Below are 144,179 nucleotides of genomic sequence, written 5' to 3' on the forward strand. Positions count from 1 at the left end.
CACTACGCAGGTATCGCGGGGGAGGTTGTTGTTATCCTGGTCATGTGCATACGCAGCGGTCGGTGTTATTTCGGTTCCGTCCGCCAGCCGCGGCCTCAGGTGTACTTCGACCGCCGCGGACGGAGATTGTTGTGCTCCGTCCGCCGCGATCCACGTTTCTATCAGATTTGATCCTAATCGCTATTGCGGTTTTTCCGCGGACAGGTCCGGAGTATCTTGCCACCTTCCTCGGCGGACGGAACACGTTTCCATCCGCGATCCTAATCGACCCCTTAGAGTGGTTTGTTGCATAAGAACCAAAAGGGTTTTGTTAGAGGAAGAGGCATTCAAGATCTGACATATAATTTGATCGGCGCTATGGATCTTGCAATGGTTCACAAACTACCATTGGCCGTTATCACACTGGATGCAACAAAAGCTTTTGATTGGGTCAATTGCACCTATTTGACCAAAGTACTAGAGAAATCAAACCTGGGGGAAAAATGTGTAGGGTAATCACTGCCATTTATCATGCACCAGTAGTTAGAATTTTGGTAAATGGTAATCTCTCCGCTTCAATACAAGTGCAAGGAGGCACAAGGGAGGGATGCAACTTTGGTCAAAATTGTAAGACTGTTCTAATAATCGAATTTCTGTTCTAATATTACTTAGTGACCCCACGCTCCCCCATCTTTCGCATTGCTTGCACCATAAAATTGAATTTAAGCACATCTCACCATTTCGGTGATTCCCTCGCCGCCTCACGCCCGTCCGCCATCTTGGGTGTGGGCTAGAGATGCTGACACCACGTTTTGGGGGTTAGCGGTCTAGTCTTTGCGAGTGCCCTCAGCCACATACTATTTAAATCCACTAGTATGCAAGCGCGCAGCAATCGCGCGTAGCGGCGCGCCAGAGGAGCGCCAGAGGAAAGCCCGTCTGTGCCCGTCCGGGCCAGGACGGGCCCAGGGGCCAAAAACTCTGTTTAAACCCGCACTTATTCGCCGGACGCCCTCTGGGCCCTAAAGACTGATTCCATTGGGCTAGATGAGGTAACGCTGGCCAAATTACAAGCTGAGGCCCTGGTGCAGACAATAGGTACATGCTCCCGGATTAATCCTACAATCATTTCCCGGCAGTCACATGGCCTAAAAATAGCGACACTCAACACGCGCTCATTGCAAAAGCATCATTTAGAGGTCTTTTCCCTACTGGTTGATGGTGAAATTGACATTCTTGCCCTCTCAGAGACATAGCTCGGCACAGCATCAACGCCAGACAATCTGGCTGCCCTACCTCCTGAGTATGACGCGCTGTGGCATAATCGCCCTAATGACTGTAGAGGGGGTTGTGGCCTTTTTGTTTAAAAAAAGTCTTGCAGTAAAACAGATCATAGCAGAAAACTGTGCCTGCGCGGAGCTGTTAGGGATTAAAATCTCACTTAAATCCTCATGCATTGTGATGCTGGTAGTATATCGCCCGCCGCAGAGCTCACCGGATTTCAATGATATCTTTCTTGAGCTGCTGACGGATTTGACCTCCAGATACAAGTCCCTTTTGGTGGTAGGTGATTTTAATTACGACTGGGACAAGGTACCCAGAGACCCTACTGAGATAGAGTTTGAAGTTAATCTCTCTGCGCTCAACCTACAACAGCTAGTCGTGGGCCCCACTCATGTTAAGGGCCACATATTGGCCCTTGTCTGGTCCTCTCTGCCTAAGACAGAAATAATTGAGGTTAGTCCTTGCATTTGGTCGGACCACTTTATGATAAAGTGCTGGGTTCCGGGTGACCCCGTACTGGCCTCTCCAAATCAGTTACGGAGGAAAGTTCGGTCCTGGAATAAGATTGAGGCTGACTCTCTAATCGCGGCCCTGCTCTCTTCCGCCCCCCCAAAAATGAGTGGTATTAATTTGGATCAGGATGCTACGGTGCTAAAGACCTGGATGCTCGCCGCTCTAGATAAACTAGCCCCTGAGCGGATGGAGAGGACTAGATCTAAAGGGAAGGGAGCACCATGGTTTGATGCCTCACCGAAAGAGAAGAAGCAAGCCCTCCGCAAGGCAGAGAGAAGGTGAAGACTCAATTACTGTCAAGTAGAGGCTGAAACCTTTAAAACTCTACTCTCAAAATATAAGGCAGACATCTTGGGGAGAAAGTCAGCTTTCTATGAGGGAAGAATCAGGGAGGCGATTAACATACAGCGAGAGACCTTTGTGATACTAAGGGAACTCACGCAGCGGGGTGGGAAAATTTCTATGAGTGATCAACCAGACTGTGACTCTTTCCTAAGTTTCTTTCTTCAGAAAGTACAGGATATCATTACTGATATCAATGCACGGCCAGTTACAACTATGCTGCCCAGTCTGGTGGCTCAGGTGCCGTCTAGGACTATGAACAGTTTTCCTCCCATCGACGACAAGCGCTTAGCGGAACTTGTTGGACAAATCAAATCAGGCTCTAACACAGATCCATGCCCCCCAAGAATTTTTAAAATGGCTTTGCCAGGCATCCAGCACCAGGTGCTGAGTCTACTGAACAACTCACTGGAAGCAGGCTATCTCCCAACTCAGATGAAGGAAGCTAGGGTCTCCCCACTTTTAAAGAAAGCAGGAACGGACACGAAGGCTTTAAAAAACTATAGGCCTATCTCGCAGCTACCATTCCCGAGCAAGATCCTAGAAAAACACGTCCTGGGCACATTAGGCGGTCATCTGGAGGAACACCATCTCCTTCATGCCAGGCAGCATGGGTTTCGGCCCCAAAACAGCACAGAACTAGTCATGGCCTCGGTCGCCGATGAGCTGAGAGTCAGGGCAGACAATAAACAGCCATGCGCCCTGATTCTTTTAGACTTGTCAGCGGCTTTTGATACGGTCAGCCATACCATCTTGCTGGACCGTATCGCGAAGCTGGGGATCACAGGCCAGGTGCTTAAGTGGCTGGAATCCTTCCTGTCCGGACGAACTCAGAGGGTGCAGCTGGGAGACCAGTTGTCTGGGATTAGTGATTTGACATGTGGTGTGCCCCAGGAGTCGGCACTATCCCCCCTGCTCTTTAATATTTATTTACAACCGCTGGTGGAGGAGCTTATGCATAGGAATTGCGAAATCTTCAATTACGCAGACGATACCCAGCTATTGGTTCAGCTGGAAGACACCAAAGAGGCCCAGGAATCAGTGAGGAACCTGCTCAGTTTCACAGTCAACTGGATGACTAACAATCTGTTGAAAGTGAATGCTGATAAAACGGAGGTGCTGGTGATCAGCAACCAAGGGAATCCCTGGGGTGACCTGTATTGGCCCCCAGAGTTAGGAACTACTCCCTCTCCTGTGATGGTGGTAAAAAGCCTGGGTCTGAGGATCAACGCAGACCTCACGATGGCCCCTCAAGTTTCAGCTGTGGTTGGCTCTTGCACAGGTGTGTTGAGGCAATTATGAAAGCTAGACCCCATCTTATCAGCCTCCACCCTGCAATCGATCGTATCTGCCACAGTTATCTCAAGACTCGACTATGGCAATGCCTTAAATCTCGGCTTGCCACAGAAGCTGTTGAGGAAGCTGCAGGTAGTACAGAACGACGCAGCAAGGCTGATCTACTCCCTGCCCAGAAATTTGCACGCAACCCCCCTGCTCCAAAAGCTGCACTGGCTACCGGTGAAATTCAGAGTTCAGTTTAAGTGTTTCTGTGTGGCCCATAAGGCACTCTTTGGGAAAGCCCAAGAGTACATTAGGCAACGTCTGAAGAGATATGTTCCTGGTAGATCTCTGCGCTCAGGAAAAACTTTCAATTTGATTCAACCCAGGTTTAAGCTAAAAACCAGAGGAGGAAGGGCCCTGTCTGTGCTTCTCCTGCAATTGTGGAATGAGCTCCCGGCCACTCTGAAGGAAGAATCACCGCTACTACCCTTCAGAAAAAAAATGAAAACCCACCTATTCAGAAAGGCAATGACTCCAGCTTAATTGGGGAGACAGCAGAGGGTATGGTGTAACAGTGTGTTCTGTTCTTCTGTTAAGCGCTTAGAGACCGGCGGTGATAGGCGCTATATAAACAATTTATAACATAACATAACATAACATGCCCCCTTTCGCCGATGTTATTTAATTTATATACTGAGTCTTTTGCAGAAAGCATTAGGAGGCACCAGCATATTCTCCCGTTTAGATTTGGTAATTGGGAAAAAAGTCTCACTATATGCTGATGACATTATGGTATAACCGTCAGATCTCGAGAAGAATATTCCTATTATATATAATTTAGCTGAGCAGTTCAGCAATATTTCAGGATATGAGATAAACCAATCAAAAACCAAGTGTATGGCTTGGAATTATACAGCTTGTTCCATTCAACTAAAAAAAGGAAATGAGATGCTTAGGTATTAAAATTACTCAGGACATTAATGATATACCTAACATAAATTTACGTAAAATAGAGAAAGAAATGACTGAATCTTTAAAAAGCTGGGCATATTTACCCCTGACATTAATAGGTAGAGTGAACCTAGTAAAAATGATGCTCTTACCTGAATTAATTTTAATTTTTCGAAATATACCGCTAGCCTTCAAAGAAGAATGTTTGAGGAAAATTCAGTCAAATATTAACTCATTTGCATGGGCTTCTAAAGGGACTAGAATTTCTTGGAAGAAACTTCGAAGAAGGAAAAATAAAGGAGTGCTAAGTGCGCCAGATATAATTACTTATGTGTGGGTCTTCCTTATGAAAGCTGGCAAAATGCTGACGATTGAGCCTAATTCTTCAGACATAGGAATAATGTTGCAGGATTTAAAAGGAGCAGAATAAGCTTTTGTTTATAAATTTGGAGATCCTCATTTCTTCAAGAAAGTCCGGCTGACAACTTTAAAGGATCTAACAATTACTTGGAGCAAGATTAGAAAGCTTTTAGAATCAGCTATTATAGTTCTAAGGCGCCTATATGGAAACACCTGGCTCACCTGCGTGGACTAGAGACTCACGAGCAGCACCATTAAAGTTGGCTGGTGTAAACCGCTGGGAACAACTTATTCCAGAGGGAATTTAGTTATCCCGGGAAATCCTAAAGTTTACAATGGATTATCAATTATAAAAATTCTAATATTTACAGATAAAAAGCTGGTCCCAAGCGGTTGGTATTTCGGTTGGTTTTTCTGATGACTTTGAGAATGCTCTAAGATCTACACAACGAATCAAGAAAGAAGTGGCGAACTTTTATTGGCTCCTGATAAACTTGGCAGATGCCTGTACACGGGCAGGACGCCACAAAAAGCGGACAGACTTTGGATTTTGAGGGAAATTACGATTTTGGACTGGATAATTAAGGCCTACTATCACTCCGGCTGATGACATAAATACGTTTCTTTACGCCACTCTACGTTATTTCTACCACATCAATACTCCGGAGGGGTGCTGTCCCATTATTTATGGCCGAATAGCCTGGGCAACACGGCGCACTTCGAAATAATCTCTTGCTAAATTGAATAGTGCACAAATCAGAAGGGGAACACCGACGAGACCTCTAGGAGTTATTTTGATATTGTGCAGCCTTGACAAATCCGTAGGCTTTTCTAACCTAGGCGAAACGCATTGGCACAAGGATTGGATTTCTGTGGAATAAAAAGATTTCTTTTGCAATCAGCTTTAGTTTGGAGTGGAATTAGGGACTCACATATTTGGCAACTTTATATAATCTCTGTGTGCTCCGAGATCTTGTATCTTATCTTTTGATTTACTATATTCTACAGTTCAAGCAGCCAATTTAAAGAGGAATCATCTTTTTTCTCTTCACAGAGTATATTGGTCTCCTCTTAAATTATCTAAGTTTGCAAAAAGTAACTATTCCATGTTGTCCAAAATGCTGGAAGGATAAAGCTAACAATGATCATATGTTTATAAAATATTATAAGCTGCCCTAGCTTACAACAATTCTGGGGTCTGGGGATAAAAGGTATGGAAGATATATTTGGGTTTGGTATCCAGGTGAGCATTTACTTAATATTCTTTGGCATTTTTCCGAATTATAACTTGTTATCATTAGATATAAATAAGTTATGTTTTTATCTCATCCTATTAGCGCAATAAGAAATTTGTAAATGTTGGATCAAATGTACCCCCGACTTATTGAAATTGGCTTAACTCTATAAAATATGTAATGAAATTGAATATAGCCATACGTAAAGATCATAATAAGAAGAGGGCTTTTTGGATACCATGTAGAGAATGGATGGATAATCTTTGAATTAGGGGTATGTTTGTCCAATGATTATGCCTCTACATGGAATTACTTCACCACTCGGGTCAGTTCTGGGGCACACAGATAGAAGAAAAGAACAGACAAAGTACGAGAGGTTCTGTGTGAAGTGCAAATAAGAGCTCTCGCGCTATTCCCATCTGATAGTAGGGATAGCCGAGGTAATCAAGCTGCTCTGGCAAGATTTAATGGCATATGAGGACAAAAAAGAAAAGAAAAAAAAAAGGGTGCAGGCTGTAGTCAAAGCAGGCTCCATGCGGCCAGATACCTAAGTCAAGGCCCTTCCGAAATGGCAACTGCTGTATTTGCTTTGTTTTGTTAAGGTATACTTTTACTTCTTTGCACCCTTCTTAAGCCTGGTTCCCAATCCTTTTAAAACTACCCACCTTTCAATATTTATGTCTCTGCTCCTCGGTCATTTAAATTAAGAGAAGAAGAAGACTTGTCTTCATGCTTCCCCCACTCAGTGCCACGGTCAACCTAATACTACCTCTTCCCATCTTATTCCATCCCATTCCTGACACATACCAAAATTCACCCTCAATCTCTTTCTTCATGTGAAGAAGTGGATTATTAGTTGGGGTGGTTGGTAGTCTACCACAAGTAATAATGGTGCTGTCCTTGTTAGGTCCAGTAAAGGTTGTTTTAAACCTGCGCTCAACCCCTAATAGCTATGGCACAGAGCAGACAGGCTTTACTTTAGAAAATAAGTGAAGCGTCTAAAAGAGATATAATTTTTTTAAGTTTTAGATAAAAACAGCACCAAAAAGGGTAAAGCAGCAGCTGCAAGTAATTGGTTGCACAAGATAAGATCAAGTGTAAGGTTTAAGGCCAACGGCAATGGAGCTCAGGTCAGATACAGGGATCAGGTTCATCCCCGTCAGACGTTTGACCTTCCTAGTTTTTTAAATGGAAATAAAAAATCATCAGAAAGACAAGGCAGCAGGTTGTGACAGAGATAGGTTTCAAGGACGGATTCCCAGTGGACATAGTCCTCAGTGAAGACATTGACATTTGGCAGGAAAATTCAGAGTTGAAGAGATTCAAAATCCACATCCAAGGAAGGTTCTTTGATGGGCAGATAATTTTGGTGCCTTCACCCAGTGAATATTTTTACCTTCAGACTTAGTCACTTTTTGGAGCTTGGATTCCTATTGCTGGGCAAGGCTGTAAGCTGTCACAATACATTCAATGGACTTGCTGCTATAAAAAATTCCAAGTTGGAGCAACCTGAATCTTTGACCAAGCAGCAATGCACCTTTGTTGGAGTTACTTGCTTAGCAGGTTTGTCCGTAACCTCTGTGGATTCTCCCCAAAAGTCCCCAAGTCCTAACTAGGCAGTAGTAGTACACGCTAATGCTTATCTAAGTGCCTCCAGACTTTAGGGACACCATTTAGGGGTCAGGACTCATTCCAATAAGGCCACCAGTAGGGTCCAGGGCAGATCCAATTGAAACTGATCTGCTGGGTTCTTCAGGAAAATTGTTTTCCTGCACCTTCTGAGTCCCTGGGTCTTACCTGGAGGTAGCTATCTGACCCATGGACTCCACATCTTGGTCCTGGGTAGAAGTGGGAGCCAATCCAATCCTTAGGTTTCTCCTCATAGAACAGAACAGCAGCTGCAGTCCTTCTTCTGTCTCCCACAGGTCCAGCGGTGTTCTGAAGGTAGTACTGGGGGTGGCCCTATTTATGCCCCGTGCCAGCCTGGGGGTGGGTGTTAGAAATAGGGATCTCTGGTTGGCGAAGGCTTGCGCCAAAGCCAGGCAGAGACCACCACTCTAGTCAGGGAAAGGTAGTTACACGCCAAAGATAACCCCTGTTCACCCCCTTGGTAGCTTGGCACGAGCAGCTAGGTTTATCTCAGTGGCAATGTGTAAAGCACTTGCGCAACACACACAGCAACAACACACTAGGCACACCACAAAAGGAACTCCACACAAGGTTATATAAAATAGCCTTTGTATTATAATAAAAACACATCAGATAGTAATCACACAATGTAGACTGTGCCAACTGGCACGGGCAATATTTACAAGGGATTATTTAGACATGACAGGGCCACGTGGGCCGCTGTCAGAATTGACACTTGGTAAAGAATAGTAAAAGTAAGAATATATATGAACTTAGAACGTAGCCAGTAATCACTGGCAGACACTATACTCAGCGTCAACCTGTAATATAAATCATAACAGGTACAGTATCACATAAGGCAATAACTCTATCCAGCGCCAACCTCATAATCAAAAATAGGATAAACCATAATCTCCTAAACATCAGGAAATACACTTAATAACATAACCTGCAGTAGGGAATAAATCAAACCTAGAGCACAGTAGAGAAATAAAACAGTAGGTAAAACCTAGGAATCAAAAAAGCACATCTATAGTATAAATCAAGGTGCATAAATCATGCTAAAAACATTACATTTTCTAGCACCTATATAAAAATAACATTAGGGCCTTACGCCCTATAAACCTAAGAGTCCCCTAGACCAACAGGCCATCTATAAGGGTCTCTAATGCCCTCTGTGCACAAAGTCAGGGCGCACTGCCAATGCAGCGACAGTCAAGGGGGCGCACTTGGCGCAAACCTAAACGTAGCAGCTGCCCACTACTTGCTTGGGCAGCTGGAAGACTGAATGAAGGCCTAAACGTTGCAGCTGGCACTAAGTGCTGCGCAGCTGTGCAGGCCAAGGTAGGGCTGAAGGAGTGCGTCTCACTCCTAGATTAACAAAAGCATGTCCCCTAAAAATAAGGAACCTGAACGGTGCAGCTGCCCACTATTTGCTGGGCAGCTGTAACTGGTCAAATACAACTTTGGGCTCTCACTGGCCCTCTATAAACAAATGTGCCCAATGTTGGAGCCGCAGGTCTCTAGGAATAAGACATGTCCCTGGAAATAATGAGGCCAAACATGAAGGAGCACTCTAGGCTCCGAAGCCAAATATGCAGATGTTGATGCCACATAGGCTATGGAAGGTAAATAATGGCCCCAAACACTGTAGAGCACACCGGCGCTTTAATCAAACATGCACCCGGTGTTTGACAGAAATATGCCCACTAGTGTTAGAGCGACCCGTTGCAACACGAGGCCGCTCAGACGTGGGAGTGACGCTGTGCCTTCACTGGCACTAAAACCTAAACAGGCCCAGGAGGGAGCACTTTGTTTTGCTCAGCCCCTCTCCCTATTCATAGGACAGGCCAGGGACATCAGACACACCACAGGGGCCGGAGCCAGCATTGTGGAGGGAAGGCCCAACCCTATTCAGGTCCCAGGTACACTCCTCCCTCCCATCAACATGCAGATCTCTCCATTCACCACTGGGCAGGCCCATCCTGACTCCTGGAGTCAGGCGCACCAGCCAGCTCCAGCAAATCACAAGCCAGACAGTCAATTCACATTTACTGCACAGACATGCCAACTTATAGAAGTGGCACTTCCCCACTAGACACATTAAATACGCACACATCAACGCCCAGCATTTAATCTCATGAGTTCGCACATACCAAACTCTACCCTGCACTCCCCACACATCAGGAACTACCATGGGCACACATATTCCCCATGCCTTCCTATGGGAGGGCAGGCCAATCTCACCACATGCACTCAGAGAGTGCATGCGCTTTACACTGGGACACCGTGCTAAAGTGCACAGAGGCCAGAAATCACTACCATAATGTCTGATTAAAAGGCAAAAATTTCAGGGGTGAAGCTGCCAAAAAGGCCCAAGTCCAACAGTGGGCAAATCCCACTCCCTAACCAATTGGGTAAACATTTCCCTAGATGACACTCCCCACTTTTGCAGCATACCATGTGTATTTTACTGTAAACTACCACATTGCATACCTCTCCATAAATCTCACGTGGCAGAACATTTTCCCCTGTGCAACAAAAGCATTTCTCTTAGTTTCGCCATTCTAACACATGCTCTTGCATGCCGTTAGTTTTGGCTCTGCCTCAGATTGACCCCTCCTTGTACTGCTGGGGCAGCGTGAAAAGCAATGGCTGTTGTGGTTGAATGCTCAAGCAACACCCATTGCATACCTTTTTCATGCTAAGTGATGCGTGTAAAGGGGTCTTATTTACAAGGCGGTGTTAAACTCCAAAAAGTGGCTCAACGCACTTTGTAAGGAGATGGGCATATTGCCACCAGAACGTCACTAGAAATGAAGTTCTGATGGTGATTCTCCTTATAAATATGCCCCATAGTTTCTTCCTCTTATATACATTCACTTACATTGGCCTATCTTCTACCTTGTACTAGCCAACAAACCTGTTCATAGCCCAACCTAAACCTACCTCAAGCCCTGCTCTAAAACATAGTCTTACCTAACATTCACTTGCTCCCTAACCAAGCAATACTATTTTTGTATACTGGTAATGAATTGGGGGTGAGGGTGTGGTGTGGCAGTTGGACTTACGTGGGACTTGGTAGAATGGAAATAGTAGGGTCACTGGAATAATTGGTATGTGCCAGCAGCTGTCCAAAAATCTTGCATCCCCACCATGTTGGTACTATGCATACTGATGGGTTGATGGTTTGTAAAAAAGTTAACTTCATTATTTATGGGTTTTAATAAAATAATGTTGGTTATTTTTATTCTTATTTGTATAGTTATTATTAGTTGCATCATTAGTTGGTCATTTTACTGTAACATCCATAAACCAGGATGCACCACCAACCTTCCTTCTGAGCAAATGCTGAGCCCTGAACCTGGCTCATCACAAAAAATTGACAATTTTCCTTCCCCATTTTCTTCTCTCTAGTCAACACTCTACTTGACTTGTGCGCCCATACCACAAGGCAAAGTCTGATGCAGGTCTGTTGCCCGCCCTCCAGCAATCAATGTAGGACAACTGATAATGCATTACTTTCATCTATCTTCCTCTCCCCTTTATAACCTGAAGCTACCGAGTTTACTCACCCTCCCATTATTCAAAAGCAGTCATAATGTAGGAAGGTGGAGTATTATGTGGTGATGCTGGTTATGCTTCATGTTGCAATACTCTCATAATGCCCAAAAGGGGGTCCTTAGATTCACAATAATAAATCCTTAGCTCAGTCCTGGTAGAGTGGCAAAGAGAAGTCAGGCTTTACTATAGGAACAGGTGCTTATCATTGATGGACAATAAGTATTTGATACAATACGAAAGAAATTTGACAACAATTTATAAACAGAAAGCAGATATTTATGTAAATTTAGCACCAAAATGAAGTAAATCAGAGAAGTATAACCAGAGTTATGAATTTTAGAAGTAATATTAAATCAGTGCTTTTAAATAGGGTCAATGGTAAAAAGCGCTAGTGACAATCAGTCACTTGCAGGTCGAGTTGCGTGGAACCCAAGGAGGGGAAAGGTGATGCAGGTCCTAGGACAAGCCACTACAGCCAGTTCAATTTTACCTGGCACGAAAAGCCCAGGTGCAGAGTCACAACCACTTAGATACCCATTGACACACCTATACAAGCACTCACTCACCTATACAGCCACTCACACAGACACTCACTCTCCATTACAGCCTCTCACCCACCCACTCAGTTAACCAGCCACCCACTCACTGATACAGTCACTTACACATCCAGTCACTCACCCACACAGCCACTTACACACAGCTATTCGCTCACCCATGACAGCCACTCATATACCCACTTGCTCACCAATACAACCACTCACACAGCTACTCACATACCCATACAACTAGTCACACAGCCACGTATTTACCCATACAGCCTCTAACATACCCACTCACACATGAATGCAGACAGTCACACAACCACTCAGATCACATCTGTTAGAAATGGTATCACTTATTAGTATTATAGAAAGAATAGTATATTAACCTGTTGCAGGGATTGTGCTTTGGAAACAGAACTATGCTTGGGATCACAAAACTTTGGTATGCAGGGACTGACTCACCATACCACATCAGTACCCATGGGCCTAAATCCTGACTAACTCATAATGCCTTATTTGCCCTCCTAACCTTCCTAGACTAATGAGTAAATTGCCAACCCAGAACACAACACTTTAGTCCCCTCGGGGAACCGTGGTAACAGGTCTTCCCTTTTCTTCTCTCACTCATATATCTTCATAATAAACAACGGAAAGTCACAAGTTAAGCTTACAATGTTTGTTGAAATTATTGTGCTCTATCATGAAGCAACTGTGCTGCAATCAGGAAACTTATACACCTTAGTAACACTATTAGCATTCTCAGTAGACTATACACAATGAAAGCTTCACCATGGCGAATTATATATTTACCTAAGCCTAACCTCATTACGTGAGCAAAAATGATATATCGCAGATCTCTGGGATTAGAGCTGGGCCCCATTCCTAGCATTTGTCGTTAGCTGGTCTGCTTTCAGATTGCTTAAGGCATGCAAGCTCATACTAGGGTCCTTCATCTCTGACTCATTCGTCCCTCTAGTTTCAAAATTGCAAGCCTCTGCTTACATGATAAGAACTGGTATTCTAGAAAACAGCAGCTGGGTCTCTTTGTTATGTCTATATGTTAAACATGTTATTGACCGACAACAAAGAAAAACAGGGCACAGTGTTGTTCAAGACTGAAACCCAACAAAAGAGCTCAAAAACAAAAAACATGTGCAGCCTATTTCTAGAATAATAATGGACCACACAAAATAATGTGTGCAAAGAAAAAGTGACCTACAACTGACATTTAAGCTAACACGGGGTAGGATTACAGTGAGCCCTGTAGGGAACTCACAACAAATATATGCAGTAGCTTAGTATATATCATTAAGTCTCAGAAACGTTATGAAATACTTCCACTCACAGAATGATGTCATCAGTGATGTTAACAGAGATGTCATTTATGATGTCATCAGTGATGTCACTGACTATTTCATGATAGCTGTTAAATGTGAAGTCATAAGCTGTGTATTGTGGTGGCGTAAGTTATAGTTAGCTCAGGTAACAATAACTGCTGCTGTTTTTGCATGAAATCAGAGCCTAACTATAATGTCCCAGTAACCTTTGCTTTTTTCAGCTTCTCCCCCAGCTACGCATGTTTACATGTGGGCTGGTGGGAGGAGCATGTCCTCAGGGGGGAGCATGGAGACCTGTGTGAGAAACATATTGTGCGATTATGGAGGTTTATTGATGATATTTTCATCATTTTGAAGGGAACAGATAGTAATGCCATGAAATTTGTGGACAAAATTAACATCAATTCCCTGAATTTAAGATTCACACACCATGTTGATAGTTCCTCCATTAGTTTCTTAGATATTCTGGTAATGATACAGGAAGGCAAAATAGAAACTAGCCTTTTCCAGAAACCAACAGCAGGAAACACCTTGCTCCATGCCAGCAGCTTTCACCCCCACCATACAATAGCCAGCCTACCCTATGGTGAGTTTCTTAGGAGCAATAGAGCGTGCAGCACAGAGACGGCACGCACAGAAGCTCAAACAAAGGCTAAGGGAAGGTTTCTAGAACGAGGCTACAAAGAGAAAATCCTGAATATTGCATTATGTAAAGCTAACCAAATTGACAGAGGTACCCTCTTACAGAAAAAACAAAGTGATTTTCAAGGAGAGGGACAGCCCCTAGGGGAAACAGGTCAGGGTGGTAGCTTGGAGAGAACGTGCAGGTTCATTTCTACTTTTAGTAGACAATCTCAGGCCATCAAAAAGATTGTCAGCCAGGAATGGCTGATAGTTATGACTGACACTGTACTGAATGCAATGTATCCACATAAACCCATCTCCACATTCCGTAAAGCCCATTCGATGAGGTCAGATCTGGTGAAAACTAGTCCGGAAATGTACACTAAGGATAGCTGGCCCTCCTCCAGGACCGTTTTTTTTAAATGTAGCTCATGCCGAGCATGCAAATTTGGCACTAACACTGTGTCATACACAAATGCATTTTCGGATACTCTCATACACATTAAGGGGCACTACACGTGCAAGACTGAATTTGCCATGTACGTGTTGAAAAGCATTTGTGGGTTGAAGTATGTCGGCAGCACAAAATTACCAGTGCAAGCTAGAATATTGCAGCACCTGCGAGCCACGGTCAATTCTGACCCTACATACCCTTTGGCTAGACATGTAAAAGCAGAACATGGGAACAACTTGAATGTGTTGCAGTATTTGGTAATAGATAGCGTTCCAAGAAGCAAAAGGGGTGGAAACAGCTACGCCGATTGGAGACCAAATACATAGTGGAGCTGGAGACTAAAAGCCCACGTGGTCTTAACATCTGTGAAGATTTGTACCACTATCTATGAAAGAATGGGCCTAGCATGAGATAATGGAGATTTATAGATGTATTAAATTCTGAACAACAGCCACTGAGATTGGTTTTAGATATTTATCATATTTATTACGGTATGGTTTTAAATTTATTTATTTCACAATACAGCTTGGCCGGAGTGGCTTTGAGCTGGGTTGGAAATGGATGGGTTTATGACCAGCACGGTGATACGTTTAGAAAGTTCAGTGGAAAGGAAACTTAGGTAACCATGATGGATTGATGTATATTAAATCAATATCTGCATTTTTGATCTAAGTAATGGAAGGATTGAAAGTAGTCTCATTCATCCGTAATTTTAAGGTGTATGTAATATTGAATGTTTAGATTGCTGGAGTTTTTCTAAGGAAGATTATATGTATTTGTACAGTCAAAAGAAAATGATTGCTAATTATATTTATTCTGCCTATTTAACCCTGATCCCCTGTTTATGAATTCATGGTTTTATTGAATATTTAGGAGGTACTAAACTCCCGGCTGGGAGTTTATTTACTGTTCTGCACTTATGCACTTTATTTAGGCACAATAAGATTGTTTGTTGCACATTGCGATGGCAGCCATCTAAAATATTAAAGCAACAAACAACCGATATACTGTATAGAGGACATAGGATCACTGCTAATGTAATCATGGTCCGATTGAATAAAAGAGAGAAAACTATTGTCTGTATCTATATTATACGACAATTGGTATTGGCTTTTAAACACTAATTTATTTGTATGTATAATTTATTATGTATATACATTTTGTATAAGATGTGTTTCATAATGACATTCTTGATATAATGGCATGTGATGTTTTTAAGATAAGTCACAAATAATGGAGTCTGTCTTTCATGCTATGGACTCTAAAAAGTTTATGCTTGCTCCAGTCTGTTGTTTGTTTTCATGAAATTGATGGCGACCAGGGATTGGTAGTACTGAGTTTAAAACCTAGAGGGGGTGTGAACACTAGTTGACCAGCGAGCAAGGTGACCGGGATCGCTGAAACGCGTTTGATGGAGGGCACAGCAATGCATTTGAAAAGAAAAAAACAATAAAGTTCCCAGCGGCTGCTGTTGAATTTAAGAGTCCGTCTCTCTCGTCTTTTTTGGACGTGAATACAAATCACGTTGAGAGTGGAAATTGGATATATATACATATATATATATATATTCACTGACAAAAACATAGGTTTCACACCAGTTATAGTTAGGAATTAGCATTTAAAAAACCTATTAAATTCACTGAAAAAACCATAGGTTTCACACCAGTTATAGTTAGCTGGAAATTTTACTGGCATAAAACCATTGAAATTCCCACGTTATAGTTAGTCGGACTCACTATAACTTGTGCGTACAATGCACTGCTGATGACATCACATATTACATCACTCATGACATGGTCAGTGACATCACTCATGACATCACTGATGACACCATCCAGTGAATGTGTGTCTTTTTCAAAAATAAATATGTTTTATATATGTATTTGTAAATCACGATGGAAGAATAAATGGTTAAATAAGTGTGTAAATGGATGTTTTTTTTAAAAGAATTGATTGGTTAACTGCCTTATTAACTGTATCTTAGTGAATACATATATTAACGAGTAATGTTTTAATTTTGTAATATATGTATCAGTGTTTCTCTTTGTGTATAAGTGGCTGCATGGGTTGATGACTGACTTACTGTTTGTATGTGTTTTGAAGACAGCATATGTGCAGGACTGTATGGGTGGATGAGTGTGTATATGTGTGTGTTAGTGAGTGAATGCCTGTCTCACTAGTGTCTTTATGAGTAACTACATATGTTTTAAACTTGCATATATGAGCATTAATGTATATAAGTAAGTATATCTTAGAGTGAGAGATTGAAAGAATTCCTGTTTAAATAAGTATGTGTTTTTATAAGTGATTGTTTAAGAGGGTAAATATGTGTAAGTTTCCTTAGAAGTAAGGTGGTAGTGTGTGTAAATCTGTATATGCAAATAAATGGATTTTCAATAGTTTATTTGCATGTGTGAGTATGTGTGTGAGTAACTATTTGATGACTGTCGGTGTGTAACAGGATGAATAGGGGTATCACTATATATGAATAGTGAGTATATGTACGAGTGACTACATAAAATTGTTGGTGAATGTGTGAGTTTCTATATAGATAGTAAAATTTCTGAATTGGTTGTTGTAACTGGTATGGGTATATCCACTTTTTTGAAAATATTAGTTTCTATTTTTGAATATGTGTTTTATGGGTTACATTACACTGAAAGGAGGTCTGTCACTGTGTCACAAGGATGGTGTCATCAGTGATGTCATGAGTGATGTCACTGACCATGTCATGAGTGATGTAATATGTGATGTCATCAGCAGTGCATTGTACGCGCAAGTTATAGTGAGTCCGACTAACTATAACGTGGGAATTTCAATGGTTTTATGCCAGTAAAATTTCCAGCTAACTATAACTGGTGTGAAACCTATGGTTTTTTCAGTGAATTTAATAGGTTTTTTAAATGCTAATTCCTAACTATAACTGGTGTGAAACCTATGGTTTTTTCAGTGAATTTCATAGGTTTTTTAAATGCTAATTCCTAACTATAACTGGTGTGAAACCTTTGTTTTTTTCAGTGAATTTCATATTTTTTTGTTAATGCTAATTCCTAACTTTTTATACAGACTCATACCTATGTGTTTTTTAGTGAATTGCTAAAGTATGTTTTTCTAAAAATGAACACTATAATGTATATTGAGATAATATTTTTATTTTAAAATAGTTTTTTTTTTATATTTGACTCTGTTGCGCTTCCGGTGCGCGCACCGGTGCGCGTACCGTCAGCGCACTAACAAAAAAAAAGAAAAAAAAATAATGAAGGAGTAACCATAAGGAATGGTAACAGAGAGAGTGGTGTTAAGAGAAAGAGAGCTAAAGGGAGGAACACAGAGAGACTGTGTAATAGATAGTAAGACAGAGAAAAAATGTAAGAGGAAGTAACTGAGAAAAAGAATAATGAATAAGGGAGCAAAAGAAAGAAGAAATAGGAAGAACACTAAAGCAGAGGTTAAGGGAGAATGTAAATGGATGTTGAAAGTAAAAAGAAGGACAGTTAAGTATGGGAATGACAGGTAGTGACGGAATCAGAGGAAAAGAATAGCAGTGATGGAGGGAAAGTAAATAGCAGTGAATATAAGTAAAGAGGGGTGAAAGAGGGTGCATATAAGTGAATAAGGGTAACACATGGGGAGTAATAGAGAAAAAGAAGAGAGAGAGTAAAAGAAGGAGTGTCACAAAGGGACTAAGTGAACCAGTAAAAAAGGTAAGTGAAGGAGTGTGCATAGGCAGAAGTACTGAAAGAAATTGAATGTGGTAGGAAGTAAACATGGAAGAAAAGAATAAGTGAGGGAAGCAAAGTAAGGAAATAGGTGTGCGGTAGGGTGACAGAAAAATAGTGAAAATAAAGCAAAAGGTGATAACAAAAAACATTTTACAAACACACTTACCATATAATCTATGCAAATTTGTATCTGTGAAAGATAAAGGAAAAAACATGTTATAATTACATAAAAATGTATAATAAAATAGAAGAAACAGTTCATGAGGTTTAAAAATCTACAAAAGTTTACTAAGAAATGAAGCAATAGTGAAGGATACAAAAACAGAAAGAAAGTAATTTAGAAAGAAAAAAAAAGGAAAAAGAAATAGTTAGAGAACAAATTCCTAAAGGTAAATAAGATACTAAAAGAATGTAAGATATCAAAACAAAATGAGTAAAGATAAGAAAGTAAAAGAAAAATGAGTGAAAAGGAGAGAAGTCTGATTGATAAACTATAAATAAAATAGAGGAATAGAAGATGATTGAGAGTGAGTGAAGTGAAGTCACAGAGTGAAGGGATGAATGAAATGAAGTTATTATAGAACGATGGATAAAACAGGAGTGAGAGAGTAAGTACACAGAAAGACAAAAGGAAGAACTAACTGAACTACAGTACAATGAGTGTGAAAGAAAAAAAATGGAGAAAGAGAAAGAGGGTTAGGAAACTAAAGCAGTGGTACTAAGAGAATATGAAAAAGATAAAAAGTGGTGGAAGGAACAGAGGAAATGCAGATAGTTCCTATTAGATTAAGAAGTTGTGAATGAAGTGCAGTAAAGAAACAGCGATGAAAAAAGAGTGTAAATTAGTAAAGAGAGGTAAATAAGGGTGAAAAAGAAAATGAGTGTATGACAATGTGAACACAATATAAATTACACAATGCAAACTACACAATAACTTCTACAATATGTTACATTATTTATTTTTGCTGTTCTCAGAATATATTGAATTCCACTTAAATTAGTGAGTTCAAAGTCTTCATCATATAACAGCGGGAAAAAAAAACACAATCTAAAAGATTGTGTTTAAAAAAACCCATTCAAACATACATCTCATATATGTACACTAATCTTTGATTCACTTACTTTTCCGTGAGGCCAAATAGAAGATAGTGAAGGTCCTTTTGGTGGAAAAAAAGTCTGCTGTGCCTTATAAGTTCCATTTCATCAACTTCCTATGAAAAAAGATCTAAAAACATCATACCATACACAATCCTCACGGCCAATTTGTGTCTGATATATCAGTATTTTTTACTTTGAGATCCACTTAAAGTATCTACATGAGATAAATAATTTAAAATATTAGATTAACTAAATAACTAACTTTTATTAACTATTCCCGTCTTCAAAGGCCAATTCCCTTTACTAAAACTTTGGTTTTAAAAACACTAGATAAGAATTTGTAGAGTCATAAGGCAAACGTTGTTTATAAGTTAAATGAGAATCATTGCAGTAACTCCATCCATTTTCAGATTTTAAGTAGCATGTATAATGTCCTGAGGTGGTCGAAGATCCATCATGATAAATAATAGCTTCAGTTGTAAAGGTCCTTCCAGAAATTGATAACTGAGAAGCCACAAAATTTTTGATAGAAGTTGTCAATTTAGTTCCATCAGGTCTACATCGTTGGAAAACTAAAATGATATACTGCCCATACCTTTGTATAAATAATGTGGACAGCATTGTACAGTTACATTGGGTACACACCATATTATGATCTGCTGCTTTAACTAGATTTTTAAAAGACACTGATTTACAGTCTGGTAAAGTCAAATATATAAATCTTTCAGTGTCTATTCTAGTAGTACTTGATAAACTACAATTGTGGCAGTCATGCTGCCATTGATAAGAAAGACTGAAAAGATTATCTACATCTACACCTTCATCTTCCAAAACACCAAACATATACATTAAAAATTCCTGACAATCCTGCTGAATGTTCTGTGAAAATTTATCTTGACCAGAACACAAATCTAAAATATTTCGAATTTCTGTTACACTTTCTATTTGTGCTGTAACACTGCTACATTTCTGAAACACAGAATTCAATAAACCACACAATCTTTGATCCCGATTTCAACAATCTGTTCTTGTAAACTTTTAAGAAAAAAAACAACATTAACCACTACATTAGCATAGCAGTTGACACCAGAACTATTTTCAAACTGAAATCCAACAACATTTTCTCCACAATTCTTTTTCTTCCTGTTTTCAATTACAGTTTTCTCTACTTTTTGTCTTTTTGCAACTACCTCACTACAATTATCCTCATTTCTTCTTTTTCGGCCTACCACACGTTTTTTTCAAACAGAGGATATTGAGGCAAATGTGGAGCATACTCTCTTCTTAACCTATTGTATTCTTTAACACAATCTAGATCTGCAGAAATCTTTGTCTCATCACACGCAATCAAGTACAATCCTGATAAAGTTCTGACTCGAGATAATGCCACATATGCCATACCCTCTTTAAACACAGATCTTCCAATGTTCACCAAAGCACTATCTACACTTAAACCTTGAGATTTATGAATTGTCACTGCATACGCCAAACAAACAGGAAACTGTTTTCGGCGCACATATAAGTCTTTTACAAGTAAAAATCTAGCAGAACAACGACTTATTTGTTGTACTTGTTCAATGCCATCAAATTTTATTTTTAAAAATTCAATTCCATCTCTATTTCTGTAATTCACAAAATCAACAACATAACCCATTGCTCCATTTACCAGACCGCTTTCAACATTTAAATTCCTTCTCAAAATGATACGACAATTTAAACACACATTCAGAGTCTTTTCAAAACCAGCTGTTTTTGAAATACTTTTCTCCAATGAATCCAATTTAGTTTTCAAATTTTCTGACAAAACAATTGTTGCACCCATATGCTCTATTTTATCTATTGCTTCCAGTTTCACAATCTCTTCATTTTCTAAGTCTAACATTTTTTTGTTGAAGATGGAACATTCTTGCAGAGTTGGCATCAAACATATCCCAGATTTCTTCTCAGTCATTTTTTTAAAAATATTCTCTGGAAGAATGTTTTCATTTGGATACAAATTTGAAATTAATCGACTATGCAAAGCTTTTTTCCCAAGCTCAGTCACTTTTCCAATTCTTACATCTTGTAGAATATTTTTATAATCTTCATCTTTGGCTTGTCGCATATTTTGAAGCAGTTCAGCATATTTGAAATTTAGCCATATATTAACATTTCCAATGCTTCCAAGGGACTTCCTAGTATCTTCATGTGTGAGCATTTTAAACACTGGTTGTCCTTTTACTGGAGTCAACTGCAATAGATCTCCAAAAACAATAATGTGTTTTCCTCCAAATAACACATCATAGTCTGTTTTAAGAATTTCTTGCATTCTCAAATGCACAAAAGCAAGCATTAGATTTGAGACCATGCTTACTTCATCAATGATAAGAAGTTTCATTTTCTTCAAGACTCTTGAAACTTCAGAACACGCATCTCCAGATAGCTTGTTGTAATGCAATTTATTATCATGTTCAACTGGCAGCATCAATAAACGATGTAGAGTAATCCCTTTAATGTTATGTGCTGCCAGACCAGTTGGAGCAGTTACAACACAAGACAGTGGTGAATCAGTCCTTTTCTGCAGATAACTTGCAACGGCTTTAATTAGAAAACTTTTTCCTGTCCCCGCTTCTCCACTTACGTACAGTCGGACAGGGTCAAATAATATACATGAGCACTCTTTTTTCTCATGTCTGAATCTATGTTCAATCTGCTCTGTGACTTCATCATATATCTTTTTCTGCTCAATGTTTAGTTGCTTTACCAAATCTTCTAAGTTAACTCCATCCTCTTGAGCTTGTTCCATAGCTCTTTCCACCTCATCCATGGCAGTGGCAGCTTCATTTTGGATAATTGGTCCTCCTAGTGGATCCTGGCTCAATGAAGTAGAACTCTGACTATCTTGAGAACTGTTTCTAGCTATCTCTTCAGCAATTGTGGTTTCTTGCTCCATTTCTTCATTCAACATTTGCAGATAATTTAGAAAAATAGGACATTCTATGGTATCCTTAGTTGCACTAAAAGAGTCTTCATAACAGAGAAAATCTCCAAGTAGTTCCTCTTCTGTACGCCATGGCTTAAAGAGTTGCAAAAGAGCTAAATAGTAAAATTCTCTTTTGTCTGGAACTTCACAACTCAATTTTCGATGATTAATCAAATGGCCTTTTTTCTGCTTCACTAGACATCCTTCATAGCCAATAAATGCATATTTTCCATTATTGATATCTTCTGTGATGTTCCTCTTATAACTGTAGTTTTGAAGAACTTCATACAAACATGTGTTCTCAAGGTGAGTACTTCTATTTGGATAGTATGTATCCAACATATTTGTCTTCAAAATATCTGTACTGTTTGGTTCTTTTTCCGCCAAATATTCAATTTCTTGTACAGATTTCAAAACTCGGTTTCGTGTTGCAGCAAGACCAAGACTCACCCAAATGATTGTTCTTGATTTGGCATAGAGACTTGCTGATGATAACCGATCAGAACATTCATATGCTCCAATTTCTCGATGCGACAACATCTTCAGACTGAAACTGTATAATTTCTTGCTTAGACTCTTTTCATGTGAAATGTCTTCCCACATTTCCTTCAATTCTGTCTTTTCTTTTTTCGTGATGTAAGATGTCACATATCGAGCCACAGCAATAGAGTTGTCAGCAACGAACTGAATATCCATGTTAGCATTCCACATGGACAAAATCACTGGGTTGTAATCGTTGATGTACTTAGATTCTTCATTTCTTTTCAAATTGTATGTATTTTTGGGAGATTTCCTCGTCACAGTATGTCGTAGAGATGACATCAAATTATTTACTCTTCCCTTAGAAATCACTGGTCGAGGAAATGCAAAACGACATTTCGTGTAGTACTTTTCCTTGTTTTTAAATTTGCGACGACAGTACTTTCCACAACGATGAGATTGAAAACGTAAAACTTGTTGCCTTAAATTGTTTTCTTCAGTAGATTTTGGAACAGCACATGTTGAATACTCTTCAATGAAACTCATCACTGTTTCATCTGAATCTGATCCAAATTTGGGTGCATCTTTAATCCACAACAGCATATGTATATGAGGAGCACCTCTCGCTTGATATTCCTTCCTCCAAAAGAAATCCAAAACCTCTCCAAGGGGAGGATTTTTTTTGTTGGTAATAAAAGACATCATAGCTTCAAATCTATGATTAAAATATCTGCAAACATTCACTGGATCTAAAGAACACAGTTCTCCTGGTGTTTTCAATTCTATATTTGGTATGTTTTCATTTGCCTCTCGTAGAAATTGAAGTAAATCGTCCCATGCATACTCAGCACAGCTAAGAGTGAGGAACCATGTAGGAGTTCCTAAGTTTCTTAGCATACATTTCAATTCTCCATGACGACGAAACCTATACTCGTTGGTTCCACGTTGACATGCCATGAGATTGATTAGCTGAGATTCCAAAATACTGTCTTGCAGATTAACTTTCTCCATAAAGTCCCTTGCACAAACATTCTGCAAATGAGGTCCACTTTTTAATATATGATTAACTGCATAAGAAAGCCCAGACAAATCACTTTCAAACAGTAGATGAAATAAATATGGAATGCATTGACGAAACCTTGGATCTTCTGCATATAATCTTAGAGTCCGGTATTCAGCAGCAGGAATTTGAACTGGTCGATCATCATATCGTCCACCACAACCTGTTGGAAATAATTGTGGAAAACAACGAGCTTCCAAACTTTCTTCCCATACACTAATGGACTTCCTTTTGCTGCTTTCATTTGAAACAAGTCAATTGCATTTCCCATTACTTCTTTGGAATGCAAAGGATGAACAGTATAATGTTCATATATTTCTTCAGTTCTAGACACATCAACTTTTTCAATTTGACCAACTGAAGAATCACTATCTTCTTCTATAGCTGTTTCCTCTGCTCCAACACTTACATCTTTGTAGTACTCATTGTTTTTGACCAAATACAACGTTGCCTTCTTCACTTTTTTAACATCCACTAAATCTTGCCAGATTTTCTTACTCTTTGTTGGAACCCCATTAACTAGAATAACTAAAGGATCTTCTTCTACTCTTTCTACACCAATTGTATTAATATTTTTCTTTACATCTAGAGGCAAATAAACAACTCTTCCCTTTAATCCTCTCAGTAAATCTGATGGAGGCAATTTCCCTGTCTTAGGCTCCATGCGTACAATAGCCTGAAAAGGATGGACACATTGAATCAAAATAGATTCATAAGTATTTAGATCCATCAATTCAGAAGGAATATCTATCAACTGAAGATTATTATAAACTGCTCTAGCAGGCATTCTATTTTCATTTAATTTATTTGAACAATAATTACAAATACGCTGATCCAAACTCAAATCAAAAGAATTCCCCACCAACAAATAACTTACAAAATCCTTCCATTCACTATTATTTTCCAATTCACTTTTTGCATATAAATCAACTAACCTAGTCTGAATCTTATAATGAGTCCGTCGACAACACACACAAGTTAAATTAGGCCTCTCACTTGATTTCACCTTAAACTTGATAATTTCCTCATCAAACTTTTCAATACTTGAAATTTGTCCATTATCTTCTGCATTACCATCCATTACTATATCTATTTCTACACTGTCCTCTTTGTTCCCAAAATAACAAAACTCAATTTTTTCACAAATAGTCTTCACATCCACTTCAGATCCATGCAAAAGAGCACTATTTAACTGTTTAAGCTTAAGTGCGGGACTTTTTGCATAATACAATTTTCTCACTAATTTCCTTACGTTATTATGATGCACTGCTAACATCCTAAAATGATGAAAAACACTCCGACAAACTTTTCTAGAAAGACAAGCTAGTGAATGCCCATGCAAACCTGTGCTTTCTCTCACTCTGCAAGGATCTAACTCTTGCAGGATCTTCATTTTTTGTTTGAGACTTTTCTTACTATATGTACATAAGAAATTTCGAAGCAAATCGATTGATTCCTGTCGCACACTACAAATACTACTGCATTTCCATGTGTACACTGGACCCTTAGTACGTCTCCCTAAAACTTCATCAGCTAACACCTCTTCTGCATCTCTAGATACAAGTTTCTCTTTTTCCATCACACAACTATCTTTCACCTCATATGCACGACCACTGGTGTCAACTGCATGCACCAAATCATTTTCCTGAAAGTAACTCTCCTCATTGAAAAAAGGCTCAGAACTTGAACTATGCATCCATTCACCAGAAAATACTTCACAAAAATTACTCCGATTAATAATTCTTTTCCATCTACTGTTTGATTTGAAAACATCAATTGCCTTATTAAGTATCCTAATTCTATTGATTATTAAAATAAATAATTTTTTCTTAACTTCAAAAGCCTGATCAACAATCTTTTCTACACTTTTCTTTTTCTTGTAAAAAGCAGCTCTTAGTTTACTTTTTTTATCATTTTTTAGCAAATTTAAAACTACCCTATTGCGAAACATTCGCCTACGAATGTCCCTAAAAACATTTACCCGTCTATTGCTATCCATTCTCTTCTCTCCTGCTCCAATGGAAACATTTTTTGTGGGCTTCTCTTTCCTTTTTAGATTTGTTGACTTTTTCTGTATATTCACATTAGCAATATCATTTTTTTTTCTACGACATATGTTGCGAAGAAAAGACTTAATTGGCTTACCAGAACCTTTTCTGGTGTTTTTTGAAGTAGTTGTTGAAGAGGATTCCATAAACTCTGTTGTTGATGTTCTCCTTTTCCGTATGTTATTTTTGATATTTCTTTGCTTTGAAGGCATTTTTGCTTGCTTTTCAGAAGTTGATTTGAATCTGTTGTTCTGTTAAAAAAACACATGAAAGACCACTATTAGCAAACAACAAAGTAATGTTAAAAAGCAAACAATATATACAATAAATTGCAACATATTTAAGTTTATACAATAGCAACTCATGGCTTTATTTATAAAGGCCTTGCGCCACCAGTGCGTCACTTATTACCCATGTTTAAAGTGATGCACCAGCTGCACATGGCAATCATAAATAAGGGCCAAATGCAAATACCAATCAATTGCACCCAAAAATCGATTTTTGAATAACATGTAAGAAACACTGCGCAGAACCTATGTACAACCACTCAATATCATCAAACAAACTCAGGGCCTTATTTATAAAGGCCTTGCGCCACCAGTGCGTCACTTATTACCCATGTTTAAAGTGATGCAGTAGCTGCACAAGGCAATCATAAAAAAGGGCCAAATGCAAATACCAATCAATTGCACCCAAAAATCGATTTTTGAATAACATGTAAGAAACACTGCGCAGAACCTAAGTACAACCACTCAATATCATCAAACAAAATCAGGGCCTGATTTATAAAGGCCTTGCGCCACCAGTGCATCACTTATTACCCATGTTTAAAGTGATGCATCAGCTGCACATGGCAATCATAAATAAGGGCCAAATGCAAATACCAATCAATTGCACCCAAAAATCGATTTTTGAATAACATGTAAGAAACACTGCGCAGAACCTATGTACAACCACTCAATATCATCAAACAAACTCAGGGCCTTATTTATAAAGGCCTTGCGCCACCAGTGCGTCACTTATTACCCATGTTTAAAGTGATGCAGTAGCTGCACAAGGCAATCATAAAAAAGGGCCAAATGCAAATACCAATCAATTGCACCCAAAAATCGATTTTTGAATAACATGTAAGAAACACTGCGCAGAACCTAAGTACAACCACTCAATATCATCAAACAAAATCAGGGCCTGATTTATAAAGGCCTTGCGCCACCAGTGCATCACTTATTACCCATGTTTAAAGTGATGCATCAGCTGCACATGGCAATCATAAATAAGGGCCAAATGCAAATACCAATCAATTGCACCCAAAAATCGATTTTTGAATAACATGTAAGAAACACTGCGCAGAACCTATGTACAACCACTCAATATCATCAAACAAACTCAGGGCCTTATTTAGAAAGGCCTTGCGCCACCAGTGCGTCACTTATTACCCATGTTTAAAGTGATGCATCAGCTGCACAAGGCAATCATAAAAAAGGGCCAAATGCAAATACCAATCAATTGCACCCAAAAATCGATTTTTGAATAACATGTAAGAAACACTGCGCAGAACCTATGTACAACCACTCAATATCATCAAACAAACTCAGGGCCTTATTTATAAAGGCCTTGCGCCACCAGTGCGTCACTTATTATCCATGTTTAAAGTGATGCATCAGCTGCACAAGGCAATCATAAAAAAGGGCCAAATACAAATACCAATCAATTGCACCCAAAAATCGATTTTTGAATAACATGTAAGAAACACTGCGCAGAACCTATGTACAACCACTCAATATCATCAAACAAAGTCAGGGCCTGATTTATAAAGGCCTTGCGCCACCAGTGCGTCACTTATTACCCATGTTTACAGTGATGCACCAGCTGCACAAGGCAATCATAAAAAAGGGCCAAATGCAAATACCAATCAATTGCACCCAAAAATCGATTTTTGAATAACATGTAAGAAACACTGCGCAGAACCTATGTACAACCACTCAATATCATCAAACAAAGCCAGGGCCTTATTTATGAAAGCCTTGCGCCACCAGTGCGTCACTTATTATCCATGTTTAAAGTGATGCATCAGCTGCACATGGCAATCATAAATAAGGGCCAAATACAAATACAAATCAATTGCACCCAAAAATCGATTTTTGAATAACATGTAAGAAACACTGCGCAGAACCTATGTACAACCACTCAATATCATCAAACAAAGTCAGGGCCTGATTTATAAAGCCCTTGCGCCACCAGTGCGTCACTTATTACCCATGTTTAAAATGATGCACCAGTTGCATAAGGCAATCATAAAAAGGGCCAAATGCAAAAACCAATCAATTGCACCCAAAAATCGATTTTTGAATAACATGTAAGAAACACTGCGCAGAACCTATGTACAACCACTCAATATCATCAAACAAAGTCAGGGCCTTATTTATGAAAGCCTTGCGCCACCAGTGCGTCACTTATTACCCATGTTTAAAGTGATGCATCAGCTGCACATGGCAATCATAAATAAGGGCCAAATACAAATACCAATCAATTGCACCCAAAAATCGATTTTTGAATAACATGTAAGAAACACTGCGCAGAACCTATGTACAACCACTCAATATCATCAAACAAAGTCAGGGCCTGATTTATAAAGGCCTTGCGCCACCAGTGCGTCACTTATTACCCATGTTTAAAATGATGCACCAGTTGCATAAGGCAATCATAAAAAAGGGCCAAATGCAAATACCAATCAATTGCACCCAAAAATCGATTTTTGAATAACATGTAAGAAACACTGCGCAGAACCTATGTACAACCACTCAATATCATCAAACAAAGTCAGGGCCTTATTTATGAAAGCCTTGCGCCACCAGTGCGTCACTTATTACCCATGTTTAAAGTGATGCATCAACTGCACATGGCAATCATAAATAAGGGTCAAATGCAAATACCAATCAATTGTACCCAAAAATCGATTTTTGAATAACATGAAAGAAACACTGCGCAGAACCTATCTACAACCACTCAATATCAGCAAACAAAGTCAGGGCCTTATTTATAAAGGCCTTGCGCCACCAGTGCGTCACTTATTACCCATGTTTAAAGTGATGCATCAGCTGCACAAGGCAATCATAAAAAAGGGCCAAATGCAAATTCCAATCAATTGCACCCAAAAATCGATTTTTGAATAACATGTAAGAATCACTGCGCAGAACCTATGTACAACCACTCAATATCAGCAAACAAAGTCAGGGCCTTATTTATAAAGGCCTTGCGCCACCAGCGCGTCACTTATTACCCATGTATAAAATGATGCACCAGCTGCACAAGGCAATCATAAAAAAGGGCCAAATGCAAATACCAATCAATTGCACCCAAAAATCGATTTTTGAATAACATGAAAGAAACACTGCGCAGAACCTATCTACAACCACTCAATATCAGCAAACAAAGTCAGGGCCTTATTTATGAAGGTCTTGCGCCACCAGTGCGTCACTTATTACCCATGTTTAAAGTGATGCATCAGCTGCACAAGGCAATCATAAAAAAGGGCCAAATGCAAATACCAATCAATTGCACCCCAAAATCGATTTTTGAATAACATTTAAAAATTACTGCGCACAACCTATGTACAAGCACAGAATATCACTTTTGAAACATCACTGTTTCCCCAAAAACAAATCCTTTATCTTTCAAATGTTGATATCAAGCATTATCAAAAATCCAAAATCAAATCAACAGCAAACAAAGTCAGAGCCTTATTTATGACGGCCTTGCGCCACCAGTGCATCACTTATTACCCATGTTTAAAGTGATGCATCAGCTGCACAAGGCAATCATAAAAAAGGGCCAAATGCAAATACCAATCAATTACACCCAAAAATTGATTTTTCAATAACATATAAGAAACACAACACAGAACTTATATACTAGCATACCATTTGACTTCTAAAACATAACTATCTGCTTATAAATATTCTCCATAGAGCAAACAAGTCTCTATGTAAATTAAATAAATCATTACTTACCTTTACAAAAGCTTTGGAAGATTGAAAACAGTGTCAGACACACACACCAATTTCTCTTTAACAGAGCAAAAAGTGTGCACTCAATACACTGAAACCACAGACTGGCATAGAAAATCTCTAACTTTGAACACATATGCCTTAATTCAACCAATCAAAAGTTTTCCCTCACTATTTTCAAACCAACACCCTTCCCCCTCTCAGATCTTTCTATCTGTTTCCATAGCAACTCCCTCCTAACTGAACTCTCAGGTTCAAAAGTTTATTGTACAATGTTGCAAATTAACTCAGCAAGGCTGTTTGACCTCTCAATACACCAGCCTATCCAGAGTATTTTAGCTTTTAGTGACTTTTTTTTAACCATTCAAATTGCTTCTTTAACACAACACAACCATGCACCCTAACTTTAAGTTTTCAACTATCTGAATCCACCAATCATTGCTTCTGATTCAAAAGCAGTGAAACTCCACAATTATTTTTTTGTAAACTCCTACTGTTCCAACTGCCATTTCATTCCCACACATCATCTGACTGCATCAGAACCATCTCTCATCATGTTTTCTGTCTGGATCCTTGGACACAGCTACATCCACTGGGCTCAAAGGTATGCAGATAGCAGACATTTTCACAACCTTGATTTATCAAATGTGGAAATCAAGTGGATTGGCCAGAGAGGATTAAAATGTCACCAATTGATACCATTGGTGAAAACCTTTATGCATTTGCCAAAACCTGACCTCTTAATAGTGCACTGTGGAGGAAATGATTTAGGCACTATGACTGGGGTTGGTCTGGAAATGCTTTTAAAGGACACCTTTGATCAATTAATGACACTCTTTCCACAAACTGCCTTGGTATTTTCTAATATATGCCAAAGACAGAAATGGAACTGGTCCAACCAATTTTGTCCACAATTTGAGAAAGCACGGAAGCATGTGAATAAATCTGTTTCTGCTTACATGAGAGACTATGGAATGGGTTCAATATACAATAATAACTTGCGTTACAACATGCAAGACATCTACAGAGGAGATGGAGTGCACTTCTCAGATGAGGGGAATAGAATATTCCTCCTGAATTTAAGAATGTGTATTGGAACCTACTTGTAGGTACCTAAATCAACCACAGAACCCAAAAGCTCTTTTCAGAGCTACCCTACCTCTGATCATTCAAAACGTTTATTTTTTTCTAACTTTTTTCACTATTTTTCACCAAAGTACGCTTTCCGGTACGCTTAATGGTGCGCGTACCGGGCGCTTCCCCCGCGAAAAATATTACATTTTTTTTTTGTTTTTACCTTTATGAGCCTCCTAAGACCCCCTCTGAAAACCTAGAGGGTCAAGAAGTCTCTACTGTGCCCCCTTCTAGCCATACCGAACATTGATTGCCCTCCATCTTGTGTCTCGATTGTCCCGAAACACAAAATGGAGGACTCCCGTAACGCTGCCGGTGCGCGTAACGGAGCGCGCACCGGTAAGCGCTCGATAAAAAAAGGTGGGAAAGTAATTTACGGAAAACCCAATGGAGACACTTTCATCAAATATAGAATACGCCCTACTACATAGCAGTCCCTACCATTTGCCCAAATTTGGTGAAATTCCATTGAGACATTTAGGCTACAGGCCTGTCTAAATATCCTGAAGTAAATTACATGACAAAAACACACTTGTAATGTTAGAATTTACAACCAATTAAAAAGTTTCTTTCATTTTCTACGATTATTTCCTGACGTTTGATTGGTTAAGTACAAGAATATATATAAAAGAAGAGAGGGAAACACAGCCATTTTGACTACTGCTTCCAGAAGTACATTTGAAAACAAATATCACTGACAACTTCAACTGATTTCTCTAAGGTAAGTTGTTATTATGGAAGTATATTGTACACTTTAAGTTAATGTCTGAAAAAATATTCTGTTAGTTATATGCTATCCCTCTTTAATAGTTATAGATAGAGATAGACTTCTCTATAATAGTTATGGATTGAGTTAGGCTTCTCTGGTATACAGTACCCTAACTCTACTAATATAGTTAATTTGTATGCAATTTTCAGAAAGAAAATGGAAGGAGAAAATCAGGCAAATGATACTTCTATCAAAGTAAAGGTGGAAAAACCAGAAGATCAAAAAGATGAAGTTGATTTCATGGATGACTCTTTGGATCAACAGTTTATAGAATGTTTGCAACAAATGGAATCATGTACTAATAATTATGAGGAAATTCCGGACAATATTATGTTAGAAATTTTATTAAATTATGAAAAAGAACCAGAAGAATAAATTTATATTTAATAATTTCAAATTGTTTGAGACAATATTCATTTTTATATGTAATTCATAAAGTATTACCAAAAATGTTTAAAATATAAAGTGAGACTTATAGTATACTGTTCAACTATTTTTCTGTTGCATAGTAAGTTTACTCATAGTTACTACCTTTCTCCCACTATATTATCTCCTATGTATATTTTACACCTCTTTTTCATAAGGGAGCAGGATAGACTACTCATGATCCCCTAGAAATTCTCAGGGAGTGCTTAAAAGATCTGTTTCTGCAAAGGTCAAGTCAAAAAAAGTTTATTTGTACTGGTACTCAACCGAGGACCACAAATATATATCAACATGTTACATAATTAAAAAGAATTTCAATTTCTCAATACAAAGGTAAAAACAGTTTCAAGAATTTATACAAATTATAGCAGATGAATTCATTCGGGGGTTGTTTGCACAGACTTATAAGGTCTCTCACCGTCAAGATTCTACTGGAACGATATATGGGCTCTAGAAATCTAGTACGGGCTAACATTACGTTCTGGTTCGGGCATACAGATAGTACATGCTCCAGAGTCTGATCGCCGCCTGCGCACAAAGTACATAAAGGAGATCCTCCCGGAAGCCATCTTGAAGTATATGAGAGTACGGGGAGGATGCCCAGTCGAAGCATAGCAATTGTTCTCCTTGCACCGTGGGTCAAGGTTAAACCGATGTAAGACCGACATTGTTTATATTCTAATAGGTCAACAAAAGGTTTATAGGTGGGTAGTTTATTGCAATACCTAGAGTCCATCTCGTAGCTTAATTTTGGGGTGAAGCATTTTAAAAACAGTTTTAATTGTGCTGGTGACCAAGTAAGCAACACTTCAGTTCCAATATTTGCAATTCGAAATGCTTCGGTCACATTCGCTTGGAAAGCTTGCTTTTTAGTATCAGTCCCAAAGGTTTCTTTTTTCAGCAGAGACCTTAATGTATTCTCTTTTGCGTGCAGTAGATAGTATGCTCACCTAATGATATTTGCAATTGCTACAGCATATGAGCTAGTGACAGATAATTCCAGTCTTAGTGCTTGGACTGGAACTGCGTCTGACAGTTTCAAAATTTTCCTCAATACCTTTCCCTCTTTGCGGTCCATGAAAACCCATTGTTTGATGGGTATATACTCCGTTGCGTAAGATAGTACAGGTGGTATTTTTGTTTTATAGACATTTATTAGAGAAGAAAAATGTCTGTTTCCTGTTGCGCTATAGAGTTTCTGAAGGGCCGCAGTGTGTATGTCTGTTTTCCTTTGTAAGTTATTTATCTGCTTTACATTAGTAAGATTTTTAGAGAGGGTCCTGCCAAGGTAGGGATAATCCGACACCTCTTCTATTTTAACTCCTCCTAAGTTCCAGGAATATCTTGCGCTTTGTTTCCTCCCAGAGAAAGCTAGCACTTTTGTTTTTTTGATGTTTGGAACTAAGAAGTTCTCTTTGGAGTAGTTGTACAGCAGATCCAAAGATGTTTGTAAGCCAAAGGGGGTGAGGTCCAACAACACGATATCATCCGCATATAGCAATGCATTTATTTTTTGATTTGCTATTGTCGGAGGTAGGTTGGAACCCGATTGCAGAAAATGACACAAGTCGTTTAAGTAGAGGGAAAATAGGATTGGGGCTAAAAGGCACCCTTGCTTTAGTCCATTTTCGGTTTTGATTTTTTCTGTATAGCCTTTTACTCCTCCCATTTGAACTTGGCACCACGTGTCGGTGTGTAGGCTTACAATAGATTGTAGCAGCTGTTCCTGTATACCAAGCTTCTTCAGTTTCCTCCACAACGTTGGACGATCTACGCGATCAAACGCTGTAGAGTAGTCTATGAAGGCGGCATAGACAACCTGGCTTTTTTGGGATACGTATTTGTCAAGAATGACCTGGATGACAGCGATGTTGTCTGTTACCGCGTGATTGGGTCTAAATCCTGCTTGGAACATCGGGATCAGGCCTGATGAAAAAGCCCATTCTTTCAGACGGTGTAAAATTTCTGCAGCGAATACTTTGCCCACAGCATCTATGATTGCTATTTGGCGATAATTACAAGCGTTGGTTTTGCTTCCCTTTTTGTGGATGGGGATGATGATACTTCCCTGCCAAGACTTTGGAACCTGGCCAGAATCTAAAATATAGTTAAAGAGGGGATATAGCAGTCGACTCCATTCCTTCGGGGCAATTTGCAGTGCTTTGATTGGAATCTGGTCAGGGCCAGAAGCACCCGTGGTTCTTGCCTTGCGTATGTTTAGTTCTACTGATTATGCTGTTGTTTTGTATATTGGACTTTTATCTTTTCCTTTGTTATTATCCTCGTTGCTTTCTGGTAGGACAGTTGGGTTTGACTTATAAAGATCTGACAGAAAAACTGCCCAGTTGTTTGGAGGGACCGGAATTGGCTGTAAGTTCTTTTTTGATCCAGTGAGTTTTCCTATTAAATACCAATATTTGCGTTGGTTGTTATTTTTCGCTGCGATATGGATGTCAACCCAATTGCTATCCTGTCGAGTTTTTTTATTTCTTTGGTTCTCGCGTCTCAGTTGATTTTTTAGTTTATTTATTTCCTTTTTTAAGTATGGTGTAGGACTCATATATTGAGCGCGTATATATTTATTTAATTGTTTCTTTACTTCAGAGTTCTTAGAAGTGCGCTTTTTGTTATCATCATTCTTCTTTCCAGTTCCAACTGCGTCCTTTGTTGTCATATTTAAAATTAGATTTCTAAAATCTTTTATGATGTGTTCAAAGTTTTCAACTGGATTTTCAGAAGATGTTTTCGTTAAGATTTGGGAATAATCAATCTGAGATGTAATTTTATCAATGGTCGAGGAATTCCAGTAAATATGTCTTTTTTCTCTGCTTATCACTATATTGCTTTTGTGATAAATGATGTGACAGGCTGCAGAGGATTTAGGAAGCCAATCTGTTGTCAAAAGCATTAGAGCGTGATCGCTTTCCTGGCCAAACTGGCTAAGCAAGTGTGTAACAGAGACAAGCGAGTCCGCGCTGCTGATTATGTAGTCAATAATGGATGGAGTCCCATTGCCTCGCCTAGTGTAGTTTGCAGGAATATCCCCTTCCATATTACCGTTCACTATCACTCCGTTCAGTCTTGTCAATGTTGATAGTAATAGATTTCCTCTTTTATCACTAAGTATACCCTCTGGGAATTGCGGAGTTGTAATTTCCCTGCCTTCTTCAATCTGTTGTTTTGCCCAAATATTGATTGCTGTGTTCGAGATTTTACTGTTAAAATCACCAACAATTAAAAAGGATGAATGAGGATGATTTTCGGTTATGAGCTCAATTTTTTCCATGATGTTAAGAAATATTATGTCATGTTTTTTACCCGGGGGAGCGTAGACGTTGAAGAGTAGAGTTGTATTGGGGTGGGCCGTGCTGTGTTTCATAGTGGAGATCTTGATGCACTGTAAATTTTTTAGGTTAGTTTCTACTAATTCCTGTGCCCAAAGAAATTCTTCACTCAGTAAAATGGCCAAACCACCTTTAGCATGACCTCTACAAGAATTTATAGCCGGGATTTCATACACAAAATAATTTTTGCAAGTGATAGATTCGACTGCCCACGTTTCTTGTAGAAACAGGATATCCGGATGATTTCCCATGGCAGTGGACAGTTTGTTCTTTATACCACCTGCGATATTCCAGGAGGTAATTTTTGTGCCAATGCTAAACAGAATGTTGATGAGTAGTTTTGGTTTTGTTATTGTTCAGAGTTTCTGACACCCAAGCCCAGGATTTAATATTATTGTCATTGTCTGATTTTTTTGGAGCTTGGTACCATACTGCTCGTTGTCCTTTATTCACCAGAATTTTTAATTTTTCTTGTCCTGTAGTAAGTTGATCGGAATATATCGTTACTTGATCTGCTGTCGCCTCAGGATTTCTTTGGAATTGCTTCCCTTGTGAGTTGGAGATAGCGTAAATTTGAGCATTGTACCCCGTTATTTCTTTACAGACCGTTTGTTCCTTTTTTTCCACTACATCATAGCCGTGTTTGTGTAGTGTCTCTTTTTCTTTAAGTATAATCTCCGGTAGAACAGACGACCAGAAAATTACCTTTGTTAGTTTAACATTGTCTTTGCAGGGAAAGGAGACTAGATCTAGTTCGTTGCTATTCAATGAGTGTAATGGCTCGATGTGTCGTAATAAATGTATTAACCTTCCTCTGTTGAGCGGAGCTGGGTCACTTGGAAAGAGTTCCTCAAATTGTAAAATTTTGGAGGAAGGTTCTTTATATCTGTGATTATACCTATTTATAGCGTCCCTACTTTTTTTGTTATTAGTTTGATCAAATTCCTCTGGGTGTTTGATGGGGACATATTCTTTAGCTCTTGGATCCAGTTGTGGTGTTATTTCTGCGAAGTTTTTGCTGAAGGCTGACTTTTCTGCGTTTGCGGATGCTGTTAAGTTATCCTCTTGGTCCTCTTCTAGATTCTGCTTTATAACTGGTTTTTGAAATTTTAATTTGTAAGATTTCTTTTTCTGAATCCTTCTTAATGGTTTTTTCCTCCTTCTTTCCCTTCCTTCTGGGTTATTTTTCGGTTTCATTTTGGATATCCTTTCTCCTTTTTCTTGATTTTTTATATTGTAAGTTTCCTGAATTTCGAGTATTGTATCTTTAACGGGAGTGATTATTTCGCTTCTTTTTGAAAATATTGGATAGTGCTTAGTTTTTTGTTGATGTTTTTCTTTGAAAAGTTTTTTTAGGGAATATACAACTGAGTCATTTGAGTTATCCAGATTTTGTTTTTGTTGTATTTTAATCTCGGAAGTCTGAGTACCAAAGTCGCGTGTTCTGTTCTTCTGATCTTTATTGTGATCTTTAGATAAGTCTTTTTGTTCGTGATTGATTGACACTGGGTTTTTATTTTCCCTTGGTATGAGGAGATCTTTTTTCTTTTTCTCATCTACTAGATGTTTTAAAATCCCTATTTGAACATCCAATGTCTGATCGGAATTTTCTAAGATGTTTCCCAAGAAGGAGAGGACTGATTCCAGAATCTCTTGCAACGAAAACAAGGCTTTAGATATGGGTGGAGTTGTATTAATATTGTTATTGTTTGTGTTATTATTGAAGAGATCCATAGAAAGCTCAGGTAAAGTAATGGGAGGAGATATTTTTTCTTGCGTGTTATGGCTTGTTGTATGCTCCAAATTTTGTGAGCCTTCGTTTGTTTTAGTAACTTTTAAGTCTCCGAATAACATTGAAGTCCCTCTGTTTTTTAGAGGTGTTGAGGTTATTAGGGTAGACAGATCTCGTTCGAGGTTTTTTAGATCTTTTGGGGTATGTAGTGATTTGTTACTTAAGTCGGGGTCCAGTTGGCCCATTTGCAATTGTGCATTAGGCAACTTAGGAGTGCTTACGGTTTCCTTAGTAATTGCAGAAACGTTGAGAGAGTTTTCTTGGGCTGTGGTATTCAAAGTTTGCGTAACTTTAGCTGTTAGTGAAGTGAAGTATGAACTGATTGCCGGTGTTTGAATTAAACGGCCAGGTTTTATGGCTTTGTCAGTGGATTTACGTATAGCATTTTCAGTCCCCATTCTTTTCATAAAGATTGTACGGGAGCGTAGTTTTTTGAAGCCCATTTGTTGATCTTATTGTTGTTTTTAAGTAAGTTATCACAAGAGAACGTTTATTATTTCTAATGATGGTTGTAGGCAATTTGGGATTGCTCTTATTTCTTACCTTAGAGCGGTGAGTTACTGTGCAGGAGGGCAAGATTAAAGAGGGGTGGCCCGTCCCGTCCTCAGGCGTCCCCGGACGGCCACAGACGGCCCGCCCTTTGCCCGGGCTTCGCCTCGCGCTTCTCCTCGCGCGCGTCCCGCGTTGCGTGTGATGTGGTCCACTTTATGGGAAGGTTGGTACACGGGGGCGTTACCGCCGGGGGAAGAGGCACCAGGTGTTGGAAGCAAAGGCTTCTGGGCCTCGCAGTCCCCCGGTGCAGGTAGCCAATGTAGATGGGGTCAAGCGCTTGCTGGGAGCCGACAGCCTCCGTCGATCACAGGAGAGCTCCCACCAGCAGCGCGACCTCGCTGGAAACAAAATGCTGGGGAAAAGCCTTCACCAAATGCGCTCCTCGCCTCAGATGCTGCAGACGCTCCCTCGCAGGCAGTGGTGCGTTTGTGTGAGTGGCACCCGCGGAGCGGGTGTCACGAAAAGTTATTGGCGGCAGGTAGGGGGCGTCACCGCCGGGGGAAGAGGCACCAGGTGTTGGAAGCAAAGGCTTCTGGGCCTCGCAGTCCCCCGGTGCAGGTAGCCAATGTAGATGGGGTCAAGCGCTTGCTGGGAGCCGACAGCCTCCGTCGATCACAGGAGAGCTCCCACCAGCAGCGCGACCTCGCTGGAAACAAAATGCTGGGGAAAAGCCTTCACCAAATGCGCTCCTCGCCTCAGATGCTGCAGACGCTCCCTCGCAGGCAGTGGTGCGTTTGTGTGAGTGGCACCCGCGGACACAAACGCACCACTGCCTGCGAGGGAGCGTCTGCAGCATCTGAGGCGAGGAGCGCATTTGGTGAAGGCTTTTCCCCAGCATTTTGTTTCCAGCGAGGTCGCGCTGCTGGTGGGAGCTCTCCTGTGATCGACGGAGGCTGTCGGCTCCCAGCAAGCGCTTGACCCCATCTACATTGGCTACCTGCACCGGGGGACTGCGAGGCCCAGAAGCCTTTGCTTCCAACACCTGGTGCCTCTTCCCCCGGCGGTGACGCCCCCTACCTGCCGCCAATAACTTTTCGTGACACCCGCTCCGCGGGTGCCACTCACACAAACGCACCACTGCCTGCGAGGGAGTGTCTGCAGCATCTGAGGCGAGGAGCGCATTTGGTGAAGGCTTTTCCCCAGCATTTTGTTTCCAGCGAGGTCGCGCTGCTGGTGGGAGCTCTCCTGTGATCGACGGAGGCTGTCGGCTCCCAGCAAGCGCTTGACCCCATCTACATTGGCTACCTGCACCGGGGGACTGCGAAGCCCAGAAGCCTTTGCTTCCAACACCTGGTGCCTCTTCCCCCGGCGGTGACGCCCCCTACCTGCCGATCTGTTTCTGCTTTCCAGACAGACTATGTTATAACTTCCATATACCACAAGAAATACAATAACAACATGCAAGATATCTACAGAGGAGATGGTGTACATTAAATTAAAGTCTCTGCATTGGTACCTACATGTAGGTACTTACATAAAATAAAAAAGAACAATTAATAAACATACAATTTTTTAAAGTGATTATTTTTCCATAGTACCCTCCTTGGAGCGCTCCCCGGTGCGCTCCCCGGTGCGCGTACCGGGCGCTCCCCCCGCGAAATACGCAAAAAAAATTTTTTTTGAGGCCCCGCGGGGCCCTTTAATGGCCCCCATATCAAACATAGGGGGTCAGGGGGGGTCTACCCTGCCCCCTTATGGTCAATTCCCCCCTTTGTTTTTGCCACCTCTTATGACTAGATTTTACCGATAGACAAGATGGCGGCCGCTCCGGACTGTTTAGAATGTTTACAGACAACTGAGAGCCAATCAGCTTTCTGCGCGCAAGTCGCGTGGCGCGCCCGGTGCGCGTACCGGTGCGCTTACCGGAGCGCTGCTATAGATATATATATTTTTTTGAACCTTAATTACTCAAAATCCACTGGAGCACATATCTTGAGACATAGCAAAGGCACATCGGGCTACCAGTCCCTACAATTTTGCCAAGTTTGGTGGAAATCCATTCAGCCGTTCGGGCTAAAAGTGAAATCGACCGCCCTATGGAAATTAACATGGGGAAAACGCGTTTTGGGACCCCCCTTTTATCTCGGCCCCCGCTTGACGAATCCCCCCCAAACTTTCAGGGAAGGACCGGAACGCCGCGAGGCCATTTTGAGGAAATTTTCAGGCAGATTCTTCAACCGGCGCCAAAGTTATTCCAAATAGAATTTTGAGATTTAACATTGAAAAAAATCCTAACTATAACTACCTACTGGCAACCGCCAGTAGGTAATATATATATATATATATATATATATATATATATATCCTCCAACTCTCCCCGCAGGAAGAAACGAGCCGCACACACAACGGATTTGCCGATGATATCTTTATTTACAGCTCTGGCAGTCCTGATGCATTTCGGTCTTCACGACCTTTCTCAAAGGTAAGCCACAGCAATATATATATATATATATATATATATATATATATATATATATATATATATATATATATATATATATATATATATATATTACCTACTGGCGGTCGCCAGTAGGTATATATAGTTAGGATTTTTTCCCTATGAGATTTTTGAAAATTCTATGTCTAAAAACTTTGGCGTTTGTGGACGGAATCGGCTGAAATTTTCAGGAAAATGGCACATTTTGTTTCTGAGCAGCTCCTGGAAATTTGAGGGGTGTTCGTCGAGGGGGGGCTGAGAAAAAAGGGGGGTCCCAAAACACGTTTTTCCCATGTTAATTTCCATAGGACGGTTGGACTCACTTTTAGCTCGATCGGCTGAATGGATTTGCACGAAACTTGGCAAAATTGTAGGGACTGTTAGCCCGATGTGCCTTTGCTAGGTCTCAATATATGTGCTTCAGTGGATTTTGAGAAATTAATGTTCAAAGTAAGATATATATCTGTAACAGCGCTCCGGGCAGCGATCCGGTTCGCGTACTTTTCGCGTAACGGAACTTTGCGATGCGAAGCTGATTGGCTCTCCGGTGTCTGTCAACATTCTAAACAGTCCGGAGCGGCCGCCATCTTGTCTCTCGGTAGGATCGAGAGACAAGAGGAGGCCAAAACAAAGGGGGAAATTACCATAAGGGGGCATAGTAGATCCTCGTTGACCCCCTAGGTTTTATGTGGAGGTTTTAAAAGGGCCCAGCAGGGTCAAAAAAAAATTTTTTTTTTTTTTGCGTGGTGAGCGCCTAGTACGCGAACCGGAAAGCGTTCTGGGCAGCGTACTATAAGGATAATAGAATGATAGACTTTTCAAATACTGTATGTTAATTGTTTGTTGTTTTTGTTGTTTTTTTTTGTTTTCTTTATTTTTAAAGCTTTTTTTTTATTTTGTTTGTGTTTCATAATTTATTAAACTTTCTAACATTTCAGTGTCTGAAATGTCATTATTTTCTTGGAATATTGTTTGCAATCTGTGAGGTTGTAAAATGTCCTCATTTTCAAGGAGGTCATCTACTGCTTGGACACATTGCAGTAGTTCTTTGTCCAAAGTTTCGTCCATAAATTCAATGTCAATTTGATCAATTGGATCAATCAATTCTTGGCTGCTCTCTTGCAGGTCCATTTCAAAAGAAACTTGGTTTTCACCTTCCATTTTGCCTGAAATTTGGATTTAAAAAATATATATTAGTAGAGATAGGGCACTGTTGGGATTAATTTTAGATAGGCATTTTTTATCAGTGAATTTATCTTTGGGCAGTGTATAGTATCAGAGTGGAAGTAGGAATATAAAAAAGTGTATGTGATTTAATGTAAGAAAATTTATAATTATACAAGAGAAGTCTAAGTCCATCCATAACTATAACAGAGAAGTCTATCTAAATGTATAACTACTACAGAGGGATAGTATATAACTATTTGTAAAAGTTTACCATATTTACTTATAGTGCACAATATACTTCAGTTTTAAAAATAACAACTTACCTTTAGAAACAAGTTGAAGTGATTAGTGATATTCCAAATGACATATACAACAAGAAGTAGTAGTCAAAATGGCTGTGTTTCCTTCTCTTCCTTTATATATATTCAGGTATATAACCAATCAAATGTCAGGTAATAAAAGTAGAAAATGAAAGTAACATTTTCATTAGTTGTCAATTCCAACACTTCAGATGTGTTTTGTGAAGTAATTTACCTCACGGTATTTAGAGAGGTCTACAGGCTAAATGGCTAAATGGAATTTCAATCAAATTTGTGGAAATGAAAGGGATTGTTATGTAGTATAAGCTAATCTATATTTGGTGAGAGTGTCTCCAGTCGTTTTTCTGTGAATTACTTTCCCACCTTTTTTTTGGACCGCTTCCCGGAAAGCGGTCCGGTTCGCGAACTAGGAGCGTAACGGGAGTCCACCATTTTGTGTTTCGGTCGAATTAAGATATAAAATGGAGGGTAAATAATGTTCTGAATGGGTAGAAGGGGGCACGGTACAAGTATTTTGACCCCCTAGGTTTTCTGAGGGTGGCTGAGGAGGACCATATGTGCGAAGAAAAAACTTTTTTTTTTAAATTTTGCGCGGTTAGCTTCCAGTTCGCGTACCGGGTAGCGCTCTTTGAGCGTAGTTTGTTGAAAATTACAGAAAAAAGTTAGAAAAAAATAATAATTGTGAGTGATCAGATGAAGGGTAGCTCTGAGAAGAGCTTTTGGGTTTATGGTACATTTAGGTACTTATAAGTAGGTACCAATGCACAGTCTTAAATTCAGAATGAAAATTCTGTTGCCCTCATCTGAGTAGTGAACTCCATCTCCTCTGTAGATATCTTGCATGTAGTAACGCAAGTTATTGTTGTACAAGGAGCCCATTCCATGGTCTCTCATGTAAGCTGAAACAGATTTGTTTACATGCTTCCTCGCTTTCTCAATTTGTGGACAAAATTGGTTGGACCACCTCCATTTCTGTCTTTGGCATATATTGGAATATACCAAGGCAGTTTGAGGGAAAAGTGCCATTAATTGCTCAAAGGTGTCCTTTAAAAGCATTTCCAGACCTACCCCAGTCAAAGTGCCCAAATCATTACCTCCACAGTGCACAATTAACAGGTCAGGTTTTGGCAAATGCATAAAGGTTTTCACCAATGGTATCAATTGGTGACATTTTAATCCTCTTTGGCCCAACCACTTAATTTCCACATCTTGTAAATTGAGGTTAGGTAAATTTCTGTTCTCAGCATACTTTTGAGCCCAGTGGATGTAACTATGTCCAACAATCCAGACCTTAAACATGGTGGGAGAAGGTTGTGCTGCAGTCAGATGAAGTGTGGTAATGAAAGGGCAGTTGAAACAGTAGGACTTTGTAAAGAAAAAAAACTGTGGATTTCCAATGCTAATGATTCATTAGCAGTGATTGGTGCATTTCCATTTCTGAAAACAGAAAGTTAGGGTGCATGGATGTGTTCTTTGAAAGAAGTAATTTGAATGGTCAACGAAGAAACATTTAATGAAAGATTGCACTGGATACGCAGGTGCACTGAGAGTTCAGAGTTCAATTGAAACATTGTTGTGTGAATTTGCAAACATGAGAGGTCTTCCAGGAGGTGGTTGCTATGGAAAAAAGGCAGAGAGGGCAGAGGGGGGAAGGGTTTTGATTTGAAAAAAGTGAGGGAAGAGTTATGATTGGCTAATATGAGAGATATGTGAAATGAATATCTGTATTTCTGTGCTTTCAATAGCTGCAGCCTCTGGAGTGCATCCTTTTTCTTCTGCTGAAGACAATTTGGTGTATTTCTGAGACTGTTTTCAAAACTCAAAAAGTATTTGCTAAGGTGAGAAAAGATTTATTTAATTTAGATAGAGAATAGTATGATTTAAGGAGAAAATGATGAAGAAAGCTGTGTTTTTAAAATGTGGCTTTGTCTCTAGTGATATACATATAGATTTTGTTTCTTTGAGAAATTGTAATTGCATATTCGGTGTAGCATTCTGGCATGCAGTAACACAAGTTATTGTTGTACATGGAGCCCATTCCATGGTCTCTTATGTAAGCTGAAACAGATATGCTGTGTTTAAAAACGATTTTTTGAAATCAATTACATTTCTGGATATGTACTGCTAGAGCTTCATAGGTTGTTTTGGGTCATATTTATAAGACATATGAGTGTCTATGATGTTATTTTTCCTTTTTAAATGGAAAGCGTTCTTCATGGTGCAAGTTTCTTGTAAATACGCTCCCACTTGCGCTTGGCAAATTTAGATTTTGATTATGGGAGTTACATAGCCATGTTAATAATGTCCAAACAATGGTGCTAGGGCATTCCAGAAAACGCTTTCATGTGTCTCAAGGACATTTTCAGTCATTTCCTCTTGAATGCAGGTATACAATTGATTTATATGCTGTGTTTAAAAACGATTTTTTGAAATCAATTACATTTCTGGATATGTACTGCTAGAGCTTCATAGGTTGTTTTGGGTCATATTTATAAGGCATTTGAGTGTCTATTATGTTATTTTACCCTATTTAAATGGAAAGCGTACCTCATGGGGCAAGTTTCTTGTAAATACGCTCCCACTTGCGGTTGGCAAATTTAGATTTTGATTATGGGAGTTACATAGGCATGTTAATAATGTCCCAAAAATGGTGTAAGGGCATAATCAAAATCTAAATTTGCCAATCGCAGGTGGGAGCGTATTTACAAGAAACTTGCACCATGAAGAACGCTTTCCATTTAAAAAGGAAAAATAACATCATAGACACTCATATGTCTTATAAATATGACCCTAAACAACCTATGAAGCTCTAGCAGTACATATCCAGAAATGTAATTGTTTTCAAATAATCGTTTTTAAACACAGCATATAAATCAATTGTATACCTGTATTCAAGAGGAAATGACTGAAAATGTCCTTGAGACACATGAAAGCGTTTTCTGGAATGCCCTAGCACCATTGTTTGGACATTATTAACATGGCTATGTAACTCCCATAATCAAAATCTAAATTTGCCAAGCGCAAGTGGGAGCGTATTTACAAGAAACTTGCCCCATGAAGAACGCTTTCCATTTAAAAAGGAAAAATAACATCATAGACACTCATATGCCTTATAAATATGACCCAAAACAACCTATGAAGCTCTAGCAGTAGATATCCAGAAATGTATTTGATTTCAAAAAATCGTTTTTAAACACAGCATATAAATCAATTGTATACCTGCATTCAAGAGGAAATGACTGAAAATGTCCTTGAGACACATGAAAGCGTTTTCTGTAATGCCCTAGCACCATTTTTTGGACATTATTAACATGGCTATGTAACTCCCATAATCAAAATCTAAATTTGCCAAGCACAGGTGGGAGAGTATTTACAAGACACTTGCCCCATGAGGAACGCTTTCCATTTAAAAAGGAAAAAATAACATCAAAGACAAATGCCTTATAAATATGACCCAAAACAACCTATGAAGCTCTAGCAGTACATATCCAGAAATGTAATTGATTTCAAATAATGACTTACTTCATTGGTAGGCCTTCACATGCATTATCTCCTTTGTTTTCTTCAGTGAAAATCTTATCTGCAACCATGTGTTGGCCTCACCTCAAACAAACAAAACAGGTGATGGACCGAATGTGGATCAATGACACACATTCACCCCAGTCCAAAGATCTGGGCCTAAACAAACCTTTAGATAGGCCACACCTTATCGTCATCCTGAATTAATCATTAAAAATATTAGGGAGAGATTTATGATTGTTGTATGCCTGTTTTGTACCATTGTGTGTCATTTTTGTGATGCAGTGCTGGTGCAAAAGATTTGCTATGTTAAATAATAAGTAGGGCATTAAGTTTTTGATGACTGTTATTCATTTACTGTTTGGTAATAGTGGTTAATAACATTTTTTATTATATTTTTCCACAGATTCAACTGCAGATCTTTTCTTAATTTGAAAAATGCCAACGAAAAATCGAATTAGAAAGGCTAGAAAACGTCAAAGACAGCAGGATGATCTTTTATTGCAGCAGTCCTCTTCCCCAAATACTTTTCAAAACACCAAGAAAGCTCCGGGTAAGAGCACAAAATCATTCTTAAGAAATATTTTTAGTAAAAAAAGTATTTATCCTAAAAATGTTTCAGTTCAGAAAAAGAAAAGCAATTTAAATGGAAAGGAAAGACCCATCAAAAATGTTACTGGTAGAGGAAGAGATAACTCTGTGCATGATAGTAGAAGGAAACAACAGTTTAGGGACATTCGAAATCGAATGTTCCGTAACAGGATAATAGTTAATTTATTAAAAAATATTAAGAAAGGCCAACAGAAAGCGGCATTTTATAAGAAGAAGAAAAATGTAGAGAAAATTATTGATCATGCTTTTGAAATTAAGCGAAAGTTGTTTATTTTGGTAATCAATAGAATTAGGAAACTAAGCAAGGTAATTTCTGATTTCAAAACAAAAAGTAGATGGAAGAGAGTAGTAAATCGTAGTAACTTTTGTGAAGTTTTTTCCGGAGAATGGATGCATAGTTCAAGTTGTGAGGCATTTTTTAATGAGGAGAGTTATTTTCAGGATAATGATTTGGTGTTTGCAGTTGACACCAGTGGTCGAGCTTATGAAGTGAAGGATGGTTGTCCAGTTGAAAAAGAAAAACTTGTGACAACAGAGACAGAAGAGGCGCTAAGTGATGAGGTTTTAGGAAGACGTCCTAAGGGTCCTGTGTACATTTGGAAGTGTAGTTCTATTTGCAGTGTGCGACAGGTTTCCATCAATTTGCTTTGTGATTTTATACGGACATTTAATAAGAAAAGTTTGAAGCAGAAAATGAAGTTGTTGCAAGATTTAGATCCTTGCAGAGTGAGACAAATGACAGGTTTGCGTGGTCATTCACTGGCTTGTCTTTCCAGGAGAGTATGCCAGAGTGTTTTTCATCATTTCAGGATGCTAGCAGTGCATCATAATAAAGTGAGAAAATTAGTGAGAATGTTGTATTATGCTAAGAGTCCAGCAATTATGCTTAAACAATTATGTGCTGCTCTTTTGCATGGTTCTGAAATAGATGTGAAGAATATTTGTGAAGAAATTGAGTTTTGTTACTTTGGTAGTAGAGATGAGAATGTTCAAATTGACCCAGAAGTAGAGGGTAATGTTGAAGATAATGTACAGGTTTCCAGTACAGATAATTTTCAGAAGGAAATTGCCACGTTTCAGATGAAATCAAGTGAGAGGCCTAATTTCACTTGTGTATGTTGTCGACGCACTTATTATAAGAATCAGACTAAGTTAGTGGATTTATATGCAAAAAGTGAAAGGGAAAATAATAGTGAATGGAAGGATTTTGCCACATACTTGATGGTAGAAAATTATTTTGATTTGGGATCGGATCAACGTGTGTGTACTTATTGTTGTAATAAATTAAACCAAAACCAGATGCCTGCTAGGGCAGTTCATAATAATCTGGAATTGGTTGAGATTCCTTCTGAATTGAAGAATTTAAATACTTATGAATCTATTTTGATTCAAAGTATCCATCCCTTTCAGGCTATTGTAAGAATGGAGCCAAAGACAGGGAAGTTGCCTCCAGCAGATTTACAGAGAGGATTAAAGGGAAGAGTTGTTTATTTGCCTCTAGATTTGAACAAAAACATTAACACAATTGGAGTAGAAAAAGTGGAAGAGGAACCTCTGGTTATCTTGGTTAATGGGGTTCCGACAAAGAATAAGAAAATATGGCAAGATTTAGTGGATGTTAGGAAAGTCAAAAAGGCAACTTTGTATTTGAAGAAAAATAATAAGTACTATAAGAATGTATATGTTGCAGAAGAGGAAGTAAGTGATGAAGAGGATAGCGATTTGTGTGCTGGCCAAATTGAGAAAGTAGAGGCCTCTAAAAGTGAAGAAATATATGAACATTATAGTGTTCATCCTTTGCATTCCAAGGAAGTCATGGGGAATGCTATTGAGTTGTTTCAAATGAAACAAGCCAAAGGGAGTCCCATTAGTGTTTGGGAGGAAAGTTTGGAAGCTCGGTGTTTCCCACAGCTATTTCCCACAGGTCGAGGAGGAAGATATGATGAGCGACCTCATCAAATTCCTGCGTCTGAATACCGGACTTTACGATTGTATGCAGAAGATCCTAGGTTTCGTCAATGCATTCCCTATTTGTTTCATCTCCTGTTTGAAAGCGATCTGTCTGGACTGTCATATGCAGTGAACCACATCTTAAAAAGTGGTATACAGATGCAAAACATCTCGGCAAGTGATTTTATGCATAAAGTCAATGTCCAAGACAGTATTTTGGATTCTCACTTAATTAATCTCATGGCGTGTCAGCGTGGTACTAATGAGTAATTGTACCGTCGTCATGGTGATTTAAAATGTATGCTGAGGAACTTAGGAACTCCGACATGGTTCCTCACTCTGAGCTGTGCCGAGTATGGCTGGGAAGACTTACTTGAATTTCTACGAGAGGCAAATGGAAATATTGAAAACATTGAATTCAAGACACCTGGAGAACTGTGTTCTTTGGATCCAGTGAATGTATGCAGGTACTTCAATCATAGATTTGAAGCTATGATGTCTTTCATCACAAATAAGAAGAATCCACCTCTTGGAGAGGTGTTGGATTTCTTCTGGAGAAAGGAGTACCAAGCAAGAGGTGCTCCTCATATACATATGTTGTTGTGGATCAAGGATGCACCTAAATTTGGAACAGATCCGGATGACTTAGTGATGAATTTCATAGAACAGTATTCTACGTGTGCTGTTCCAAACGCAACGGAGAAGAAAAGCCTAAGAGAACAAGTTCTACGTTTCCAAAGCCATCGTTGTGGAAAGTACTGTCGTCGTAAATTCAGAAACAAGGACAAGTTCTACACCAAATGTCGTTTCAACTTTCCACGACCGGTGATTTCTAAAGGAAGAGTGAACAGTTTGATGTCTTCGCTGCGACATAATGTGACGAGGAAATCACCCAAAAATACATACAATTTGAAAAGGAACGAAGAGTCCAAGTACATCAACGACTACAACCCAGTGATTTTGTCCATGTGGAATGCTAACATGGATATACAGTTTGTGGCTGACAACTGTATGGCTGTGGCTCGGTATGTGACATCTTACATCACCAAAAAAGAAAAGACAGAACTGAAGGATATGTGGGAGGACATTTCCCATGAAAAGAGCCTCAGCAAGAAGTTGTACAGTTTCAGTCTGAAGATGTTGTCGCATCGAGAAATCGGAGCTTACGAATGTTCTGATCGATTGTCTTCAGCAAGTCTCTATGCCAAATCCAGGAGTATCGTTTGGGCGAGTCTTGGTCTTGCTGCAACGCGAAATCGAGTTCTAAAACCTGTCCGGGAAATTGAGTATTTGGCAGAAAAGGAACCAAACAGTACCGACATTTTGAAGACCAACATGTTGGATACATATTATCCAAATCGAAGCAGTCACTTTGAGAATGTTTGTCTATATGAGGTTCTACAAAATTATATATTCAAGAGGAACATCAAAGAAGATATTGAGAAAGGAGTGTATGCTGTAATTGGAAGTGAGGGATGCCTGGTCAAGCAAAGAAAATGCCAATTAGTAAACCATCGAAAATTGAGTGGCGAATCTCCAGAAAAAAAGGAGTTTTTCTATTTAGCACTTTTGCAACTTTTCAAGCCTTGGCGTGCAGAAGAGGAACTGCTTGGAGATTTCCTCTGTTACGAAGACTCTTTCACTGCTGCTAAGGAGACCATACAATGTCCTGCTTTTCCCAAATATCAAGAAATGCTAACTTTGGAAATTGAGCAGGAAGCAACGATTGCAGCCGAGATTGCCAGAGACAGTTCTCAGGACAGTCAGAGTTCTGTTTCATTGAGTCAAGATCCACTTGGAGGACCTATTATCGAAAATAAAGCTGCCACTGCTATGAATGAAGTGGAAAGAGCCATGGCACATGCTCAGGAGGATTCAGTTAACTTAGAAGACTTGGAAAAACAACTCAACGTTGAGCAGAGGAAAATATATGATGAAGTTACCAAGCAAATTGAGCATGGATTAAGTCATGAGAAGAAAGAGTGCTCATGTACATTGTTGAAGCCTGTCCGACTGTACGTGAGTGGAGAAGCGGGAACTGGAAAAAGTTTCCTCATTAAAGCAATTTCTTGTTATTTGCAGGAAAGGACTGAGTCATCGCTGTCTTGTGTTGTCACCGCTCCTACTGGACTGGCAGCACATAACATTAAAGGTATTACTTTGCATCGTCTACTGATGCTGCCAGTGGAGCATGACAACAAATTACAATACCACAAGTTATCTGGGGATGCTTGCTGTGAAGTTTCAAGAGTCTTGAGGAAAATGAAACTACTTATCATTGACGAAGTAAGCATGGTTTCCAATGTCATGCTTGCCTTTGTGCATTTGAGAATGCAAGAAGTACTTAAAACTGAATATGATGTGTTATTTGGTGGCAAACACATCATTGTTTTTGGAGATCTTCTGCAGCTGACACCAGTAAAAGGTCAACCTGTGTTCAAAATACTCACGCATGAAGATACCAGGAAGTGCCTAGGGAGCATTGGCAACGTCAATATATGGTTAAACTTCAATTATGCTGAACTGCATGAAAATATGCGTCAGGCGAAGGATGAAGATTACAAGAATATTCTACAAGATATTAGAATTGGAAAAGTGACCGAGCATGGAAAAGAAGCTTTAAATGCACGATTACTTTCAAATTTATATCCCGAACAAGAGATTGTGCCTGAGAATATTTTTCAGAAAATTACTGAGAAGAAATCCGGAATATGTTTGATGCCAACTCTTGCAGAATGTGCCATCTTCAACAACAAAATGTTGAATTTAGAAAAGCAAGAGATTGTGAAACTTGAAGCTATTGACAAAATAGAGCATATGGGATCAACAATTATTTTGTCAGAGAATTTGAAATCAAAATTGGATTCATTAGAGAAGACTATATCTAAAACTGCGGGTTTTGAAAAGACTCTGAATGTGTGCTTAAATTGCCGAATCATTTTGAGAAGGAATTTACATGTTGAAAGAGGTCTGGTAAATGGATCAATGGGTAATGTTGTTGATTTTGAGAAATACAGAAATAGAGATGGAATAGAATTTTTAAAAATTAAATTTGATGGCATTGAGGAAGTACAGCTAATTGGTCGTTGTTCTGCTAGGTTTTTGCTTGTTAAAGACTTATATGTTCGCCGTAAACAGTTTCCTGTTTGCTTGGCATATGCGGTGACAATCCATAAATCGCAAGGTTTAAGTGTAGATAGTGCATTGGTGAATATTGGCAGTTCTGTGTTCAAGGAGGGTATGGCATATGTGGCATTGTCACGAGTTAGAACTTTATCGGGATTGTACTTGATTGACTGTGATGTCACAAACATTTGTGCGGATCTAGATTGTGTTAAGGAATACAATAGGTTAAGAAGAGAGTATGCGCCACATTTGCCTCAATATCCTTTGTTTGAGAAACGTGTGGTAGGCCGGAAACGTAGAAATATCAGTAATAGTAGGGAGGTTGTAGCAAAAAGACCAAAAGTCAATGAACCGAAAATTGTTAGCAGAAAGAAAGTGGATTCTGTTGAAGATGTTGTCGGTTTTCAATTTGAAAACAGTTCTGGTGTCAACTGCTATGCAAATGTAGTGGTTAATGTTCTCTTTTCACTAGAGAGTTTAAAAGAACAGATTCTGTTGAATTCAGAACAAATTTTATGCTGTTTGTTGAATTCTGTTTTCGAGAAATGTAGCACTGATCGAACAAAAGTAGAAAGTGTGTCTGAAGTTCGTTATCTGTTAGATGAATGTTCAGGTCAAACAGACTTCTCTGAAAATAATCAGCAAGATTGTCAGGAGTTTTTAATGTATATGCTTGATGTATTGCAAGATGAGGGTGTAGATGTAGATCACCTGTTTGGGCTTTCTTATCAATGGCAGCATGACTGCGAGAACTGTATGGTATCAAGTACTACTAGTGTAGACTCAGAAAGATTTATATATTTAACTTTGCCAGACAGTAAATCAGTCTCCTTTAATAAGCTAGTAAATGCAGCGGATCACAACATGGAGTGTAGCCAATGTAAATCTGAAATGATGTCAACATTATTTATACGTAGATATGGCCAGTATGTCATTTTAATGATCCAACGATGTAGGCCTGATGGATCAAAATTGTCAACTTTAATAAAAAATGTTGTGGCTTCTCAGCTATCAATATCAGGAAGGACTTTTGTAACTGTAGCAATTATCTATCACGATGGTCCTTCAACAACATCAGGACATTATACAGCTTATTTAAAGTCTCGAAACGGCTGGTCATTCTGCAATGATTCCGTTGTAACTTTCAAAAAGAAATTGCCGTTTGACCTTAAAAATTCTTATCCGGTGTTTTTAAAACCAAAATTTTAAAGAAAGAATCTCGGGATTTCCTGTGAGGAATTGCAAAAGGTTCATCAAGTAGAGGGAATGTAAGTCTGCAATGCTGTCTAGATTATTGGTCCAAAACTTTTAATTATAATGTCAATTTAAAAATCCAACTATATAAACCTGATGCAAGTAAGTCTGCTTCATAGTAAGCAGTATCAGTGTCATAGGAAAAGGAGAACATGAGTGACAAAGAAGGGTAAGATATTAGTAGTCCAGGATTGTGAAAATAATCTCAAATGTTTTCTTTTTGAAAGTTGCGAAAATAGAAAATGACGGGATTTGATTGGAAGAATTACAAGACTTGTGAATCGCTGCAACATGATTTGGCCAAGTGGAAACATGTGGTAGAATGTGAGAAGTCTTTTCTTGTATGTAACATATTTTTCAAAACGATGGAGGTTTTCTTTCAGAAAGTGGCGGGCTGAAAATATTTATAGCACAACAGAGTGGACGCTGTTCATAGGACATCCTTCGACGTCATTGAAAGTAAGTTCATTTTAAGGAGTTTTGAATTCAGATTTCTTAGGTTGTATGGGTTTTTTAAACACAATCATTTTGATTGTGTTTTTTTTTCCCCGCTGTTACATGATGAATATCTTCAAGTCACTGATTTAAGTGAAATTTGATACATTCTGAGAACAGCAAAAATAAACCATTTAACATGTATAATTAATGTTCTCCTTTTTGTACTTATGATATACATTTAGAAATGTGAGGTAGATATGGAGAAACTGAGTCTTCTGTAAGTGTCAATTTTAATGCTTACAGTGCAGTACTTCTGGGTACTGTTTTTTTTTTGAAAACTGAATAGACCTCACATTAAAGAAACCTCTTGAAAGGACACATCTTATTTGCATCCTGAAACAATCATTTACAATGTTACACACAATTTTATGATGGCTTTACATCTCTTTTGCGCTGCTATTGCATCACTATTGTGAGACATCAGCAATGCAAAAGAAGCACCATGTTCCAAAATAGGCCTCACTTCATCAGCATGAAGATACTGTTTGTTTAAAATAAATATCTTTAGGATTGTGTAGGGGACGTAGAGAAGCAGAGGCTTCTGTAAGTGTCAAAGTTGTTGAAAAACTGTTTCTTCTTGAACCTTTTCCCTTCTTTTTTCTAATTTTTAAATACATGTTTTAATATTTTTGGAAATGTTTGTTCTCTCTTTTACAGATTGAAAGTATGAAATTTTTTTTTTAAAAGTTAACAAGAATTATAAGGTAAATGTTTTCTACTCTTTTAACCCGCAATCCACTGCTGAAGATGTCACTGACTATGTCATGAATGATGTAATAAGTGGACATGTTTTATTTTATTTATTTATTTATTTATTGACATTTGTAGAGCGCGGCGAATACCCGTGGGCGTCTCGGCGCTAGTTAAGGGATGGATCAGCAACTGGGTAAAGAAGATATACAAGGCTATTGGTCAAATAACCACGTCTTTAGCTGTTTGCGGAATGTGAACAGGGAGGGACTTGCTCGGATATGTGCAGGAAGGGTGTTCCAGAGTCTAGGGGCGGCAACCAGGAAACGCCTGTCGCCCCAGGTGACTGTTCTAGTGCAAGGCACAGCCAAGAAGTTCTGAATAGAGGAACGAAGAGATCGGGTTGGGACATGATGGAGAAGATTCTGTTTGAGAAAGTGGGGACCTTGATTATTGAGTGACTTGTAAACAATACACAGCGATTTGAATTTGATACGGCTGCGTATCGGGAGCCAATGGAGATCCCTAATGATGTTTGTAACTGGTGCGAACTTGGGGATCCCAGCCAGCATTCGTGCGGCTGCATTTTGGATTGACTGCATCTTATTTGTCACTCGGACTTGGGCATTTAAGAATAGAGCATTACAATAGTCCAAGGAGGACAGGACTAGTGAGCTGACCAGTGTTTTCCCGGCCGTGTTCGGTAGGAAAGGTAGTATTTTCCTAATCATTCTCAATACTTCAATGGTAGGCCTTCACATGTATTATCTCCTCTGTATTCTTCAACAAGCATAAATTTGATATGCAACCCTGAGTACGCCTCACCTTAAACAAACTTTTGGAGAGGACACACCTTATCGTCACCCTGAATCAATCATTTAATCTATCACATTTAACATCTATTAGTTCTAATGCTTCATTTCTTTAATCCTTACTTTCCTGCATTTGCTACTTCTCTCATTCCTTTCTCTATTACTTAATTATTCTACTCCTTCCAGTATTTTTCTCAGTCCCTCTCTTCTCATACTTCTTCATTATTATTCACTCATTCTGTCTCTATTAATGTTACTGTTTCTGAATGATCTCAAAAAAAATTTAAAACAAGATCAGTAAGTATAAGGATAGGAAACAGACATTTATGTTACAAGAAAGACAGCTATAGGAAGTAAACAAAAGATACTGTTACTCGCAATCCACTGCTGATGATGTCACTGACCATGTCAAAAATGATGTAATATGTGACATGATCAGAAGTGAATTGCGGGTAAAAGTATCTTTTCTTTACTCCCTATAGCTGTCTTTCTTGTAACATAACTGTCTGTTTCCTTTCCTTATACTTACTGTTCTTTTTTAAAAAAAAATTTTTTTGGTTCGCTCCTGGTTCGCGTACCGGAGTGCGAACTGGGAGCGAACTAAAAGAAATAGAGGTTGGCAGAGTTCCAAAAATTCTACCAATTTTTTTTATAATGGGGAGGTAGTTCTGAAAAGAACTTTTTTTTTGGTTTTTGTTGTTTTAAATTTTTTTTATTATTTTTCTGAACATTTTTTATATTTTTTTGTTATTTTCTGAACATTTTGTAAATTTTTTTGTTTTTTTCGGGGGGAGGGGGGAAACAAAAATGATTCATTGAAGAGGGCTCAACAGGAGCAACGAAAAAAAGAAGAATTTATTTTTTGGGGCGTTTCGGGCAAACATGATTTTTGATATCTTTTATTATAAGAGTAATGCTACTTTCTCGGTAGCATAATAATTGGTTGCACCACACGCACACTTGTTTTACTTCCCCCATGTCCATTTGAATGTTCGGGATCAACTCCCTCGCCTCTGGTCCCGATACTTCTGGGACGACAGATCTTCTCGCCATTGCCGGGGGATTTTGCTGTTCGTGGTGAAGCTGGGCAGCACTATAATTATTTGGGTGCCACCTACTCATGTGCCTGTGCATTGTATAATTTCCAGAACTATATTTTTTGTCCGTCCCCCTTGAAAGGCGATCATTGCAAATACGGCAAAAGACATATCTTGCATTGGCTTTCTTTTGCCCTGCTGGAAATTTAAAAAATTGCCAGATGAAGTTTTCCTTTCTGTTGTACCTCCTGGGCTCCTCTGGCAAAAACTCAGGCTCTTCCTCCTCTTCCTCCTCTTCTTCAAAGATTGGTTGAGCAGGTGGTCCTTTCTTTCCATGAGGAGGTGGAGGTGGTGGTGGGGGAACACTAGCAGAAGCAACAATTGAAGCCATTTCTCTAGAATGTAAAAGGGTCTTTCTCTCACCAAGATGAAAGTCAGAGTGAGGAAAGAAGGAGGGGTTTTCATCATTTGGGAAAAGCAAAAGTTCTAAACCAATGAAAAGTGTTAATTTTAGATCACATGACCTAGTATTACATCATTAGGAAACCAAAAGTGAAATGAACCAATGAAAAGTGTTATTACCGAGTCACATGACCTGCTGTGTTTACGTTTCGCGCTTTGCGCCGCTTACCGGTCCGCTTCCGGGTCCGCTAACTTGGCGCGTCCAATGATGTATTACGCGACAACGCAAAACGTCATTCTAACGTAACAGTTACGCTAAAGGAACGTTTACCGAGTCGCGGCTTTAAATTGAGCTAACGGGAAGCTGACCGGTTCGCGGACTGAAAGCGAAACAAAAAAATATTTTTTTAAAAAATTTATTAAAAACATGTAAAATATATTTTAAGATTTAAAGAAGAATACATTTTACAGCTACAGATATTAGCTTTCAAAAAACCATTGAAATTCAATGAAAAAACCATAGGTTATAGAGAATATATAGTTAGGAATTAGCATTTACAAAACCTTGAAAATTCACTGAAAAAACCATAGGTTATAGACCATATATAGTTAGGGATTAGCATTTACAAAACCTTATTTTACTCGCATAAAACCATTGAAATTCCATATATAGTTAGTTGCACTAACTATATATCGCGCACCCGCAATCCACTGCTGATGATGTCACATATTACATCATTCATGACATGGTCAGTGACATCACTGATGACATCACTGATGACATCTCAAATGACATCACTGATGACATCACTGATGACAACATCCAGTGACTGTATGTTTCTGTAAAGTTAAAATATGTCTTACATATTGAAGAATGAGTGGATGTATAAGTGTCTGGATGAAGGATTTAGTAGGTGCATGACTGACTGTATGAGTGAGTGATTAAATGTGTCTCACTGAGTGCATGGGTTAGTGACTAAACTGTCTTAATTTGTGCATCATTATGTCTGTTGTTCTGTAAACTGTTGCATGTGTTGAAAAGTAGCTATATGAGTAACTATATGGGTTATTGATTGGTTGCCCAAGTATTTGTATGAGAGACTGAGAGTGTGTGTGGGTGGCTGGGAGGTGTATGACTCTGTGCATAGATGTGTGAGCAGTTGATTCACTAGATGTATGGTTTCAAAAGTGCATGTGGAAACAGCTGTATGGGCGGTTGACTGTGTGCATGAGTGTATTGGTGAGTGAATGGATATCTCAGTGCTACATGTCAAAGTAAATACATATGTAAAACACAGTACGTGTGAGAGTTGACATATATAAATAACTGTGCATAAGAGCCAGTGAATGTGTGAGTGGCTGTATGGATCATTGTGAACTTGTATCAGGGATTGTATAAGAGAGTAAATATGTGTTAGTATATGTTTGAATAAGTAAAGTGTGTATAACTGTATAGTTGAGGAAATGGAGGTGTGATTGATTCTTTGCATGACTGACTAGGTGTGTGAGTAACTCCATGGATGAGTGACAGTCTGTGAGTGTCTGTTTACACTGATTGTATCTAAGGTTATATTAGAGTCTGAAGAGGTTCATCGTATTATCACATGAATGATATCATCAGTGATGTGATCAGTAATGTCAAATGAGATGTCATCAGTGATGTCATTTGAGATGTCATCAGTGATGTCATTTGAGATGTCATCAGTGATGTCATCAGTGATGTCACTGACCATGTCATGAATGATGTAATATGTGACATCATCAGCAGTGGATTGCGGGTGCGCGATATATAGTTAGTGCAACTAACTATATATGGAATTTCAATGGTTTTATGCGAGTAAAATAAGGTTTTGTAAATGCTAATCCCTAACTATATATGGTCTATAACCTATGGTTTTTTCAGTGATATATATATATATATATATATATATATATATATATATATATATATATATATATATATATATATATATATATATATATATATATATATATACATATACATATTGATACATAGATAGATAGATAGATAGATAGATAGATAGATAGATAGATAGATAGATAGATAGATAGATAGATAGATGGATAGATAGATAGATAGATAGATAGATAGATAGATAGATAGATAGATAGATAGATAGATAGATAGATAGATAGATAGATAGATAGATAGATAGATAGATAGATAGATAGATAGATAGATAGATAGATAGATAGATAGATAGATAGATAGATACTTATGTTACCTACCTGTAATGTTAAGTACTGTGATGTAAAGGTACTGAGAACGGGCCTTGGTGTACAGAAACTCTGAAACACTTACCTGCAAGGAACTGAGTGAGGTGTAAAGTACTCTTGATGTAAAGGTACTGAAAATAGTTCTGGACATACTGACTTGCGATGTAGCGGTAGTCTACCTACTATACCATTCATTGTCTGGCAGATATAAAAGATATCTTTGCCAGACATGGCTATATTTATATCTAACAGAAGTGATATTGATTGTAAACAAAAAAATGATATCGACTAATGATAATGACGTTCGATATGGCTGTATCTATATGAAAAAGAACTATTACCTTCGACAAATGCAAAGATATGACATGCCGAGAAACTCTCCATATTAAAAACAGTGAAGGAGGAATTCATTAAAGCAAATAGTAGAGAAACGAGTCACTCTCCAGGACACTATTAGAAAGTCTTCGCTGCCCAGGAGAACATATGAAAACAGAGCATGCGAAATGTTAACGTAGAGAAATTAATGCATGTAAAAGGTTCATGCATTTTATACTAGTAATGCCAACATAATGCACAGCTTCGACTCAGAAACATTTTGCAAATTGGTAAGTCAGAGGGCGGAATTGTTTAAAGCACCCCCTTTATTATTTATATCTTCTTGAAAGTACAATTATGGATAACTGGATTCTGCTTCAAAAATAATATTTACAGGACCAAGAAATTATTCTCAAGTAGGTGGTTTAGATTTGCTGCATGACATACATTTCAACACCAATTAAAGTTGAAGCATGCTACACTTAAATGTTCACAGTTCAAGAAATATTAAATTAGATATCACAAATCAGGCATGATACACATGTTAAACAATGGTAGGTTTAACAAATGCAAGACGCCAAGGGCAGGCAGGCCAGCAATTACCCTGTAGAAAATGGAAAAAATACTCTTTTAAAATGATCGGGTTTCATGAAATAATGTCATTCGGTATTGTCAAATTCCGTACAAGGAGTCTATGAAAAAAAGGAGACAACAGGAGCCCACAGCATTGTTGTCAAGAATGTAAAATTCCGATATATAGTAAGCATACCTTTCAAACAATCGACCTAAAATGTAAGTGCAAAACTTACCCAACTAGTGTAGTCACTTATGACTGACTACATGAGTTTTGCTAGGTGGGGCTATGTTTTCTAAGGTTAGCTTTTCAGTGTTAATTTGTGCATACATATTATGGTCGGGGGTCTTGCTCAAATAAACACAGTTGAAATGGGCTCTGGGCTTTACAGCCTTTCACACTAAAACTCAGAACTTGAGCAAATTCCAAACCTGTTCCCAAAGCCTGCTGGTTATGGTGAGACGCAGAGCCCATTAGATTCCGGTGTCTAGTGGTGTCTAGTGGTATAACCCACTTGGCTGCTAAGGCTTTTTCACAAAAGGTATCCATGCCAAATTTACATTCTTTTTTCCTCAGCATCCTGGGAATTCTAAATGCCAAAATATAGAATTTTTTTAATGTTAAGGTGGGAATGGGGAAAAAGTGCTAGCTTTTTTTCTCTACAAATGACATCAACGAAAGGTTTGCCGTGCTTGGATCACTTTTCCTGTTTTCTATAACAAGAAGAGTTGTACCACAGTTTTTTTTTATTTCAAATGATTTATATTTCTCAAAGCAGTAGTCCATTTTGCCAAAACTTTATGTTTTTAACCATTTGCTGCTTGCCGTGAAAACTGGTACTAAGGTCATGGATGATCTCAGAGTGCTTTACATTTTTGAAAAATTAACAAAATTCAGAATCATTTGTGCAGATCCTTTCAGGTTTTCCCAAAGAAAGTATTTTTTGGAAAAAAACGTAAATACGTAGGAAATAATTGACATTGGTGACAACAGGTTCAGCTAAAAAATGTTGCCACCATATTAAATTTACAAATGCAATATATTGGTACATAGGAATTTGGTTTATAGAGTCTCAAAAAACATGCGGCACCCACAGCCAACAACTGAGCCTGAGCCAAAAATGATTTTTCAGTGTTTATTGACCATGCAGCAATTCATATGGTAAAATACAATGAATAAAAAATGGGTATGGAAACATTTGCATTTTTGAAATGTGCTCATGATCTTGAGTTTATTAATAGTCGTTATTTGTACACACCTAAATTTAGGGTTACCCATACTATCATGTGGGCATTTAGCAAAATGTCTTCGTTTTGCACACTGTTTTACATTTGGAAGCCAAAAATGCAGAGAAAGCCAATTGCTAATACAATAATAACAAATATTCTACTACTCTGTGTTCCCACACACCTCCCAATTAAAACTGTGCCCAACTTGTGTGCCTGGGCCGAACAACCACAACAAAATATTCTCAAAAACTTAACCCAGACACATCACATTTCACCCACCAAAATCAACGCTTTTTTTCAATGTGAGAAGCTGCGGAGTGTGGGCCCTAGCTCAACTGCTACCCAGTTACACCTACCAAATCATAGCATTTCTGAAAACTAGACACTAAACGCAGTCCAAGGTGGTGTGACTCATGAATATACCATGATTTTTTCTTACCCAGAAGGCCTTGCAAATCTCAAACCTTGTCTAAAAACACACATCTTCCTCATATTTCTTTGAGAAAAAGTTCTGGTGATTCACAAAATTCTGATAAAAATAGTAACCTATTTCTGAAGATAGACAAAGCCCCGGTGACACAAAACGCTCCAAAACTCGACATGTACACATCAACAAATCTGACTTAAAATTCACTGCCTCTGCTATGCGGATAGCTGAGAATTTTGACCTCTGATCCACCTGCCACACAGGGAAACTGATCACTCTCTGAAATTTCTGAGAACAAGATACCTGGAAAAAGTCCTGGATTTTGTGACTTGTTTGGATGCCTTGACTTTTTTTTACTAAGAAGTTCTTGCAAACCTCAAATCTTGGCTAAAAACTTCCATTTTCCTCGCATTTCTGTCAAGGGAAGTTCAGTTAACTGTGGGATCCACCAAATTTTTACCATCCAGCGTTCCCAACTATTTGCTATAAAAATGGTACCTCACCAGTATGGATGGGCCCAGCGCTTGCGGCAGGAAAGGCCTCAAAGCGCAACACGAACAGATCAATTCTTTCCACTAAAAAGCAACGGTAGCAGTCAATTTTGGTCTTCTCTGAGCCACCTCCCAAGGAAAACTATCAGTCCAGACATTGGTGAATACTTTACACCTTGGGGAGTCCAACGTTTTTACCTAGGAGCTCTTGCAAACCTCAAACTTTTGATAAGACATATATTTTCCACATATTTAAGGAAGGGAAAATTCTGGAATCTTTTTTAATCCACAAATTGCTTACCCCTAGCTTCCCATACATCTCTCTATAAAAAGACTACCCCTTTTGTGTGGCTGGGTCTATCACCCGCAACCTGAAAAGATCAAACCAAGGAGCATAGAAAGACCATATGGACTTGGCATTCTTTCTCCGTTCACAGTGTTCGCTATGTAGAAGTCACATGCGGCATAAAACAGAACTGAAACATGCCATTCTGAAAAGGCAAAAAAGTTCATTGAATGAAGGGTGACATAAAATATAAAATGTTGAGCCCCATTATGTACATCGACATTCAACCTAGCCACTGCAGGCAACTATGCAGGGGTAAAATGTGGCAAGAAACAATACTGAAGCACACCATTTATAAAAGACAAACACTGGCATATCACAAAACTGCCTTTCTCAACAACCAAAAAAGACACCAAGCTCTCTTCCAGAAAACCAAAGAATGCAATGCATTGTCCACATTTCTGGAAGAAAGGAGTGGCTTTCTTTATGTACATAATTTTAGTGTTGGAGAGAGGTCTTGCCTCATTTGACGTTCCCACCACATGATGGGAGGGGAAATCAAAGTTATTTAGTGGAAGTGCCAGGTGATCATATCCCATTGTGATCACCTGGTGTTTTTCAGGAAAGGAGACGTATCACTGAAAGCTGATCTTCTCAGTTTTCCAGCAACACCTCCCCTATGGCACAGTTGCTTTTGAGTGCAGAGAATGGGACTGGTTTCAACTCGATTCATGTACACAGGGAAACCAGGAAGATGTTTCCAGGATGCTGGTCTTGCAGCCCAGTTCTTCTTATCAGTAAAGTGATCATGTCAGTTAAAATAATGCCATACCCCACCTGGGTCAGAACAGAAGAGTCTTCCTCTCCAACCCAGGGAGATGTGACAGGGTGACACTGGAGGAACACATATCAACTGCTGCACTGATGCCAGACACCTTTGCATGCCCTCCCCATCAATAGCACCCGGACACGAGCATTCTTGATTGATCACGTCTTGTCAATAGCACTCAATGAGGTTAAAGATACTAAAGTTGGCTAAATTATTCAACGCTATTTTGGAGAGCATCAAATACAAGCCAGAGGCTGAAAATAATTCAGATGGAGAGTCACAAAGTAACTTTTTTCTTTGCATCCCTTAGCATTAGTGTGGGCCGGAAGAATTTCTTGGAATATTTCTTTGTCTTTTAAGTTGACCAGCCTTTAGTGGCAGGACTCTAACCCCAATGCAACAAAATCAGAAACTAGAGTTGGTTTCAAACAAATTGCAATTGGCCTTGCGTGTGACTGTATGGAGCACTCAAATTGTAAGCCTAATTTACAAAGGTAAACGGAGGGGCAGATTTACAAGCCTCTTGCGCCTCTTTTACGCCGCCGGTGCGTCACTTTTGTGATGCAGAGGTGGCGCAAAAGACGCGCCATGATCCGGGGTATTTACAACGTGACGCATCTGGGAGATGCGTCACGTTGTAAAGCCCTACGCCATAAGGGTGCGTTCCGGCACGGGGGGGGCGTTCCTGCACAGGAATGCCTCCTAAAAGTGGCCGAGTGAAATCTACAAGATTTCACTCAGTCACTTTTAGGCCAATGCTGTGTCAAAACCCTGCGCCTGCTTGAAGCAGGCGTAAGGCTTGATGCAGCATTGGAAGAATAGGCCCCCCCAGACCAATGCTGGAGCTGCGTCGCGGCGGCCCTCGACACGATCTCGCATGAGATACTGATCAACCGTCTAGCTACGGTGGGCATAAGGGGCACGGCCTTGGCATGGATGGAAAATCTCCTTGTGGACAGGAAACAGATTACTGTCCTCGGACAGTATTTATCAGCAAAAAAATCAAATCCAACAGGTGTACCCCAGGGATCAAGGCTAAGCCCGGTGCTGTTTAATTTATATATGACACCTTTAGTTGAGTTAATATCATCATTTAACATCAATACAGTATCATACGCAGATGATACTCAGCTCATCTTAGTTTTAGACAGCAAGTCCACAAGTGCGGAGGAGAATCTTGGAAAATGCCTCACTGCAACCTTTAATTGGATGAAGACTAACCATCTGAAATGCAACACGGGCAAGACTGAAATTCTTCCTGTGGGTCCCCAAAATCAGTTTTCCCCCCAGCTGTGGTGGCCCCCAAATGAGGAAATTCCGCCAAAAACTACTATCCGCACGTAACCTGGGAGTCAGATTTGATGAAAAACTCTGTTTTAAACAGCAAGTGGCTGCAGTGGCAGGATCTTGTTTCAACATCATACGTGGTCTTCGAAAGTTTTTTAACTTTATCCCATTAGAAGCAAAGAAGACAGTTGCAGTGGCATTATTTCATCACGCTTGGACTACTGCAATAGCATATATGCAGGAGTGAATAGATCTACCCTACATAGGCTGCAGGTTGTCCAAAATGCTGCTGCACGCCTGGTGCTTAATCTTCCAAGGAGATCTTCTGCTTCCGCTGCCTTAAAACAGTTACACTGGCTCCCCATACATAAGCGAGTGCTCTTTAAGATACTGGTAATTACTTTTAGAGCGTTCCACAAAAAAGGGCCTAAATATCTGCTCCCACGGTTCAAGCCATACATACCAGGTCGGAACCTGAGGTCATCAGACATGTGTCTTCTAACGATCCCCAGATTTAGATTAGCCACCAAAGGAGGAAGATCCCTGGCCGTCCTTGGTACTAAAGCCTGGAATAAACTCCCACAAAGCCTACGGCAAATCTCCACTGAATTCGAATTCAGGAAGGCCCTGAAAACCTGGATTTTTAATTTACCAGACACGATTAGCAAACAGCTAGTCTAGGCTCTAATCATCCCTCAGGTACTATGAAATTGATGTGAGTAGTGTTTACCGGCCCACCATTCTAGGCTACGGACTACAGCGCCAAGATGCTCCTTGGAGCGATAGTATGCGCTCTATAAAAACTATCTTACAAGTACAATTACAATTACAAATGGTGTTCACACCAAGGCTCAACTACGTGTTTGGAATGATTTCCTCTGCACCTTGCACCTTAACACAAAAAGAAGGAATTGTATATATCAGGGTGATTTGCAAAAAACTGTCTAAGCCAAATTTCCATGCAGCTACTATGCAGCTATATCCTCTGGGGCCTACTCTTAATGAAGCTACAACTATACCTTATTGCACATAATTTATCCCAAGTGGCCTTCCATTTTTGCAATGAGTTAAAGACTCCAGACTTGGTGGTGATTGAAAGTAGAGTGCAGGGAGAAATGATCAGTTTTCAGGTAATTTACAAACGTCAAGTTGGGAAAGACAATGTGAAGAAAAACACCATTCACATGAACTCAATTAGGATCAGGCAAGATTACCATAGGATCATTAAGCAAAATCAATTTCTACAGATGCAGGCTCCCTTGTGGCAAAATGATCCATTTGCGCAATTGAGGTAAACTGTTTAATTGGCCAAAAAGGCGGAGAAAGGGTAGTGACTCTCTCAAGCATTTAGTCACAGAAGGTTCCTTTATAACCTTTGCAAAGATGCAAGAAGAGTTTGCCCTGGATGTACGACGTTACGACGTTACGACGCATGGTTTTACCACGTGTACCGTTACAACGCGTTTTTTACCACGCAAGTCGTTACCACGACTTGCGTTGTAGGGGTGCGGACTTAGGAATTTTTTAATTTACTATTCCAACACCAGCCTACGTACAGTAGGGAAGGTGTTGGATAGTAAATTAAATTATTCCTTGTCCTGTAGCGCCCTCCAGCGCAAGTCGTGGTTACGACTTGCGTTGTAAAAGACGCGTTGAAAGGGTACTGCGAAGTAAAATCCGCGTCGTAAAGGATGTTCTCCGTTTGCCCTAGATGTGTTGGAACATTGTGATATAATCAACTTAGACATTGCTTGCTCAGCAAATTATCCAAGTGAATGACTGATCTGACGAGTTCTACCTGCACACTAACCTTGTGAAATGAGGAGGCTATAAGAAATTAGCATGAGAACATTATGAGACTCTAGTAGAAGAGATTATTACTAAATCTACCAGGAAGCTGTCACAACTTTGATGGAAGCCAACAATACAAAAAATACAGAGAAGATAAGTAGTCTGAATTGATGTGGGACCATTCCAAGGGCTTGAAAGAGGCCATTTAAATTTCAAATACATTAAAATTATCCAAGACTGGCACTGGATGTTTTGATTTTTCTGTATATCTTCTAATATTTTACTCTATGTAAATGTTTTATATTTTAATCATGACTCTACTGAATGTAATATTATGTCTTCTATGTGGATCTCATTAGAGTTTCGTAATCATAAATAAATAAAACATGAAACTTGAAATCCAAGACTGGCACTGGTCACCTTATGATCTACATAGGTTGAAACTTCCACCTACCTAACAGTACTGAAGGGAGAACCAATATTCAATGTCTCTGCCCCAAACTGAATGTGTACCGGGATGTTATATGGTATAAGAAAGTATAACAAGTGGCTAGTGTCATACTTGTTTATAGTCATATTTAGCTTCACCCTTTAAAGGAGAGTGCACTTTGTAGTGTGGGGGTTTCAAATGGACGAAGATCCTCCATACACAACTAATTATTATTAATTATTATTCATTCCAAAAATGAATTCTGAGAACCAGTTTAGGCCTGACACACAACCAGGGCTTGGATAAATTCGGTGTATTCATAATGACAATGGAAGTTAAATTAGCATATGTTAGCTGGAAAATATAAAAGGAGCTGAGCAGAATGAAGGGGCAACTCCACATACTTGTAAACCAGACATCTTCATCCAAATGACACATTTCTTCATATTCTACTGAGCACACTGTAGCCTACGCTTGAAGGCCTCAGATCTTGGTTCTCAGAGATTGTATTGCAAGCTCTGAGCAGGGTCTGAACATCCTTCACAACCATGACTTTCCAGCAATCTCTGGGCAGAGCAGACTGATACTGGTAGAACATGAACCTCCAGGATTATTTCGTTGATGGTGATTACTTGATGTGAAGGGAAAGATTGCCTGGCAAGTGATGATCAATGCACCACATAATCTTTGATGGTATGGAGTAGAGATGTCATGCCACGTAATTGAATTTGGTGATAATTGCAGGCGTCGCCAAGTTACGTGTAAACACTTCACTTGGTTTAACTATTCCCAGGTGCACTCTGGGCCTGATCCACAAAGGGCATCCACACTCTTAGGGATGACCCTGCAGTCATGGGGGAGTCTTCCCACTTGGGGCAAAATCTCTGCAATGACAATATTTTGGAGATCTCGCCCTGAGTGCGGAGACTCCCTCATAACTGTGGGGCCTCCACCTTGAGTGCAGAGGCCCTTTGTGAATCATGCCCTGAATGTTTATTAGGGTAACTCAATGACCTGGAAAACCCGATCTGCTTCCTGTAATAAGCGCTATTTCAGATTGCTGACTCACGTGGAATTAATGTCACATGTAGCATGCCAGGAATACAACAAGTATTACTCATTAAGACTAAACTCTTGTTTCAACATTGACATTTAAAAATCCTAAAAAGGTATTAGTGTAACTGCAAAACTGTAAAACGAATACCTTTGGTGGCGTCATTGATGGTGTTGGCATAGTACTTTCCTTTGGGCTGATGTGTTGAGCTGTGTGTTGTGCAGAGCGGCTTCAATATCGTGAGGTGATTGGGTGCCCAGTTTTTCTTCAATTTTCTTTCCTGTCTGCAGATTGACTGTTTATTGTCAGGAAGGTCTTTAGAGTACAAGGTTGCTGAAGAGGTTGGCTTGCATTTGAATGCACTAGTAGGGGCATGGATGGACTTGACAAGTTTTCCTGGTAATGCTAAGACATGTAACCACAGGCCGGTGGGCATCTTTATCATTGGTGGATGGCATGTCCATTACAGTGACAAAGTATTTTATTCTGTCATATAACCGTCCTCCAAATTATAAATCAGGCCATATTTAACAGCTCTTACATGAGTGCTCACTTCTTAAAGCTTAATGTTCATCAGGCATAATGATGCATTTTTTGTGTATTTGTTCTGTGATTTTGTATGAATCTGCTGGAAGTACCCTCTAGAATCCTAGAGCTGGGAAAAAAAGTTAGAGCTTGAGGAGTTTGTTGCTTCCTGACAAATTGTTTTTACTCAGCTGCACCTTTCAGTGCACATATCTAACATTGATACATAGGCTTTTAAATTGTCACAACACAGAATCTATTACACTCACTCATATGCTGAATGTGGTGACTGGGATATAAAGAGCTTGGAAGATAATTTGTGCAAGTGGGTGTGCGTGAAGGGATGTTTGTGTGTCTGTGTATTTGGGTGCGCCAGAGGTGTTTTCACTAAAGAAATTATCTTTCTATAAACAATGCCAAAGATAGTATCATAAGTGACTTTATTAGCCCAAAAGGTGTGAGTGAATCTATTTTATTAATAGTCTAATTTTTTTGACTTTCAGTATTATTTTTTAAGGCCTACTGGGGACTGATACATACATTTCAGTGCTACCTTAGCTAAGTGTAAAACAACTTGGAGGAAAATGTAAAGAATTAAAGAATAGAATAATGAGTGGAAAAGAAACAAAAATGTTAAGATATGCATGGGTAGAGAGAAGTAGACAGTAATGAAAGAAGGAGGACGTTCTGCGCAACTGGCAAGGAAAAGAATGCAAGCAAATAATGCATATGAAGAGTACTGGGCAGGACAGAGAGAATCTTAAAAAAATATTAAAAGAGTGGAGGGTAAGGGTTAGAGGATGGGTTATTAAAAGAAAGGGGGATTGGTGTGCGCCAGCGAGGTACGAGAGGAGATTCTGATTTGTTAATGAGAAGGAAAACACACAAAGGTGAGACTGGGTGATAAGATAAGAGAGGATGGGTGAGAGGAGGATAGCAGATCATGTTTGTTAAGGTGAAATATGGGGTTCTGAAATGATGATAGCATACTGACATTGCTAGTTCACTGTTGCTAAGGTAGTGGTGTAGTTCTGGGAGCCCTGGTACAGTGCTGTTATGTGAGCCAGGGTGAGGGAGAATGTAGTGTTATGAATCAGCTTCAGTCTGACATTCCCTCTGACATGCTGAAGGTATTTTTTGACTTAAAGAGGCACATATGGCAAAATGCCGGGGACTAGAATGCTAGAGGTCATTGTTGACATACGGTTGGGTACACTCATGGAATATGGGACAGGGCATAACCATGGCAAAATGGTAGAGGTCATTTTTAACATATGAATTCTTCATGGTATATGGAGGGCACTAATGGCAAAATTCTGACATATTGTATGTCCTTTTTGGCCCAAATGAGCACCCATGGCATAAGGGATGCACCTAAATGTTGGCACAATTGAGGTAGTTTTTGACATCCATAGTACATTTTGAAAAAATGGGGTCAATTGATGGGGAATGTCAGGTTTTATTGGTCTGACACACCATGAAAGAATTTTAATATTTAATTAGTGCCCTTTCAAAGTCTAAGGCTTTTAGCAAATTTATCTAAAAATTGTACTTTAAAGTTTACTGTCTGAACCTGATTTTACAAAACGTTCCCCGGGAAGAACCCTTTGAACCCTCCCTAGAAGAAGTCAGGCTCACTCGCTTCATTAACTGTCTATAAAGAAGTGCTATTATTATGCGCCACTATTTTTAAAAAGCTCGTAAGCCACCACTGCAAGTACAGAAGGCAAAGAGTTTGTGAATGAGCACTGTTTACCTGCAGCTCCCATTGGGACTGGGACATTAGACTTTAGATGTTTTTAAAGAAATAAATCTAGCAGTGGAATACACGCTCCCCTGATTAAACGAAAACATGGAGTAAAGTCAGACATGTTTTTAAGCAAGTAGTTCCCATGTTTCATTATTGCACAATCATTAAAAAAGATGTGTTTGAATACAACCCCTCCATCTGTGGCTGGCATCTAGTGTCTTGCAAATTATCATAAATCATAATGTATTAATTGGGAATAATTTGAGCTAATAACATAACTGAGAGTCAATATGCCAACTATATCAAGTAACAGATGTGGACATAAAAGCAATTTTTGTTTCGATTCATTTTCTCTTACACCAGCAGTTACATTATTTATACCACAAACATTACAGTTTGTGGTATAAATAATGTAGGTTCCCAGAGCTGTTCTGCATTGTTTTACACTTTATCCTCTTCTGAGGAACACATGATGTGTCATGCAATACAAAGAGAAACGAGTACTGTTCCCCTGGCATAGCATGTTAGCACCCTAATGTAGGTGGTATCTGAAATAGACATTTATCTGTTCAAGTGAACTTAAGCGAAAACAGTTGTTATGCCAGAAGTGTTATGGTCATGAGATATTACTTCATGGGAAAATGCAGGGTCAAAGGAAATATGACATTACTTCATGTGACTTCATTAGGGTCAAAGGTATTTGATGTCGCTGACACCAACCTTATGCTATCATTACAAAATGTCAGCATGTTCATTTAGAGCAAAATAAAGGTAACCATATCCCATGGCTCCCAGAAATGGAGCTAACAACAAATAAATCGTATATCTGCAGGGTTGAAATCTTCACATTGTATTGCCTTCTGTTTCTTAAATTATGCAGACCATAGTTACATTTGTCTGTTTACTCGTGAAACAGTGCATCGTAAACAAATTAGGAAAAATACTATAAAAGACAAATGTATGATCCAGCATCAGTCATATATTTTGCATGTAGTATTTTCGAAAATGTTACAAACAAGAATCGTGTTTGCCTGCTATTCTTTGGAACCTGAGCAATTTTTCATCCCTTTCATACATCATTTTGTCCTGGTTAGACATCAAATACAAAAATAATCTGAAATAAAGCTTCCACTCTTTTCCTCCTCTGCAAATGTCACTGTTTATCAGCTCAAGAAGACTCCCTGGCCAGCAGAGAGAGGGACATGGGAATACATAAAAAAAATTCCAATATGAACTTAATGGGCTACTTTCTGTCTAAATGTTTTGGGACTTTGTGACTGCAGAGGTTCACCAGAAGTTCACCAAACATGCTCTGGGCTCTTCAATGATTTGTGGTCCTTTATAAATAGGTGTTCTTAGACTGTGAGAGACGTTGACAGGTAGCCTGAACTTAAAAAGACTAAGGGCAATTTAACATATCCGATAAGGCTCGCTAAATTTTGTTGACATTTAACAGGGGAAAACATATGGTATTTACTGTATCATGCCGATTTTGGGGCGTTAAACATCAAACTCCGCATGTTATTCCCCTCATATTGGCAATAGGTGTTATTTATCACATCTGATAAATAATTTCACCTTTGATATTATTTATCAGGTGCAGTAAATAGCACCTATGTACATAATCAGGGTCATAGCAGTGAAAACCAGTCATTGCAGTCTGTTTTTCCACTTATGCTCAACCCAATCTAATGAATGTCTTTTTCATATTTTATTGTATTTTATTATTTGTTAATTGTAGTCGCCCAATGCTACTGGTTTATCTCTGGCAAGTGTCAATGTTTTTAAAATGGGCACGACTTATATGTCATATGTTACGTCTACATCTGTTCCTAGCTAGCACCTCTGTGGTATGTTTACTATACCATTCCCCAATCCACTTATATTATAACTGTCAAATGAAGCAGTTAAAAATGCACAGTATTTACTAAAACACTGTACACCACCTTTTCCCAAGGGCAGGAAATGCACAATTCAAGCTTACCATATAATACGCAAATTCATTTACATTAAAATCTCACTTTTCGTTATCAACCACAGAAATCTTTTACTGACTTCATATTCCTTTTCAATAACAAGGCCTTACTTCATGTACCATCGTCTTATGAAAATGGGTTTAGCTCTGGCTGTATACCCCTTCGAGGGGTGGCCTTAATCTGTGGATTATGGCTCTCCTGTAGCAAAGCGGCATCACATCCACTTTTGGGTGTAAGGTATACTATACGTCTTATGTTATTCAGTTTCAATATTGTCATTCTAGTTGTCGATCCAGGAACAACTTTGCCATCAATGTTTTACTCTTAAAAGAATCATGTGCACATAACTGCCTGTAGATGGCAAATGAATACGTTTATTTGCAAGCCAGTGATGCAATAGGAAAAATTGAATAAAAGCAACAACTACTGTCAGTTCATAATCTTATTACACACATATTCATAATAATAGGTGCACACAGACATGTGTTCCTCGAATCACTCTCTCGTTCTTAGTGGCTCTCACATGTACTAATAGGCTGTACCCGGCATGTCTATCTGAAAAGAACCAGAGGGATTGCTCTCTGCCAGAGTCTGACCCCTGTGCAATGGAGAACAAAGGAACCGATTCATGAAGCCAAATTGCGATTGCAATTGCTGCGAAATAGCAATTGCGATCGCAAATTGAGTAAAAGCAATTCATGACAGTGAAAGTAGCAAAAGTGCGGAAGTGCTAAATAAAAATAGCGAATTCGCAAATAAATTTGCAGAATCCTGAAACCTGCCCATTTGCGATTTAGAAATAGCGATAAACCACGGATTCTGCGAATTCATTAGCGAAATCGCTAAATAATCGCTATTGCCATTCATGAAAAATCTCACATTGCGAAAAACACGAAAATCGCAATTTGCGACGCGCAATTTAAGGAGAACCCAAACCAGGTGGTAACCAGCAAAGAAAAAAAAAAAAAAAGTTGATTAAAGTTAACTGCAAACAGGTGCTGGCCTGACCAAACACACTAAAGGACATGCAGCTGGAGACTGAGGACTCTCACAATGCCAGGACTCTACATGGTGGTCAGGCGGCGTAGGCTGCAGCAAGTAGCACAGAACAGGCATAGGATCCAGGAGCGGATATTCTGTCAGCGGTTCACCCTTCTGGGCCAAACCAGGGAGCAAATCTATGCTAAGTACCGCCTAAGTGGCCCAATGATCATTAAGCTGATCCAGGACCTAGACCCCCTGCTGCAGCATCCAACAAGGAGAACCAATGCCGTTCCCACCCATGTACAGGTATTGTGCAGCCTGCACCTTCTGGCCTCCGGAAGCTTCCAGGGGATAGTTGCTGTCGCTGGGGGTATATCCCAGCCCACCATGTCCCGCTGCCTAAGGAGTTTCCTGGATGCAATGCTGACCCGGCTACACCACTACATTTCATTCCCCACCACCCAACAGGACCTAAATGACACCAAGCTGAAATTCTACAACATTGCACATTTTCCGCATGTTATTGGATGCATTGACTGTACCCATATCCACATCTGCCCACCAGCACAAACAGAATACATGTACCGCAACCGCAAGTCCTACCACTCCCTCAATATCCAGATGGTGTGCAACACAAAGAATTACATCATGGACATAGTGGCACAATATCCGGTCAGCACACATGACTCCTTCATCTTTCGGCACAGCGGCATTGACACACGACTGGCAAGGGGAGACTTTGGTGAAGGACACCTACTGGGTAAGTACACATGTCCCCAAATACTACACTTTGAGCATGTATCTGTGCAGAATAGGCACTCACCCTGTGCTTATTACCCGCAGGTGACAGTGCCTACGGTCTACGTGAGTACCTCCTCACCCCATACCTCAACCCTGCCACACCACAGCAACGGCGTTACAATGCTGCACACATACGAACAAGAAATTGCATAGAGAGGACATTTGGCCTATTGAAGAGCCGTTTCCGCATACTGCACAAGCCTGGTGGGGCCATCAAATACACACCTGAGGTCTGCTGCCGCATCGTGGCCGTGTGTGCAATACTCCTCAACATTGCTACCAAGCGCAGGATACCAGTGGAGATATCTGGCAGTGAGTCTGAAGGTGACAACCGGCCGACTCCACATGTACGTCATGCACGCGGAGAAGATCCTGCTGAAGGACACAGGCACCGCAACCACATCACCATTAACTGTTTCTTGTGCACCCATTCCCCTCTCACAACACTGCACCCATGCATGACAAATGTAATATTGACATGAGTGTGAATCAAGTTTGACCATTACTCTTTATTGTTTGTGCACAATAAATTGGCCTTTAATTATTCAACTGTCTGATGGAGAGAGTATTGCTCCATACCTCCCCATGCTGGGGTAGTGGGTTTGCAGGGGTTGACTGCATGGCCTCCCTCAGAGTGTCTGAGTCCTCACGGTCGGTGACGACGAGACGCCCCAAGTCGTCTCTCTGTATCCTGAGGGACGGTGTTGGCCTGCTGCTGCGGCGACGTGCAGGCATCGGTGGCAAGGATGCACTGCTGTTGGTTGACGCAGCCTCACTTGCGTCGTCAGCCCCCTCTGCTTCTCCATGGGCAGTGGCCTGGCTGCAGAGCACTGCTGCGGTGAGTAGATCTAGTGACCTGGCCACATCCTGGCAACACTGCACCATCTGGGCCTGCATGGCGAGTGACCTGCATGCCAGCTGTGATGTAGCATTCCCAACTACATGATTGGGTCTAGTGTAGGCCGATAGGTGGGCCAGTAGTTGGCGGTGGCGTCGGCGGGTCATGTCCTGCTGGGCTACCAGCAGCTGGTTGTTCTCATGGACTGCAGCGGTCAGCTGGGCTATGTTTTGGCCATTCGCCTGCATCTGGGTGAGCATTGCTGCCATGTGACGCGCCTGTGTGCGATGCACCGCCAGCATGCGGCGTTCGATGGCCAGGCCTGGATCTGGTGTTTCAAGTGCCCTGCCGGTGCCTGCTGGGCCCTGGCGCTGCTGGCGCCTCAGTGCGCTGGTGTGTGACCTGGCACCAGCTGTGCGCCTCGTCTGCCTCCTAGGCGCTGGTGGTGGAGCCTGTACCACTGCTGTGGCTGTTTGCTGGGGTGTTGGCTGCACGGCTGTGGCTGCAGGGGTGGCCCTGTCCGCACAGGGTGGTGGTGGTGGTGGTGGGAGCACTGCTGGTGGCTGTGATGGGCCGGGTCGTTGGGAGGACTGGCCCCACCCTCAGTGTCCTCCTGGCTCTCGGCGATGTGCAGGGCCTTGCTGTCTGTGCTGGCTTGCTCACCTGCACCTGTAATGTGAAAGGGTGCATGATTAATGTTATGTATCTTGCGCAAGCAATGTTGATACATGCATGCAGCCTTGCTTTCCTTGACTGGCTTTTGGATTTACTTTGCATTGACTGCTCTGGCAGTGTTGGGCTAACTGGGGGTACATGATTACACTACAACTTCCACAATGCATTGGGGCTTTTTTGGTGAGCATGGGCTGCATTGTTGGGGATGTCATATTGCTAGCTCAGGACTTAAGGGCATTGTTGGGGGACAGGGTCGCAATCGCATGGCACTTACCTTCAGGTTGTTGGCTGGGTCGAGATGAGTCCAGCTGAAGGACCCCCACGCAGGCTTCTGGCGCAATGGTGTCCTCTATCAGGTCCTCCAATGGGGTGTTCGGTGTGGCTACAGGTTCCCCTTCACCGGTGGCCAGTCGCTCCCCAAGCCTCTCAGCAATCCGCTCCTTAGAACGACCTCTCAGGTCGTACCAGCGCTTTTTTAGGTCAACAATTGAGCGCTGGATCACACCAACAGAATTGACCTTAGCGCGGATGCGCTGCCAGATCCTGCGCTTGTCTGCCTCTGCCACCCTCCGGTAGTCTTTTCCAAAGAGCCGGGCATGATCCTTGCAGACCCCCTCAATTAGATGCTCCAGTTCTAGTTCAGAAAACGTAATTTTCCGCTTTCTCTCCTGCCCACTGCTCCCTGCTGCTCCCTGGGACATCTTGGGAAACTTTTTTTTTGGCTGGGGTGCTGCACAGTGTAGGTTTTGGTGCTCCTCAGTATCCTGCTGCCACTCTCTGGCTCTGTGTTCTGTTTGTGGGTGTGGTGAGCCTACTTCCTGGTTGTGATGTCATCAGTGGGATCGAAATGCGACTTCCCGTTATTGCGATCTCGCAGTTAGCGAGATCGCAAATTGCGATATCGCAATTTGCGATATCGCAATTTCAACATAGAAAATTGCCAATTCTGTGATTTATATGCGATTGCGGCAAGATCGCAATCGGCAATTGCGATCTATTGCGAATCGCTTTTTTTCATCGCATTTCTACATGAATTCCATTCTGCGATTCTCAAACTGCGAATCGCAATTTTTCGCAATTTGCTAATCGCAGAATGGTGCCTTCATGAATCTGGCTGTAAGATCCCAAGCAGGGCACTAAATCCACAAAGGGGTTAGTATGTTATGTCAAGTCAGATCGGTAGGTTATGTTACGTTCTAGGTTCTCAGTTTCTTGCAGAATTCAATAACTTAGTAGGCAGCTCTGATGTTGGTAGGAGGCTATTCTAGGCTTTAGGAGTGAGGTAGGAGAGGTCCCCCAGATCTGGTTCTCCATATGCGGGGGTGGGGGTGGGGCAAGTCGGAGTTCAACTGAACACAGGTGTCTGGTAAATTAGTGAAAGTTTATGCAGTTACTGGGGTATATGCGGCCAATGGTGCATAAGGCTTTGTATGTGTGTTTGAGTAGTTTGAAAGGTGCTCGTTTGTAGAGTAGGAGCCAGTGGTGTTTTTAGAGGTGAGGTTTCATGTGAGGGCAGGGTGGGAGGTTGAAGATGAGCTGGGTCACTGTGTTTTATTTGGCAGGTGGAGTCCCAGAGTGAGGCATCTTTGCTGAAGATGACTTCTTCTGTGCTGTCTGTGTTTAGTTTGAGGCAGTTGTTTTTCATCCATTTGGTGACTTCAACCATGCAGGCAGAGAAATTCTCTGATTGTTTGGCAACTTGTCCTATAAGAAGAGTATGAGCTGGTTGTCATCAGCATAAGAAATGTTAATTTTATGAGTGCGTACGATTCTCCAGTCATGTAGGCGTTGAACAGAGTGGGACTCAGTGAGGATCCTTGTGAAACTCTGCAGATGAGGTTCGACCCATCAGGTGAAGGGCCAGGTTGACCAACAGGGCACAGCCTGTCAGGAAGGAGCAAGTCAATCAAAGTGTGGTTCCTTGGATGCCAACATTGTATAAGGATGGGGTGGGAGACAGTGCTGAAGACCTAGTAGGATATGGGCTGCGGTATTACCTCTATCCTTGTTCTTCCGGAAGTCGTCTGTGGCAGCAATGAAGGAAGTCTCTGAACTCTGGATAGGCATGAATCCAGATTGATTGGTGTAGAGGAGGTGGTTGTCATTGGGATATGTGGCAAGGTATGTTTTTATCATCTCTTCCATGACTTTTGCCAGGTTTGGTAGCAGCAAAATAGACAGGTAGTTGGCTAGCATATTTTTGTATGCTGAAAGTTTTTTGAGGATGTGGAGTACTGTGTCATGTTTCTCGGGGTGCACAGACAAAATATCGACTCCAAAATATCGAATGGACAAAATATCGAGTTAAAAATATCGATAATAATAAAATATCGATTATAAAAATATCGGTGGTCAAAATATTGATTAAAATAATGTTAAAAAAATATCGAGTACAAAAATATCGACAAAATATATATAAATAGTCAAAGTAAAAAATTTCAATAATATGTAGAAAAAAGGTTAAAAAAATAAAAAATAATTATTAATAGTAATATAAATTGTAGTTAATGTTTAGGAGCGGGATGTTGGGTTAATAGGGGATAAGGGTGGGGAGTAATTTAATAATAATGAATTAAGTAAGATATGTTTGTAAATATTTTTAATTAATAATGAATTGGTAATTAATTAATATTAATTAGTTAATTAATTAATATAATTTTTTACATATTTTTAATTAGTAATTAATTGGTAATTAAATAATATTAATTAGTTAATTACATTAATTAGAGTAATTTATTTATATATAATTTTTAGTTATTGTAAATTAATTATTTGGAAAAAAATACTATTATTATTAAATTAAATTAATTACAGCTAATGTGCTAATATATTTACTTTATTGTTATTGTTAATTAATAATTAATTGGTAATTAAATAATATTAATTAATTTTGGGTAAAGGAGTATTTTTAGGGTTCAGGGTCAGTTTTCAGTTTTTGGGTAAAGGGGTATTTTTAGGGTTCAGGGTCAGTTTTCAGTTTTTGGGTAAAGGGGTATTTTTAGGGTTCAGGGTCAGTTTTCAGTTTTTGGGTAAAGGGATATTTTTAGGGTTCAGGGTCAGTTTTTGGGTAAAGGGGTATTTTTAGGGTTCAGGGTCAGTTTTCAGTTTTTGGGTAAAGGGGTCTTTTTAGGGTTCAGGGTCAGTTTTGGGTTTTTGGGTAAAGGGGTATTTTTAGGGTTCAGGGTCAGTTTTCCCTACTGTTGCACCCACTGGAGTGGGAATAGTAATTTTAACCCCTACGCTATCCAACGCTTTCCCTACGCTTGCACTCTTTGGAGTGGGAATAGTATTTTTTACACTTCTGGTATCGTACGGTAATATAATAGTATCTTATTTAATTATAGTATGTTACTATATATATATGTTTTAACAAATAAGATTGTAATTTTTTTTTAATATTTTCATTTATTATTTTATTATTATAAGTTAATGTAAGTATTTTTAAGTATATTTTAGTAATTAAATTTTCATATTAATTTAATGTAACACTGTTTTTAATAAAGTCGATATTTTTTACAACTATATTATTGTAAACGATATTTTGTACTCGATATTTTTGTACTTACCTGTTTGTAGATACAAACTCGATATTTTGACTGTCGATATTTTGTCCACGATATTTTTGCAAGTCGATATTTTGACCCTCGATATTATTTCAGTGATCCGTTTCTCGGCATACTGGAAGGTGATGACTGAGTCAGGACCGGGAAGAGGGCATCATTGCTGGGACCCAGTCCTTTGATGAAGCCGTGGTGAGAGTAGGGATCCAAGTGTGCTCCGGAGTGTATGGACTCCCTGGTTGTTGCACTTTTTTGAGTGTTGATGTTGGGCCAAGAGGTTAGGGTTGTCCTCTGGGTGTTGGTTGGAATGGGAAGAAGGGCTGCGAGGGTGGAGGGTGTGGGTTTGGATCAAAGTTGTCATAGATGCTGGTGATCTTGTTGCTGAAGATTAGGGACAACTGGATACCGAGGTCCTCACAGGGGTTTACTCCGGTGGACTGGTGGATCTTGCTGCCCGAGACGTGAAGTCCTTCACTATAGCAAAGAATACCTTGGTGCTGTTGGCACTTCTTCTGATGATCTCAGAGATTGTGGAACATTTGGTGCCTCTGATTTGCTTTGGCAGTTCGGGCTGGACTGTTCCCATGAGGCACAGGGTCAGACTAATTTGCATATGGCCATGTCTGAACTGGGGTGGCAGAGTGAGCTAAAGAATGGCGATGGATTAAACCCAGATTATTTGACTGGGGGTGAGTGTTTGATTTGCTCAAATGCTCCGTCCATTATCCCCTTTTGTATCAATTTGCTGATGGTAGTGTCTGAGGGCAGATAGGTACTAATACTATGCGCTGTTAAAATCAATTTCTATATATATAAGTTGTCTCTGCCTCAGAAATCCCCCAAATACCTAGCTAAAATACTGCTAATAATATGGCTTAATGTCTACTGCAAGAGGTACTGCTCTATGCATTGCTAAAACAATTTTTATATTGATAAAGCTATGTCTACCTCAAAACTTTACCAGCTACTTATCCTAACACTGTCATATGATTCACTTATGTACTTACCTTTTTGCTTGTTTGTCTACCCCATTATGTATTATGTAAACCACATAATTACTACTCTGTAAACACTATGAAGCACTCAGATGCCTTAAGTTCAAGTTTGCACTATATAAAACTTTACAAATAAAAACAAAAACATTAGCTGCTCTTGTCAGTGTTATCCTGACTTTTTCTCCATCTGTGTTTCATGTTTGCAGTGGTGCTTGACAAGCCTGATGTCTTTTGTGTACCTGCCTGCTTGTGGTGACGTTTTCATGGCTTTGTTGGCTTTGATAGAAACCAGGTTATCTGCACAAGAGGTGACCCAGGTGTTGAAGCCAGGGCTGGACTGGGAACCCAGAGCAGCCCTGGCAATTTTTACGGACCAGCCCCCCTGCTACGTTTGTTACTGGAGCCGATATAACAGCACAACTGCAAAAACCGGCCCCAGTAACAAAATCCTCGCCACCCTTCCCTTCCAGCCTCCTGGGGAAACAGCTGATACCCGTTACGGCCAGTCCAGCCCTGGTTGAAACTGGATATATATTCAGAGATGTTTTTCTTGTGTTGAGGAAAGTTGTGTAGGAGTTTGGAAGCCCAGACTGCTTCCAACATCTTTTTCCAGTCTATTTGTGAAGATTTGGCAATGGTGTTTCAGCGGTGGTGTGGGAGGCATATGAGTGTGATCAGACCTGGGGGTCAGTGTGGGTTGCCATCGGGTTGTCTAGTGTGATGTTGCTGAAGCAGGGTCCAGTAGGTTTAGGGCAGCATATTTGGGACCTTGTACTGGGAGAGTTTGACATTGTACAAATTTGTGAGGAGGCTGGTCATGTTGGGATCGGTGAAGTCCTCGAGGGGGTACTTCGGTTCAATTGGGAGGATGAAGGTGTTAGATTTAAGGATAATGAGGTGACGAAGACCGCTATTATGGTGCTGAAGTTGGTGCGTGGTCCAGGAGAGTAGTAGGCAAGAGTACCATTTAGTGGGTGTAGTTGGCAATGATGAGGAGTTTGAAGGTAAAGTGTTCCATGTTGCTTGTGGTGCTTTCCAATGTGCTGGGGCTTTGGATATATTCTGAGAAAACAATAGTTACTCCATACCTGGATCTCTTTTTCCTGTCCTATCTTGCAAACTTGTATGGGGGGATCGCCCTGACAATGACGGGTACCAATGTGGGAGTCAGCCAGGTCCAGTAAGCAGCCATGTAGCACATCCCATATTTCTGTAGTGTGTTCGGTCAAGGAGCGAGTGCTAAGGAGTATGCAGGACAGGGACGAAGTGGTGTAGTTGGGGTTAGTGTGTGTGTTGTTGTGTCTTTTGGGTGTGTTAGGTGTGTGAGGTGCAGGGGCATGATATAGGTGCGGGTTTCCTGTTAGTGGCACAGGTGTACACACCTTCTGTGTTGAGAGGTACAACAACAGACCTGGGAGATGTGACAGGAGTTCAGAGTATGAAAGGTCATAGAACAGTCACAACAGGGGGAAGGTTAGTGTGACAGAAACCAAAGGTACTGGCATTGGGTGTGGTTAGGGTGTGGATGGGTGCAAATAGATTAGCCTATGGAATGCCTTCAGCACACCAGAGGTGTGAGCCCTGCGCATGTCCATTGTGCATCTGTGCTGCAGCATCCATGAAGTGAAGACAGTTTTATCAGGAAATTAGTGATGTCACTTTTTGTGCAGATGAATAATGAGAGATGGGTCCCCTTGCTTGGCTTCTTCTTTTAAAGACAGTTTTGACTGGATATTATTTGTTTGTGTAGATGGATGCTGGGAAATCCAGTGATGTCAATTCCTGTGCAGATGGAAGATGGGACATCCAGTGATGTCACTTCCTGTCAAGGTGGATAATGGGCACTCCAGTGATGTCACTTCCTGTGTACATAGATGATGTTACTTAGTAGCCTCTAGCATGTGGCATGCACTTGCTTTGTACTAAAAAAATCTATAATCCAATAACTTATCTTTGTCCATTGTCTATCAGTGAACTTTGAAAGGGTGGGCTGAATGACACGGAAAACCCCAGTGAATCTGTCTGCCAGTTGCATGATGAAGGTTAATGCCTTGTGGTCTAGCCCTTGGTCCCAGTCCATCCTCTTTGGTGGAGCCCCATACTAAATTGTCTCACTCGTAAGTGATAACGTTGGGTCCCTGTAACCCATGGTGAGCATGATGGCTCAGTGGCCCACACAGCTGCCAGGTGGGGACATGCTGCCAACTCTCCTGTTTTTTTAGAAAAAAGCTCATTTATATGCTTCAGCACACTCACAGTTTGCCCTCCTCTTCTTTTCTTACTTTTTCAGGCTTCCTGTCATTGCTGCTTTAACTACTGTTACATTCATGTCTGCTTGAATGGCTCTCATGACCCCCAGGCTCAGTCAGAGCCCCTTTTGGCTGTGATGGCATGGCAGTTTGGTGCCCTTGTATCTAGCAAGTTGTATGTCATAATACTGGTCTGCAGAAGCGGGGTATGCACAGCGAGCAACAATATTCGTTTTATTTATTTGTTTGTGTACTTACTTCTGTGCGGCCGTATTCTGCAGTTTACTACCCTCCACCCTGCCACTCCCCCGCCTCACGTCAGCGCTGGGCAGCACTCCCACCACGGGCTGCTACTGCTGGTATGCATAATATCCACCACAATGTGGCCAAACTTTCCTCAAGCCTGTGTTATGTTATGTTAAGTTATGTTATGCTATTTGTATAGTGCACTAATCACCCAGGGGGCATCCAGGTGCTTGGGTAAGGTCTACAGGTGTGTGGTCTCAATGTGCTTATATGAAGAGTCAGATCTTCAGCTTTCTGAGGTACTCAAGAAGTGAGGAGGAGGCGCAAATTTGTTGAAAGAGGTTATTACATGTTTGGATGTAGGAGAATGAGCGACCTCCAGCTTTGCTCTTGCAGATGTGGAAAGTGTGTGAGTGAGAGTGAGGCACAGCATAGGAGTAGGGCTTTGTATGTGTGAGAAGTTTGAATTGGCTGTGCTCGCAAATAGGGAGCCAGTGAAGCTTCCTGAGGTTCGGTGTGATGTTGGTGCGGCATGAGAGGTCGAGCATGAGTCTTGAGGCTGGGTTCTGGATGGTCTAGGGTCTGTGTTGGAGTTGCTTGGAGATTCTGGCATAGAGAGTGTTGCCATAGTCCAACTTTCCGGTGGTCCCTCTGGTGTCCTGCGGCAACAATGTGAAGATTTTTTGCAGCATACGTAGGATGTGGAAGCAGGAGGTGCATGCTTCATTTACTTGATGTGTAACGTTGAACTTATGGTCTAGGTTGATACCTAGTTTTCTTATGTGGTCTGTGGGTGTTGTTCCATGCTCTGATGGCCGCCAAGTGGAATTCCTTGGGAGGTCTTCTTGCCAAAGCCAGTACTTCTGACATTTCAGAGTTGAGCTTCAGGCATTTGGTTCGCATCCAGTCTGCTACCATTGTCATGCTGTTGGTGTTGTTGGTTCTGATGGTGTTTGACTTGCCCATCGGGGAGGGTATGAGTTGGGTGTCATCGGTGTTGAAGATGATGGCATTGTCTTGTGATCGGATGATGCTGGCAAATGGTGTCATTTTTTTTTTTTTGTTTTTGTTTTTTGTTTTTGGAAGACCTTTATTGCACATTGTTCATATACACAGCGGTGTGCCTACAACCCACTGCTGGGGCCGGCCGCAATCGGTGTACCACATACATCATACAAGCTTGACATCATACGCCATAGGCACGAGTGCAGGAGTCCAGAATTCTAAGCTCTTGTAGGCACTACAGTTGATCCAGATGCAATATTTACAGCACACCCTTAGAGTGCGGTCGTTTCTCCCCCATGTGATCTCGGTCTAATTTTCAGTTTTTGTAAAGAAAGGCAACATCAACAAGTCCCAACCCCACCCCCCGTCTTATCCTGGTTTCAGTGAGTAGTCCAAGTCCAGTAGGCATAGTGTGATAGGGCAGCCAATGCATCAGATGTCTAACAGTGCATCCCCAAGGTATGGAACCTTCACCCCCTTCTCATAACTACCCAGAGGCCGTAGCGAGGATCGGTAAGTTATGTATGCCATGCCAGTCCTAGCAATCCACGACATTCTCACTGTCAGGGCCATCGCCCAGTCACTCCACACAAGATACAGGGTAATCTTATCACCCTCGCACAAGAACACCTCATGCAGCTCCATCCCCACCGTCTGATAAAGCAGCAGTCACACTCTCGTCTCTGTCGGTGTCCGTTAAAGACAACATATGAAGTGTAAACGGAGCCCATACATCACTCGGGCGAGGCGCCGCAGGTAATTCGTTGTAGTAACAGTTCAGTTGATCCCTGCAATAGGCCATATCCTTCAACCACAGTTGCACCTCAGGCGCTCTCCTCCCTCCCCAAACCATAGCGACCCTCCTTTTGGCCAATTGAAGCGCCAGCACCACCAGCCGCCGCGACGGCGCAGCCACTCCAGAAGCAATGCCCAAAAGACACAGGCGTACATCCAGCTTTACCTCAGTTGAAGCCATGACAGTCAGCCTTTCAGTCACCCCCTTCCAGAAATCGTAGACGCGTGAGCATCCCCAGGCCAGGTGTACAAAGTCGGCGTCCTCAGCTCCGCATCGGACACATTGAGCAGTGGGCCTGAGCCCATATCGTACCAGTTGGGCCGGCGTATAGTACCACTGTTGTAGAAATTTATAATGCAGAAGGCGGAAATTGCCATTGATCACATACCCCCCGGTCATAGCACAGCATTCATTCCAATCGTCATCACTCAGCGGTTCCGGGAGACTCCTATCCCAACTTGCTCTAGCCAGGGTCGCCCCCCCACCTTCATCTTCCTGTGCAGCCTTATATAGTTTAGATAGCAATTTAGTCCTGTCCTTGACCGTATATAGCAACTGCAAGGCACCTAGGGCCAGTGGTTCCTCCGGATATGTTGGGTATAATTCACGCACAGCAGCCCGTAGCCTGACATACATAAAGGTGGACATAGTAGCATTCGTCGAGCGGGTTGTCATCTCCTGAGAGGAGAGAAACAATGCTCCCGGGAATAGGTCCCCCATAGTCTGTAGTCCGGCCTCCCGCAGAATCTGCAGCCCTCCCGGTTCGCCCGACACGGAGATATCCGAGTGATAAAGTAGCGGCATAGCCGGGGCGTATAGCGGTAGTCTGCCAGCTCATTTACCCAGGCTATTCCATGCAGTCGCCCTGAGCCGCCCCGGTATCAATCTCCCCCTTCTCAAACACCGAGTGCTTATTTACGATCATAGCCCTTAAGGGGTACGGCAAAACTGCGCTTGCTTCCAGTGCTACGTGCGGAGTGTATGGCGGAGCATTTATCCAGTAACTCGCAAAGTGTGCCTGTGCACAAAGATAATAAAGCCTCATATCCGGCAAGGCGAACCCACACAGATCGTATGGCTTGGTCAGCACCTCCCAAGTCACTCGCGGCCTCTTGCCGGCCCAGGTGAGAGATATCAATAGGGACCTTAGTCTCGCAAAGAAGTGTGACCTCAGCGAGATTGGAATGTTTGTGAAGAGGTAAAGAAATTTCGGCAGCACTACCATTTTAATCAAAGACACGCGATCTGCCAGGGTCAGTGGGAGACGAGTCCATCTCGCCACCAGGTCTTCCAGGTTGGAAATGGCAACGCCGTAGTTGGCCCGTCTGACTTCTTGACAATCCCTATGCACCCAAACGCCCAGGTATCTAACCGACTCCGTCGCCCATTCCAGCGGGAATTCTAATGGAACCCGGTGAGTAACATCCGTGAGAGGCAGCACCACTGACTTGTCCCAATTTATGGTCAGTCCTGAGTGTCGGCCGAATTTAATGAACTCTCGAAGTATGTTTTCCAGGTGGAGCGCCGGGTCCCTGACATATAGGACCATGTCGTCAGCGTACATTGACACAGCCAACGATCTGAGAGGGAACTTCAATGCTGCTTCCGCATACCTCTGCCGCAAGACACATGCCAACGGCTCCATCATGATGGCAAAAAGCAGGGGCGAAAGAGGGCAACCCTGCCTTGTCCCCCTTTGTATTGGAAAGGAGGAAGAGACATGACCATTAACCCTAACTTTTGCCGTGGGTGCATTATACAGCAGGGCAATCAGTGACGTGAAAAAGAAAGGCACCCCCATCCGATGTAGAACGGCCAGCATATACTTCCATGCCACTGAATCGAAAGCCTTGGCGGCATCAAGCATGACCGCCACCGCGGCTAGCTCTGGCTTAAGGAGATGTAGGACAGCGAATAGGTTCCTCAGGTTGTGAGTGGTGGACCGGAGGGGGATAAACCCCGATTGATCTGGTAGCACCATAACCGGCAGGAGTAGACGCAGTCTCGTGGCTAAAACTTTGGCAATTATTTTAACGTCTGTTGTCATGAGTGAAAGGGGACGGTATGACTCGCACCTATTTAGAGGTTTACCAGGCTTAGGGAGCGCCACCAAGAGCGCCTCTCTCATAGTCCCCGGAAGCCGTCCGCAGTCAAAAGCCTCCTCCAGGACCATTGCCAATCGCGGAATAAGCAAATCTGCATATGTTTTATAGAATTCGGCGGGCAAGCCATCTGTGCCAGCCGCCTTCCCATTCGGGAGGGCTGCTATTGCGTCTCTAAATTCCGCCTCAGTAACATGATGCATTAGGAATTCCTGTTGACCCCTGGAGAGCCACACCAGCGCCACATCCTCCAAGTACCGCGTTATTTCTGCCTCTTCCGCCATTTCCCTATGTTCATAGAGTTGCGCATAATATCTCGAGAAGCAGGCAAGTATACCATCCGACGTAGTCACCACATCTCCTTGATCTTCAATTTCCAATACAGTGCAGTGTCTTGCCCAAGGATCGCAAATCCTATCAGCAAGCCCCTTACCCGGCCTACCCCCTTCTCCATAATATCTGGCTGTAGCGCGTTTGGACAGAAATTTCACCTCCTGGTCTGCCAATTCATTATATTCTGTGACCTTCGCCCTAATATCCGCCAGCAATGTGATTTTCGCCCCTTCCTCCAGTCGGCACTCTAGAGCCAACAACTCCCTTTCTAGTTTGGACATAGAGTCTCTGATGGACGTGAGGACCCCGGACCGCAACCCAATACATGCACCCCGCACTGAGACCTTAAAGGCCTCCCACACCGTGATCATGCTATCAAGAGAGCCCACATTGGTCTCGAAGAACTCCTCAATTATCTGCCGCAGACGCTCACACAACACTTGATCCGTTAACACTCCAGGTGAGAGTCGCCAAGTAAATGGAGCAGGAGCATGTGTAGGTATCCGCAGCTTCAGTGTAACAGGGGCATGGTCAGAAAGCGTGCGGGGCAGATGTTCCGCATTCAGCACCCATCCACTCACATCTCGGGTCAATAACCAATAATCCAATCTCGACCACGTATCATGCGCTGATGTGTAGCAAGTTCCCTCCCGCCTGCCAGGATTCCGCAAGCGCCAAATATCCAACAGTTGCAGCCCATTCATACCCTCGCACACCGCATTCGTCGCTCTCTTACGCTCATAGGGCCGGTCATGCCTCTTATCCAACTCAGAATCCAATGCAACATTCCAGTCCCCCCCACAGAGGATTGCCGATGGTGGTAGGTTATACAGCTTGTTCCAGAGTGCAATGAAAAAATCAGGGTCATCTATATTAGGGCCATAGACATTGAGAAGAGTGATCAACGTGCCACACAATTTACCCTGCACGACAATAAATCTACCATCCTGGTCCACCTCCTCATGTAGCACCTCGAACGGAACATTCTTTTTTATCAGAATCATTACCCCACGGGCATAGGAAGAATATGACGTGGCCCACCTCGCCCCCGCCCACTGTTTGCCCACCATTTCGGCCGCTGTACCCTTGAGATGCGTCTCCTGCAGAAACGCCACTTGTGCTCCATGTCTATTTAGAAAGGCAAGCCTTTGTCGAGTTTTCTGCGGCTTATTTAGACCTCGCACATTCCATGTAACACACGTGAGGGTGCCCCCCCTATCCATATCGCCAAAGGTATAAGCATCCCAGCAGTGAGTTCTTCCTCGGCAGCCCCCACCCGCTAGACCATCCCTCATCTCTCACCAACCCGGAGACAACACCAGCAGTGTTGGTAAGGATCCCGATCCCCCAACTGTAGCCCCACTCACAGCCCATAGACGTCTCAGAACCATTCCCCTTGACCAGGAAAAACAACAACATCCCAACAGAGTTCAACATCCCTTCCCCCAGCCCGCCACCCACTTCAGCACTCCCAATTTGCCAAAGCCTCCCCGTGTCCCCCCCCTTTGCAACCCCCAACAATGCAAACAGCCACATTTGGGGATCTCCCTTATCTGGGGGCGTAGTGGCGCACCACTCTTGCCAGAACTGACGAGAGCGCAGACCATTGCCGTTGACAACAACCCCAACCCCTCTACCCACTCCCACGGCCAAAGCATCAAACATGATGGTATTCATATAACAGTACATTGCACTGGGCGCCCCCGAAGGCGTCCACACCCAAAGAGCAGCACCTAAATCTAAGAAAGGCCACCTCATCCAGCATAGAGGCACATAGTGCACAACGGAGCCACACTCAGCTAAGTTCAACCGGAAGAGAGCCCCGATTGAAGCAACATGGCAGCATTAGCAGGGACAGCGCCAGCCAGAGCATTCCCCCTCCCGCAACATGCAGAGCAACAGTACAAAGTGGACCATGGGCTGAACCGCCCGGACGGCTCTCAGCAAGTAATGAACGCACTACAACAGAGGCAACCCAGTGCAATACTCCGCAGTTCCCCCATCACCGCAGCTAGCAGTGCAATGCAGTTCAGGCCTCCTCGTCCAGTCTGTCATCATCTCCCTCATGACGCCCAGTCGATTCTTTAGCACGTTTTTTCAGTCTTTTGGCATAGTCCATGGCTGCCTTGGGTGAGGAGAAAATCTTGTTATCCGAAGGAGGCCCAATCCGAAGACGCGCAGGGTATAACATGGCATAAGCTATGGTCTCAGCCCTCAGCAACTGTTTCACCGCAGCGAATTCCTTACGTGCAGTCTGCACTGCCATGGTGAAGTCGGGATAAAACTCCAGTTTGTTACCCTGATATTCTATGGAGCCCTTCTCCCTGGCGAGCCGTAGAATAGTGTCCCGGTCCCTATAGTTCAGGATCCTAGCCACAATAGGTCGCGGTGGCGCTCCCGGCGGAGGCTTCTTAGCCAGGGACCGATGTGCACGCTCCACGATGAAGACTCGAGATAGCTGGTCAGCCCCAAATGTGTCGACGATCATGCGTTCCATGTAGTCCTCCATGCGCCCCACGTTCGTGGATTCCGGCAAGCCCGTAACGCGAACGTTGTTCCTCCTGGACCTCCCTTCTAACTCCTCATTCTTCGCTTGTATGACCGCCAGCACTCTTTCCATACTGAATACTTTGGACGAGACCGTGGCCAGTCCATCCTCCGTGGCGGAAACCCGCTGTTCCACCTCACCCATCCGCTCGTTCTGACAGTCAAATTGTGACGCCATTTGATCAAGACGATGATTTACTGACTCCATGGTACCCTCAATGGACTGTAGAGTCTTCTGCATAGCCACCAGTGTGGTTTCCAAGTTAGGTGTACCCCCAACGGCCCCACCCTGGTCAGAGTCCGCGGGCGCCTGGGAGGATGTATGCGCAGTCTTTTTCACCTCAAAGTTGATTTTAGGCTGGTTTCTATCGGGCCTGCCCATGACTGCGATCGAGCTCAGCGCGGTCCAAGGCTCAGCTATGCAGGGCAGTGATCCCAGTTAAGTCTATCAAAATAATATCAGAGCACCCACCAGTCGTCGCACACCGTAGAGTAGGCCCAGGCCCAGGCCCAGAGGCACCCCCAGTCCAGGCCAAGCAGCTCCGCCACCCCAGCAGGCAAAGCGCGCCAAAGCAATTTCCGTGCAACTACACAGTGCAAGTATGTGCAGTAATGCGCAGAGCCCAAAGCAACGGAATGGCAGCGCTGAAGGGCTGAAGGGTTACCCTCCTGACAGCGCCAATGTTAGGATAGATAGCGCTGGATATGCGACGATCGCCGGGGCTCAGTGGTCAACAGCCAGGCGAGATGAAGCCCCAAGATGGCGGGCGCTCCGCAGGTCCGCAACTCCCAGCGCAGCAGGCCTCCCAGGGAAACGTGCGTGGCGATGTGATCTCTCCTCCGTTGCCCAGAGCGTGGTTCCGCCTAAGCACCTGTCCGTCCCGGCCACTCCGCTCCTCAGCCGACCCTTTCCCCAGCCCCCCCGGCCCTAGCTCGCGCGGCGCGGGCTATCGCGGCCCAGCACCACCTCCGCAGCACCGGACTTGCGTAGCGCCCCACCCCACTCACCGGGACCAGTAGGGCCAAGTCCAGGCCGTCCAATGCGCCGAAGTTGCTCAGGGGGATCCCGTTGGCAGCTCCGCCTCGCCGCCTCCGCAGTCACGTAGCGCCGTCTCCCAGGCTCCACTCTCGCAGGCAGCAACGGCGACAAGGGCCCAGACCGCAGCGAGACCTCCGCTCCGCTCCGCACCCGCCGGAGCCGCCGTCGTCCACGTCCCGGCCTGGGACCGTCCAGCTCCAGGCGCCCGCAGCACAGCCGCAATCTATGCACAGAGCGCCCCAGGGAGTCTCCGATGGCAGCGGAGCAAGCTCAGCCGGGGTGTAGGGCAAAAGCGCCGGGGAAAACATGGTAAATTAGCGGATTTTTAATGGTCTTGACTGAGCCTCACACAAGTGCGGCCATCTTGTCCGGCGCCCTCTAGCGCCCCCAAAATGGTGTCATTTATATGTTGAAAAGGGTGGGGCTGAAGGATGATCCTTGTGGGACACTGCATATCAGTTTCTTGGTCTCTGTTGTGAAGGGTGGCAGCCTGACCCTTTGGGTTCTTCCCATGAGGACTGAACAGATCCATTTGATAGCAGATCCTTGCATGCCAGTCTCACAAAGTCTTCTGATGAGGATGTTGTGGCAGACATTTTTAAGCGATTCGCAGCGGTAAAAAAATGACGCGTGCACAGTTTGGCCGCTGGCTGGCCATCCTCATCACACGCCCACCGTGACGTCAGATGCATGGAAAAGGTTAAAGGCTGTCAGTTATTCTAGTGCTTTATCAGAAATGAGTCCCAGGAAGCCTGATGTCAGACACCGTTGGAATGTGTCTTCTTCCTAGCCACCCTGTAGACAAGTGTTTTAAGTCTATTTATGAAAGGCCAGATTGTGTCTTCCACCTGGCCCTCTGGGATTTCCTCTGGTTTGCACTTGGAGGCTGAAAGGTTCTTCGAAAATCACTCTGGATTGACCTCTCTTGAAAGCTATTTAGTAGATCCATAGTGCTAAATTCAAGGCTCGAGTAGGTCTGTCTAAATTTCTCAGGGGTCTTCTTTTTCCATATCTGAGAAGACATCAGGAAGGTCTTGATGGATGGAGTATCCTGACTCTTAGCTACTCCTGGAAGAAAATGACTCACCAAGACCTCAAGGGTGTTTCACTGCTGCTGGCACAGTACTGATAGGTAATGAAACTGCTTTCCAAGGGACAAGTGGTTGGCCTCCGATTTCCATGCTTCAGGAATACATAAAAAAGAGGAACTGCTATACCCAAGAGGGACCAGCTGACCACTGAATACTGCAGGACACTTGGCTGGAGAGAGAACTGGTGTCTTAATGCCTGACCCGAGGAGCTGGGGACAGCAGAAACTATGAAAAAGCAGGGTTTCAGTCATTTGTTTCACCTCCAGAGGACTGGGACAAGGTCAAGTCCTGACCAGCTATGGCTTTCACTCTGGCCCAGCTGGAAGATTTCAACTTTTCAAAAAGTGACTAAGACCAAAGGTAGAAATTTGAACTTGGGGTGATGTCACAAATCTATTCGACTGAAACAGCACTCTTGGTGGCCACACGATTTGTCCTGCTCAGAGCTTTTATCGCTAAAACCAACAGCTTTAGTGGGAGCTTGGTGATTACGTATCCAAATTCGAAGGACCCTTGTTGCATAAATCCTTTGCCCTGCTGTAAGATTTAGACTTCCATTTCAGATGCTAAATCCGAAGGTAAAATCTTTGACTAAAATTAGCCACTTGGTATGTATGACCTCTTGTCCATTGCAGTCTGCCTGAAATCATACCTAGGTCCTGGTGAACTGTAAATAGTAACTTCTGATTGCCACTTTACTATTTTTTGGTATCTTTTGCACTGAAACTTTAAAAAATATTGTTGCAGATTCTTGTTAACCCAATTTGATGATCTTGGTTGCATTTAGCTAATTAGTTTTCTCTGTTATTCTAACTTGGTTTAGAAATTATATTTTGCTGTGTTCTGTAGTTTATGATTGTTGATATTACTTGAACTTTGCACACACTTATCTGGGAATCGCCTGATTCTTGTGCCACGGCTACTGGGGCTGAAGATACAATTCCTTTGGACTCTTTGGACTATGTTTTGACCTAACTAGTTTGGGTTCATTGACCTGGTATGGACCCCCCTCCTAAATGAATAACTGTTTCTGATACCAAGAAGTTTGGTAAGCTTCATTGTGGGTCATGCCTCTCCTTTAACTTCGCCCTTTAGCAATCAATCATAGGCATTTTTTTAAGAGCAAGGCTGCTTTGGGTGATGTGTCCCTGCGCTCAAAGCAGAGACAGAAGACATACAGGGTCATCATAGATTAATCTTAACCAAACTGCCAAATGTTTAGCTCTCTTTTAAAGATATAAACTGACTGAACCCTGAGAAGCTTAAGCAGTAAGGTGTTCCAGAGCTTGGTTGTCAATACCCTGAATGAGGTACCTCTGCGTTGAACTTTGGAACATTTAGAAATTTGCATTAGGCAGAGGTTATTGTACCTCAGCATTCTCTCTTGCTTGTGCAGGCTGAGTCTATACTTCAGGGAAAGAGGGTGTTTGCCTTTGAGGGCTCTAAAGGCCAATGTGAAGGTCTTAAATGTAATATGCTTTGCCATTGGGAGCCAGTGGAGCTGCTTTAAGTGAGTTGAGATATGTTGGAGAAAATAGACATGCTTAATCACCCTAGCTGCAGCATTCTGAATGATCTGGAGCCTGTGGGTCAGAAAGGCAGACAGACCCAAATAAAGGTTGTTGGTGTGGTCTAAATGCAAGGTTAGTACTGAATGGACCACAATATTGCGGGTCTCTTTTGGGAACAGGTGTATCAGCTTCCTGAAAGTTCTTAGTTTAAGAAACCAGGTCGAGGAGATCTGTCTTATTTGAGCCATGAACAAGAGATCAGAGTCAAACATGACACCCAAATTCCTAGCTGATGCAGTAGGAGTCGGCAGGGATTTTGTTTTTCATGCCACCAGAAATTTGTGGGAATACTCTGTCTGAAGAAGCAAAGCTCTGTTAATTTAAGGAAATTAGACTCCATCCAATAGCTACATCTTTAAGACATTCCTTAAATTTGAGGAGTGCCAACTCTGAGTGCTCCTGAAATAAAAGCAGCGGTGGTGTGTCATCGACATAGGAGACCACCTTCACCCCCCAAGTTTCAAACAGGATGGCCAGCTGGGCCAGTTAAAGGATAAAAAGCAACAGACTCAAGACTGATCCCTGAGGCACCCGACAAACAACAGGTTTGGAGGATGAGGGGAAAGGTCGGAGATAGACACTTTGGAATAAGTCTTCCAAGAACGATTTAAGCCAGGAAAAGACTGTGACCTGAAAGCCAATTTTGCTTAATCTTTTGAGGAGAGTGGTGTGATACACAGGTCTGATAATACCATTATGGCTGAAGAGCCTCTATCCAAGTTTTCCCTTGCAGACTCAGACAGTTCCAGTATACTGCTTGAAAACCCAATTGAGTATCATGGAGAAGACTGTTAGCCTAACCAAAGGAGGAAAACTGGTGATTTACCAATTTCTCCAGAATCTTAGAAGGGGCAGGCAACAGGGAAATATGCCTGAAATTACTTAGAACACTTGGCTCAGCATTGGCTTTCTTAAGAAGACAGAAAAAGGAACGCATATTTACAAGTGGCAGGGAAAGCACCAGATTTCAGAGACAAGTTCCAGATTTTATTAGGAAATGGATTGACAAAATCGGCCATCATCATGAAAATTTGAGGATGGCAGAGGTCCTCAGAAAGCCAATCTTACATTTCACTATCGTGTTGAGGGAGTCATCTTCCAAAATAGTCCAGAACTTGGAAAGAGCCGACTTATACCTAGAAGTAGGAGCCAGCAATGTTAAAATACTGGCTCCATCAGGGAAGGTTGAATACAATTTATGGATTTTCTCATCGAAGAAAATCAATAATTTGTTATAGAGTTCAGGAGAGGGATTTAAAGCCCTTTTTCAGCATCAGCGGAGAGAAAGCACTTGACTATATTAGATACTTCCCTAGAGGTATTCAAAACCACCTCAGTGGTGCTCTTTTATAGTCTTCCGTGAAAGTTTACCAAATTTGCTGAGAGCTGATTTATGTAGCAGCTTCACCGAAGGATCATAACATGTACTCTAGCTGTGCTTTAACTTTTTACATACTCTTTTCTCTGCTCTTAGGGCGGAAGAAAACCAGGGAGCATAGGACTTAGATATTTTAGCTATATAGACTTTCAAAGGTGCTAGAAGGCCCAAGGAATGGGTATTTCATTGATTAAACAAAGGGGCATCAGAATCTGAGTTGCCTGTGAAGGAAGGCATGAAGAGCAAAGAGTGAGCACAAAGGCTCCTCCATGATATTCTGATATCTTCTCTTCACGTCGAGGGGGGGAAATTATTTTCTTCTGGTGGCAGATTCCATAAAAGTAAAGATAACAAGTCCAAACAAGACGCTCAGGGGAGCTGACCTGTAAGCAAGAGATTTTTGAAAAAATCAAGTCCAGCGTGTGTCCTGCTTTGTGTGTGGGTGACAGGATGTGTTGTACCAAATTCAAACCTACCACAGTCCAGACCAGCTGGAAAGCCTGTGTACACTTAGGGTCATCTGTATGGGTATTATAGTCCCCCAGGATCGTGAAATTAGCATATTACAGCGACAATTGTGCAATAATGTTGCACAGTTGGGGGAGGTAGCTATTAGGGCAGTCCAGGGGCTTATATACTACCATGCCTGAGAAAGAGAAGGTAGGGGCAACATTATTACTGAAATGAGACCCTCTACATTATCAATTTGGCCCAGCAAAGATGAGGAGGCCTCAAATGTCTTCCTAAAGATAATGGCGCCTGCCTCCCAGCTTATCTCCTTCCCCGTTTAGCGCAAATAATCTGGTACCCTGGAGTGATAGCCAAGGCAAGGTCAGGGTTAGAACCTTCCTTTAACCAAGTTAGTGTTAGAAATATAAAGTCCTAAGTGTTGTCCAGCAGTAGAAGATTTCAGATGATTGTTGAAGGAGTGACCTGCAAGTAATACGACAGGCCTTAAAGGTAACTTGACCTGACATTTCCCTAGTAACCGTAATTGGGGGCTGTGATTTTCATTCAGGTAATTCATTCCCCTCTTCATTTGATTTCAGGTGTCCCTCAATTCATAGGGCCTGATGAGACCTCGTATTTCTTAAGAGGTCGAAACGTTGTTGATGTAGGAAGGTGGAATCTGACTACATGGTTGCCCCCACTTTTTTCCTGGTGTTTTGACTTAGTTTGGCTGGGATCCTGCTATTCAGTGTCCCAGCCTAGCTGCTTCCTCTCTAAAGTGATTGCATGTACATTAGGTACATTCCAGATTGGTTACTGGTTTACCCTTGTGAGTCCCTAGTATATGGTACCTTAGGTATCAAGGACACAGGTATCCCAGAGGCCTACCTGGGGCCGAAGCATGTATTATGCCACCCCTGGGAAGCCTTCAAAAATGGCACCACAGGTATGCTACTGCAGCCTGGGTAAGGTGGTGTAAGTACCCCTTACTAAGATTTAGTATACCTATATCTACCTATATATACAGACACATATAAACCTATAAGTTACACCTATGGCAGGCCTTGACAATCCTGAAGGCAGCGTGCTTTGTTTTGTGTGAGAGGGTGCCCTAGCATGAGCTGAGCCCTCTGCAGCTTTCAGGATCCCTTCCTTATAGCTGTTCTGTGATACAGCCATACCATATACTCTTAAGTGCATTATAACCTCGCTGTATATGCTAACTTTGGAATAGCTGCATCAAAACATGTCATGTTTGGTGTCAAACACTTTGCAATCCTACCCCCCCCCCCCCCACCAGTCCTGGTGGCACTGGTAGAATTCCACCCCTCTAGAGGGAAAAGACATGTGCAACTTTACTTTACCAGTAATAATTTAAAAGAGCCCCAGCATCACAAAATGGATGCTGCTGCCACAGACACGGGTCTGACCTCCTGCTGCCAGACGAAACTCCGGCAGGGGAGGCCTAGACAATAGGTTTCCTGTCCAGGGAGTTGTAACCACCTCTCCAGGCAGGTTGTAGTGTATTGGGTCAGGGTGTGCACATTCATTGAGTGCTTTTCAGACAGTGCCGTGGGCACACAAGCTGTCCCTGCGCATACCCCAGTTCAAACCAGTTGCTGGGGCACTCAGCCCCAGCTCTGGCACAAAACTGGACAAAGGGGACGGGGTGTAACCACCCCCTCCCCAGGTCCCCCATAGGTGGGACCTTAGAGTTAGTCCATCCCCTAAACTTAGTATAAGTATAGGAACCCAGTCCCTAGGACTTTTAAAATAACCTGGACGAAACTCTGCAATATATATCCTGGAACTTTGACATTCTATTTCGACTGGAAAAAGGAAGGATTTCCCTTGAGATCAAGGAGTGACCCCCATTTCAAACAGGCACCAAAGAAGCATCTTTCCAGGCTGCATTTTCAAGGCTCCCGCCAGATCCCAAAGAATCTGCAACGCAGGACATGGACTTCCAGACATCTCCGAGGCCAACATGAGATCTCAGCAAAGCTGAAATCTGTTGCCTTCACTAGAGACGTGGGATTGGAACTCCTGCACACTGTGCACTTTTGAAAGTTCATCTACTTCCTGAGCTTTCCCGAAGTTGTGCATTGGGCTACTTGTAGTCCAAGCCCTGATCACCATCTGCACTGAAGATTGTGGGCCTACACTCCACGAGTTTTCCGTTGGCCCGCTTCTAGCATTTCTGCTCGAGGCCCCTTCACGATCCCTGGTTCATTACCTGGTGGGTCCCCACAAAGGTAACTCTTTTGTTTCTTGGGCTTTCCTGGTTGCTCCAGATGTGCCCTGACTCCCCTCCAGACCTTGCTGGTCTGCACCAAAGCCAATCTTTGCATTCTGTGTGGGCTGCTGTTGCTAGGCTTGTTGGGTCCAATTCGGATACCGACATTGCAGCACTCGACATCCAACATGGGCCAGCTCGAATCCAGCTCTTGGTTGTCGTCGACACCTCCTGGTCTTCGTGGCTGAAGAGTCAAGCTTCACCTCCTGCACCTGAAATAACTCGACATCGTTTGGCATCTTCTTACTGCCTCCCTGGTCACTGGCAAGTGACCCAGAATCTGTTCCCTCTGCTTTCAGGTTCTTCAAATCTTCGATCCACCCTTGGATCCATCTGGACACTTTTCATCAGGGCAACTGTAGCACTTCTTTGCAGCTCTCCATAGAAAACAACAACAAAACTCGACACAATAAGACACCTATGCACCCAGCTTTCCTGGGTGAGGTAACACGAGTACTCTGGTGCTCCTGTGGGTCTTGACTCTTGAACTGTACAGTACTGAAGGGGTTTGTTCCTAGTCCACTCCTAAGTGTCCTTATTCTTTAAAAATCGAATCCCAACTTTCTCCGTAGAAGTCAATGGTGATTTGCAGCTTTGTTTAGACACTGCACGCATCCCCATGGGTTTCCTGCGTCCCTACCTTGGGTGGATCCTAGTTTCCCCAGCGGTTCTACAGGCCTTGTCTCTATGTTCACAGCGGTACTTATACCACGTTCTTGGTATATGGTTTGTGAGGCCCCTAGGGCAAAACAAATACTGTGCTAATTTACTGTGTGCTACTTAAGTTTACTTTGAGTACTTTTGCCTCTAGCCTCATAAAGAGACTAGAGGGATGTGCTTAGAATAAATACATATATATTTTATATATACCTGATGTGGTTCTCCTTTCATTTGGCCATTCATGAGATTATAGACTGGTAAAACAAGCTGCTTTACATTCCTTCAAGACTTAGCCTGAAGGCTGCTCTCCACAGCTACCACTAGGATAGCTTTCTACAAAGGTTGTCTTTAAACCTACCATCAATAAGGGTCGTTTGGACTGGTGCAAGGTGCCCACTAGCATAGTAGACAGCATATGCCAGGCCAACTTCTCACAGTTGACACAACAGCAAAGTGAACTATTGTACTCATCCTCCGTCATTGTTACAGGAGACTCTGAATGTTTATTGTAAATTGAATAGATGGTCCCTCTTTGCTCTTTTGTATCTTTTCGAAACCTTCATGTATGTCACAACTTGTCACCTTGGTTCATATGTCTCAATTTTCACTTGGGACACCGTACACATTTTCTGGACATTTTTAATATACATTACAATGAATTTTACCCAATGGGCTCTCTGGGTGCTTTTTTGAAAATATGTACATCTTCTCCTAGATTATTGACACTGTGCTGAATTAGTATCATTATTATAAATACTAGGATTATGTTCTAATTATTTCCACAGTTACCATTGTTTTCGTGCTATATGATGGAAAGAGGTCACAAGGATCAATTTGCGTTAATACTGCACTATGTTTTGCATTAAGAGTGAAACCACATTTCTCTCAAACTTATCCTCAGGAAGTCTCACAAGAGGGAAGATAAGGCTTTGGTAGATGGTGATGGCACTGCAGTTGAATGACAACAATGACTCTCATAAATTGAAACTGACCTGATGGAGGGGGGAACAAACAGCATGGTTGGTGCTGGACATGGTCTGCATGCAGACGGGCTTGCCTTTGGCACACCCACTGTGCATATTTGCAGCATGGATTCACCTAAATAGCAGAGTGTGGACCGGATCCGCCTAAACTCTAGAAAGCTCACACTTAAAATTGCGTCTCAAAGAGGCACCGGGAGTCGGAGGAAAAATGGCGCTACACTCCTAAGATCAAGATACTAAGAATGCCCTCAAATTTAAATTGTAATGCCCCTAAATTAAAGTTCAACATGCATATGAAAGTGAAAAAGTTCCCTCGCACAACAGCATCAACTTCAATTAAAAATACTGTTGTTCTGAGTCTGATCAAATTAAGCAATGAGATCAATATTTTTCTTCCAAGTAAAGTTTTAAGCAATTTCATCTAAAAAAACTATTTTTTTTTTAATTCAGAAAGTAGAACAATTAGGAATTTAATGGTTGGCAGAATTTAGAGCCCGCTGAGTATCCACAGCATAGATTCACCTAAATAACAGAGAGTGGAGCCCATCCGAATAAACACTAGTACACTCACACTCAAAAATGGAATCTCAACGAGGCACTGGGAGTCGGAGGAAAAATGGTGCTCTGCTCCTAAATTCAGTATATTAAAAATGTTCCCAAAACTAAATTTGTAATGCTCCCAAATTAAAGTGCAACGTGCATATGAAAGTTTAAAGTTCCCTCTCAGTACAGCTGAAACTTCAATTAAAAATAGACATCCTGAGTCAGATCAAATTCAGCAATGCAATCAATTTTTTGCCCCTAGTAAAGTTTTTAGCAAGTTAGTCTAAAAACATCAAAATTAAATTGGGGGGAAAACAATTAGGAAGGTAACAACCTGTAGAATTAAGGGGCCGATTACGATGGCTTGCGGTCAAAGTCTGCCCGCCATGGCATTGGCAAAAGGGCCTGCCCGCCATAGGTGCGGCGGTTATACTATAAGAATCACACTGGTGGGTGCATCCTGTATTTTAACATTGCGGCGGGCGGTGCTGCAAGCAGCACCCGCCACAATGTCAAAATACATGTTGTGCATCTGAATGTACAACGTGACAGGCACTGTGCGGTGCCTGCGTCCCTTTTTGTACATGCAAATGCAGGGGGTGGTACCCCCCAAATGCAGCCCCCAGCCCCCGCAGGCATTCTCCACCTGTCCTTTTGCGGCAGGATCTCTGCTGCAAAAGACAGGCATCGGAATGCCCATGGCAGTGCCTGCACGGCACCGCAAAAAGGCCCCCATTGTACCGGGTGGTAAAGGACCGCCTTGCGGGACCATGGCGGATGGTCTTTCCGTCCGCCGCGGTACCATATACATTCCCACCACCATCCTAATTTGATGGTGGGAATTTCAGGGGTGATGGCGGGCAGATCGCCACCGCCGAGCCCACGGTCCTGACCGCCGGGCCGGTGGTGGTGATCTGCCCGTCATCGTAATCGTCCCCTAAGAGCCTGCTTCACATCCGCTGCATGGGTTCACATAAATAGCAGAGTGTGGAGCTGATCCGCCTAAACACTAGAACGCTCACACTCAAAAGGGCATCTCAATGAGGCACCGGGAGGTGGAGGAAAAATTGCACTCCACTCTTAAATTCAATATATTTAGAATGCCCCTCAATTCGAATTCGCAATGCTCCCAAATTAAAGTGCAATGTGCATATGTTAGTCTCTTCAGCTCTAAGTAGTCATTTTGGAAGAACCAAAAACATTACTATATCTGCTTGGCTAGGCCCTCGGAGCTCCGAGTTTTAAAAGTCAATGACTGTGATCTTCATAAATTAGGGTACAGCACCAAAAATGTCAACTCATCCAATAGAACTGCAAGAAAAAAAAAACCAAAAATCTCCATAGGGATCCTTTCTTTGAGAAGCCCCCAGAAGATGTTGGAAAGTAGCTGATGGTTCTCCAGTGAAAGTATTCCTACCATGATAGGTCCAAAGACCCCTCTTAATGAATAACTGTAACACGTGTTGAGACAGGACATTAGTACCTACTTCCGCCCATTCATTTTTATATCTTTTAATCCTGAAGGAGGCTATCTCTCCTTCGTCGTGCCTATGGCATAATGCTGCATTTTTCTTTTTCTAGGCTTCTTCCTCTCTGAATCTCCCTTCTCCATCTTCTTGGTCTTTCTTAACTCTACATGTATTCTTCTTTGGTCATGCTCTGCATTCATTGGAGGGTGAAGCATAGGTGAGGCTGAGGCATAACTATTTACAGCTGATCATGGCGTATGTGACACTACCCTGCTGCTGCCCATATTCACAATGTCCTCAATGTATCCACAATATTTGGCTGGGGAAGTTTGTGCAGTCTCAGGCAAGCTGCAGATCCCAAGGGGGCATGTTACGTTCAATGTCAGACGCTGGGGAGGCAGTCCTAAGGAATCAATTTTTCTAGGAATTGACCCCCCATATACACATGACTGAAGTCCCTGAATCGTTTGGATTCGTTGAAAATGTACAAGGAAAATGAAATATTGTGGAACATCCATATGTGTAGAACGCCAATGACTTCCTAAAACTAAACACAAACAGATTACGAAAGCGCATACACCCTTTAATTTATTCTTCATCACTCAAGCAACAACGCATTGAAATATTCTCGTTTTAAAGGACTAATGCCTCATCGCTATTTGTAACATGAAACACTCTAAAGTGAAGGCTGACCTTTAAACTCTGACAGGCTTTTTTTTAATAATGAAGATATTCACTTATATAGTCTTGTAATTTCCAAACAAAGTACGTTTCCTTTCGTCCTTTGGATCAGCTATTTTTATTTGCCCCCAAGATGTCCGGCGGGGACCAGCCACATCAATACAAAATGCCAATTCTGATCTACCTCGTGAGATGGAAAGGTTCGAATGGATTTTCAGTCAGCGGAGCCGGTGACTACAAGAGCTATTATTAACAGGCGTCAGGGACACCGCGGCAGAGAGAAAGGACAGTTCTTGCAGCTTTAATCTGGATTAAATACACGCTAAAGGTACAAGCACGCCAGATACATTGAACAACGGAGGGAGAGACCGACTCTGCTGCCAGGATCACTTAGGCCGCATCATACGGAGCTCTACAGCTAAGTGACAGATATTTAACACATCTACTAAGTGCAACGAATACGAAAGTGAAATTTAGAGGAAAGAACTGTAAACTGGGTCTGAGCTGCTAGAAAGTTTATTTGCGAAAAGCCGAGGATCGTTGTGCGAGAGACACAGATATAATTAATATTCTGGACACAGTTACCGGTTTCCAACTAAATTCCAGGGGTTTTATTTATTTGGCTCATGACCTCATCGCGACAGGTCAAACTATAAATTGGTCGTGATCGGGTGGGTTCACCCCTTTCCCTCCTCAGCCGTGGTGAGCTATGGAAAATCCTACCTCTTTTGAGATATTACAGGAAGGGGGATTTACAAGTAATCATCATAACTTGAATAATTAAATGTCTCAACCCGAAGGGCATAGTTGATAAAACACAGACATTTATTTAAAAAAAAATTGTGCACTGCATTTTTTTTGAAACACACAAAATGAGCCAAAATGTCAGCAAATTCTTTGTTTAGCCCCAGTCCTGAAAGAGGTGACACTGCACCAGTATGACTTCTGCGGATCAGTTTATGTTTATGTTGATTAAAGAGCGCAACATTTTCACCTATGCATTGGATTATACCAGTGACCCCTGTAAGGAGTTGCCCTTGAACCCGGCGCCTGATTTTGGTAATCTGAGTAGCACGGTAAAACCATAGTCGAGAGATCAAGCCTGTGCACAAACCTCAGCATCACAGATCCTTATTTCAGCCTTTGAAAAACAGAAGGGGCAGTCATTTTTACCGATGCTAATAGCATGAGGTACAGGCTTAGAATTATCCCTCATGGCATTATCAGCTGTGAAATCCTAAATCCCAATTACCTGAGTCAAATTTATCAGCCATTAAATCCCAAATCAATTCGTAAATCATCCCAATAGAGTGAGCCAGGCATAGATTTTCAGGTGGACGAGAGGGATCGCTTTCAGACTTTTTGCGGACGCTCTCCTTCCATTTCATTGGTGTTCTCTATTGTAAATCACTCCAAAGGGGGGGGGGGGGGGGGGGGGAATGGAGCATCCTGTGCAAGTCCACTTTTCCACTTTTATTTCTGTGAGAAGGACATTTTTCTCAATTGAGAAAGCTATTCCTCTACACCCATAGTGAATCTGGAGGTAATCTGTTCTGCGTCAGTTCCTGGAATTAGAGTTAGTCCAGCTATTTCCAGAGTGGAAAGGCCACCAAGAAGAATTTGAGAATGGCCACAAATATGTAGGCTTGTGGGTATTCCTAAAACGTTCTCAGATGACTTACAACTTACAACACTCAATTCCCACACGTTAAGTGGGATTTACTATAGGGGATTTCTCTGCACTCTTGGTGGAGAAATCCGCAGTAATAAATGCATAGCCACCTGGCAAGACTTCCTTTATGAATTCATTGCATTTGTTAAAAAGGTACATTTGGTTCTAAACCTCTGTGTATGACAGAATTTACCTTTTGAGAATACAGCTCTATAGGTTTACATACAGAGGATAAATATTTGACAAGTAGGTATTATGGTTCCATAAAGGGTTATGGGGGGTTGGAAATATCAGTCCTTTGCATGTATGTTTTTTAAACCTCTCGAGATTTGTGAAGTATGAAGCTGAAAAAGCATTTCAAAATGATCCCTTTGTTGTATGGGGTCATAATCGCACCATTAGGCAACCCATTATTACTGGTTCCGACGAGATGTGTACTTCCCTTTCTCCAGTACTGGTGGTCCAGGGCAGGCATTCCAGTGGCAGTCAGGGCAAAATAGGCTTTTCGTTTTCCTGCTGGCTTTCACCACTTAATGTCGGCAGCAAAACAGTTCTCTGCAGTTGGATGTCCTGCACGTCTTCAGGCAATAGGATGGGTGTGATGCAAATGGAATGGCAAGAACATAATACAGCCTTATAGTATGCCGTAGCAGGCTATACCGGCTATTAAAGGCCCGCTGAATCGTTAAAGGCCCGAGCCGAAGGCGAGGGACTTTAACGAGACAGCGGGACTTAAATAGCCGGTATAGCCCTATTACAAAGGGCTATAAGGCTATTAGAACATTCTGCCACTAGAAGGCAGAATGTTCTAACAAATTAAACAAAGGGTTCTCGAAGCTCGAGGGGATATAAATCCCCTTGAGCTTCGAGAAGCCTTTGTAGAACATTGGAATGTTGCTCTGCGGGCCTTTACCGGCCCGTAGAAGCATGGAGCACTCCATTGTCTACAATGGAGCTCCCAACATTCCAATGTTCTAATTTGCATTACTATATATCTCTGCATAGTTACATGGTATTCAACTATGTGGTAGTGATTTGTAAATCTCACTAGAACTCCATAACTTTACGTTATGTACTTTTAACATCACATTTTAAAAACATTAAAATATGTCTTGAGAACACTACAATTCACTACTGTAGTATCCTACATTACATTAATTTCTGGTCTTAATATTGGTTGATACAGTAATAAATAATAAAATAGATAATAATAAAAATAGTTGTATGACATTATTCCTGTGAAATGAGTTTTGAAACTACTGCTGGAAGGATATTCTATGAAAGATCCCTAACCTAAAAACATTGCCTTTCACAAAGTATGGTCAGTTATGGTGACAGTGCACCTCCACCTTCACAATCCATACATTTTACTCATGCCCTGTAGCCAAACATATCTTGCCTACTATTATATCTAGGCATGGGTATGCTTGGTTGACCCTGGGCATGGTCACTACCCTTGCCCTCTAACAAGTACTATGCTTTGAGCACCCAAATGGGGACTTCCTGCAGCAGTGCTCGGAGGGCATGGTTTGCAAGCATGCCCTATGCCCAGTGCAGCTGCAAACAGTACAAATTGGGTAATGAGAAGGGCCACTCTTCTGTTCAATCAGGGAAACCATTAGTAAACATATGCATTTTTCACTTAGTAGACTTGTGAAAAGCTGGCCTATATTGTCAGTGTCTAAAACAGCAGATCTTCCTGAATACTTTGATTTTTGTTGCCACCACATCCATCATTTTGACCCTTCCTGATTCAGTATCTTGGAGTCGGACCTGGTTGTCTGGCAACTGAAACAAAATGATTTATTGGCTTAGGAAAAATGTGTCTGCGTACAACCTCGGTTTGTAGGGTTTATTTATTAATAGCCAGGATTTTATTGATTTTTAAAATCTAATGAGACTCACATGTTTCTTGGAGAACAGGTTGGTTTTTCAATCTTATTACTCCAGCACTCAAAACAGGATGGCCTCCTAATGAAGATTGATGGAAACGAATGATCACAAAAAGAAACTGGTCCACAGATTTCAACGTATGGGGAGGATTGTAACTGTCAAATCAGGTTCCAAGCAGAGATTGGTTGGGTGAATGACTGCTTTGTACACTAGGTAAAGCAAGTTGCATTAGATTTAACAAAAAGTGAGTATTGAAATTATTGCTTACCACTAAACTTCATTACTTCGAATTGGTCCCCCTCATCTCATTCCTCATACTATGAGTGTGGCCCCGCCCGCCATTTGTACAAAACTACTCAAGTCCATTTTCTATTTACATGAATACATGGAATAAATCCTCCTTCCCCTTCAAAACAGCCTGCCAAGACCAAGAAAGATGCAGAATGAATACTCACTTACAGGGAGGGAGGGGCCTTGACTGGAACAAGGGGTTCCAACTCAGGGCACTATTGTGACACCGATAGGGCAAAGGCTATCCCTAGAGTTAAGTTACACACTTCTCCCACCCTGCGGCCAATAGCAAAAGCACGACTGTGATAGGCAACCAGCTAGACCAACATTCTCTCTATGCTGAAGCATTGTCGTATTACTGATTGGCCAAAAGCTAGTGCAGGATTATCTTATTTGGCAGGCTTTGTCTAAGGCCAAGATCAAAATCACGCCTATGATAGGGCAGCAGCTAGCCCAACATTATCTCTACACAGAAGCATAGTTTTGTAGTGTCCCACAACCCGGAACAATGAGGAACATGTGTTTGGAAGCATATTAATGGAGAATTATAGCCCCAATCATAACTTAAGCTTCCCCATAACGGTCTCATTTGATGTAAGTTCTACCCCAGTGAAATGCCATGCAGCCCGGACAGAGAGGAACACGACCCAGAAATTGCACAACTGGAAAATATGCCTCAATCACAACTAGAACTTCATCAGAACTTCATCGCATTGGACCAGCTCCTTAGCCACACATATATTGACAGATTAAAACTCAATTGTTTTGCAAAAAAGTAAACGATTGGTGCAATAAAGCTTCATTCCAGAACCAAAACCATAAGCAGGTCGAATAATGCTGTAAATTCTCGCAACTCAAATAATTATTCGGCAACCCATACAACAACATAAAAAAAACGTATCGTAAAACATGCTATTTGAGAATAGCACTTCAATCAAAACTAGACCATCACTGTTATTGTCCCGTGTTGTTGTTGTCCATATTCATCAGATATAACCGTGGACAATCAGAATATATCTTGGCCACTCTAACCCATACTCCTGAAAAGTTCCTCATTCTAACAAGCGCTGCTGTCACTGCTAATATAAGACACAGCACCAGCTAATAATAAACACTTAGGGCCAGATGTAGGTACTTGTGGAATACCGATTCCTTAATACCGAATTTTACCGATTCTCGGTATATCCGATGTACGTAAAGATTCGGTAAAAAATAACTGAATCAGTATAAATCACTAAAAAATAGAGATTCGGAATGGATCATTCAAAAATAATTACCGAAACCCCAATACCGAATCGGTAAATAAAAATTCGGTAATTGTGGAAACAAGAAGTGGCCACACCCAAGTAGCTGCACTGAACCTGGAGCTGACTGTGAGGCGGGGAGCAGAGCAGAGAAGAAAAGCCAGGAGCAACACAGCCACATTTTGCAACAAAAACCAAGCAAAATGGCAAACCAGGAGAGGGAGAAGGAGGGAGCAGAAAGGAAAAGAAAGCAAACATTTAGCGAGAGTGAGCTGGAGGTCCTCATCGAAGATGTCACCAAGGACTATGATAAGTTGTTTGGCAAGCTGTCCCTGCATGTGCCAGAATCACAAAAAAGGCAGATCTGGCTTGCAATTCAGAACAAAATAAATGCCATCGGAGTCACCCAGCGCTCCATTGAGGATCTTACAAAAAGATGGTACGATCTAGGGAAGACTGCTAAGGCGAGGATGGCTGAGAGGAAGAAGCAGGGCAGCAAAACTGGTGGAGGGAGGAGCACAGCACCTGCACCAACTGCCCTGGAGCTCCTGGTTGAGTCCACCCTCCAGCTGGGGAGTGTGAGTGGGGTTGGCGACGCAGACAGCTCAGCCAGAGCTGCCAACAAACAAGGTAATATGCATCCACAGCATGCTGTGCACCCCCCTCCCTATCCCCAATCCCCAGAGAGGCATAGGGACTCCCACTCCAGTACATGTTTTACTCATAAACTGAAATGCATTATGGGAGATGTAGTCAGAAGTAACACATGTCAGAACAGTCAGTCCAGGAAACTGAAAGGCATGTGACAGCAATTAGCAATTAGCAAGCAGAGGACAGTCAGTGTGATCGGTAGGCATTATGTTTATTACAATGGAAATGCTGCCAGATATTTTTTCTTTTTTTTTAGATTTTTCTCCCAACCCCTTACACTCCCTCCCCCCTGGCTGCCCCACAGCCCCCACCACCCAATTCACCCGCCTCCCCCCCTTGCCCCCTCCCTCCCACCTTCTCCCTACACCCCTGCTCCCTAGCTAGTGAGGCGCTCAGACCGAGTCTGTGCGTGTGATGGTCACAGTGAGAGCAGTGAAGCTCGTGAAATCATATTATAATGTAACTCGACATTCTGTTGCCCCCTATTGACATTTTTATATTATTTCTTTCCCACCTTTTTTAAGTAAACACCCGACTACCAATTCACCTGAAACTTCCTCAAAATTCCCCCAATACTAGAGACAGAGACGTACACCATATATATCTAGAGCTGCTCTACTTCTCATAAGAGTCCAGGTACTCTCTTGCTTTAATCTCAGAGGTAAAGTACATAGTTCTCCCCTCGTTTATGACTTTCAGTTGAGCTGGATTGATTAAATAAGCCTGCATTTTCTTCTGCTGAAATGGATTAATCAGTTGCCTGAGTCTCCAGCGTCTCTCCACTGTTATATGGCAAAAATCCGGGCGTACGAAGAACGAGATCCCATCAACGTTCCTCTTGGCATCCGGTCTTGCCTTCTCCGCAATTGTCTGCCTCAGCACAAAGTTACCCAAGAAGATTAGGATAGCTCTAGGTTTGTCCCCTTCTTTGGTACCTTTTTTGATTTTAAACGGTTTGCGGTGAGCTCTTTGGATTTCTGCTGCCCAAGTCCAATTAGTGAGCTCTGGAAATGCTTGTTCAAATATTTTGATGACATAAGCTCTGGCATCAGATCCTTCCGCCCCTTTGGGAACCCCGAGAACCCGGAGGTTGTTCCGTCTCATCCTATTTTCTAAGTCTTCCAATTTCCATTGAATATCTATGACTTGTGCGTTTTGGGCTTCAACCTTGTTGACTGCGGCTGCTGCTTCCGCCTCCGTAGATACAACTCTATCTTCCAGATTAGTTACCCGATCCCCCAAATTAATACAGGCCTTAGACAACTTTCTAACAGCCCACTGGATTTTCTTCAAGGCTGCTTGGGATTTTTGACTGTCCTGCCGGGCTTCCTCTCTGTGAGCCAAGATCTCGCTGTGGATAGTCTCTAATAGCGACATTTGTGCGGCACCTCCCCCGGGGCTCCCATGCAGGGGCATCGCTGAGGAATGGTCCCAACTGAGCTCACTCTGAGGGAACTCGTGCTTTTTTAGTGGTTTGACCGCTGTTACGGGGGAGCCGGGCTCGAGATCGCTTTCTGCATCTGGATCTGAGACCGCGTTGGAGTCAAACTCTTCATCTTCATCGTCCTCTGACCACTCCCCCCCTCCTACACTGAGAAGAAGCATTCACTTGGAACTTTTTCACTTTCTTTCACCATCTCAGCTTCCCCACTGGCCGCCAAATTCTCCTTAATAGATGCGCCATCATTAGGTCCCTCCTGATCTTCTGCCATATTCACGCCATCAACCAGAGCCGCTGGGCTCTTCTGGGAGTTACATATAACTAACCCGGCGTTAGAGTCCCCCGGCTCACACATTATGGTGTTACTATTAGTCTCTTTCTCTTTCCCCATAGCCTCATTCTCACATTTGCCAGGAATATCTGGTTTAGGCTGAGGGTCGGGTCAGTTTCAGACATTAATTCTATAGTGTTCTGGAGGGGGAGAGGATCAATCGAATCAGTTGCATCTGGGAGAATCACAGAGCCTGTATCATTTATCACTGGTTCAGGTTTACCCCCCTCCTGTGGTAGCATTATAGTTTTGGCCCCCTTCTCTCTGCCAGCCTTTGTAAATATGTCAGCGATTGGGGCCGTAGCTGTTGCCTGTCTTTTTATGCCCACCACCTGCTTTCTTACCGGAGGGGTCTGAAGTTTGCCATCCGAGCCACTCTGCGTGTTTTCAGTCCCAGCCTTCTTTTTCTTTTCTTTCTCTAAGGCAGATTTTCCTCCCACGTTGACCTTTGGAGCCATTGTATATCGCCGCCTTCCTGCCCAAAACCTCCTTGCACCAAGCTCCTCGTCCCGACCTGCACGCCTCCGTGAATTTGCCTCGAACGCCGCTCTGCTCCGCTCTGTTCCGCGGCTCCGCGGCACCCGCGAAGCTACACTCGAGCCCTGCCCTCTTGCTCTCCGGCTGGAGCACAGTGAGAGAGCCGTCCGCGTCAACTCCTGGAGCAGCCGTACTGCCGAAGCACGACAGGTGAGCGGCAGAATCATCAGAATGTTTTTCCAAAAGGTTTCCGCCTGATTACCGTGTTTTAAGTAAATTCCATTTCTTAACCATTCTTCCATTGTAGATATCCATCACCAACGCGGTACAACGATCCATAGCCGTGAGTCTCCGTCAGGGGCAATCCGTACGAGCTGCACTGCTCTGCTGCTTACGGCTACTACTAAGCAGCCACCATCTTGCCTCTACTCCGAAAAAAAAAAGGTGTATCAAGGTAAAAATTGCTAATATTAAAATGCAGCAGGGAAGCTTTATACAAAAATATGTCAAGCATTAAAATTTGTTCAGCTAATGTAGGCGGCTTGAATGACTCGAGAAAACGTCAAAGGGTGGAGCATTTTTCTAAGTTTAATAATGTTGATATTTTTTGCATACAGGAGACCCACCTTCCTTGGGCAAAAAGAAATTTGTTGAAATTCAGGGGGCTCGAAATCTTAGCCTGCTCATCTCAAAAGTCAACAATCAGAGGAGTGGCCATTTTAGCTAAGCTTATGGTAGGAGGAGCAAAACGATACAAGGCTGACAGCGCAGGGATATGGGTGATAGTTGAAGTTAATTTAGGCTGTACAATATGTGTGATATACGGCTCAAACCAGGATGATCTGGAAATCTTTGACTATTTGGAAGGGGAACTAGCTAATTGGCCAACACCCTTAATGGTTTGTGGGGATCTAAATATTTCAGTAGACTGGAACAAAACAGATGATTATGCTGGGCGGAAACCTAAAGTGTTCCGAGCTCTCGATTCCCTTATGAAATCACATGGTCTTAAAGATATGTGGGCGGTAAGGGAACCTTTAGATCAAGGCTACACCTACTTTTCTTGCCCTAACTCAAAGTATACTAAATTAGACTACTTTTTGATTCCCTCCACAGAGCTGAAAAAGGTGCGAATCAAGAAACTTCCAAAATCAATATCAGACCACAATCCTCTACTTTTGTACTACGATATGCCTAAAATGGAAAGGAAACGAACCAGCTGGTCTTTCGAGAGAAAATTATTATTGGATCCTAGATTTGTTGAACATCTCAAAAAATGGTTTGTGGAATTTTATGATATTAATAGGTATAGTGAGTCTAGGAATAACGTTTGGGATGCTTTTAAGGCCGCCATAAGAGGAGAGACGATAAGCTGCTCTGCTAGGATTAGGAAAGACGATAAGAGAGAAATCGAGAAGCTTACAGATATGCTAGTGGTAGCGGCATATTAAGGACATAGGTCAGGGACGAGAGGGGCGGAGAGTCTAAAAAGAATAACTGTTCTTAAAGCGGACTTGCAGAAAATAATCACTCAGAAAGAAACTAATGAGTATCAGGTTTCCAAGGCAAGACGCTATGAAACAGGAGAACAGGCAGGTAAGGCACTTGCTCTGCAGATAAGACAAAAGAGGACTTTGAATTTAATCTCACTTATACAGGACGAGGATAAGGAGTATACGGAGCCTAATGACATCTTGAGAGTCTTTCAGAATTTTTATCAAAATCTCTATAACGAAGAGGGCTCTATGGATGAGCATGGTTTAGACTCTGGCTATGCAGATGGTGGGCCGTGCCTAGACACTCAAACTAGAGAAGATCTTGATAGAGACCTAGATATGACAGAATTAACTAAGGCCTTACTGGAACTAGCCTCAGGTAAGGCAGCAGGACCTGACGGAATCCCCCTCGAGGTGTATAAATGCTTAGAAAAGGAGATTGCACCAATTTTATTGGATCTATTTAACGGTATTTTGTGGTCAGGTATAATACCCGAGTCCCGGAAGGAGACTAACATCGTTATCTTCCACAAGAAGGGGAAACCAAAGGAATTGCCGGGGTCTTACCGACCGATATCGCTAATTAACGCAGACACTAAGCTATACTCTAAGATCTGGGCTGGCAGGTTGGGAGGGATCATTGGACATCTCGTTTCTCGGTGGCAGCATGGGTTTATACCCGGTAGAGGTACTACAGAGCATACTAGAAGAGCAATTGCGCTATTTGATGCCCATGGTGCTACGGGGGCGAGATGGCCATGATCCTCCTCAACGCTGAGAAAGCCTTCGAACGAGTGGTATGGGATTTTCTTTGGGGGATTTTGGTCGGTAGAGGCTTTGGTAATAACTTTCTGAGGGCGATTAAGGCTATGTACCTTGATCCGGTGGCTCGTGTTATGGTTATGGTGGAAACATCTGATGAAATAATGAGTAAGAGAGGGACTCGCCAGGGTTGCCCTTGCTCCCCGATCCTATTTTCTCTATATATAGATCCTTTCATTCAAAAAATTTTAGTTTCTCGCCAAATTAGCCCTGTAGTATTTAATGGCTTCACTACAAAATTGCTTGCCTAACCTGATGACCTGGCGATAACTACATCTGACCGACATCATGCAATGCCAGCTTTGGTCCAACTGGCCAACGAATTTGGTCTTCACTCAGGTTATCGGTTAAATGATGGGGAAAACTCAGATAATGGGTACTAAAAATATAGTGAAGTCTGATTATAGATTTGTAAACTCAGCCATATATCTTGGGGTCAGAATTAACGCAGCAGTTGAGAAGATGGTCGGAGAGAATTATCTTCCCCTTATTAGTGAAATTGAAAAGGACTTGAAAAGAATTGACGTGTTACACTTATCTTTGATTGGTAGAGTGAATGTTTTAAAAATGACAATGTTCCCCAAAGTTTTATATCTGTTTAGGGCTATCCCATTACTGTTAGAGGAAAATGTGCTGAGGAAAATCGAATCCACATTTGTTTGCTTTGTTTGGCAGTATGGCAAAGTGAGACGTTCAATTAATTATATGTCATTACCTTGGGACAGGGGAGGTCTGGCTATGCCGAATCTGAGATTATATCATTTGATATGCCTCCTTACACAGATGAACATATTAGTTCAAGCGGAACCACTACCATCTGAAGATCAAACTGAGAGTCAGGTCCCCCCCTCTATCTTTGAGCTGTTATTGGGGAGGAAGGCTTATGGGCTACTGCAATGCGAGTTAGATCGAAGATTTTATGGGAAAGCAAGATACAAGATCATTGAAGGGGTTTGGGGAACTTGGAAGGCGATCAGCAAAATTATGAAGATCCCCAAAAAAAACACCAATATAAATCTTTGGAAGTCTAATCTATTTCCACATCTGGGCCAAAGTGCGTACTGTACTGCATGGAGAGAGCATGGGATAATATCTCTGGGCGATGTCATGAAAGGTGGTGCTGTTCTTAGCTTTGACGAGGTACAGAAGAAGCATGGGATCCCCGGTAGTCACTGGATATTATATGAACAAATCGCCCAAACATTATTAGCTTACAGACCAAAAATGTTACTACTCCCAGATAGCCAATTGATTGAATAACTAAAAAAAGGGGGAAAGAAGATAGGAATTGCTTACAATTTGTCTTTGCCTGGCCTCATAGATGATCTGGAAAAAACTGAGGCCACTTGGGCACAAAAATTGGGAGATCCGGATGTCGATATAGACCTTGCCTTAATATTAAGTAAGAAAGTATTTCGAGCTTCAAATCTAAGGTCTCAACACATTAAGACTTTATTTAATTTATACAATACCCCTGCGAAATTATATGGGTGGGGACTTAGAGAAGACTATAAATGCCCCAAATGCAATTCAGGCCCAGCAGATCTATTGCATATGTTTTATTACTGTCCCAACTTGGTCTTAATACGCAGTGAAATAACTTTATTCTTGGAGGGGCCGCTAGGTATTAACATCAACCTATCCCCTACCCTGGTTATTACAGGGACAGACAATAAACATTATGTGGGGAGAGATACTCAGGCGTTATTGTTTATAGCAGTAGCAGTATTACGAATTCTTATCTCGGCAGGTTGGAAGGATACTGTTGCTCCTACATTTCAAATGTGGCTGTCCAGATTGTTAGGTATACATAATTTAGAGGCATGCCTATACGAATTTAAGGGAAGCACAGCACGAGAATTTAGTAGAAATATCTGGGAGCCTCTCAAGAAATGGAAGAATTAATAGAAAACAAATTTTATGAATACATTATGTATGAGTGTTTTAAGCTTATTAATGTGTTTATAACAGCAATAGGAATTCCCTGTGAGATATGAATGTATGTATTTTTACTTGTTTTGTACTTTGTTGACTAATTTATTGTACATTTGGAATTTTATATACGTATAATCTATCAACTGAATATGTATTGGATCTTAATGGAATTACACCTTATTTATCTTTATCAATAATATAAAAAAAAGGAAATGCTGCCAGATAAGTGAGCATATCTACATTCTGTCTTCACAGACGAGACATCTCGCAGTGCAGCAGGGGGGAGCAGAGGAAAGTCACCCATGCCAGAGAGGAGACAAGAGGAGGAGGACCAGTCACATGCAGGGCACACAACCCCACCACCACCACCACCACCACCACCACCATCAACACCACCACTACCACCACCATCACCATCACAACAGCTACCTTCAAAGCTATCACCACCACCATCACTATCACCACCACCACTATCAATGACACCACCACCGTCAGGCAGGAGGCATGCAGTGGCCACCTTCCAGCAGATGGAGGTGTCCGAGGAGGACAGCACAGGGGGCTAACAGTCTACAGTGGCTGAGGACAGCAACAAGGCAAGACCACCATCCCCAACAGAGTACACCCACACATCTTCCAGACGCTGCAGTGCAAGGGCAGCCAGTCTTCACTTCTAGGGCAAGGCTGAAGGTCCAGCACCTGCAAGGGAGAGCAATCAGGTCAGTGCTACAGGAGATGGCACACATGAATGCTCTCATGCATCGAATTGAGAAGGGCATCAGTGCCATTAACACCACCATGGCTGAGGGCATGAGTGACGTGGCCTGTCTGTCAAAGCGCAGGGAGAGGCAGAAACTGGATAATTACACCAAGGCGGTGAACCGCCTGTCCACTTCAACCTCTATCATGTGCAGACGCTCAATAGCCATACAGGAGGAGATGGCACACTGTAGTTTGGATGTGGCTAGGGGGCTGGTCACAGTGACCACTACACTTGAAGTGCTCCCAACAGACAAGGTGGCCACTATAGTTGATGGGGGGAAAGTGAGGAGGCTACTAGCCGTAGTAGCATCACGCCTCCTCCCACAGAGACCAGGAGGCGCAGCGAACGCCACAGCGCTGGCCCTGGACAGACAGGGAGTGCGGACAATGGGGCAAAGGAACTTGGCAGTGCAGCGCATGGGCACAAGAAGTAGAGCCAGCCATGATATGGTTGTATTGAAATGGGTGATATATCCCATATTTGTATGGACACTGCTATTGATCTTGATGTGTGCTCTGATCATTTAACACCATCACTCAAATACAGTAACTGGCTATGTCTCCTTACTCACTCAGAAATAGTTGCGTGTTATCTCAGCCCGTCTGTGTCTCCCATCCGGTGCTGCTGCCACACCTGCTGTGCTGTGCTCTGGCTGTGGACAGTCCTCACCCTCGTCCTCAGAGTCAGTTAGTTCCACTGCTGTTCCTTTCTTTGTGGCAAGGTTATGCAGCATTGCACATGTTGCTATTATTCTGCAGCAGATGATGGGACAGTACTGACGTGTCCTCCACTTTTGTGGAGGCTACGGAACCTGCTTTTTAGTAGTCCAAAGGTGCGCTCCACATCGTTGCACATGCTTTTATGTGCCACATTGTATCTCCTCTCACTTGGGGTGGATGGGTTGAGGTATTGTGTTAGGATAAATGACCGCACGGCATATGAGCTGTCACCTAAATGGGAAAGAAAGTGCCCGTCCTGATTCCTGAGAAGTGGTCGCTCCTCCTCACGCTGCTCCCTGACCTACATGCCAGACGGGTATCGTTATCACTAGACCACTGCTTTGAACACACATAAAATATTTATTTATTAATCACCCTCGTGCGCCGATCGCTTAAACTAATTAGCATATTACCGTAGCTCTAGTCTCCCATAGCGCGCTGCAACGCTCTTGCTATTTGTGCTGCCTGCATTAAATTGTATTGTGCCTGATATTGTATTGTGCCTGATTGGGTCTTTTTCACCGTGTATTCACACTTTCTGTTCCCCAACCCGGTATCGCTTTTGGCTTACTGCCATTTTGGTTAGATTGTTGTTGTTGTTTTGCCTTCCCCCCCCCCCGACTCTCCACCCCTCCTCCCGTCTCCCAGCTGCTCCTCCCTCCCACAGATCGTCAGGCTCCGCTCTTCCGATAGCCCTCTGTGCCCGTCCTGATTCCTCAGAAGCGGTCGCTCCTCCTCACGCTGCTCCCTGACCTACATGCCAGACGGGTATCGTTATCACTAGACCACTGCTTTGAACACACATAAAATATTAATTTATTAATCACCCTCGTGCGCCGATCGCTTAAACTAATTAGCATATTACCGTAGCACTAGTCTCCCATAGCGTGCTGCAACGCTCTTGCTATTTGTGCTGCCTGTATTGAATTGTATTGTGCCTGATATTGTATTGTGCCTGATTGTGTCTTTTTCACCGCGTATTCACACTTTCTGTTCCCCAACCCGGTATCACTTTTGGCTTACTGCCATTTTAGTTAGATTGTTGTTGTTGTTTTGCCTTCCCTCCCCGACTCTCCACCCCGCCTCCCGCCTCCCAGCTGCTCCTCCTTCGCCCCTCCCATCCACTTCCCGCATATGACAGATGCATTTGCGCGCAGCGTTCACGCGCAGCGATCGCGCCCCATGCGCGCCGAAGGTGCACCAAAGGTAAGCCCGTCTACGCCCGTCCGCGCCTGGACCACGCCCAGCGCCAGACCCCCTGGCCCTCGCAAATCCCACTCCACCCGCATAACATATTACGCCGCTACTCTCCTTGCCCTTAACCCCAGACGCACCTCACAATGCTGCGTAGCTACCCCAGGACACTCCCACGGACCATTCGCCTGCCACTCCTGCAAGTTCACCTGCATCAGGACCCATGCCAAATCCTCCCCCTCCAAACACAACTCCGACTCCAACCACCTGAAATGTATCCTGCTGAACACCCGATCGATCCACAAACATGCCACTGAACTCTGGGACCTACTTGACACTATATCACCGGACGTCGCCTTCCTTACAGAAACCTGGATGAGCACCTCATCAGCACCCGACATCACCATAGCCATCCCGGACACCTACAAGATCATCCGAAAAGACTGCATCAACCAAACAGGAGGAGGCATCGCCATCGTCCACAAGAACACCATCCGAATATCGACCAACTCGGACGATAACCTTGCGACCGCCGAACTCCTTCACTTCCAGATCCAAACCGACCCCAGGACCACACTTAGAGGCACCCTCATCTACAGACCACCAGGTACCCGCACACAATTCAACGAAGACATCACTGACTTCATCAGCCCACATGCCCTCACCTCCGAGAACTACATTTTACTGGGAGACCTCAACTTCCACCTGGAAGAGAATAATGACAGCAACACCACCACCCTTCTGGACAACATGGCCAATCTCGGACTCAAAAACTTGTCGACACCTCCACCCACTCAGCCGGACACACGCTCGACCCTAACTTCACATCCAGCAAATTCATCTCCTTTGATCACACCACAGCTCTCCATTGGACTGACCACAGCTGCATTCACTTCATCTACAAAAAGACCACGACCATCATCTCACCACAACCTATTCCTTGAAGAAACTGGAACAAAATCCCCACCGACCAGCTCCTCACATCGCTTAACCAAAACACCCCCACCTTATCATCAGACCCAAACCAAGCTGCCACCAAACTCACACAATGGATCACCCACAGCGCTGACGAATTAGCACCCCTGAAAAACCATCTGATCAAACAAGGTAACAAAAAGGCCCCCTGGTTCAACTATGACCTTAAAAAATCCAAGATGTTATGTTGCACCCTCGAGAAAACCTGGAGAAAAAACCCAACTACTGACAACCTGACCACCTTCAAAGACGCAACCCGCAAACACCACCAATTGATCCGATCCACCAAGAAATCAGCATTCAAAGATCGACTCGACAACAACGCCCAAAACAGCAAGGAACTATTCAACATCGTCAAAGAATTCACCAACCCCACCACCGGCACCAACGACATCACTCCCTCCCAAGACCTCTGCGACTCTCTATCCTCTTTCTTCCACAACAAAATCGCAGACATCCATAACAGCTTTAAAAACCTGTCTGAAGAACAACCCACTCCACCCTCCTCAGAACTAAAACAGCACCCTCACAACCTTTGCGCCTGGAACCCAATCACCACTGAAGACACCATCCGACTGATGAACTCCATCCACTCAGGATCACCAACTGACCCATGCCCCCACCACATCTTCAACCGAGCAAACTCCATAATCGCACCCCATCTCCGCGATGTCATCAACTGTTCCCTCAATTCTGCTACCTTCCCAGACAGCTGGAAACATGCCGAACTCAGCGCCCTTTTGAAAAAACCAACAGCGGACCTCTCTGAGCTTAAGAACTACCGCCCCATCTCTCTCCTCCCCTTCCCGGCCAAAGACATCGAGAAAGCCGTCAATAGCCAGCTCGCCGCCTTCCTTGAATACAACAATTCCCTCGACCCCTCACAGTCCGGCTTCCGAGCCAAACACAGCACAGAGACCGCACTCATCGCTGCTACGGATGACATCCGAACGCTACTGGACTGCGGAGAATCAGTTGCCCTCATCTTACTTGACCTCTCCGCCGCCTTCGACACAGTCTGTCATAACACCCTCATACAACGCCTCAGCAAAGTCGAAATACAAGGAAAAGCGTTGGACTGGATCATCTCGTTCCTCGCCGGAAGAACTCAGAGAGTCCGCCTCCCCCCATTCAAATCAGAGGCCACCGAAGTCATCTGCGGCGTACCACAAGGATCATCACTCAGTCCCACCCTCTTCAACGTATACATGAGTCCCCTCACAACCATCGCGCGACAACACGACCTCAACATCATCTCCTACGCAGACGACACCCAACTAATCCTCTCCCTCACCAAAGACCCAAACACCGCCAAAACAAATCTAAACAAAGGAATGAAAGAAGTAGCCGAATGGATGAAGAACAGCCATTTAAAACTAAATTCTGACAAAACGGAAGTCCTCATCTTAGGACCGTCCCCCTCTGCATGGGACGACTCATGGTGGCCACCGGCCCTGGGCAAAGCACCCATACCAACGGACCACGCACGTAACCTGGGCTTCATCCTAGACTCCTCCCTCTCGATGACCAGACAAGTCAACGCCGTCTCATCATCATGCTTCAACATCCTACGCATGCTCAAAAAAATCTTCCGCTGGATCCCCGCCGAAACAAGAAAAACAGTCAACCATGCACTAGTCACCAGCCGACTAGATTATGGAAACACCCTTTACGCCGGAACCACAGCCAAACTACAGAAAAAACTCCAACGCATCCAAAACGCCTCAGCCAGACTCATACTGGACATCCCCGGTCAAGCCCACATTTCCAGTCACCTAAAAGACCTCCACTGGCTTCCCGTCAACAAGAGAGTAACGTTCCGTCTCCTCACCCACGCACACAAGGCCCTCTACGACATAGGACCAGAATGCCTCAACAAACGACTGTCCTTCTACACACCCACCCGCCAACTATGCTCATCTAATCAAGCCCTCGCCGCAATTCCACGCATCAACAGATCCACCATGGGAGGAAGATCTTTCTCCTACTTAGCGGCCAAAACCTGGAATTCCCTCCCCACTCACCTCCGCCTTACACAGAACCACCTCTCCTTTAGAAAGCAGCTAAAACCTGGCTATTCGATAAGTAATCCACCCACCCTCGCCAAGCGCCTTGAGACCCTCTGGGTGAGTAGTGCGCTTTACAAATTACTGAACTTGGACTTGAACTATTAATTTGAGTCACCAATACATTCATCCAAGGTATACATTAGGGTGTGTCACATTGCTCTATCTAGCAGGTATCCTTCTCCAAGTTCACCAGCAGCCAGACGTGTATAGATCCCACTGTTCCTGAATATGTAGGAGTCATGGGTAATCCCTGTAAATTTGTTCACAGTGTCAGTAATGATGTAGTCTGCATCACATATCACCTGCACGTTGATGGAATGAGTGGATTTGCGGTTGCAGTATATGTATTCTGCAGTTGATCTTTTAGCTTTCCGTAAAACTTTAAAAACTTTTCTGTTTGAATAAATTTGCCTTTGTTCCCTTTGCTGTTATGTTCCCTGTAGGTGTTGCTTTTTTCTTGCCATGCGCCAGGACGCCCCTTAGCTGGGGCAGCTGTGCGCAATACAAAAGCGTATAACATAACATAACATAACAGTAGCAGGTGGGCAGATTGGTATGCGGGTCCCATCAATGCACCCTATTAAATGTGGGAACTGTGCCTTTTGGTAGAAATCCAGCTTCGTCTTCTGCAGTTCCGCCTGTGTGCTGGGGAAGCGTATGTAGTGATGCATCCTCAGCATCATGGCATCATCCAGAAAGGAGATCAGGAAATGGGACAGGCAACTCTGTGACACACCACCTGCCGCAGCTATAACACCCTGGTAACTTCCTGATGCAAGTAGGTGCAGGCTACAGAGCACCTGCACATGTATTGATATGGCATGCGCCCTTGGTGTCTAATGCTCCAGGTATCGGTGCAGGTCCTGTATCAGGTCTAGGATGGTTTGTGGGTGTAGCTCCTATGGGAGTCGACGCCAGCGCTATACAAGCCTGTAAATAAATAAATAAATAAAAATAGCCTGTACCTATCATGTATTTCTGCCTCAGTCAATTGGTACAGTGTGACACGCAGTCTGTACACAGGCTCTTCCAGTCTCCAAACCCTTAGTCCTGCTGCTCGCAAACGTAGCCGCCTTGCTATGACGTAGAGGGCCGCCATTGTGTTCACACTGTTGCATTTTGGGGCTGTTTTTATGCACTGCACCTGATTACCACCTGCCTGGGTCAGTGGTAATTACCGATTCTTAAATGCCGTTTTTGGACAAATTATGTAGTACCGATTTTTGGCACACCGCATTAGTGATTTTTTACCAATTTCTTATTTACGATTGAGTATTTTGGTGTTTCGGTGTCGGCCAATCGGTAAATAAGGAATCGGTAATTGATTTGTCTTAACTTTACTGAATCGTTATTACCGAAGGCATTCGGTAATACCTACATCGCACATGGCTAAATACTGGTCGGTAACGCTGAAATTTACTGAATTTTGGCTTTACCGACCGGTATTTAACCACCTACATCTAGCCCTTAGAGGTAAACCAAGATGAAATCCCAACTGCAATGCCAAATACATACAATTGTAACAAACATGCCCAATCCCAAACCAAAATTTGTGCCAGGCAGAGCAGAGTGATGAATCCTCACTACTCCAATACATCCTCCAGAGAAATCTCCCCATTTCTTAGCAAGAAAAGGCCACAACACTGACCGCAATCCTCAGGGGAAATAGTGCATCTCATTTTCTAAATGTAGTCCCTTTTTCAGAGTTCTGAACTTGCTGATCCACCTGATCTCTGTTTGGTGGAGTCTCAATATTAAATCTCCTCTCTTTGGGTCTTTTTCAACTTTCTGTATTGCATGACATTTAAAAATCTGTTCTCTCTGGGTGATAGTCTTTTATATGTTGATGTTACATCCTGATTTTTTACTGCCCTGTTGTGGTCCTGTATCCTCAACTTAAGAGGTCTGATGGTCCTTCCTATATATACCTTCAAGCAGCTGCATACAATGGCATACATTACAAACTGACTGTTGCAAATAATAAACTGCTGCACATGATGTATTTGCTTGTATTATAACTAAATACATTTGCCTTATTGAGATCTTATTGGCAGACATTACATCTGCCACAATTATAGAAACCACTAGGTAGTTAAGGTAACCAATTGCCACTGTTTACCTTGAAGGGTTCTAGAATATTTCCGGTGACTTTATATCTTACAGTCTGGCTTCTTCTGTAAGTATTTACTGGTTAGTCTAAAATGGCATCCGCCAGTCCATGTGCACCAGTGAGAAGGGACCAGTTTTTTTTGCAGTATTATGTATATCCCTAAAGGGTCTCTATTATATGTGGTTACCAAGGCTAGTCTGTTACAACATCTCTTTTTAGTTTTAGAGATTAGAGTGAGATTCCTATCAGTTCCACGGATCCTGTTCTCTGCCAGACAAAGCAGATCTTCCTTGTAATCCCATACAGTAAGTCTTTTCCTTAAGTCAACTAAACAACCAACAACATCTTGTTCTTGTCTTCAATTACTGGGCAGCCTAACCATCTCATCATATGGGATTCCGCTAATGACTGAATGTGGATGCTGCTGTCAGCTCTAAGTATGGTATTTGCAGCTGTCACCTTACGAAACAGTTTAATCAGAATGGCCTTGTCTTTTATAAACATTTCCACATCAAGAAAATCTATCCTCTCAGAACTGCAGCAAATTGTGAAGTGTACATTGTGCACATTCTGGCTTAGATAGTTGACCCACTAATCAAGACTCTCTCTAGTGCTAGTCCAAATAATCAAGACATCACTGACGAAGCTACTAGCTGATGCGGCCCAGGCATGCATCCTCTCAAACTACCCACAAAAAAAGGTTGGCAGAAGAGGGTGCAAACCTGGACCCCATTGCAGTTCTCTGAATCTGGTAGTACCAATCTACACCAAAAAGTAAGATATTATCTGTCAAGATTAATTCTGCCATCTCAATCAATATTTCTGAGTGTTCCACTAGACAGACACTCCTACTGGATAAGTAGTGACTGAGTACCTGAAGGTCAAATTCATATAGTGCACAATTGGACAGCCCTACCACTTCTAAGGATGCAAACATCATACAGTGGCCCCATGTCACATCATCAAACTTGTTAAGCATGTCCATGGTGTCCCAAATATACAAGGGCAAATTAACCACTAGAGGCTTCAGATATATGTCGGAGTACTGAGACATCTGTTCAGTAAGTTTTCCTATGCCCAAGCTGATTGGTCTTCAAGGTGGAGAGCATCTAGATTTATGAATCTTAGTGAATATATGGATAAACGGATACAGTTGATTGATTATTCTAAGGTCTAAGGTATCTAAATGCAGCCTCATCGAATAGTACAATCTCTTTCCATGCATGAAATTTGTAAAGAAAAACGTAAGCAGTTAGCATCCGTTATTGGATTGAAGGCCATTTTACAGTAACACAGGGCATCATTAAGCTTGCGCTGGATCTCACTCTCATAAACCTCCCTACGTAAGATAATGATGTTTCATCCCTTGTCAGCCTGAAATATAAATATTAAGGCATTGATACCTAAACTAGTCAAAGCTTTTTATTCCTCAGAAATTTAATTTTCTGAGTAGTCAGAACATTTATTGGTAGTACGTTTTCTCAAAAATCAGTATTCATTTTACGTAATTCAGTATATGTCTTTTTAAAATAAAAGTCAATGCTAGAATATTGACTACCCTGAGGTACAAACTTAGATGATTTGGCAAGACACTCTTACAACTGCAATCAATTTCCACATCCATCAAGGTATTCACAACCTCAATACTAAACTCCTCATTTTCATTAAGAGACAAAAGTGCATGTAAATCTTGCACATTAGAGGTGGTTAGGTTCAATCTTTTTATTTTGTGCGTTACATTAACATCACTCTTATCAGTATTTCCAAAATTTCTTTAAAGTTTTCCACATCTTAAAAATCACAGTAACTATTCGGACAGAATGTCAAACCATGTTTCAATACTTTAATTTATGCTCAATTCCCTGTCCGAAAGATTGATGACCTGTAACATCTCTGTACCTTCTGAACTTTCTTGGCTGCTATAAATACCCACACTTCGACCTTGTTCTCTGTTTTGTATAGGGTTACCATCCCTGTTTCTCGTATGTTTCCTCGTCCCTCTCCTTGTTTGGCTGTGGTTCTTTTCATACCCATCCTGATTCTTTGTATTTCTTGAGAAAAAGTACTATGAGGTGACTTGGATATTCTCACATTACTGGGACCTAGGTCTCCATTTGAGGATAAATCAGAACTACTGTACGTGACTGAACTGAATTTATCAACCTGGTTGTTTGCCTTGCATATGTTATGTTTTTGAAGCTTCATCAAATTGTTTCACAAATGTAAAGATATGACTACTATTATAGTCTAACTCATCTCTTCTAATTTTGCCCATTTTTCTTTCCTTAATCTGCAATTGATGAATGTTAATAACTCTTTTCAGAATTTCAGAATTATTTTCTGTGAGATGTTTAAGATTAATTTCTTTATTAACTTTTTCAATTCCAATATTTGTGATTTTTATATATTAACTCTCCTTTCAGCATTCTTAATAAGGATCCGCATCATCCCAAAGGACTCAGAGTAGGGATTTCCCTCCCATTCTTTCAGTTGATCATTATCTAGGTCGTCAAAGTTAGGGAAGATTACAATGCCAAGTCCCCTAGGAAAGTGCTTATTTTATATATAGCTTTTAAGGGTCATGTTATTCCACCATTTATATAACTCTAATTTTTAAGCTTCCCAAATTGAAAAAATGTAGGCTTCAGTCCATCTTTCACTGATGATTTAATTTGCACTGAAATCTGATCCTTAATTTGTTTTAATAAATCTTCAACTAGTTTCTCACAGTTATCTTCTACATATGAGATTCTTGAATATTTATGTTGTGTCTAACCACCATGGTCCAGCAACTAGAATTTAAAGTACTTCCAAATAGAGCAGTTATGGCTCTGTATGACATCACAGATGTTAGTACTCTTAGTGTATCAGTGATAGCACTCACGCCTCTATTGGTTCAACTGCTCTGAAACCATAAACTAAAATGAAAGGGAGTGCATAGCAATTCCAATAATGTTGAAGAAAGTTCACTTGATCCAATATCATGTGATCAAATAAATACATTATTCATATAGATCCAAAACAAACGCAGGAGCCATAATATGATTTCCCAAAATGTTTTATTCTCCAAAACATCAAACTGCAGCCTGGTCTGAAAGGACTTCATGAGGACTTTAAAGTTATATATATATATATATATATATATATATATATATATATATATATATATATATATATATATTACCTACTGGCGGTCGCCAGTAGGTAGTTATAGTTAGGATTTTTTTCAATGTTAAATCTGAAAATTCTATTTGGAATAACTTTGGCGCCGGTTGACGAATCTGCCTGAAAATTTCCTGAAAATGGCCTCGCGGGGTTCCGGTCCTTCCCTGAAAGTTTGGGGGGGATACGTCAAGCGGGGGGCGAGATAAAAGGGGGGTCCCAAAACGCGTTTTCCCCATGTTAATTTCCATAGGGCGGTCGATTTCACTTTTAGCCCGAACGGCTGAATGGATTTCCACCAAACTTGGCAAAATTGTAGGGACTGGTAGCCCGATGTGCCTTTGCTATGTCTCAAGATATGTGCTTCAGTGGATTTTGAGAAATTAACGTCCAAAAAAATATATATATCTGTAGCCGCGCTCCGGTACGCGCACCAGTGAGCGCTCCAGGCGCGACACGCGACTTGCGCGCAGAAAGCTGATTGGCTCTCAGTTGTCTGTAAACATTCTAAACAGTCCGGAGCGGCCGCCATCTTGTCTATCGGTAAAATCTAGTCATAAGAGGTGGCAAAAACAAAGGGTGGAATTGACCATAAGGGGGCAGGGTAGACCCCCCCTGACCCCCTAGGTTTGATATGGGGGCCATTAAAGGGCCCCGCGGGGCCTCAAAAAAATTTTTTTTTTTTGTGTTTTTCGCGGGGGGAGCGCCCGGTGCGCGCACCGGGAAGCGCTCCAAGGAGGGTACTATGGAAAAATAATCACTTTAAAAAATTGTATGTTTATTAATTGTTTTTTTTAAATTTTTTTATTTTATGTAAGTACCTACATGTAGGTACTAATGAAGAGACTTAAATTTAATGTTCACCATCTTCTTTGTAGACATCTTGCATGTTGTTATTGTATTTTTTGTGGTATATGGAATTCATAATATAGTCTGTCTGGAAAGGAGAAACAGATCTTTTAAGCACTCCCTGAGAATTTCTAGGGGATCATGAGTAGTCTATCCTGTTCACTTATGAAAATGAGGTGTAAAATATTCATATGAGATAATATAGTGGGAGAAAGGTAGTAACTATGAGTAAACTTACTATGTAACAGAAAAATAGTTGAACAGTATACTATAAGTCTCACTTTATATTTTAAACATTTTTGGTAATACTTCATGAATTACATATAAAAAAGAATATTGTCTGAAACAATTGAAATTATTAAAGATAAATTTATTCCTCTGATTCTTTTTCATAATTTAATAAAATTTCTAACATAATATTGTCCGGAATTTCCTCATAATTATATGTACATGATTCAATTTCTTCCAAACATTCTATAAACTGTTCATCCAAAGAGTCATCCATGAAATCAACTTCTTTTTTTTCATCTTCTGGTTTTTCCACCTTTACTTTGATAGAAGTATCATTTGCCTTATTTTCTCCTTCCATTTTCTTTCTGAAAATTGCATATAAATTAACTATATTAGTAGAGCTAGTATACCAGAGAAGCCTAACTCAATCCATAACTATTACAGAGAAGTCTATCTCTATCTCTAACTATTAAAGAGGGATAGCATATCACTAACAGAATATTTTTTAAGAAATAAACTTAAAGTGTACAATATACTTCCATAATTAGAAGTTACCTTAGAGAAATTAGTTGAAGTTGTCAGTGAAATTTGTTTTCAAGTGTACTTCAGGAAGCAGTAGTCAAAATGGCTGTGTTTCCCTCTCTTCTTTTATATATATTCTTGTACTTAACCAATCAAACGTCAGGAAATAATCGTAGAAAATGAGAGATACTTTTTAATTGGTTGTAAATTCTAACATTACAAGTGTGTTTTTGTCATGTAATTTACCTCAGGATATTTAGACAGGCCTGTAGCCTAAATGTCTCAATGGAATTTCACCAAATTTGGGCAAATGGTAGGGACTGCTATGTAGTAGGGCCTATTCTATATTTGATGAAAGTGTCTCCATTGGGTTTTCCGTAAATTACTTTCCCACCTTTTTTTATCGAGCGCTTACCGGTGCGCGCTCCTGTACGCGCACTGGCAGCGTTACGGGAGTCCTCCATTTTGTGTTTCGGTACAATCGAGACACAAGATGGAGGGTAAACAATGTTCGGAATGGATAGAAGGGGGCACTGTAGAGACTTCTTGACCCTCTAGGTTTTCTGAGGGGGGCTTAGGAGGCTCATAAACGTGAAAAAAAAAAAATTCTTTAATTTTTCGCGGGGGTAGCGCCCGGTGCGCGCACCGTTAAGCGTTCCCGAAAGCGTACTTTGGTGAAAAATAGTGAAAAAAGTTAGAAAAAAATAAACGCTTTGAATGATCAGAGTTAGGGTAGCTCTGAAAAGAGCTTTTGGGTTCTGTGGTTGATTTAGGTACCTACAAGTAGGTTCCAATACACATTCTTAAATTCAGGAGGAATATTCTATTCCCCTCATCTGAGAAGTGCACTCCATCTCCTCTGTAGATGTCTTGCATGTTGTAACGCAAGTTATTATTGTATAATGAACCCATTCCATAGTCTCTCATGTAAGCAGAAACAGATTTATTTACATGTTTCCGTGCTTTCTCAAATTGTGGACCAAATTGGTTGGACCAGTTCCATTTCTGTCTTTGGCATATATTGGAATATACCAAGGCAGTGTGGGGAAAAAGTATCATCAATTGATGAAAGGTGTCCTTTAATAGCATTTCCAGACCTACCCCAGTTAATGTGCCTAGATCGTTTCCACCACAGTGCACAATTATAAGGTCAGGTTCTGGCAGATGCAAAAAGGTTTTCACCAATGGTATCAATTGGTGACATTTTAATCCTCTGTGGCCAATCCACTTGATTTCCACATTTGATAAATCAAGGTTATGAAAATTTCTGCTAGCTGCATACCTTTGAGCCCAGTGGATGTAGCTATGTCCAATAATCCAAACAGAGTACATGATGTGAGAAGGTTCTGGTCCAGTCAGATGAAGTGTGGGAATGAAATGGCAGTTGGAACAGTAGGAGTTCACAAAAAAATAATTGTGGAGTTTCTGTGCTCTTGAATCACAAGCAATGATTGGTGGATTCAGATAGTTGAAAACTGAAAGTTAGGGTGTATGGTTATGTTGTGTGAAAGAAGCAATTTGAATGGTTTAAAAAAAGTCACCAAAAGCAAAAATACCCTGTATAGGCTGCTGTATTGACTGGTCAAACATCCTTGCTGAGTTAATTTGCAACATTGTAAGATAAACTTTTGAACCTTACAGTTCAGTTAGGAGGGAGTTGCTATGGTAACAGATAGAAAGGTTTGAGAGGGGGATGGGTGTTGGTTTGAAAATAGTGAGGGAAGAGTTTTCATTGGTTGAATTAAGGCATATGTGTACAAAGATAGAGATTTTCTATGCCAGTCTTGGTTTCAGTGTATTGAGAGCACACCTTTTCCTCTGCTAAAGAAAAATTGGTGTGTGTGTCTGACACTGTTTTCAATCTCCAAAAGCATTTGTAAAGGTAAGTAATGATTCATTTAATTTAGATAGAGATTTATTTGCTCTATGGAGAATATTTGGAAGCAGATAGTTTTGTTTTAGAAGTGAAATTGTATGTTAGTATATAAGTCCTGCGCAGTGTTTTTTACATGTTATTTAAAAATCGATTTTGGGTGCAAATGAATGGTATTTTTATTTGGCCTTTTTTATGATTGCCATGTGCAGTTGATGCATCACTTTAAACATGGGTAATAAGTGATGCACTGGTGGCGCCAGGCCTTTATAAATGAGGCCCTGACTTTGTTTGATGATATTGAGTGGTTGTACTTAGGTTCTGTGCAGTGTTCCTTACATGTTATTCAAAAATCGATTTTTGGGTGCAATTGATTGGTATATGTATTTGGCCCTTATTTATGAATGCCATGTGCAGCTGATGCATGACTTTAAACATGGGTAATAAGTGACGCACTGGTGGCGCAAGGCTTTCATAAATAAGGCCCTGACTTTGTTTGATGATATTGATTGGTTGTACATAGGTTCTGCACAGTGTTTCTTACATGTTATTCAAAAATCGATTTTTGGGTGCAATTGATTGGTATATGTATTTGGCCCTTATTTATGATTGCCATGTGCAGCTGATGCATGACTTTAAACATGGGTAATAAGTGACGCACTGGTGGCGCAAGGCTTTCATAAATAAGGCCCTGACTTTGTTTGATGATATTGAGTGGTTGTACTTAGGTTCTGCGCAGTGTTTCTTACATGTTATTGAAAAATCGATTTTGGGTGCAAATGAATGGTATTTTTATTTGGCCCTTATTTATGATTGCCATGTGCAGCTGATGCATGACTTTAAACATGGGTAATAAGTGATGCACTGGTGGCGCCAGGCCTTTATAAATGAGGCCCTGACTTTGTTTGATGATATTGATTGGTTGTACATAGGTTCTGTGCAGTGTTCCTTACATGTTATTGAAAAATCGATTTTTGGGTGCAATTGATTGGTATATGTATTTGGCCCTTATTTATGATTGCCATGTGCAGCTGATGCATGACTTTAAACATGGGTAATAAGTGACGCACTGGTGGCGCAAGGCTTTCATAAATAAGGCCCTGACTTTGTTTGATGATATTGATTGGTTGTACATAGGTTCTGCGCAGTGTTTCTTACATGTTATTCAAAAATCGATTTTTGGGTGCAATTGATTGGTATATGTATTTGGCCCTTATTTATGATTGCCATGTGCAGCTGATGCATGACTTTAAACATGGGTAATACGTGACGCACTGGTGGCGCAAGGCTTTCATAAATAAGGCCCTGACTTTGTTTGATGATATTGATTGGTTGTACATAGGTTCTGCGCAGTGTTTCTTACATGTTATTCAAAAATCGATTTTTGGGTGCAATTGATTGGTATATGTATTTGGCCCTTATTTATGATTGCCATGTGCAGCTGATGCATGACTTTAAACATGGGTAATAAGTGACGCACTGGTGGCGCAAGGCTTTCATAAATAAGGCCCTGACTTTGTTTGATGATATTGAGTGGTTGTACTTAGGTTCTGTGCAGTGTTTCTTACATGTTATTGAAAAATCGATTTTTGGGTGCAATTGATTGGTATATGTATTTGGCCCTTATTTATGATTGCCATGTGCAGCTGATGCATGACTTTAAACATGGGTAATAAGTGACGCACTGGTGGCGCAAGGCTTTCATAAATAAGGCCCTGACTTTGTTTGATGATATTGAGTGGTTGTACTTAGGTTCTGCGCAGTGTTTCTTACATGTTATTCAAAAATCGATTTTTGGGTGCAATTGATTGGTATATGTATTTGGCCCTTATTTATGATTCCCATGTGCAGCTGATGCATGACTTTAAACATGGGTAATAAGTGACGCACTGGTGGCGGAAGGCTTTCATAAATAAGGCCCTGACTTTGTTTGATGATATTGATTGGTTGTACATAGGTTCTGCGCAGTGTTTCTTACATGTTATTCAAAAATCGATTTTTGGGTGCAATTGATTGGTATATGTATTTGGCCCTTATTTATGATTGCCATGTGCAGCTGATGCATGACTTTAAACATGGGTAATACGTGACGCACTGGTGGCACAAGGCTTTCATAAATAAGGCCCTGACTTTGTTTGATGATATTGATTGGTTGTACATAGGTTCTGCGCAGTGTTTCTTACATGTTATTCAAAAATCGATTTTTGGGTGCAATTGATTGGTATATGTATTTTGCCCTTATTTATGATTGCCATGTGCAACTGATGCATGACTTTAAACATGGGTAATAAGTGACGCACTGGTGGCGCAAGGCTTTCATAAATAAGGCCCTGACTTTGTTTGATGATATTGAGTGGTTGTACTTAGGTTCTGCGCCGTGTTTCTTACATGTTATTGAAAAATCGATTTTTGGGTGCAATTGATTGGTATATGTATTTTGCCCTTATTTATGATTGCCATGTGCAACTGATGCATGACTTTAAACATGGGTAATAAGTGACGCACTGGTGGCGCAAGGCTTTCATAAATAAGGCCCTGACTTTGTTTGATGATATTGAGTGGTTGTACTTAGGTTCTGCGCCGTGTTTCTTACATGTTATTGAAAAATCGATTTTTGGGTGCAATTGATTGGTATATGTATTTTGCCCTTATTTATGATTGCCATGTGCAACTGATGCATGACTTTAAACATGGGTAATAAGTGACCCACTGGTGGCGCAAGGCTTTCATAAATAAGGCCCTGACTTTGTTTGATGATATTGAGTGGTTGTACTTAGGTTCTGCGCCGTGTTTCTTACATGTTATTGAAAAATCGATTTTTGGGTGCAATTGATTGGTATATGTATTTGGCCCTTATTTATGATTGCCATGTGCAGCTGATGCATGACTTTAAACATGGGTAATAAGTGACGCACTGGTGGCGCAAGGCTTTCATAAATAAGGCGCTGACTTTGTTTGATGATATTGATTGGTTGTACATAGGTTCTGCGCAGTGTTTCTTACATGTTATTCAAAAATCGATTTTTGGGTGCAATTGATTGGTATATGTATTTGGCCCTTATTTATGATTGCCATGTGCAGCTGATGCATGACTTTAAACATGGGTAATACGTGACGCACTGGTGGCGCAAGGCTTTCATAAATAAGGCCCTGACTTTGTTTGATGATATTGAGTGGTTGTACTTAGGTTCTGCGCCGTGTTTCTTACATGTTATTGAAAAATCGATTTTGGGGTGCAATTGATTGGTATATGTATTTGGCCCTTATTTATGATTGCCATGTGCAACTGATGCATGACTTTAAACATGGGTAATAAGTGACGCACTGGTGGCGCAAGGCTTTCATAAATAAGGCCCTGACTTTGTTTGATGATATTGATTGGTTGTACATAGGTTCTGCGCAGTGTTTCTTACATGTTATTCAAAAATCGATTTTTGGGTGCAATTGATTGGTATATGTATTTGGCCCTTATTTATGATTGCCATGTGCAGCCGATGCAAAACTTTAAACATGGGTAATAAGTTATGCACTGGTGGCGCAAGGCCTTTATAAATCAGACCCTGACTTTGTTTGATGATATTGAGTGGTTGTACTTAGGTTTTGCGCAGTGTTTCTTACATGTTATTGAAAAATCGATTTTTGGGTGCAATTGATTGGTATATGTATTTGGCCCTTATTTATGAATGCCATGTGCAGCTGATGCTTGACTTTAAACATGGGTAATAAGTGATGCACTGGTGGCGCAAGGCCTTTAAAAATAAAGCCATGAGTTGCTATTGTATAAACTTAAATATGTTGCAATTTATTGTTTATATTGTTTGCTTTTTAACATTACTTTGTTGTTTGCTAATAGTGGTCTTTCATGTGTTTTTTTAACAGAACAACAGATTCAAATCAACTTCTGAAAAGGAAGCAAAAATGCCTTCAAGGCAAAGAAATATCAAAAATACCATACGGAAAAGGAGAACATCACCAACAGAGTTTATGGAATCCTCTTCAACAACTACTTCAAAAAACACCAGAAAAGCTTCTGGTAAGCCAATTAAGTCTTTTCTTCGCAACATATGTCGTAGGAAAAAAAATGAAATTGCTAATGTGAATATACAGAAAAAGTCAACAAATCTAAAAAGGAAAGAGAAGCCCACAAAAAATGTTTCCATTGGACCAGGAGAGAAGAGAATGGTTAGCAATAGAAGGGTAAATGTTTTTAGGGACATTCGTAGGCGAATGTTTCGCAATAGGGTAGTTTTAAATTTGCTAAAAAATGATAAGAAAAGTAAACTAAAAGCTGCTTTTTATAAGAAAAAGAAAAGTGTAGAAAAGATTGTTGATCAGGCTTTTGAAGTTAAGAAAAAATTATTTATTTTAATAATCAATAGAATTAGGATACTTAATAAGGCAATGGATGTTTTCAAATCGAACAGTAGATGGAAAAGAATTATTAATCGGAGTAATTTTTGTGAAGTATTTTCTGGTGAATGGATGCATAGTTCAAGTTCTGAGCCTTTTTTTAATGAGGAGAGTTACTTTCAGGAAAATGATTTGGTGCATGCAGTTGACACCAGTGGTCGTGCATATGAGGTGAAAGATAGTTGTGTGATGGAAAAAGAGAAACTTGTATCTAGAGATGCAGAAGAGGTGTTAGCTGATGAAGTTTTAGGGAGACGTACTAAGGGTCCAGTGTACACATGGAAATGCAGTAGTATTTGTAGTGTGCGACAGGAATCAATTGATTTGCTTCGAAATTTCTTACGTACATATAGTAAAAAAAGTCTCAAACAAAAAATGAAGATCCTGCAAGAGTTAGATCCTTGCAGAGTGAGAGAAAGCACAGGTTTGCAAGGGCATTCACTAGCATGTCTTTCTAGAAAAGTTTGTCGGAGTGTTTTTCATCATTTTAGGATGTTAGCAGTGCATCATAATAACGTAAGGAAATTAGTGAGGAAGTTGTATTATGCAAAAAGTCCTGCACTTAAGCTTAAACAGTTAAATAGTGCTCTTTTGCATGGATCTGAAGTGGATGTGAAGACTATTTGTGAAGAAATTGAGTTTTGTTATTTTGGGAACAAAGAGGACAGTGTAGAAATAGATATAGTAATGGATGGTAATGCAGAAGATAATGGACAAATTTCAAGTATTGAAAAGTTTGATGAGGAAATTATCAAGTTTAAGGTGAAATCAAGTGAGAGGCCTAATTTAACTTGTGTGTGTTGTCGACGGACTCATTATAAAATTCAGACTAGGTTAGTTGATTTATATGCAAAAAGTGAATTGGAAAATAATAGTGAATGGGAGGATTTTGTAAGTTATTTTTTGGTGGAGAATTCTTTTGATTTGAGTTTGGATCAGCGTATTTGCACTTATTGTTTGAAAAAATTAAATGAAAATAGAATGCCTGCAAGAGCAGTTTATAATAATCTTCAGTTGATAGATATTCCTTCTGAATTGATGGATCTAAATACTTATGAATCTATTTTGATTCAATGTGTCCATCCTTTTCAGGCTATTGTACGCATGGAGCCTAAGACAGGGAAATTGCCTCCATCAGATTTACTGAGAGGATTAAAGGGAAGAGTTGTTTATTTGCCTCTAGATGTAAAGAAAAATATTAATACAATTGGTGTAGAAAGAGTAGAAGAAGATCCTTTAGTTATTCTAGTTAATGGGGTTCCAACAAAGAGTAAGAAAATTTGGCAAGATTTAGTGGATGTTAAAAAAGTCAAGAAGGCAACGTTGTATTTAGTTAAAAACAATGAGTACTACAAAAATGTAAGTGTTGGAGTAGAGGAAACAGCTACAGAAGAAGATAGTGATTCTTCAGTTGGTCAAATTGAAAAAGTTGATGTGTCTAGAACTGAAGAAATATATGAACATTATACTGTTCATCCTTTGCATTCCAAAGAAGTAATGGGAAATGCAATTGACTTGTTTCAAATGAAGGCAGCAAAAGGAAGTCCCATTAGTGTATGGGAAGAAAGTTTGGAAGCTCGTTGTTTTCCACAATTATTTCCAACAGGTTGTGGTGGACGATATGATGATCGACCAGTTCAAATTCCTGCAGCTGAATACCGGACTCTAAGATTATATGCAGAAGATCCAAGGTTTCGTCAATGCATTCCATATTTATTTCATCTACTGTTTGAAAGTGATTTGTCTGGGCTTTCTTATGCAGTTAATCATATATTAAAAAGTGGACCTCATTTGCTAAATGTTTGTGCAAGGGACTTTATGGAGAAAGTTAATCTGCAAGACAGTATTTTGGAATCTCAGCTAATCAATCTCATGGCATGTCAACGTGGAACCAACGAGTATTGGTTTCGTCGTCATGGAGAATTGAAATGTATGCTAAGAAACTTAGGAACTCCTACATGGTTCCTCACTCTTAGCTGTGCTGAGTATGCATGGGACGATTTACTTCAATTTCTACGAGAGGCAAATGAAAACATACCAAATATAGAATTGAAAACACCAGGAGAACTGTGTTCTTTAGATCCAGTGAATGTTTGCAGATATTTTAATCATAGATTTGAAGCTATGATGTCTTTTATTACCAACAAAAAAAATCCTCCCCTTGGAGAGGTTTTGGATTTCTTTTGGAGGAAGGAATATCAAGCGAGAGGTGCTCCTCATATACATATGTTGTTGTGGATTAAAGATGCACCCAAATTTGGATCAGATTCAGATGAAACAGTGATGAGTTTCATTGAAGAGTATTCAACATGTGCTGTTCCAAAATCTACTGAAGAAAACAATTTAAGGCAACAAGTTTTACGTTTTCAATCTCATCGTTGTGGAAAGTATTGTCGTCGAAAATTTAAAAACAAGGAAAAGTACTACACGAAATGTCGTTTTGCATTTCCTCGACCAGTGATTTCTAAGGGAAGAGTAAATAATTTGATGTCATCTCTACGACATATTGTGACGAGAAAATCTCCCAAAAACACATATAATTTGAAAAGAAATGAAGAATCTAAGTACATCAACGATTACAACCCAGTGATTTTGTCCATGTGGAATGCTAACATGGATATTCAGTTCGTTGCTGACAACTCTATTGCTGTGGCTCGATATGTGACATCTTACATCACCAAAAAAGAAAAGACAGAACTGAAGGAAATGTGGGAGGACATTTCACATGAAAAGAGTCTAAGCAAGAAATTATACAGTTTCAGTCTGAAGATGTTGTCGCATCGAGAAATTGGAGCATATGAATGTTCTGATCGGTTATCATCAGCAAGTCTCTATGCCAAATCAAGAACAATCATTTGGGTGAGTCTTGGTCTTGCTGCAACACGAAACCGAGTTTTGAAATCTGTACAAGAAATTGGATATTTGGCGGAAAAAGAACCAAACAGTACAGATATTTTGAAGACAAATATGTTGGATACATACTATCCAAATAGAAGTACTCACCTTGAGAACACATGTTTGTATGAAGTTCTTCAAAACTACAGTTATAAGAGGAACATCACAGAAGATATCAATAATGGAAAATATGCACTCATTGGCTATGAAGGATGTCTAGTGAAGCAGAAAAAAGGCCATTTGATTAATCATCGAAAATTGAGTTGTGAAGTTCCAGACAAAAGAGAATTTTACTATTTAGCTCTTTTGCAACTCTTTAAGCCATGGCGTACAGAAGAGGAACTACTTGGAGATTTTCTCTGTTATGAAGACTCTTTTAATGCAACTAAGGATACCATAGAATGTCCTATTTTTCTAAATTATCTGCAAATGTTGAATGAAGAAATGGAGCAAGAAACCACAATTGCTGAAGAGATAGCTAGAAACAGTTCTCAAGATAGTCAGAGTTCTACTTCATTGAGCCAGGATCCACTAGGAGGACCAATTATCCAAAATGAAGCTGCCACTGCCATGGATGAGGTGGAAAGAGCTATGGAACAAGCTCAAGAGGATGGAGTTAACTTAGAAGATTTGGTAACGCAACTAAACATTGAGCAGAAAAAGATATATGATGAAGTCACAGAGCAGATTGAACATGGATTCAGACATGAGAAAAAAGAGTGCTCATGTATATTATTTGACCCTGTCCGACTGTATGTAAGTGGAGAAGCGGGGACAGGAAAAAGTTTTCTAATTAAAGCCGTTGCAAGTTATCTGCAGAAAAGGACTGATTCACCACTGTCTTGTGTTGTAACTGCTCCAACTAGTCTGGCAGCACATAACATTAAAGGGATTACTCTACATCGTTTATTGATGCTGCCAGTTGAACATGATAATAAATTGCATTACAACAAGCTATCTGGAGATGCGTGTTCTGAAGTTTCAAGAGTCTTGAAGAAAATGAAACTTCTTATCATAGATGAAGTAAGCATGGTCTCAAATCTAATGCTTGCTTTTGTGCATTTGAGAATGCAAGAAATTCTTAAAACAGACTATGATGTGTTATTTGGAGGAAAACACATTATTGTTTTTGGAGATCTATTGCAGTTGACTCCAGTAAAAGGACAACCAGTGTTTAAAATGCTCACGCATGAAGATACCAGGAAGTCCCTTGGAAGCATTGGAAATGTTAATATATGGCTAAATTTTAAATATGCTGAACTGCTTCAAAATATGCGACAGGCCAAGGATGAAGATTATAAAAATATTCTACAAGATGTAAGAATTGGAAAAATGACTGAGAAAGGGAAAAAAGCTTTGCATAGTCGATTAATTTCAAATTTGTTTCCAAATGAAAACATTCTTCCAGAGAATATTTTTTAAAAAATGACTGAGAAGAAATCTGGGATATGTTTGATGCCAACTCTGCAAGAATGTTCCATCTTCAACCAAAAAATGTTAGACTTAGAAAATGAAGAGATTGTGAAACTGGAAGCAATAGATAAAATAGAGCATATGGGTGCAACAATTGTTTTGTCAGAAAATTTGAAAACTAAATTGCATTCATTGGAGAAAAGTATTTCAAAAACAGCTGGTTTTGAAAAGACTCTGAATGTGTGTTTAAATTGTCGTATCATTTTGAGAAGGAATTTAAATGTTGAAAGCGGTCTGGTAAATGGAGCAATGGGTTATGTTGTTGATTTTGTGAATTACAGAAATAGAGATGGAATTGAATTTTTAAAAATAAAATTTGATGGCATTGAACAAGTACAACAAATAAGTCGTTGTTCTGCTAGATTTTTACTTGTAAAAGACTTATATGTTCGCCGAAAACAGTTTCCTGTTTGTTTGGCGTATGCGGTGACAATTCATAAATCTCAAGGTTTAAGTGTAGATAGTGCATTGGTGAACATTGGAAGATCTGTGTTTAAAGAGGGTATGGCATATGTGGCATTATCTCGAGTCAGAACTTTATCAGGATTGTACTTGATTGCGTGTGATGAGACAAAGATTTCTGCCGATCTAGATTGTGTTAAAGAATACAATAGGTTAAGAAGAGAGTATGCTCCACATTTGCCTCAATATCCTCTGTTTGAAAAACGTGTGGTAGGCCGAAAAAGAAGAAATGAGGATAATTGTAGTGAGGTAGTTGCAAAAAGACAAAAAGTAGAGAAAACTGTAATTGAAAACAGGAAGAAAAAGAATTGTGGAGAAAATGTTGTTGGATTTCAGTTTGAAAACAGTTCTGGTGTCAACTGCTATGCTAATGTAGTGGTTAATGTTGTTTTTTTTCTTAAAAGTTTACAAGAACAGATTGTTGAAAATCGGGATCAAAGATTGTGTGGTTTATTGAATTCTGTGTTTCAGAAATGTAGCAGTGTTACAGCACAAATAGAAAGTGTAACAGAAATTCGAAATATTTTAGATTTGTGTTCTGGTCAAGATAAATTTTCACAGAACATTCAGCAGGATTGTCAGGAATTTTTAATGTATATGTTTGGTGTTTTGGAAGATGAAGGTGTAGATGTAGATAATCTTTTCAGTCTTTCTTATCAATGGCAGCATGACTGCCACAATTGTAGTTTATCAAGTACTACTACAATAGACACTGAAAGATTTATATATTTGACTTTACCAGACTGTAAATCAGTGTCTTTTAAAAATCTAGTTAAAGCAGCAGATCATAATATGGTGTGTACCCAATGTAACTGTACAATGCTGTCCACATTATTTATACAAAGGTATGGGCAGTATATTATTTTAGTTTTCCAACGATGTAGACCTGATGGAACTAAATTGACAACTTCTATCAAAAATTTTGTGGCTTCTCAGTTATCAATTTCTGGAAGGACCTTTACAACTGAAGCTATTATTTATCATGATGGATCTTCGACCACCTCAGGACATTATACATGCTACTTAAAATCTGAAAATGGATGGAGTTACTGCAATGATTCTCATTTAACTTATAAACAACGTTTGCCTTATGACTCTACAAATTCTTATCTAGTGTTTTTAAAACCAAAGTTTTAGTAAAGGGAATTGGCCTTTGAAGACGGGAATAGTTAATAAAAGTTAGTTAGTTAGTTAGTTAATCTAATATTTTAAATTATTTATCTCATGTAGATACTTTAAGTGGATCTCAAAGTAAAAAATACTGATATATCTGACACAAATTGGCCGTGAGGAAAATGTAAGATATGATGTTGTTAGATCTTTTTTCATAGGAAGTTGATGAAATCGAAGTTATAGAGCACAGCAGACTTTTTTTCACCAAAAGGACCTTCACTATCTGCAATCTCATGTAGATACTTTAAGTGGATCTCAAAGTAAAAAATACTGATATATCTGACACAAATTGGCCGTGAGGAAAGTGTAACATATGATGTTGTTAGATCTTTTTTCATAGGAAGTCGATGAAATGGAAGTTATAGAGCACAGCAGACTTTTTTCCACCAAAAGGACCTTCACTATCTGCAATTTGGTCTCACGGAAAAGTAAGTGAATCAAAGATTAGTGTACTTATATGAGATGTATGTTTGAATGGGTTTTTTTAAACACAATCTTTTAGATTGTGTTTTTTTTTTCCCGCTGTTATATGATGAAGACTTTGATCTCACTAATTTAAGTGAAATTCAATATATTCTGAGAACAGCAAAAATAAATAATGTAACATATTGTAGAAGTTATTGTGTAGTTTGCATTGTGTAATTTATATTGTGTTCACATTGTCTTATACTCATTTTCTTTTTCACCCTTATTTACCTCTCTTTACTAATTTACACTCTTTTTTCATCGCTGTTTCTTTAGTGCACTTCATTCACAACTTCTTAATCTAATAGGAACTGTCTGCATTTCCTCTGTTCCTTCCACCACTTTTTATCTTTTTCATATTCTCACAGTACCACTGCTTTAGTTTCCTAACCCTCTCTTTCTTTTTCTCCATTTTTTTTCTTTCGCATCCATTGTACTGTAGTTCACTTAGTTCTTCCTTTTGTCTTTCTGTGTACTTACTCTCTCACTCCTGTTTTATCCATCGTTCTATACTAACTTCATTCCTTTCATCCCTTCACTCTGTTACTTTACTTCACTCACTCTCAATCATCTTCTATTCCTCTTTTTTATTTATAGTTTCTCAATCAGACTTCTCTCCTTTTCACTCATTTTTCTTTTATTTTCTTATCTTTACTGATTTTGATTTGATATCTTACATTCTTTTAGTATCTTATTTACCTTTAGGAATTTGTTCTCTTTCTATTTCTTTTTCCTTTTTTTTTCTCTTTCTACATTACTTTCTTTCTGTTTTTGTATCCTTCACTATTGCATCATTTCTTAGTAAACTTTTGTAGATTTTTAAACCTCATGAACTGTTGCTTCTATTTTATTATATATTTTTAAGAAATTATAACGTGTTTTTTCTTTTATCTTTCATAGATACAAGTTTGCATTGATTATATGGTAAGTGTGTTTACAAAATCTTTTTTGTTATCACCTTTTGTTTTATTTTCACTATTTTTCTGTCACCCTACCGCACCCCTATTTCCTTACTTTGCTTCCCTCACTTATTCTTTTGTTCCATGTTTACTTCCGACCACATTCAATTTCTTTCAGTACTTCTGCCTATGCACACTCCTTCACTTACCTTTTTTACTGGTTCACTTAGTCCCTTTGTGACAGTCCTTCTTTTACTCTCTCTCTTCTTTGTCTCTATTACTCCCCATGTGTTACCCTTATTCACTTACATGTACCCTCTTTCACCCCTCTTTACTTATATTCACTGATATTTACTTTCCCTCAATCACTGCTATTCTTTTCCTCTGATTCCGTCACTACCTGACATTCCCATACTTAACTGTCCTTCTTTTTACTTTCAACATCCATTTACAATCTCCCTTAACCTCTGCTTTAGTCTTCTTCCTATTTCTTCTTTCTTTTGCTCCCTTATTCATTTTTCTTTTCTCAGTTACTTCCTTTTACACTTTTTATCTGTCTTACTATCTATTACACAGTCCCTCCTTCATTTTTTTTTTCTTTTTTTTTGTTAGTGCGCTGACGGTACGCGCACCGGTGCGCGCACCGAAAGCGAAATATAAAAAAAAATATTTTAAATTAAAAATATTATCTCAATATACATTATAGTGTTCATTTTTACAAAAACATACTTTAGCAATTCACTAAAAAACACATAGGTATGAGTATGAATAAAAAGTTAGGAATTAGCATTAAAAAAACCTATGAAATTCACTGAAAAAACCATAGGTTTCACACCAGTTATAGTTAGGAATTAGCATTTAAAAAACCTATTAAATTCACTGAAAAAACCATAGGTTTCACACCAGTTATAGTTAGCTGGAAATTTTACTGATATAAAACCATTGAAATTCCCACGTTATAGTTAGTCGGACTCACTATAACTTGCGCGTGCAATGCACTGCTGATGACATCACATATTACATCACTCATGACATGGTCAGTGACATCACTCATGACACCATCCTTGTGACATAGTGACAGACCTCCTTCTGCCTCACTTGGGGTTTAAGGGCTGTGAACGGTCGCACAAAATCAGATTTTGGAGCAAACCCTACCTTTGACAATGGTGTAAGGAAGAGTCGTATAGATTACATCTTTATAAAAATGGAACATTGGAATGTAATCGATGACATGGAAATCATAACACGACCTGAGAGTGACCATAACCCCCTGTCCTTGAAATTCTTAATGTGTGATCAGATAAAAACAAGGGAACCCGATCCTAGGGGGCAAGGGGTGATAACGGTATCAAATGACCGGAGGAGAGTGAAGTGGTCATTAATTTGTGTTGTCATGAGTGATGTCACTGACCATGTCATGAGTGATGTAATATGTGATGTCATCAGCAGTGCATTGCACGCGCAAGTTATAGTGAGTCCGACTAACTATAACGTGGGAATTTCAATGGTTTTATATCAGTAAAATTTCCAGCTAACTATAACTGGTGTGAAACCTATGGTTTTTTCAGTGAATATATATATATATATATATATATATATATATATATATATATATATATATATATATATATATATATATTCACTGAAAAAACCATAGGTTATAGACCATATATAGTTAGGGATTAGCATTTAAAAAACCTTATTTTATTTGCACAAAACCATTGAAATTCCATATATAGTTAGTTGCACTAACTATATATCGCGGACCCGCAATCCACTGCTAATGATGTCACATATTACATCATTCATGACATGGTCAGTGACATCACTGATGACATCACTGATGACATCTCAAATGACATCACTGATGACATCACTGATGACAACACCCAGTGACTGTATGTTTCTGTAAAGTTAAAATATGTCTTACATATTGAAGAATGAGTGGATGTATAAGTGTCTGGATGAAGGATTTAGTAGGTGCATGACTGACTGTATGAGTGAGTGATTAAATGTGTCTCACCGAGTGCATGGGTTAGTGACTAAACTGTCTTAATTTGTGCATCATTATGTCTGTTGTTCTGTAAACTGCTGCATGTGTTGATCAGTAGCTAGATGATTAACTATATGGGTTATTGATTGGTTGCCCAAGTATTTGTATGGGAGACTGAGTATGTGCGTGGCTGGCTGGGAGGTGTATGACTCTGTGTATAGATGTGTGAGCAGTTGATTCCCTAGGTGTATGGGTTCAAAAGTGCATGTAGAAACAGCTGTATGGACAGTTGACTGTGTGCATGAGTATATTGGTGAGTGAATGGATATCTCAGTTCTACATGTCAAAGTAAGTACATATGTAAAACACACTCTATGTGAGAGTTGACATATATAAGTAACTGAACATAAGAGCCAGTGAATGTGAGAGTGGCTGTATGAATCATTGTGAACTTGTATCAAGGATTGTATAAGAGAGTAAATATGTGTTAGTATATGTTTGAATAAGTAAGGTGTGTATAACTGTATAGTTGAGGAAATGGAGGTGTGATTGATTCTTTGCATGACTGACTAGGTGTGTGAGTAACACCATGGATGTGTGACAGTCTGTGAGTGCCTGTTTACACTGAGTGTATCTAAGGTTATATTAGAGTCTGAAGATGTATTATCACATAAATGATATCATCAGTGATGTAATCAGTAATCAGTAATGTCAAATGAGATGTCAGTGATGTCATCAGTGATGTCATTTGAGATGTCATCAGTGATGTCAGTGATGTCATCAGTGATGTCATTTGAGATGTCATCAGTGATGTCATCAGTGATGTCACGGACCATGTCATGAATGATGTAATATGTGACATCATTAGCAGTGGATTGCGGGTCCGCGATATATAGTTAGATGCCGCGATCTAGTACGCGAACCGGTAAACGTTTCGTTAGCGGAACTGTGACGCGTCGCGGAAGCGCGACGTATCACGTTGTCGCGTAATGCGTCTTATGACGCGCCGCCTTAGCGCTCCCAGAAGTGCTCCGGACCGCGAACCGGAAACGATCCGAGACGCGGCGCGCACCGCATAGCGTAAGCGGAACAGGTCATGTGACTTGTTTATCAAACTTTTCATTGGTTCATTTCACTTTTGGTTTCCAAATGATGTATGACTAGGTCATGTGACCTAAAAATAACACTTTTCATTTGTTCAGAACTTTTGCTTTTCCCAAATCATGTAAACCCCTCCTTCTTTCCTCACTCTGACTTTCATCTTGGTGAGAGAAAGACCATTTTCCAATATTACAGCAATGGCTTCTATCCTTGCTTCAGCTGGTGGACCCCCACCACCACCTCAACCTCCTCATGACAAGAGAGGACCACCATCACAATTCATTTCCAACAGAGAGGAGGAACAGGAGGACCTAGAAGAAGAGGACACAGATGAACCTCAATTTATTCAGGAGTTGCACCGTGTTTCCCGAAGGAAAACAAGTTTTATATGGCAGTTTTTCTCAATCCCTCCAGGGGAGAAGAAGGTTAATGCCAAGTATGTCACCTGCCTAATCTGCAAATGCAGATTATCTCGAGGCACTGACAAAAAGTATAGTATGGGCAACTATACTATGCATCGCCATATGGCCAGGTGGCATCCATTAAATTACAGCCGGGCAGAGTTAAGGGACCTTCAAGATAATCCCCCGACAACTCCTGTGGCCAGATCAACATCAAGTATATCTTTGACTGGAAGAGAGGCACAGGAAACTGTGCCAAACATACAGCCAAACTTTAAGCACATGAAGTTTACGTGCATATATTGTGGTGCTCTGCTCTCATGTGGGAACATGAGCGTGAACTTAATCAACTTGGTGTTTGAAAACCATAAGTGCCCTAACCCACCCAAGCAGTAATTTTTTTTTTGCTCCTGTTGAGCCCTTTTCAATGCCTGTTTTTTTGTTGTTTCCCCTCCATGAAAAACACAAAAAAAACATAAAACTGTTCTAAAAATACAAAAAAAACAAAAAATGTTCAGAAAAAAAAAAACATTAAAAAAAAGTTCTTTTCAGAACTACCTCCCCTTTCAAATAAAATTGCTAGAATGTTTAGCACTCTGGCAAGCTCTATTTCTTTTGGTTCGCTTTCCAGTTCGCTGCCCGGTTCGCGAACTTGAAGCGAATCAAAAAAATATTTTTTTTTAAAAAAGAAGAGTTAGTATAAGGGAAGTAAACAGAGAGTAATGTTAAAACAAAGACAGCTATAGGGAGTAAACCAGAGATACTGTTTAATAGATCTATTTATTAATTCAGGATGACGATAAGGTGTGATCTCTCCTGAGGTTTGTTTAAGGTGAGACCTACTCAGGGTTACAGATCAATTTTACACTTGTTGAAGAATACAGAGCAGATAAAGCATGTGAAGGCCTACCAATGAAGTAAGTCATGTCCTCTTATTACATCATTCATGACATGGTCAGTGACATCATCAGCAGTGCATTGCGGGTAAAAAGAGTAAAAAACATTTACCTTATAATTCTTGTTACCTTTTTAAAATATTTTTTCATACTTTCAATCTGTAAAAGAGAGAACAAACATTTCCAAAAATGTTAAAACATGTATTTAAAAATTAGAAAAGAAAGGGGAAAACGTTCAAGAAGAAACAGTTTTTGAACAACTTTGACATTTACAGAAGCCTCTGCTTCTCTACATCCCCTACACAATCCTAAAAATATATATTTTAAACAAACAGTATCTTCATGCTGATGAACTGAGGCCTATTTTGGAACATGGTGCTTCTTTTGCACTGCTGATGTCTCACAATAGTGATGCAATAGCAGCGCAAAAAAGATGTAAAGCCATCATAAAATTGTGTCTAACATTTTAAATGATTGTTTCAGGATGCAAATAAGATGTGTGCTTTCAAGAGCTTTCTTTGAGGTGAGGCCTATTTCTTTTTTTTTTTTAAAACAGTACCCAGAAGTACAGCACTGTAAGCATTAAAATTGACACTTACAGAAGACTCAGTTTCTCCATATCTACCTCACATTTCTAAATGTATATCATAAGTACAAAAAGCAGAACATTAATTATACATGTTAAATGGTTTATTTTTGCTGTTCTCAGAATGTATCAAATTTCACTTAAATCAGTGACTTGAAGGTATTCATCATGTAACAGCGGGGAAAAAAAACCACAATCAAAATGATTGTGTTTAAAAAACCCATACAACCTAAGAAATCTGAATTCAAAACGCCTTAAAATTAACTTACTTTCAATGACGTCGAAGGATATCCTATGAACAGTGTCCACTCTGTTGTGCTATAAATATTTTCAGCCCGCCACTTTCTGAAAGAAAACCTCCATCGTTTTGAAAAATATGTTACATACAAGAAAAGACTTCTCACATTCTACCACATGTTTCCACTTGGCCAAATCATGTTGCAGCGATTCACAAGTCTTGTAATTCTTACAATCAAATCCCGTCATTTTCTATTTCCGCAACTTTCAAAAAGAAAACATTTAAGATTATTTTCACAATCCTGGACTACTAATATCTTACCCTTCTTTGTCACTCATGTTCTCCTTTTCCTATGACACTGATACTGCTTACTATGAAGCAGACTTACTTGCATCAGGTTTATATAGTTGGATTTTTAAATTGACATTATAATTAAAAGTTTTGGACCAATAATCTAGACAGCATTGCAGACTTACATTCCCTCTACTTGATGAACCTTTTGCAATTCCTCACAGGAAATCCCGAGATTCTTTCTTTAAAATTTTAGTTTTAAAAACACCAGGTAAGAATTTTTAAGATCAAACGGCAATTTTTTTTTGAAAGTTACAACGGAATCATTGCAGAATGACCAGCCGTTTTGAGACTTTAAATAAGCTGTATAAT

Source organism: Lissotriton vulgaris, chromosome 12 (genome assembly GCF_964263255.1).
Source record: "Lissotriton vulgaris chromosome 12, aLisVul1.2, whole genome shotgun sequence".
NCBI lineage: Eukaryota > Metazoa > Chordata > Amphibia > Caudata > Salamandridae > Lissotriton > Lissotriton vulgaris.